Here is a 144,179-nt window from a genome sequence, read left to right as displayed (position 1 = left end):
ATAAGTATAAGTTATTAGCAACTACTTGTAATGAGTAATGGTATTAAACTTTTTTTCTTTTACATTTAATATAAAAGTGAAACTCACCGGATGACGGTATTAAATTGCTTTCTTTCATCAGAAACAACATTGATAAGTATTTTGTTTAGTATACCTTTTCAAAATAAAAATATTCAATTGTTGTAGTGACAAAATTTATTAAAATTAGTACTAGAAAATTACAATTTTTTTTTGTAACGACTACGGTTTTCTTTAAAAAACAAATCAATGTTTAAAAGTCATCAACAAATACACTATTAATATAAGTACAACAAAGCTAGACTTCAAAATCAACAAAAACCTAAGCAAGAAGACTATCTTACTCATTTTATTTATAAGCAACAATCTTTTAATATAAAATTTTAAACTACTTTGTTGTATAAATTTTTAATAATGCATCACTAATAACATAAAAGAGAACTATACAAAACATTGAATTATATATTTTTATCATAACTATTTCCTAAAAATAACAAAAAATGTTTTTTATACTATATGTGATGTAAAACAAATTCATGATGTAAAAAACCTAAAACTTAAAAAAAAAGTTTTAAGAAGCTATTAAAGTTAAATCTAGAGCATTAGAAAACATTTTAAGAACTTTTCCTAGTCTAGTTAGGTGTATATCTTTCTATTTGCAGTTCAGAAATTAGTCATATGGTTTTTACACATAAACGATATCAATAAATAATCAGAAAATTAATATTTCTAGATTGTACTTTTATTCTTAATTAGTTCTATTCAACTGATTTTAAACTACTATTATCGAACCATGTACAAGATAGTGGCAAATAGTTATTTCATTATATAATATTGGCCATATAAACAAACAATTTAAAAGTAAAAACTTAAGTGTTTGATAAAGTATTTTGAGAATTCATAAAAAACTAACGAAAAGTGTAAAAAATAAGTCTTGAATATTAACAGCAATACTTAAGAAAAAATAAAATAAAATTAAGTAAATTAAAATCAGTTTTTGCAATAAAACTTTGTATGATGTATGTTTGTATTAAACTAAAACATTGTGTTTAATTGATAAAAACTTCCGACAAAACGGATAATCTCATCTAGTTGACCATGTATATTCTAGTAATAACTTTAAACGACAAGTTGTTTATTTACGTCGTTAACCAGGTAATGTGAAAATGATTAATAGTTTAGAAAGTTTATAAAAATTTAATAAGTGGCCTTTCTTTGAACAAACAAATCGCTTATTCTAAGAGTAATCTCATTTTTAAGCATTGTTTAAGTTCTGAAAAACTATTTTCAAATAAATGTCAGTCATTTAAGTGAAAACAATGTTCAAAATGTTTACCATGGTAAAAATTTAAGAGTAAAATTTTTACAACTAATTAAAACAACTTGCAGACTTCAATGTTTTAAGTAAAAACTAACAATAACAAAAAGTAGCACAACTTCAAAATCTATTGAAGTATAAAAAATCAAAACTTTTACAATGTATTTAATTGTCCATCTCACAATTGTGCTTATCAGCAATTGAAACAAAGTTTTTAGGTTAATTATTTATATGAAACAGCAAGATAAACTATTTTATAAACAATGTCTTGTAAATATGTTTATGACTATCAAAAAACGTATTGTTAATGATGTAAATACTTTCAAAATCAACACTAGACGGGAAAATAATTAGAACTTTCTCATAATTACTCGCATAACTTGCAAGTTATAAAATTATAATAAATAAATAATTATATAATGTTTTAAATTTTATATTAAAAAAAAAAGTGCTTGAGCATAACTCTGCAGCGTTTTATTAGTCGCGCGCCAGTTTTTCTAAAAAGATTTGGTTGCATATACGTATAGTAAAAAGTTTTCTGTAAGCCGTAGTAAATTTTAAAAATTTCTTGTATAAAGAAGTTATTTTTAATTAAGGTAGAACAAAAGTAGGATTAAAATATGAGCATTTTTATGAAAGTTTTTCTATTAATAAAAGTCAGTTTTAATTAATCCCTTACAAACCTACCACTTTTTTCCACTGATTGGTACATTTCAGTAATAGCAAACAAATAACAATAGTTATTTAATAATTGGTTAAGTGTCAAGCGATTATATATTTGTGTTGTAGGAAAAAACTACTACTTAAGAATTTAAGTCAGTAAAATTAAAGCTTTTCAACATATATTCAACATAAACATATGTATGAATGTATAAAACTCATACAAGTTAATCAAATCATAATTTCTTACGTTTTGGCACAGATTTAATCTATTTGAACGCTTCAGTCTCAATTAATGAGATAACCAGAATGTAAAAATAATTTCACAAAATATTTTTCAAAAGCCAGTATAACTTTTTTATGGTTTGTGGTTATCCGCAGCATTTTGTTGGAAAATGATGTTTTAGATCAGTGGTCTTCAAAGTGTGAACAAGTGCACACGGTATTTATTTTGGGGTGCACGGATCGTAACTAGAAAAATTATCTTATACTAAACTTACACTAAATATTCTAGAGTTGATGACGAAAAGAAAAAAAAAAGTCTTATGGGTTTTTAGTAGGAGTTCTAAAACTTATACTAGATTTAATTGACATTTTTTATGAAACCTACCATTAAGTATTCTAAAATTATTGATGGAGAGCAAAATAAAAGATCTTAGGCGGTTTTTATGGTCCTTTTTTTGTGAAATCTTAAGCATAACCTGGATTAAATATTACGGAAAATTTTAAACTTTTACTAGGTACTCGAACATTAGGGTGCACAGATTATTATTTTGCAATATAGGGTGCACTTATTTTGATTAGCTTGAAACCTCTGTTTAAGGTAGCCATATATTTATTAACTGTCAATTATGGAATTTTTTACACTTGACTGAAACACTTTTTACCACTACTATTTTCAAAATAAGAAAGTTTAATGTTTATAAATAATGATTAAAAAAACTAATTCAAAGATTTCAAATAGAAATTACTTCTAGAACTTTAAAAAACTCAACTAGTTATCTTATAAAGCTTAAGGAAAGTTAGAAGTTTTTTAGTTTTTCAACCATTACTTTTTGGTATTTTCTTATTAACCGTATGAATTAGCAAGCTAAAACAGTTAATATAATTTATTTAAAGGATCTGTTTTGCTCTCTTGTTTGTTTTTGACCTTGACCTGTTTTCCTTTTTAGCTTAAAAGAAATTCTAGTGGAACTTTGATAAATCTCTGACGATTCTTTGGGATAAATTAAGGTTTAATTATTTGAATAAAATCAGTTAGTACTACTGTAGTTATCGTATGCAGTTGGTAAATATTTATATTCTTAAGTTAAGTTATTTTAGCTTTTATTGTCGTTGTATGTTATCACAATTTACAAACATATCACTCGTAAGTTTTCAAATTAGATTTAAAGCACTTTGGAAATTTCTATAAGCAAATGATGTTTAAAACACATTTGTTAGTGTAACACAATTTATCTAGATGTCTTAAATTTTAAAACTATATAATTAGTTGCAGTCAGAGTTTTATAAACAACGGCTAAATTTATCAGATTCTAATCTCAAACGATTAATGAAGACGTCTTTAAAATTAAACAAGTGAAGTTGGGTACAGTCAATTAACTTTATTTTAAGTAAAAATCGCGAATACAAACACCAAAAGAAAAAATTAATAACTATTTTAAATATTCTATGTTCATAAGTAAACTAAAGCTTTAATTTCTAAAAATCTATTATGATGAAGATCTTATAAAATTTAACATATTTATCGAGAAAAATAAATAATTAACAATCTTCAGTCTTTAAACGTTTTTTGATGCTATCATCTTCATTTCCCGCTCTGACTTGCTTTGGTGACTGAATTATTTTCCTTTTATTTCTAGTTTTAGCAAAATTCAATTCAGAATCACAGAAACCGTTTTGTAAGTTGTTGCTAGGGTTTTTCTTATTAATTGGCTGATAAAAATAATACAAATACTCGGCTGTTTCTTTCGCTGATTTTTTCGGTAAACTTTTTTTCAAAAAACCAATTTTATCTTTTTTTTTTGCGTAAACGTTCATAATTTTCATGTGCTAAATAAAAACTATCAATTTCATTTTTAGTCCATTTGTCAATCACTTTTTTGCTGTCTGACATCATACTTTGGTCAATTTGCACACGTTGTTTTAAAACTTTGTCACCATAATGCACTTCAGGACTTTTATTCAAAAGGTTAGAGATTTCTGCAGCATTTTTATCAATAAATTTAGGAACTGCAGGTAAGTTGTAGTCAGAAAAATCACCCACACCTTCAATAATATTACTTGATCTTCGCTTCAACATTTCACGTTTGCAGTTTTTACTATTCAATTTTTCCATCTTCCACTTAAGTTCAGTCGGAACACTTCGTTTTTTCTTTTCGCGATCTAGTGTAAGTTTTTTGATATGACATTCAGTGTTTTGAACTTGTTACTGATTAAAAATTGTAAGATTTTTAAACACAATATTATTCTTTTTAAATCAAAGCTCTTAGAAATTACTAATAAAGGAAGTTACTTAAAAAAAATTACTATTTATAAAACTTTATTTTAAACTAACGAGATAAAGGTCTTAAATTGATATTTTCTTTATCTTCTTGGTGTGCCATTTTAATTATTTTCACAAATTGTTAAAAGTTGTTATCTGGTTAAAAAAAGTTTTAAAATTTTGTAGCGAAAGTTTTAATAAAGTTATTCAAATTTATTCGCACTTGTTTTTTTTTAACTTTTGGATTACGTTAATTAATTTTAATCTTATTTAAAGAGAACATTATTAAGTTAACTTTTTAATTCAAAACAAAAACTAAATTAAGCCGTTTATACATAAACTGTTTATGCCTAGACAAAAAATCAACTTCACCTTAAAAATACTTTAAAATTTTGTCTAATGAAATATTTTTTTGATTTCGTTTTAAGCAAAAATTTCTAAATTTAAAACTGTTACCCAAAATTTACAGAAATATACCACATTTGAAATAAAAGCCTAGTTATAGACTAACATGAGATAAATAATGCCTGGCCAAAAAATCTTGCTTGTTAATTGTTATATATTTTTGCTTATAAATAACTTTTGCAGAACAACTAAATTGAGCTTTTTTGATAGCAAATATTTTTAATGTGCTGTCAAATTAGTATTCAGTACCCAATAGTTCTTATTTAACCAAATTAAAAAAAAAATCAAAACTATATTAATACAGTATAATCTTTTAGCTGTTGATGGTAAAAGTACTCAATGTTTTTCTTAACTTTGTCAAAAATTTTGTTGCAAAAATTATGCAAATTACTTAAAAGTAGTTAATGATAACTATCTGACAACTAAAACTTGACTTATCAACTTGTTATATAGTTAATTTTGTGATTTAAATTTTTAACCACTTTTCTTAAACATGGTACAATGGGGATCATAAAAAAATATTAAAATATATAAATTAGATTAGCTTTTGTTTAAATATTGTTCTTTTATTAAAAATACAAAAGTGTCTTTTAGGAAATATTAGGGCATTTTGAGAGCCTTATATCTAATAGTTCTATCATTTATCCTCACTTGATTTTTTCTACCCTAAAGCACATATTTTAGGGAGGCTTAAAACAATATTTTAGAGAAGTTCTCTATATTTAGAACAAACTTTTTTTAAGGTTAATGCTATCAATACTTTAAGGCATACTTACGGAAATTTATAAAACATATAAGATAAATGTTACAAAAAAAAACCATAAAAGTAAATATTTTAAATACTTCTGTGTAACTTAAAATAGTCTTAAATTGAAGATAAGATTATGCAATATTTAGAAGTACTGTTTAACGTTAAAATAATTAATAGTTGGTCTCAGTTATCTAGCTTCTAAAATACTTTCAGCAAGAAAAAACAAAACCACTTTAAAAATAAAAAGAAATCAAGTGCTTTCATTATTTTAGTTTATTCATTACTTGAATTAATTTTCTATTGACTTAAGATGCAAACATGCGTGTGAGCCATAAGTAGTTAATTTAAATAGCATTTAAAAGTTACTTAACTGAACTTATTACTGAAGTAACTAAACTCTTATACTATGAATGTCTTAACGACTAAAAGTCAAAATTTAATCAAAAAATTAACTAGTCTCTAAACTAGGGGTCAGCAACGTGGGAACGGGTCTAAATTGCGAGAAGCCAAAATTTCACTTAGCCAAATTTGCACGAGGGCACAATATTGCACCAAGACGATTTTGCACAAAAGTTCAATTTTGCAAGAGCTACATTTTTCGTACAAGAGTAAAAAAATAATTATTAGTAAAAAAATAAATAGAAAATAAATAGAAATTATTAATTAGAAAAAAAAGACAAAAAAAGTTACTGTCCGAGGGTAAAAGTTAGGGGTAACAGTGATAGTAGAAAAAAAGTATTGATAAAAAACAAATTAATAAAAAAATTAACCCGTGCAAAATTGTCTAAGTGCAAAATTGTTTGCTCGTGCAAAAGTATTTTCGTGCAATTATATCTTCGTCTAATTTTATCCCCCCATGCAAAAATATCTTCGTGCAAAAGTATATTCGTGCAACTTAAACAGCAACTTGAGCAATATACTGATGGGTCCGGCCCGTGGAACAAAAATTTTTGGATCTTAATAATTCAATATTTAATTTACAAGTTATAAGTGAAGTCGACCTGCAAAAGGTAAAACTGTGGCCCGCGAGCATGCAAATATGTCCTAAATTAAACATTAAAGCTTACACTAAATCAGGGTTTCCAAACTTATTATTCAAGATACCCACTAAACGAAAGTTAAAAAGCTTTTGACCCTCAAACAGTATTACTCAAATCACTAACATTAATACCTTTTTATGCTTTTCATCATCAAGTCTAGAATATCTTTTGTAAATTTCAATACTACCAATATTATAAACCCTAGAATATCCAGTGTAAGTTTCAAATTACGACATCATGGCCCTTCTGTAGCCCTTTTACAGCTCAGGGCCCCAAAATTTCTGTCATTGCCCACAAGAAAGCCACTTATCCCATTTTGAGAAACCCTGCATTAGATGTTTCTGATCATAGAATGAACAATAAAACAAAAAAAAGTTTCAGGTACAGGAGGTTTGAAATCTACACTGGATATATTTAAAAAAAGGCACAAAGAACTAGTACTTTATCTTGTACAAAGATAGTTTGTGTGAAAAACTTAGACAAAACCTAACTGAAAAATCTTTTGAAATTGGTTAAAATTTAATCCTAGCTTAATTGACACCACTATAATAGATAAACTTAGAGAAAACTAAAATATATAAATAAATTTCCTAATTCACATGGTATTTTTAGCATTTTAATCTATAACCATTTATAAAGTTACAAAAAAAATTTCTACTCAAAATGTAGTTTATAGTCCTTCAACGTTTTTGATGGTATTTAAAATAGATCAGAACAAACTTATGCCGTAAGTTTTACTCAAAATTATAATTTATTTAAACAAATTAGTATTCTTTAACCATTAAACATAAAATGCATATGTGGTAGAAAATAGTTTTTCTAATGAATATTAGTATAAAACAACAATAGGTTTATTATGTTTTAAGGAATAAAATTCTGGAGGTTTGATCTCTTTTTCAATTAAAAGTTACTTGTTGGTACATACTAATATTTATTAAAAAACTTACTCATAAAGTACTAGGTTCTACACTTAAAACTAAAGTATGTTGATTAAGACCCTCAACAATAAAACATTACTGTCTCAAAAAAAGAATTAAAAGAAAACAAAAAAAGCACATAGATAGAATAAACAAAAAACTTTTGTTGCTTATCACTATGATAAAGAGAAGAGGTCTAAATTAAAAAAAGAAAAAGTATCACGAGAACAAAATTGCACGAGTGCACAAATTGCACGAAGCCAAACTTCCACAAATCCAAATTTGCAAGAGGGCAAAAAATTGCACGAAGACGATTTTGCACCAAGGGACAATTTTGCACGAAGGAAAAAAAAAAACAATAAAAAACTAAAAAAAAATAGTTACTGACCGAGGGTAAAGGTTAGGGGTAACAGCGTTGTAAAATTAAATATAAAAAGTAACTAATAATAATAAATACTAAAAAAAAGATAATAAATAAACTATTAAAAAAAGCTATCGACCGTGGGTAAGGGGGAACAGTGATATTAAAAAATTAAACAATTTAAATTAAAATAAAAAACCTTAAAAAAAAAAAGAAAAAAAAAAAGTTAATATTAATTTTTAAATTAAGAAAAAAAATTTTAACCCGTGCAAAAATGTCTCCGTGCAAAATTGTCTGCTCGTGCAAAAGTATCTCCATGCCATTTTATCGTTGTGCAATTTTGTTTTCTCGTGAACATTACACAGCCACCCATGATATAAACATATAAAACTGCAATTTTGTACAAAAGTTTTTTTTACCTTCAAACAAAATTTAAAAACAGTAAGAAAATTTTTATTTACCCTGACAGAGAATTAAACAAGTGGTTTAATTATTTGTAGCGAAACATAATTTTAGAATTCAAATTATTTTATTTAAATTTAGTCTTGAATTTAAAAAATGTATAATAACATTATTCTAGAAACTTAATATTATACTTATACAGATAAGATACTTTAAATTAGTTTTCATGACACAAAATTGATAACTATAAGTTATAAAAAACAATAAAAACATCACTCTTTGAATTACCATAGTTGTTTATCATTCAACTTGTAAAATCTTCAAAAAACTAAAATTTTTGATTAATTTAGGTAAAACTTAAGGAGGAAGAAAAAACCTGAGTAATTTATTACAATTTTTCTCACAACAAATTGATAAAGTATAGCTTGTAAAACCTAGACTATGGAAAGCAACTAGTACATCAATTAAATTAGAATAAGCTTTTAATAACCTTTTTATTTGTATGATTTACTTAAAATTTTATCAAGTATATATCTAAAAATACTTATTACAACTTTATATACAAAACAAATAACAAACATTATAGCTAGCTTTCATTTAAAACTATTGAAAATATCAATGATTATTTTGTATTTCTGCTGCGACTACTGAAATATAAAATAAATTTTTTTGAATTTTTTTATGCAGTTCTTTTAGCCAAAAAATCAAAAATGCTTCATATAATTTCCTTTTCAGCAACTAAATAAATATTGTTCGACATTCATAACGTAGAATAAATAATTTTTGAATTTAAAATGCGTTGATATTAGTTTTTAAAACTTTTTCACATTCAGTTATCAATTTTAAATAATAAATAATTATAACACAGGAAATCCAACACTTTCTGAGAGATTTTATTATACTTTATTTGTCAGCGTACTTTTTAAGACCTAAGTTTATAGTTCCAATTTGTAATAATATAATACAAAATTATTTTTATTAAGTTTTCTATAATTTTTTAAGCTAAATAACACTCTGCAATATACAATGTTTAAACGAAAACTTGTTAAATAGTTAGAAAGATATATAAAAAGTTGTAAGTTTTGAATAACATTAAAAAATAAACTGGATAATTAAGTAAATAGTATTAGCCTGAGAAGACCTTAATAACTAAACAAATTACCAAACATGAATTTAGAGTAAATTGATAAGGAAGTATAACCTCATAAACTTTAAATATAGAAAGTTGTCACTTAAGAGTGCAAATCATCAACTATAGAAATTTTTTGGGATTATTTATTTATATTGTATAAAAAGAGTTGAATAGGAGACCACAACTTAGAATTAAATTATATATACATATATTTTAATATTTGAAACTCATTAAATACAATTTTATGAGAAAAACACAATATAAGATAAAATGCTTGAAAATTAGTTAAAAAAATGCTTAAGTAGTACTTTAAACAATGAACATTTTTTTAAACATTTAAGAAGTCAAGAACTCTTTCTGTTGAAAAAATAAAAACAAACTATGCAAAACTTTATTTGTCTGTAGACTAAATTTTTGTGGTTAAGTGCACATAACAAAAAAACTTTAAAAGTCTCATTTTGAATAGTAAAACATAAGTTCAAAAATAGTTTAAACGGCTTGTTTGACTTATTCTGCGAAATATAAACTTGTAAAACTAATCACTTATTTTCTATAATACCTTTTAATTATTTTAAATGTTTCATCTAAAAAACAATTAACTATCACTAAAAAACTTTATGACTTAAGATAGGTATAGTGTTTCTTTTCTATAAAACTCATACGGAAAGAGCTTATAAGAGTAAGATAAAATTAATATTTAATTTAAGATGTACTTATTTCATGTAAATTTTTAAACATTTATAAATACTTTGCTGATATTAGTTAACATTAGTGATCTACCTGATCCGGTTCTTTATTTAATTCAAGATCCGGCCAGAATCGGATCCAGATCTTATATTAAAGTTAGAATCCGTATATATTTATTTAAATTTAAGATCCAGCCGGGTCCGCATTCTAAATGTTTTAAGTTTTATATTCTTGCATAAGACAACGAACTTATAAAATTAAACTATTATAGTATTTTGAATTAGTAAAATTTGTATAATACAAGTATTTTGTTAAATTAAAATCACAAAGTTATTGCCTAAATATTTTTGTAGGTTTTTAATTCGTTTTTTAAATTCCAGATTTCCAGGTCACTTGGCAACCCTGAATAAAAAAAAATAACAATATGTTCAGCATAAATTAAAAATGGTTGCCTGTTAAGTTTTAAAACTGTCCTGTTAGACTAGAAACTAGCTTAAGTAATCCTGATTTTTTAATTATCCTAAAAAATATTCCCTTTTCTACATACTACCTTACAAAAATTTTTTTATTTAAAAAATAACAAAAATAGTGTCAATTCTGCTATATATGATGTTTATTAAACTTATATTGTGATAATTTGTCAAAGTGTGAAAAGAGATAGTAACCGGTATAAAAGAAAATTATCTTTTACAATCAAGTCTTTAAATAAAGTTCGTTATATAAAATAAGTAATAAAAAAGTACTGTTACTGGTTCATTTTCTTCTTATTTAGTATATATAAATCAGTTGTGAAGTTAAAAAAAATCTTAGAACTACCCAGATCTTTTTTTAAACTTGGTTAGCGTTAGTTTTTAAGAAAACTTTAATTAGGCATTAGTGTGTTGAGTTATCTAAAATAGTTTACAAATAAAAAAACTCGTATTATTCTTAGTGTACTCAGTATACTGAGTTTGTGGCTGTCATTCTTGTTTGATATAAAAAATATCCTTAAGAAAATACTATATATACATATTTATATATATATATATATATACATATATATAACAAAGTATTTAAAATATTAGGGTACTATAAATTTAAGAGGCAGCATTGGTTTAGATGTTCAAAAAAGTTTAAACTTCTCAGTAAAATATTTTATACTATTTTGCATCTAAACCAGGCTCAAAAAGAAATTGTTTTCTAAAATGAAAAATAAAAGAATGAAAACTTCGTTGAACAATTGCAGCCTCTTAAAGTTCTATGTAATTAAATGAGCTTTATTTGTAAAGTTTTTACACTATCTAAAATATTTAAATGAAAAAGTTTAATTAAATTACAAAGACTTTTATCAAATTGAAACACATTAAAATTTAAAAATTTGTTATATATTAAAAAAAAGGATAAAATTTAGAAGTAGAACTAAATTATAGAGTCTGTGGTACAATCTAACCTGCAAGAAATTTTAAAATAATAAATCTCTAATTTTACTCAAATAAATGTACGTACCTGTATATTTACAACAAATGGTTGAATGAACTAAACTTAATAAGTCTGTTTCGCTTGACTAGTTCTAAATTTATTAAATGTTCAGAACACAATAATCTAAGTGTATAAAACTGAAAGAAACTCATCGCGGAAAACAAAGTCTTTCCAAACTACCTGGACCCGAATCAGGCCAAATCTCAGCTAGGATACGGATCTTTTTTGAAAATAAGTCTAATAATACTTTGTAGGAACAAGTTCAATCTAATCGATTAATTAGTTAAAGTTACTTTAACTAAAGCGATACTATTTTATAGTATTTAGAAATTGAAAATAAAACTTTTTTTCTGCATGTCGTCTTTATACTTGTTGGTAAAAACATATTTAACCAAATAAGACTCTCTTTAATAAAAAAATACATGTAAAACTTCCTTATGCTTAATAAAATGCAGACTAAATTTATATACCAATAAAAACTCAAATACAACAAAGTTAAAAATTCATACAATAAATGCACCTATTTAGATACAATTTCTGTATAAGAACTAAAATCGCTGATAAAAATCAGTATTGTTGCCCTAGAAAATACAAATATCAATGTAAAAGTCTGTAAAAAGGAGCTTTTGCAAAAAGTATGGTTAAATGAACTTCAGTAGTACAATACCCTCATAGAAAAATTGAAAACAGAAAAAAATACAAAATTCATGTACACTTAACAAGTTAGAGTTTGTCTCGGGTAATTTTTACTAATCAAACTATTGTGTCTCAAAAACTGTTATTAGTTATGTCTATGAGTATAATAAACATAAAAATAATTATATTTGGAAAAATTTAAATGTCATACTTCACAATTTTTTTTTGAATTAAATGGTGTCAAAACAATGATCAACCGGATCCAGAAAATTAATATCCGATAGGATCCGGGTAATAATTTCTAATTAGGATCCGACCTGATCCGAATTCCGTATACTGGATCCGGTAGATTATTAATTTGAAATGCTCCGGCCCACTAAGTAATTTAATTTTTCCGGTTCCGGCCTACCGATTAAAAACGTTGCTAACTCCTAGTCTAAAAGAATGAGATAAGCAGAAAATATGTAAAAACGTTTTTCACAGATTCCATAAACTTTTCAGCAAAAAAAATATTTTAGCAGTTTCCAAACATAGAACAGTTGATAACCGGCCTACAATGACACAATAATTAACCATTAAATTATAAATTAGAAAGTATAAACAATTTGTTCTAAAGCAGAAGTTCGGTTCCGTTTAGTAGAAAAATAAGTAGTTTAATAGTATTTATTGTTCAACTTTGATGGAGTTTTGTTGATCTAATTTGGATTAACGTTTTTTAGTTTAATTATCTAATTAATTAATTAATTATTAAGCTTTTTTAGTTTTCAATAGAACTAACTAAAAATTACATTTAGCTAAATATTTTTTTTTTAATAATCAAGGTCGAGTTATAGTAAGAATAAAATAACATTTTTTTTTTTTGGTTGCGACAATATCAATTAAAACAAAACAGAAAATATCTATAAACTTTAAAATTATTTTATTGATATTTAAATATAAACTTAGTGATAATTTCAAATGACAAGACATTTTAAAAACAAACTATTATTCCACAAGACACTTTACATCGGTTAGCGAAAACATATAATTTCAAACTTTTTATTTTCTTTTTACAGTTGTATAATTCAACTACCGCGAGCTTCTAAACAATCTAAAAAACTTTGTTTTGCTATGATTTAGTTTCATTGTAGTTTTTACAATAGTTTTCAAGAACTTGCTAAAGAGCTAGTGTAAAAAATCCTAAATAAGTTTAATAGATAAAACTAAAATTCTTTATCATGCATACTATACTTTTCAATACTTTTTTTTCTATAGACCACTAAATTTTCTAACAAAAGTTTTTTTTTTTAAGCAAAAATTTCTTCAGTCATACACATAAGAACAAATAATCTAACTCTATTTAATTTTAAATACTTCTATTGATGAGTAAAACATCTCTGTTTCATTTTGCAATGTGAACGCAATCAAAGTAATTTTTTTTGTTTATGACCAATGTATAGGACATAAAATTGACTTGTTAGTTAAATATAGTGACACTAAATTTGTAGTGACAACTTATTTTATTAAACATAGACAGGAAAACATAATCAAATATACAAAAAAAAATTAACACATAACCATAAAATACTATTTATAAACATGTTATGTTCATAACGGTATCTAGGGTTTGACTCTAAAAACTATAAGTATTTATACAAAAAATACTAAACAAAGATTGACAAAACAAAACCATAACTCATAACTAGTTTATCGACAATAAAGAACTTAGATCTTCTAAAGCGTTTGCTTTTTAATCTTCATCATTTCGGTATCCGCCTTGAAATTTACCGTTTTGCTTCTGGTCCTAGTTGGTTTCAACTCAGTTTCAAAAATATTTGTTGGTTTTCTGCTGCTAGGATTCTTCTTTTCATCAGGCTGGCAACACAAATACAAATATTCAACTATTTCTCCAGATGTTTTGTTTTGTAAATACTTTTTCAAAAACGTGATTGAGTCTTTATATTCTTTACGGGGTCGCCTTTCAAACTGTTGGTATGCTGAATAAAAACTTTCAATATCATCTTCAGTCCAATTTCCGATCACGTGTTTGTAGTATGACATCATACTTTGGACAATCTGCAAGCGTTTTTCACGTTCTTTGTCACCATAATGCTCTTCAGGACTTTCATTTAAAAGGTCAGGAATTTCTGCAACATTGTTAGCAACAAGTTTTGGAACTGCAGGTTGGTTGAAGTTATAAAGATCACACACGCTTTCAATAGTGCTATTTGTTCTTCGTTTCAACACTTCATGTTTGGATTTTTTACTCTTTATAATTTCAAACTTTTCTTTAAGGTTAAAAGGAGATTCTTGCCTGCGCTTTCTTTTTATAACTATACCAACTTTTTTTAGATTTTTAGTCATATGAGCTTTTTGCATTTGTGGATTTTGCAAGCTGTATTGAGAAACCTGCATACTGTTAAGAGAAGAACGTATGTATTTTTTAATTGGGAAAGCGATTTTGGTTTGAATGCTATTTTGGGGGATCTTCAGGGTTTTTCGAGCAATTGGCTTGTTATTTTGTGGGAGTTTTACTTTTTTGCGACCAGTTGACTTTTTATTTTGAAAAGTTTGTTGACCTAAAATATTATTATATTTATTTATAAGTACTAAACTAAATAAGTATAAGTTATTAGCAACTACTTGTAATGAGTAATGGTATAAAACTTGTTTTCACATTTAATGTAAAAGTGAAACTCACCGGATGACGGTATGAAATTTCTTTCTGTCTTATCAAAAACATTGACATGCATTTTGTTTAGAACACCTGTTTAAAAAAAATATTTAACTTTTGAGGTGGCAAAACATTATTAAAATTAGTACTAGGAAATTACATATTTTTTAGTGTTATTTTGTAACGATTACAGTTTTCTTTAAAGAACAAATCAATGTATAAAAAATATCAACATATACACAACAAATATAAGTACAACAAAGCTAGACTTCAACATCAACAAAAACCTAAGCAAGAAGACTTTCTTACTCATTTTTATTTATGAGCAACCTTCTTTTAATAATAAAACTTTAAACTACTTTTTTGTATAAAACTTGTAATAATGCATCACTATTAACTTTAAAAATATATATAAAACATTGAATTCTATATTTTTATCATAACTATTTTTTGAAAATAACAACAAATGCTTTTTATATTACTTGCGCTGTAAAAATAATTCATTTTGTAAACAACCTTAAACTTAGAAAAAAGTTTTATGAAGCTTTTTAAACTAAATCTAGAGCATTTAAAAAACAGTTCAAGAATTTTTCTTAATTTAATTAAGTGTATCTCTTTCTGTATGCAGCTTAAAAATAAGTCATATGTTTTTTACACTTGTACGACTTCAATAAATTATCAAAAAATTAAATTTTTCATGTCTACTTTTCTTATTAGTTAGTTTTATCAAATTGATTCTAAATTGTTATTAATAAACCATGTGTTGATTATTGGCAACTATTAGTTTATATTAATTATGTGGCCATACAAACAAACAATTAAAATGAAATCACTTAAATAGCTGATTTTTTGATAAACGTTTTTAAACTCAGAAAAAAGTAACTATAGATATTAAAAAAAAAATTAAACACCACGAGCAATAATTAAGAAAAAATAGAGTAAAATTTAGTAAATTAAAATATGTATTTTATGTGTTTATAATAACATAAAATTCTATACTTAAGATAATGTTCATAATAAAGAATACTAAATATCGAAAGTTACTAAAACAAGAGTTATGTTTAACTGACAAAAACTGCATAATTTCAACCTGTTCAGGTTGTAAATTCTAGTAATTATTCTAAATGACAAGTTGTTTATTTACGTCGAAAGTTATTAACAATTTACTAAATAATATACATAAGTTAATAATTTTTTTTCTTTGAACATACAAAACCTTCTTATTCTAAGAGTTATCTCAATTGTTTAGCCTTATTTAAATTGTGAAAAATAGTTTTTAAATAAATTTCAGAGGTTGACCTGAAAATAGCTTTCAAAATATGTACCATGACAAAAATTTAAAAGTAAAAATTGTACAACTAATTGAATAACCTGCAGACTTTAGTCTTTTAAGTAAAAACATTTACAAAAAGTAGCATAACATCAAAATCTATTGAAGTATAAAAAAAATCAAAACTTTTAAAATGTATTTAGTTGTCCATCACACAATTTTGCTCATCAGCAATTGAAACAAAGTTTTTAGGTTAATTATTTACATGAAACAGCGAGATAAACTATTTTATAAACAATGTCTTGTAAATATGTTTATGTCTATCAAAAAACGATTTGTTAATGGTGTAAATACTTTTTAAATCATTACTAGACAGGAAAACAATTAAAACTTTCTCATTATTACTTGCATAACTTGCAAGTTATAAAACAAATATGAGATGTTTTAAATTTGACATTAAGAAAAAATTCTAGAGCATAACTCTGCAGCGTTTTATTAATCGCGCGCCTTTTTATTTATAAAAAAATCGCTTGCGGATACGTATAGCAAAAAGTATTCCGTGGGCCACAGTAAATTTATAAAAATTTCTTGTAAATGTATAAAAATATTATAACGAAGTTGAAAAAAATAATAGTAAAAGTAGGATTAAAATAAGAGCGCATTTGTGAGAGTTTTATTTTTAGAAGATTCAATTTTAATTAATCCATTACAAATCTACCACTGGTTGGTACATTTCAGTAATAGCAAATAAAACAACAATAGTTTTTTAATAATTGATTAAATTTCAAGCGATTATATATTTGTGTTGTAGGAATAAAACTACTATTTAAGAATTTAAGTCAATAAAGTAAAAGCAAATCTGCACAAATTCAACATGTACATACGAAACGTACAAAAACTATCACAAATTAAGCAAGTCATACTTTCTTACGTTTTGGCACAGACTTAATCCTTTTGAGAATCAATTAATGAGATAACAAGAATGTAATTTAAAAATAATTTCACAAATTACTTTTCAGAGTCAATATAATATTTTAATGGTTATTCAATATCCGCAGCATTTTGTTCGAAAACAATGTTTTATATCAGTGGTCTTCAAAGTGTGCACAAGTGCACACGATATTTTTTTTTTGGGTGCACGGATCGTAACGTAAAAATTATCTTAATTTAAACTTAAACTAAATATTCTAGAGTTAAAGATGAAAACCAAATCAAAAAGGTCTTATAAGTTTTTAGTAGAAGTTCTAGAACTTGTACTAGATATAATGGAAAAAAATTATTGACATTTGCTTAAATTTTCTGAAATTATTGATGGAGAGCCAAAAAAAAAAAGATCTAAGGTGGCTTTTATGGTCGTTTTTTGAGAAACCTTAGGGATACCCTGCACTAGATATTACGTGAAATTTTAATTTTGTACTAGATGTTTAAACATTGGGTACACATATTTGTATTTTGCAATATAGGGTGTACAGATTTTGATTAGCTTGAAACAACTGTTTCAGAAAACCATCTTTTTACTAACTGATTGTTTGCACTATTTTTATTCTTGACTGAAAGACTTTTTAACAATATTATTTCCAAAATAAGAAAATTTTATATCATCAAATAAGGACAATAAGGATAAAAATTACAAAATATAATATGAGGTTATTTCAAAGATTTCAAATATAAATAACTTATAAAACCTTATAAAGCTCAACAAAAGTTACAAGCTTTTTAATTAAGCAGGCATAATTTTTTTGTTTTTTCTAACTAACCGTATGCATTAGCTAAATCAGTTAATATAATTTATATAGGGGTTCAACTCTCAAGCCTCTTTTCTTCTTTAGCTTAAAAGAAAGTAAATTTTCCATAAATCTCTCACGACTCCTTTGGATAAAATATGATTTAACTATCTAGCTAAAAGCTTTTAGTACTATTTTAATTATCGTATGCATTTGGTAAAATAACTTACTCTTAAGTTTAGTGTTTTTTTATTTTTACTATCGTTGTATTTTATCACAACTCACACACATATTACCGGTAAGTTTTCAAATTAGCACTTTAAAAGTTTCTTTAAATAAATGATGTTTAATACACATTTGTTAGAGTAACGCAATTTATCAAGATGTCTTAAATATTTAAATTATTGAATAACTTTCAGTCACAATGTTTTATAAACAACGGCTAAATTTATTAAATTATAAAAAATAACTATTGAGGACTCGCTAACTTAAAAATAAACAGAAGTGTTGCAAATTATTCAAAAAGTTAATAAAAAATCTAAAACACTTAAATACAAGACTTCAGGTTTTTTAAATGATCAAAACAGTCAAAACGAACGTTTTTAATAACAAAAAGAATGTAATTATTTTTTTAGCAAGTTTTTATTACAATACGTAGCAAGTTGAATAATTAACCTTGACTGGCCGTGATTGTATACTTATATTTTATTCTTAAATGTATATATCCTTAAGTGTTATCAAAGACGCGACAAGTATATATATGGACATTTTTATTCTTTACCTATAGTAAATCTGAAAAAAACGCATGCAAATCGGTTTGCACAAACTCAAGTGTAAGTTTTAATAACTTTAACATAAATAAAATATACTAGTAAAGTTAGGTAGTCAAATTACTTTATTTTAAGTAAAAATCGACAAATACAAACACCTAAAAAAATTATGACTATTTGAAGTATTCTGTGTTCATAAGTAAACAAAAGCTTTGATTTCTAAAATTCTGTTATGATGAACATCTTATGGAACTAAACATATTTATCGAGATACATCCAAATAGAAACAATCTCCAGTCTTTAAACGTTTTTTGTTGCTATCATTTTCACTTCCGGCTCTGACTTGCTTTGGTGACTGAGTTATTTTCCTTTTACTTCTAGTTTTAGTCAAGTTAAATTTAGATTGACAGAAACCGTTTTGTAAGTTTTTGCTAGGCAATTTCATATTAATTGGCTGATGAAACAAGTACAAATATTCGGCTGTTTCTTTAGCTGATTTGTTCGGTAAACTTTTTTTCAAAAAACCAATCTTATTTTTATCTTTTTTGCGAAAGCGTTCATACTTTTCATGTGCTAAATAAAAACTTTCATTTTCATTTTCAGTCCACTTTTCAATCACCTTTTTGCTGTCTGACATCATACTTTGGTCAATTTGCACTCGTTCTTTTACAACTTTGTCACCATAATGCTCTTCAGGACTTTTATTCAAAAGGTTCGGGATTTTTGCAGCATTTTTATCAATAAACCTAGGAACTGCAGGTGAGTTGAAGCTAGAAAAATCACCCACACTTTCAATAGTGTTGTTTAACATTTCACGTTTGAATATTTTGCTGCTTATATTTTCCATCTTCAACTTAAGTTCAATCGGAACAGTTCGCTTTCTTTTTTTGCGACCTAGAATGAGTTTTTTGATTTAACATTCAGTGTTTTGAAATTGTTACTGATAAAAAATTTTTAGATTTTTATAACACAACTTTATTTTATAGATTCTCTGGAACTTAAAGCTCAGATACTAATAACGGAAGTTACTAAAAATTACTATTTTGAAAAACTTTATTTTAAACTAACGAGATAATGGTCTTAAATTGATATTTATTTCATCTTCTTGGTCTGCCATTTCAGTTTTTTCACAAATTATTAAAACTTGTTATCTGGTTGAAGAATAGGTTTTAAACTCTTGAGGTAAAAGTGTTAATAAAATTATTCAAACAAACTTGCAATTATTTTTTTTAACTTTTGGATTACTTTAACTTTTAAAAAAAGTGTATTACAAATTTTTATTCAGTAACTTAAATTTAAACAAATTTGGAAAAAAAAATCTGAAATATTATTACTAGAACAACACTAAGTATCTAAACTATATTGTTTTAAAAAACTGGTTAAAATAAAACAAAAATGTTTAATGCTTCCAAACAGTGGCGTCGCGTGGTATTTTTTTTAGGTGGTGCAGAATTTAAAAAAAAAATCCCCTTCTTTAAAACTCTTTTTTTATCTTAAATAAAGAACTTTTTCTACAACAATTACATTAAATTGCTAATATAACTTGGGAAATTTTGTTTAAAAATAAAACATTTATTTAAAAAAAAAAAAAATTATTTAAGAAAATAACTTTTTACAGATTTTAAAAATTCAATATACTTTTTTAGATATAGCTGGTCAAAGTCAAAGGCAATAAAAGGTTCCTTATGGGAGGCACAAACTAAAACAGCGCTTAAAAAAAATGTTTTACCCCCTCCCCCTTTTATGCCCTTAAAATCTACTTTAGAATTATTTGACTCAAATTATTTTATAAAGTTTTAATTTAACTACAACTCATCTTTTATCAATATAAAAAATTCATATTAACTTTTGAGATATGGTAACTCACAGTCAGAGGTACAAAGGAATCCTTATTAATATAATATAAACTCAAACAAGAAATAAATCAAATCACTAAAATCATATCTTTTTTTTATAAGTTGGCCTCAAAATCTTTAGATGTTTCTTTTTAAAAAAAAAATGCTGAAATAGATATTTGAAACACTAAGAATAAAAAAGTTATAACAAAAGTTTTTTTTTTGTATATTTAAAAATATATATTGATACTTAAAAATTTAAAATTTCTCTTCAACAAAAGTAAACAAATTTTATAAAACTTAGGATGAAAAAGTTTGATAAAAATTGCTTTAAGAATGATGGAGAATATAGGTTTTCAGTAAAATTGTATTCTTTTGCTGTTTTGATTTGCTTCTTATATAATAAATCATTGTACTCTCTGGCTTTGACCGGTTGTAACTAAAAGTTTAATTGGAAATTTCAAGTTTATTAAAGAGTAACTGTTAGCTTTTTGAAAAAGTTAAAATAAGAACAACATGTAAAAAAGTGCCTATAAACCTTTCCCCCTTACCCCTCACTATTTTGCACTTATTTTTTACAAACATTAAGATTTTTATTAACTTTTTTTCTAATTTTAATGTTTTTTTTTTGGAGGTTTAAAATTCAATAGTTTAAAAGGGTATCTTTTCTTAATTTAATTTTAATATGTTTTTCATTTTGATGTCAGTATTTTTCTCAGGAGCTCAATTTTTTTAAGTTTAGTTGGTGAGGCTGTTGAACTTTTAAAGAATTTTAAAGATAATTTTTTAAATAAGTAACCCTTATAGCAGTAAAAAATTGGTTAGTTAGTTTTCATGTGGCCATAGGGGTAAAACACTTATTTTTTAATTTTAGACAAGCTTGTTATTTTCAGAGTAAAAAACTAAAACTGCTTTAGTCAGCCTGAATATTTTTATAATTTGGTCTGTTTTAATTTATCTTGGGTCATCTTGAGTTTTTAACATTTCTAAGTTATCCTGATTATGAGGCAAGGCAACCATGTTTCAACAATTTTATCTAGAACTTTTGCTTTGTTTATGAAAAAGTTAAACAAAAGTCATATAAAGTAGACTAAATTTTCCTAAAATGTTAAACTACTCTAAGTAATCAAAGTTTCTAAGTTAAGGCTATTTACTTTATTTAAATATGTGACTGTTTCAATAATACTAGTTTTCATTTAATATAAGTCTAAATTATTTTTCTAGTGAACTAGAAGTTAGTAATAAACTTCTTATTTTTTTTTCAGAACTTAAACTTTACATTTAAATATAATTTAAATAAATATTTTATTAACTTTATGATAACAACAATCAATTATAATTAAGTTTATGTATGCAGATTAAAATAAAAAATCAAATTTCTTAGACTTTAGTGATTTAAGGTTCTTTTTTTTTTTTTTTCAAAATATTTAATTCATGACAAGTTTTGATCTTTTATTGTCCAGTTTTAATAGAAGTGATCTGTTAAATTTAAAAAATCATGTGGGTACATAAACTCAAATTAATCCTTTGCAGTAGCTTTGTTTTTATTTTATGTTTACAATAGCTTGTAGATGACACTTAAGCATGTCCTGTTTTAGGGAATTTTCAACTTAGTTTACTTACCGCAAGATATTGATTTTGCGGTAATTCTTGAAGAAATTTTGCTTTTTTGAGTTCATTTGCGGCAGTCAGCTAAGAGTTTGCGGCAGTGAAGTGGGCAAAATGATCGTTTTCAAAATTGGAGTTTTAAAAGAGATTTCGTTCTAAAAAAAAACAAAAACGCTACAGATACTTTTTTTTTTTTTACAAAATTTCAAGGTGGTGCAGTTGCGGCAGTGCAACACCCCACGCGACGCCCCTGCTTCCAAACACTATAAAATTAAAATAAAAAACTTTTTTAGGCTTCTTTTAGAACAAAACATGTTCAAAAAGATTAGTATTGTATACTAAAAATTATTCACCTTTATTTATATAACTCAATAGACTAGAAATAAAAAGTTGTTGTCATTTAATTTTTAAAATGTTATTTTAAAATCCCCCACATTTAAAAAACTTTAATTGTGATAACTTTAGACGATATAAAATTATTACTTGAAATTTACATATCATCTAAAAAAGTTGAACAATATCAAATGTTAACAAAATGCTCAATATTTTATTTAAGAAAGTTGTTTATTTACCATGTAAAAATTTATCTTAGAAAATATATTGAAAAATGACGTCAATAAATATTTAGTTTCGCTGTTAAAGATTCTAAGTAACTTAGTTAAAACTGTTCTGTACTTAGAGCAATAAGTATTTTGAGTTTTGAGTATTTTTAAATCATTTAAAAAGAACATTATCTAGTAAACTTTGTTTAATTCAGTACAAAAACTAAAATAAGCCCTGTATACATGTATTCATTAACTGTTTATGCATCAACAAAACAATCATTTTCACTTTAAAAATACTTTAAACTTTTGTCTAATAAAATATTTTCTATGGTTTTATTTGATGCAGAAATCTTTAAATTTAAAATTACTAACCAAAATTTACAGAAATATATCATAATTGAAATAAATACTAAGATTTAGGCTAACATGAGAAAAATAATACCTGGCAAAAGAAATCTCGCTTGTTATGTATTTTTGCTTATAAATAACTTTTGCAGAATAACTAAGTTGAGTTTTTTGATAGCAAATATATTTAATGTTCTGTCAAATTAGTTTGCAGTACCCAATAGTGCTTATTTAATGAATATTTAAAAAAAAGTTCAAAATTATCTTAATACAGTAAAATATTTTAGCTGTTCATGGTTTAATTACTCAAAGTTTTTTCAACTTTTGTCAAATAATTGCTTGTAAAAATTATAAAATTAACTTATTGATAACTTAATTTACTTTAATTATCTGACAACTAAGAGTATACTAATCAACTTGTTATATAATTAAATTTGTATTTTATATTTTCAAATAACTTTTCTTATACATGGTACAATGCGAATCAAAAAAAAGGTTATTAAAACATGAAAATGAGATTAGTTTTTGTCTGAATATAATTTTAATTAAATTGCCTTTGGAAATATTAGGGAGTTTTTAGAGCCTTATAGCTAACAGTTCCATCATAAAACCTCACCTGATTTTATCCATCATCCTAAAGCACATATTTTATTGAGGCTAAAACAAGTTTCTAGAGAAACTCTTTATAACAAACTCATTTGGAGGCCAATGCAATCAATGCTTTATGGCATACTTACGGGAATTTATAATTTATATTAATGATATAAATAAAACCAAAAAAGTAAAGATTTTAGATACTTTAATGTAGCTTAAAAAAATTTTCAAATCAAAAATAAGATTATGCAATATTTAGAAGTACAGTTTAACCTTAAAATAACTAATAATTAGTCACAATTATCTAACTTCTAAAATACTTTGTGCAAGAAAAATCAAAGCCTTTTAAAAAAGCGAGAGATCAAGTTCTTTAAAACTTTAATAAATAATTGAATTGATTTTCTATTGACTCAAGATGCCAACATGTGTTTGTAAGTCCACAATGTTAGCCATACGAAATTGATTTAAAAAGCTTTTAAAAGTTAGTTAAATAAACTTATTACTAAACTAACTAAACTTTTATACTATAAAAGTCTTAATGACTAAATAAAGTCAAAACTTGAATAATAAAAAGTCTCTAAACTAGGGGTCAGCAACGTAGGAACAGGTCTAAATTACACGAAGCCAAAATTGCTCTAAGCCAGATTTGCATGAGGGCATCAAATTGCACGAGGGAACAATTTGTACGAAGACGATTTTTGCACCAATGGTCAATTTTGCACGAGAGTACAAAATTAAAAAGTAGAAAATTTTAAAAGACAAAAAAAAAATTATTAATTTAATAAAAAAAAAAAAAGTTACTGATCGAGGGTAAGGGTTATGATAGTAAATGTAAAAACAAAAAATTAACAAATAAAAGTAGTATTAAAAAACAAAAAACAAATAAAATTATATTTAGAAAAAAAAAGCTACTGACCGAGGGTAAGGGTTAGGGTTAACAGTGATAGTAAAAAAAAGTGCAAATATTAAACCCGTGCAAAATTGTGCTATCGTGCAAAAGTTACCCTTCGTACAAAAGTATTTTAGTTCAATTTTGTCTTCGTCTAATTTTATTCCTCGTGCAAAAATATTTTCGTGCAACTTGGTGTACTTGTGCAATTTTGTTCCCTCGTGCAATTTAGACAGCTAACCGAGCAACGTACGGCTGGGTCCGGCCCGTGGAACGAAAATATCTGGATCGCAATAAATCAATGTTGGATTTACAAGTTATTTGTGGAATCGTCCTGCAAAAGGTAAAACTGTGGCCTGCGAGCATGCAAATCTGTCCTAAACCAAACATTAAACCTTACACTAGATCAGGGTTTCCCCAACTTTTATTTTCAAAATGCCCACTAAACAGAAATTAAAAAACTATGGCCCTCTCAAACAAGATTACTCAAACAACTAACATTTAAACAATTATTTCTCATTATCATTCAGTTCAGATCATTTAGTGTATATTTTAAAACTACCAATAAAAACACCTAAGATTTTTTTGCTGTTCATTATCAACTCTAGAATATCTAGTGTAAAATTTATGTAATGAATTTATGGCCCTTCTGTAGGTCGATATACAGCTCAGGGCCCCAACATTTCTCTCATTGCCCATAAGAAGGCCACTTGGCCCACTTTGAGAAACCCTGTATTAGATGTTCCTGACCATAGAATGAACAGCAAAACAAAAAAAAAGTTTCAAGTAAAAAATGTTAGAAATTTACACTGGATATAGTAGAAAAAGGCAAAAAGAACTGATAGTTTGTATTATAATTGATATATTGTGATCTAAATATAGTTAAAATTTTAAGGCCTGCTAACGACTAATTTTTTCAACATCTCTTGGCCCACCGACTTATAACGTTGCCAACCTCTACTCTAAGCGTTAAATGGTTTTACAATAAGTAGCATAAAAAGATACAAAGATATTTTTTGTGCAAATTTAGATAAAACCTAACTGTAAAATTTTTCCAAATGATTGAAAATTAATCCTAACTTAGTTGGAACCGCTTCAGTAGATAAATTTAGAGAAAGTTAAAATAATTAAACACATTTCCTGATTCAATGCATTTGTAATCGATAGCCATTTGCAAAATTACAAATAAATTGTTCTACCGAAAATATAGATAAAGTCCATTCAACTTTTTTATTAGTATCAAAAAAAAAACATATTTACTTTTTAAGCTTTACTCAAGTTTGTAATTTATTTAAACAAATTGGTAATCTTTAACCATTAAACATTCAATGCATATGTGGTAGAAAAAAAAATTTTCAATGAACAATTTTATAAAACAAAAATAGTTTTGTAAAGTTTTAAGGAATAAAGGTCTGGATGGTTTGATCTATTTTTTATTTAAATGTAACTTGTTGGTACTAATATTTGTTAAAAAATTAAACATTACGACTAGGTTCTACACTCAAAAACAAAATGTTTTCATTAAGATCCTCAGGAATAGATTATTACTGTCTAAAATAGTAGTGTCAAGAGATTAAAAAAGTACATAGATAGAATAAACAATTTTGTTTTGCCTACCCTTATTGATAATAACATAAAAAATACTATTTTTTACAATTTTTTTTTCAGTCTTAAACAAAATTTAAAAACAATTAGAAATTTTACTTACCTGGACACAGAATTAAACAAGTGGATTTCTAATTTATTTATTATATGACCTATGCAAGTATTACATATAGTCATAGCACTTGAGCAAGAAGTTTTCTAAACAATGTAAACTATGGTATGAATTTATGTAAAACTTGCATAGGTCATATAGTAACAAATAAAAAAACTGGAAAAAATAATAATTTCTTAATAAAAACTTAATTAAATAAGCAAACTAATTATTTTTTTTAAATTTTTTTATATTTGCAGTAAAGCTTTGAAAAATTTTAACATTTTAAAACAAAAATTTAAAGAGAAATTTCATATCTTTTAAAATAATTTAAAGGTAAAAAAAAACCTTAATAATCAACTTAGTTCAACTAGTAAGTTTAAATAAACATATATTATTTGTTTTTTTTGAGAAGAGCTAAAATAAGTAAAAAAAATTAAAAAAATGTAACATATTTAAAGGGGCCCCACTCAAAAATTCAAACCCCAATCAACTGGATATTTTTAAAAAATTAAGGAAACGTTTGAGAATAATAAAAAAGTTCCAAGTTAGCTTTAAAGATAAGGAAAATAATTGGATCTAAATATTGGACATTTTTAAAAAATTGCAAAAAGAAAGCTATTCTAGCCTAAGTAACTCTCGTATTTCCTTTTGTATTATTAAATAAACATTGTTCGACATTCATAATTTATAATAAATGATTGTCAAAGTAAAAATGCGTTGATATTTACCTTTAAAACTTTTTCACGTAATTATTAGTTTTTAATAACACATAAACTAAAACTTTTTCTGAGGGTTTTTAGTATGCATTTTTTGTCAGCGTACTTTTTTAAGACTTGCATTTATAATCAGAATTTGTACTCACATAACTTAACTTTTTTTATCTAATATTTTGTATAACTTTTTAAACTAAACAATACTTTTTATTATTTAGTATTTAAACGTTAAAACTTTTCAAATACTTAGAAAGATATATATAAAGTTGTCAATTTTGAACATCATTTGAAAAATTAACTGGTTAGTGAAGTAAATATTATAAGCCTGAGAAGACCTTAATAACTCAACAAGTTGCCAAACATAAATTTAGAGTAAATTGATTTTAAAATAAAAGCTAACGAAACTTTAAATGAAGAAGTTACCTTAAATTATTCAGTTATATTGTCTAAAAAACAATTAAAAGGTTGAGACTACATCTTCGAACTAACTTATATATACATATATTGCACGAGCGTACAAAATTGTACGAGGGAACAAAGTTGCACGAGTGCACAAATTTGCACGAACATACTTTTGCACGAGGGGATATAATAGCACGAAATAAAACGGCACGGAGACATTTTTGCACAAGTTATTTTTTATTTATTTACTATTTTTTTTTTTAATTTTATTACTTTTTTTTTTTTTTTTTTCTATCACTGTTACCCTTAACCCTTATTTTCGGTCGGTAGCTTTTTTTATGTAAATATTTTTTTTTTTATTAGTTTTAATAGTTTGATTTCTATATTATTTTTACTACCACTGTTACCTCTAGCCCTTACCCTTGCTTAGTAATTTTCATTTATTAAATTATCTTATAGTTTTTTTATTGTTTTACTTTTATTTTTTATGTTTTCGGTATTTTCTACTGTCGTGCGAAAATGTAATTCGTGCAAATTTGATTCCGTGCAGTTTAGTTCTCGTGCAATTTAGTCCTCTCGAGCATTTTAGTTACCTTGTTCAATTTTGTCTTCGTTCAATTTAGACCCGTTCCCACATTTATTAGCTTTAATATTTTAAACTTATTGAATACAACTTAAAAAGAAAAACACAATTTAAGATTAAAACCACTGTAAATTATAAAGAATAAATATGGGTTTTCTCAAAAATAAAGATTTTTTTTGTTTTAAAAATACTTTATACAATGAATAATTTTTAAAAGATTCAAGATTTCATATATTTTATCTGTTGAAAGCAAAACACAAACTATTCACAATTTTATTGCTCTTTAGACTAATTTTTGTGTATAGGTGCACATAACAAAATTTTTTTTAAAGTCATTATTATTTCGAATAGTACTACAAAAGTTTAAAAAAAGTTTAAACTTTTTGGCTAGAGTTTAAAAATTAAATAAAGTTTAAAGCTCGGTGTGCACAATAAATGTCTAGTTTACAACAAAAATGTCTAAAAGTTAAAACACACAACAAACTCTGGGTACCATTGTCTAGATCAGGGGTCGGCAGGCAGTTAGTGCTCGCGGGCCAAATTTCAAGTTTTCATTATTTTCGCGGGCAACAGTTTTAGTTTTAGTGATATTTTAGAATGTATTGGCTTTAGTTTTGGTCACACAAGAGATAGCTTTACTTATATTCAATTAATTACTTTAAATGTCTTTTAGCTACACATAGAATGCCTGTTTATTATATAAATATCTATTGTATTAGAATTTAAATTGTTTAATATATTTAAGTCTTAATAAACCGTATACTTTCTTAAACACTTAATAGGATAAACTTAATATAATACTTTTATTATTCTACTTACAACCTAACTCTCTATAAAAACCGAGCTTGAAAAACATTTATGGGTCACTTTTATACATTGTTTAGTTTTTGCGTCTTAAATAGTTTGCACTCTTTAGAAAATTAAGTAATTAGTTAATTAAAAAAAATTTATACCTATTTATACTGTACATAAGCTAAATCAATTTTTTTAGCATAATTAATGCTTGAATATTATAATAAAATACCTTATTAGTAATTAATAAGTCTTTTACACGGTTGCCACATTAAAAGCAAAAATGTCTGAATTATATTTTAAGTTTTCTAAAAGTTAAAATAGTTAAAAACTTTCTGTTAATCAAGCTTAAATACATAACTAAAAAATCATTTTTATAAAAAAAGGCACAACATGTAAATAGACAAAAAATTTCAATTCGTGTACTACACTTCAGTCATAAAAACTATTCTGTAAATTCGAAGATTTGTTTGAAATCTTTGAAATAAAAGTTTCAGATACACCTGATTTTATAAAAATCAATTAAACAGCTTTAACCTAGTCTGAATTAAAAAAAAACTAGCCTGTTTGTTTGGCAACCTTGTTTAAAATAAAGTTCACAACATAAAGAAGTATAGAAGTATATAAACAGTAAATTAATTATATAACTAAAAACATTATTGTAATTCAGCTTGAATGGACAATTAAGTTTATAAATATTTTAAACAAATGTATAAAAATTTATTAACCTATTTTTTAATGAGCATTATAGTAATTCTTTAACTGCAATAAAAATATTACATTTAAAAAGAGCAAATGAGAATTATAATACGAGCTGTTAGGACTATAATAAGTTAGTTTGGAGTTATCGCGAAAAACGAAAAAAAAAAACGAATCGTTTAAGTAGGTTTCAACAACGCACATAATTATTTTCAGTAACTCATGATCAGAAAAAGCTGTTTAAGCAAGTTATAAAGTAGCAAAAGTAACTACTAATAAAAGATACCGTTGATAGTTGAAAGCGTATTTAAATAATTTGTGTTTGCGTTAGTAATATTTTTTTGTTTATTTCTTCAATATCAACAAGAAATCGTGTTTAGGAAATGTCTGAAGATTATAAGCCGCATAAACCAAATTAGGACTTAAACTAATCTGTTAAGATGCGACAACTGATACAACAGATGTTGCTAGTTAAGAATTTTTTTTACAGGTGGTTTTACGAATTTTGACAACTTAGAAGAAGTTCTAGGTTTAGTTCTAATACGAAGCACAACAATAGGTAAATACGTTTTAAAAGCAAAAGTGCAATGCACCAATATAAAGTTTTTAAAAGTACAACTTTTTGCTTCTATTTTTAGTAAAGAATTAAGTTAAAGGTAAATAAAAACTGTCTTAAATAATATTACAAAAATAAATGATACTGTTAAAATAGTTTATAAGGGTTTTTTAAAAGAAAATATTTATATGGTAGATTTTTTGTGTCGTATCGAAATTTCATTACTTTACATGTAAAAATTGTTAAAAATTCCGGGTTTTTTCATATTTTTAAGTACAAATTGTCAAATTCCAAGGTTTTTCGGGATTTTTTAGCAACACTTACTGTTCACACTTATATGTAAACAATTAATTTAAAAAATAATTCAATTTATATCAGCTGAAAGACTTAACATTTGAAATATATTCTAATTCAAACAACCCTGTGCATTAAACAAAACATACATCATAAATTTAATTTACCATTCTTTAAAGCAAAAAGGTCAGTCCGAGTGACCAAAACTAGCCTGATATTTAAGCATACAAAAAGCAATATAAGCCAAAAACTGAAAATTACTAAATTGGCCTGAGATTTGAAGTCTTTAAATAGTCATAATCTGATTGTGTGGCAACTTTTGTTTGTTTATTTGATCGAATTTGAACTATTTTGATTAAAAATGTACAAACTTAATAAATTACCATTTCTCAATCTAGTTTGCATTAAATAGGTAGCTCCAAAAAAAAACAACTGTTTATATTAGTATGCGACGCATAAAAATTAACTTATTTTGCCAAAAAACATCGTATGAAAAATCAAAAAGTATACCTAACAAATTTTTTTTTAATTTATGTCATATATATTGTTTTAATTATTTCTGTACTCACTTAGATGTTACATGTAGAAACAATATTGTTAGAAAGTTATTCATAAACTAAATTTTATCTCGTTAAGTATTAATTAAAAAGTGGCTTAAAATATTAACATAATTCTTTATTGTTGTGCACAGGAATTAATGAAAAATGCTAAGTAAACTTCTAAAAAGTCATAGGTCTCAAAACCAAAATAAAATTAACCTTATTTCTTTTTAATATTAATATTATGCTATTTTAATTGTTTCTGTGTAAACTAGAATATAACATTTAGAAATAAAATATTTGTAATAAAAATTTAGGTATAAAAAACATTTAAAAAATACTAAACTAAAGAAATGACATTTTAGTTAATTACTGTGCATTACTTTTGTACAAAACGGAAAACATTTGTCTTTAGATTTTACCAAATAAGTATTATACGACTATTTTACTAATTCAAAGCACTTTTTACTTTTGTTTTTCAGAAAATAGTTTGATGTTGCAAGAATAAAGTTATTATTTAACTGAAAACCTGGTAGAATGGTAATCTGTCTTTTTCACATTTTTAAGCTAAGTCAGTAAAGTCTTTTAATTGTTTCAAAATGTTATACAGGAACTTAAAACAAAAATTATCAGACAAAATTAACTCAAAATACGTTTTTGCTAGGCGGGCCACATTTACATGCTTGCGGGCCGCAAATTTTTTTTTGCAGGCCGCATTCTATTCAAAAAAATAACGTGCTCGCGGGTCGCAGTTTGCCGACCCCTGGTCTAGATGATTTTAAAACTTTATATTAGTAAATTTAAAACTTAATTAAAAAGCAAAAGCTACTTGAAGTTAGAATGAATTTGAAAAAAAAACTACTGCTTTATTTGGAATTTTTAAATGTTGAGTAAAAAACCATCAGCCTTAAGCTTTTATAACTTACTCAAGTAAATTTTTTATGTTATATTTTCTCTGAAAAATGATTAGTGTTTATTATTTAATACTATTGCGTAATTACCTGTAATTAATTTTTGATTTAAAAATAAAGTTAAATTTTAATTATATTCTTAAGTGGGTTACGTATAACATATATTTTCAACAAGTATAATAATAACAAGTTTTTAAGCTACTGTGGTTAAATTAGTTATTGAATTTAGAAGTTGTCATTTTTTTGGATTTTAGATATTAAATTGTTTTATAAAACTTTTATTATTTTTTACATTGGAAAATTTGTTGTATAATTTAACTTCATTAGTAGAGTTTATAAGCATTATTAAAAGCACAAACTTTTGACAAACTTTAATGTACATGTTTTCATTTGTAAAATAAAAATAAAAAATATTAGAAAATAAACTTTTCATTAGGTAAATTATCAGCTAGCAAATAATTGTCTCTATTGGTATACAAAATACTTTAGTTTTTCTAAAATTTCAAATGTTTAACTATTGATAAATTTTCAGTTACTAATTCTTTTAATTTTTTATCTCTATGTTTTATTAGATTTATTATTCTTTTATTCAACTATTTAAAGCATTTGTTTTTTATATAAAATGTCTTATAGATCAGTTTTAGAGTTTTAGATCCAAATAATTTTAGCACCAATCGATACACATTGTTAATCAAAAAATTCTAACTGTAATCTAATTTTTCATAAAATTAAAGTTTTTAAAAAAGCTAAGCGTTAATTTATAATTTACTTGCTACATTCTTATAGTATAATAGTCGCTTGGTTTAAAAAAAGTTAAAAAATTAAAAATATAAATCGTATTATAAAATTCATTTAGCCAGAAGTCGGCAGCCTTTTTTAAGTCTTCAAGTTAATAATTTTGTATAATGTTTAAAGTTAACTTATGATTTTAACTTATTACCATTGTAAATATATATTTTTTAATTAACATTTTTGTAACTATTTTATTTTTCTTTAAACATTTTACAACTTTTGAATAAGGAACATTACCAAATCCAAAAGAAATTGTAAAAAATTAACACATAATATTTATTGTTTTGTACTAGCCACGATTATTTTTTGTTTTAAATAGTATTGTTTAAAATATAAGTAGTTTTGAAAAGTTTTTTAAATATTGCCTAGTGCGAAAGTCGGCAATCTGTATCTTTTGATGTTTTTTCAGTTGATAACAAATCATTAAAAAAAACATGAAAATATAAAGTTTTAGCAGTAAAACATTTACAGTTAGGCAAATAGATTGTTAATCAGTGGTCAGTAGTGCCTTAGTATTGTTTTGCTTATCATTTTTGTGGTTTTAAACGGTATTTTTGTTATTGAGTACTACAAAAAATAAATTACTAAACTTCGCAAAAACTTCTCTAGGAAAATTGGCCTATAGCTTATAAAGACTGCTGACCACTTGCATACTGCATGAAATGTTGTTTATTCAAAAAACTGTAAATCTTAACTTTAACTCAAGTATCAATTATTTTCTACAAGTAGAGCGCAAACATAATTAACTTTATAAAGATTTAGTTTTAGTCTTTGATATGTGAAAAGGTCTAAAGTCTAGACGTCGAATAATTTTTGCCCATTTCTACTAAATGCTTCCACATCTAGCTAAAAAACAAAAAAACTTTTCTAATCCTGTTGTAGATTATTGAAAAAATTTTTTTAACTTGAGCTTATAAACAAAAAGATTATCGAATAAAAAAAATGGTTACTGTTATTTGATATAGATATGTATATTATTACAAGTTAATCAAACAACATGTTTTTTTTAATAAAAAATTTCAAGTAAACTGCAAGAAAATAAAAACAATGTATTTTTTTTTTAATATTTTAAGCTACAAAATATTGTTTATGATTTTTCGTCAACTTACAATAAATACAAATTACAGTTTGTAAAAGGACTAATATTGTAAATTTATTGATGCTTAATGATTTTACTGTGTCATTTTAATGACTAACAACAAAAAATAGAGTTTAGCTTCTGTAAAAACAAAAAAAACTACCAAACATCTATATTTATATTTCTTAGTTCTTCAAACATATAAGATAATGAATTAAAAAAATATTTTTTATTGAAAAAAATAATAGTTTGTGAATTTAGATTTATTTCAGTTATTTTTGATTTAAGTAAGAAAACCTTAGTTAAAGACCAAAATAAAAAAAACCTGTGGCCTATGTTTCAAAAAATATTAGATTTTTATAAAAAGCTTATTAACTGACTACTAAAAAAATTACTGAATAATATTTAAAAAAAGAATAAAGTTTATTTTTCGAGATATGTCGCGAGGACTAAATAAATCTTCAATTTCCTACTTTTTCAATGGGTTCTAGCACTGACGCATTAAACTTCAACACAAAATACTTTTATTGTTCCATTAAGCTATTAAAATCTGTAAAAAAATAATGTTCTTTAAGAAAAAAACTATGATGTTATGAAATTTATAAGTCGAGAAAAATGATTTAAGGTTCCCCTTATTTTAGAATGGTTGTCTTCTGTGCTCAGTTAATAATTAAACAGAAAGTGCATATTTTTTATGTAACAAAGCCTATCTTACCATAATTTAAAAACATTTGTAAGTGCAAAATATGTTATTAATTGTTACTAGTAATCCAAAACGCTTTTAAATACAATATTTTAGTGTAGTGTTAGGTAATTTTTCTAGTTGGTGGGCAAAATTTAGTAAAAAAGAATCATTTAATGGTCGAGCCTGTCGTAATTACTCTTTTAGATCACAACAAAAATAAAATATGTACTCAATTGATCATTTATTGGGTACTACTAAGTGTGATTTAAACAAAATCCAGAGCTTTTTTCTGGTAATCTTTATAAGTTTTTATTAGTTTCAAAATTTGTTGTATTTAAGGTAAAAAACACACTGCTGTTTATAAATTTACTCTGGCGGGTCGTAAGTTCCCCAACCCTTGGAACAAATACCTGGGTCATATACTTTTGTTTATTATAAAAACAGCGAACTTGTATGTGTTCGCACTTATTTGCGCAGACAGACAAATACAACATTGCTTAAAAATGCATAAACGTAGTTGTTGGCAACAGTGTTTACCTAGATAAGCAAGAAAATAAAAATATAAAGCATTCAAGTTAAAAGAGATTATAAGTTACAATTTCAAAGGTCTAATATTGCAGTGTAAGCGTCTTATTTTGTCTACATTTTGTTTTTGTTTTAAAAAAGTTATCTTAAGTAATATTTTAGAAATTTTAAATTAAAAATTTAACTACTTTTCAAACGGATTGTTTAAATACGTTGAAAAATATATTTCTTGAACGGCAGTATTGTCAAACAACCTCATTTATTTATGTTAGATATTTCTGCGGAAAGAAGTTATTCTTAAAAAAGTTAAAAGTATAAATCATTATCGCCAGCTATGATAAATCCAACTTTATAAATTTAAGACTTTTATGAGTGTTAGTTTCGGACTAAAACTAGCAGTTGTTACAAGCCCGTGGTACATCAATGGTATATCTTAATTATATTCAAAGCTTTCTTTTATTTTGTCAACTTTGACGATAATTATAAAATTGATTTTAGAAAAACACATTGCAAGTAAAGCGCCTTAAGAAAAAATGTTTTGACATTGCCTATCCGTTTGGCTCTATCTAAACGGAAATAAAAATCGTCCATTGTATCAGAAAATCAAAGCTCACTGAAGCAGGTTTTAAATGTTAAATAAAGATAACGGCTTTAACTTTAAAAGTATGTACAACATCTCTACAAAGTAGTTCCTTGAGTATTTAAGTTGTCCTAATATGTTTGATTACTAAGTTTATACTTATTAACACGCTGTATATAAAGTAATTTGCAATAGTTTTGTAATTACTATACAACCTTTTTTTTCAAATGCAAACTTCGTTTAACTCAACTTGTTAAAAGCATATTCTGAGAAAAAAAGAATACTGCTTTAACTTAAAAAAATATTGCATAAAAATATAAACTTGTAATTAAGATAAACCTCAACTGAAATGTTTATTTTACGCTTTAATATTTAAAGTAAGGATTAAAAAAAATATTGTAATAGTAATTAAAATATAACGTAAGTAAAGGAATTTGAGAAAGTCTAAAGTAAACATAGTAGTGTTTTTAGAAGAAGCAAAGTCATCATCTTAGTTTGCGAAAATGGTTTAGCTTTTCCTATAAAATAAAACGATTTAAACTTTTGTGATATTAAGTAGGTAAGAACAAGATGTTAAGTTCAAAAAATAGAATTATGTGTATTTAAATGAGGGTTGTAATTGTATTATTAGACGTTGGTAGAAAATATTTTATACATTTGTTCATTTAATTTTTTTTTCTTTATGCTAAGTTTTACAGTTATTAAGCATTTTATCATTCAACTCAAAGAAACCGCTTTGTGTAAATAATTTAAGGTAGAATCATACAACACTATACTTAAAATAAAATATAAAATTGTTTACAACTCGTTCTAATAAACAATGCAAACTAACCAGAGCTACTCTCTTCATTTTCGTTTTCTATGTCGTCAGTAGTAGTAATAGCTGTAATAATTTTTAAAATTCTTATAGAAACTTTGACTTATTTTAATAACTAGGTTTACTTTAAATTTAACTTATTTTAAGTTTATTTTTTCAATAATTTTAGTTATAGATATTACTTACTTATATGTCAGTTATATTAAAATTCATAAACGTAGTAATTAATCCTAAATGACTTTAAACGTTTAGTTATGTACTTATGTGCTATTCAAAACTCAAATTTTACTTATATGAAGTTATTTCAACGAAGCTAGAAACTTTTATGTTAAACGCAAATAGTCTACACTTTTATATTCATTAGTGGTTAATAACTTTAGTGATGCATTTAAATTTGTTTTGTTATCGATTTATTTGTTGTAAAGTTCTTATTTTGATTATATCTCTAAAAAAATTTTCGTTTTAGATGCCCTAATCAATTTTATATACATATAATACTGTCAGGTTTTTTTTTTACTTTAGTTCAATCCTATCTAATACATACCGACACTTTAAGCTGTGTGTGAAGAAATCATTTGTTAGTTAAAACTTAAAAAGCTAATTCTGAAATTGAATTAAAGAAGCTCTACAATTGAAAAAAAAAAACAACTTACGATTTTGAGAGTCATTCTCTATTTGAACATTCTGATTAGTAATACTTCTTGTAGGTTTGTCGACAACTAAATAGGTAAAAAATTAAAGTAATTTTTAATGGTTAAATACTTTATGAAAATTTTAAACATCAACCTTTTGATAAAACTATATTTATTAATGCCGTTTTCAAGAAAAACGCTATATAAATTACAAAGAAATACTAATCTATTGAAAATATTGACAGTTATTTTGTTAATATTTATAAATCTTTAATTTTAAAAACAGTTAAGTAAAACAGCGATTCTTCAAACTTTAAAATCAAAGTTGAAACTAATAAAAAAAATTTTATTAATATCAATACCTTCCCATTGCACTTGCAGATCTGGCGAAGCGATTCCAACTCTGACTCGAAGTTTGTTGCTCATTGACTGGTACTGTTCGATTCTATCATTGCACAAACTTATCACGTGCTCCTGTATAAGTTGAATGTTTTTATTAATAGTATATACAATCACTTTATTGTTCATCAAACGTGAAACAATACTGGTTGTTTTCAACTTTTAATTGTTTTGTTTTATTTTTTCATAATTTTTATGTTTGACACCTAAATAACAATGTAACTTTTGACCTGGGTTAACTATGACCTACTTTTAATTTTACATTTTAGTTTGCAACAATGTTTACATTGCATTGAATGATTATTGTAATCAAACGAAACTTGTACTAGATTACCATTTTTACGATTCACAATTATAACTAGGAAAAAAAATCTCTACCTAGATTAGTAGAATTTAAAACTTAACGATTAGTTTTCCTATCACAAAACCTCTTAGTATGTTACATATTATAGTAATGTTTAAAAGAAACACAAGTTTAGCAAAACAAACAAAACTAACAGATTGTCCTTCTAAAATTGAAATGTTATACGGACAATGAATTCCTTTATATTCAAAAGAACTTTTGTTGTTGTCTTTCTTTTCTTCTACTCTTGTTGTAAGCTTTACTTTCTTTAAAAAATATTTTAGTAGTTTTTGTAGCAAAGAAGCTTGTCATAAACAATAGTATATCAAACACAAAATCAAGTCATCATTGCAACAAAACTACTCTTTACTTTATAAATCCGATTTTTCTTTATTAATTAACTTTCCAATATATTAAAAATATAGTATTACCAATTATTTTAAATATACTTTTATACAAAAACATCTTTAATCAATAACTCGATCACAACTGTCCATCGTCGACATTTATTGACTTGGAGCAGTTGTTCAATTTGTTTCTTGCGGCCAACTTTTTCAAATACACCAGTTCTCCAAAAGAACCGTCCGTACTTGAACCTTCATCACATAAATTGACTGTGAACAAAAATGATATTGTATTAACAAAACACTTAAGTTTTGTTAAACTAGTTTAAAATTGTTTTCAAAACTGTTGGTTTAAAAGTTGTACTTGTAATCATAAAAGGCAAAAGTTTTTAGATAATTTAAACCTCAGCTTTCTCCACATAAGTTGACTGTGAGTGATTTATATAGTTAAATAACAATAGAAGTAAAATAAAAACATTTATAAAAAATGTAGTAAAATTAAAGTTTTGTTTATGTGAGATATTTACTGAAAAAAACTGAAGTTCAAAGCAACTCACCTGACTTAAACGACTCCGACCCAGTAACTGTGAAATAAAAAGTACACCATTACAACACTTTAAAATAATAATTTTCTGTGGCTTAGTAACTAATAATAACTCGATTTCAATACAAAAGAAGCTCATTTTAATATATTTTTAAGTTTTATCTATTATATTTTGCATTCAACTTTGAAACCTACTGAATGCGTCAGAAAATATAGTGTTGATATTAGTGGTGTACGGCCCGCGGAATGAAAACTACCCGTCTGCCAATACTTACAAAATTTAAGTGGAATCTGGCCAGGGAAAAGTAAACGTGTGGCCCGCAAGCATGTTTATATCGCCCGCTAAAATAAACTTTGAAATTTTTACTAACTAATCTGGTACTTGAAGTGAAGAGCAAAAAAAGGTCTAAATTACGAAATTTGGGAGATTTAAAACTCATGAGATTAAAAAAAAGAAAGCCACATAGACTTAATACTTTCCCGAAATTAATTATTTTTCATGAATTAAATAAAACTGAAATGCGTTGGTCCGCCATTGATTAAAACTTTCCACATCTGGCTCGTTGACTAAAAAAATTGCCAACCCCTTGTTCATATGGTATATATTTTTATTTAATATTACACTGCAAAAATCATTATATATAAAGAAAAGCGAAAAATATTAATAAACACAAACTGTTTAATTAGTCGTACAGGTTTAATACGTCATACCACTTGTAAAACTTGTATAAATTCTCACTTGCATGAATTTATCATTGTGTCTAAAAATAGTTTGACGCTTGAATATTTAACTTGAAACCGACATTAAACACTTTTTGTTTTTTAATTCTAAAGTGTTTTACTTGTTTGAGTGTAGCATTAAGTATTATCAATCTATATTAGTCAATTTTACTAAACTAATTATTTAATAGATAAGTATGCAGTTTACATTCATATATAAATTACATGAAAAAAAATATTTTAAATATAAAAACAAACTTTTAGCGACCAAGTCGTATATGCCACTTGTTTTAGTGTAAACGCCGGGATATTTCGCCAGACCGCATCCGACCCTATAAGACACGATTCCCACCTGAAACCAGGTCCTTCCCTTGTACAAACACATCAGCGGTCCCCCACTGTCTCCCTGTACGGTTGGAAACGTGATTAAACTAAGATTTTTGCTATTTTTGTTAACTTCAAAGTTTTAACATATTTTTTAGAAAGTTGAGTAAAGTTTGTTTTAACAATTACTTGCAAAAATAGTTAATGCTATTAGAAATCAAAGTAGTCACATACTTTAACCAATCAAGTTACTTATACTGATTACTTTTCAACCAACAAAAAACCTGGCACGCGTCGGCTCCTCCGTGCTCCAAATTTCCCGCGCAAACGTGCGAGTCCCTTTGTGGTGGGGGGTTTCCCGGGTACGACCGTGAAAATTCCTTATAAGGCTCATAGCACTGCTGGAATGTGGTCAGCGGAACCCGGACCTGCTGGAGCGTGACTGCCCCGCTGAAATCCCTGCTTTCTGTATAAGCGTTTTTGAATCTTTAGTTTTACAAAAAAAAATCTAAATTGGAATTTAATATGCTCGAAGTTCTTATAGCTTAAGTATTATCAGCTTTAGATTTCATGTCATGGGTATAAAACCAACAGTTGATAAATTTCTCATGTAAAAAAAATATACAGAAAACATTAGCCAACATAATACACATAATCTATTTAAAAAATTAAGTTAAGTTTGTATTGATGATACAAGTTTAGAAAATTTTGTTCATATTGCTTCCCAATTTTTATCACTATCGCTCCAAAAATACTTTAACCAATTTTTCTAATCATTTTTTAGCTTATATTAAATTCATTGATATTAGGATAGTTTGATGGTGTACTGACAAAAAAAAACAACTTAAAAAATAAAACTATTCAAAACTTTGTTGTTTACTTAATAGTTTTATAACATAGTTATTTCCATACCTTCCAATCCCCACCCTGTGGTAATGCATTCTACTTTCTCATCGTTGACATCTACCGGTTGAAATGCTTTCATGTTGGGGTGAGTGAGGCAAATTGGAAGCACGAACTTGTTGTATATTATTTCAGACTTCAACAAGATCAGTGTTGCGTCCCACGCTGAGAAACTTGAACTGTTAATGGGACACAAGTATTAATTGTAGTAATCAGAACTTGAAAAATATTAATACAAGTAGTTAGTATAAACATCCTGTACTGAGAAAGATGTACAAACTATCAATCAAATATCATAAAATCTTTAATAAAATTTTATGAGTTAAAACCACTGAGTGTACCCCTAAGCTTTCCCTAATTTACTCGAAATCAACCATTTCAAATAGAAAGATATCATGAAAATAAAAAAAGTTAAATAGCAACTTACAACGACGGACAACTTACAGTAATAGTATGTAGTTTAGACAAAAATATACAATTTTTCTACTTTAGAAAGATTAATGTTAGCAAAAGTTCAGAATTAAATGACAAGAAATTAAATACTAGGTACCACATTCAAAAGTTGATTTGATTACATTGAAAACTAAATAACGAAAAAAGTTAGGCTTAATTTATTAGAAGGAAAGTAAAGTATCTGTGAATTTTATTTTTACAAATAAAATGTTTTCTCTAAAAATATAGAACAACTGTTTTATTCTACTAAATCCTTAAACTTACAAAAAATAGTTTAAAACTAAAAAATAACAATTTAGAAAGAATAGTTTATAAAAAACAAACGTGAAGTATCCTTGGTGATGAATAAGCTGCTGAACTTTGTGAACTTGTGAGTTTTCATCAACTTTTTTTCGGTTGTGAAGTCCCAATATGACCACTACTTCATTTGCTCTTAAATACAATGCCACTATAAAGTAGAACATAAAAAAACTTTCACTCTAAAAACTGTGTTTAAAAGGTTACCATAACTCAACAAAAAACATAAATTTGAGGTTTTAATTAATAAAGACTTATGACTAGTTATTAAAACGTCTCCCTTTTAAACTAAAATTATTAAACTAATATTATATTTTCTGCAAGCTAACAACTCTATTAATATTGAAATAAATATTTTCATATAAAGTAGAAACTAGGTATAGCAGAAACAAGCACATCTGTCATCCATCATAAAAGTTTGTAAATAGTTAGTATCAAAAAACACAAAAACTTTTTGCTTTTTCCCCTCTGATCAACGAAGCAGTGGGCTGCAGACAGAATCCACCTTCTTTTCACCACCGAGCCTCCGCAATAGTTTCCCCACGTAAGCTTGCCACGGGAACGAACCTCGGCGAACCGCAGATCCTCCCACTATGCGGCTAGCCTGTAAGGAATTTTTTTTTTGTTTTTTTACAAACTTTTACAGTGATTAAATAATGTAAAAATTTAATTTACATTTATAGAATTTAAAAAGGAACTACTTAACATTAAAACTAAAAACGGATACAGTTTGAAACTTTTACGCAAAGCAGTTAAATTGTCTGATCGTATTAGTTTTTATTTGCTATATAAAAATAAACGAAATTGAAAAATAATTTTTATTTAATATACAACTAGAAACAAACCAATTTAAAATCAGGAGAAATAGCTGTTCTTCCACATTGACCATCAGAAAACCTTTCTTGTTCTGAAAGATACTTGGTATTAGGGTATTTGACATTTTTTCAGTTAACACAAAAATACATTGCTTAGTATAAATTCGGTATAAATATTTTGATATTTAGCTTAAAATTTTGTTTTAAGTTATCAACAGAATATACTATTAAAAGTTTACTGTTTGAAAACAAAATTATGTTATTAAAGTCTAAATGTAATTTTAACTTTAAAACTTAAAAACTAGACAAAATATAAAAGATGTAAAGTACACACGAGCCAAAAATAACTTATTTCTTTAAAATAAATTTTAATTTTTATTTTCAATATAGTTTTGGAACACATAAGTCCATAAAAAAAAACTTTAATGAAAACCTTGCTTAAACTAAACATTAGGAAAATAACAAAACAAAGTTTAGAAATAGCATTAAGGATTAGATTGGTTCTAATGAATTTAGACGCTATTCACAAACTAGTAAGAACTTCGTATCGAAAATTCTTTTTATACAAAAAAGTAGCTTTGAAATGACCGCTTCAACTTTTTCACTCTTTTTCTATACAAACTTACTAATAAATAAATTAATTGTCAGTTAGAGTTGTTTAAAAACTTGTTATAGTTTCTAAAATAACATTTGTATTTGTAAATAATCTAACACTAACTACACTGAATTTCATCAGAATTGTCCGAACAATCTTTGTAACCATCACATTTTCCTATCAAATTTATGCATTCTCCGTTCCAACATGAAAATGTACCAGAGGGACACCTTTCTGTTTTTATAAAAATATACATAGTTTAAATGCATGTATTAATATTTGGTTACATACCATACTTTTTTAACGTAACAAAAATAAAATAGACGCTTACACAAAGCATTTAAAAAGTTTCGAATCATTAAAAATCATGCTACGGTTAATGTAGAACAGTTTAGTTTACTGAACTCAAATAAAAAACGCAATATTCGGTCAAAAGACATGATGTATAGAGGACCCTTTCAGTCATAAATGTATTTAAAGTTTTAATTAAACATTTTTAGTAACACTAGAAGTAAAATTTCTGTACAAATAAAAAGTATGCACTGTTTTATATTAAAGTTTAGTAACATTTGTTACAAATTTGATATTTATAAAATTTCATTTCATAAAACAATGTTTAGCCGTGTAGTGTTTCAATTAAAATTAATTAATTTTTCAAGCTGATAAATTATTCAGACTACAACTTTTAAAAAACCTGGCGCTTTACAGCATTGATAATCTGCAAAGCATTTCAAACAATAAATTCCAAAACTTTTTGAAGCTTCTTTGATAAGATAGTTACAATTTAACTTTTAATAAAACTTATTGATTTAGTTTCGTCTTCTCAAACATATATAATAACCTCTTGCTTGCCACTGTATGAGGAAGCCTCTTCTGCTGTAAACTTTATCCGAGTTGAACTTGATTGTGACGTTGTTGGTGAATGACGTGAAATTTAGTGACGAGCTTCCGCTTCCGCAGTGACGCGCGTTTCCTACCTGTGAATTGGGATAAATTTTGAAAATTTTCCAACTTTTACTTGGATGGTTTTTATACAATATTTCCAGTGGTTTTCTCAAACCTCACCTTATAGAAATGTACAAGCTATATTAGTTTTTAAACAAACTGCAGTTTTAAAAATGTGCGAGAAAAAATCTTGCAAAATAGTTTAAATTATATAATACTTCTGAAAGCAAATTACTTTAAGTTTGCGGCATAAAATTTTAATACTACTGTTACCTTAAAACAAGAAAGAATATAAACGGACAATCGTTATTATATTAAAGTTTACAAATCACTAATCGTACATAACACCAACCTTAAATTTATAATCGAAAAGTTCGATGTAGTCGAGACATCCGACTTGGGTGGGATACCTTCTTTCAAGATCAAAATCAATAACATTCAGTCTGATTACCTGTTTCCAAATAAACTCTAATTAACTTATCTATTGTTTATCAAAAATTGTAAATTTTCAATAGTTTTTATTTTTAGATTGACTCTCGTTTTTGTAGTAAAAAATTAAGTTTTGCTTAAGTATAGTTACAATAAATTAAAATGCAAAGAAAGTGGTTTTTAAACTATTAAAACTGTAGCTAAATCAGTTTTAACAACAAAAATAAATGAAAATTAACAGTAGTTTTACTGTTCGAATCATTCAGTTAATCGTTTTTAAACTGTAAGATTTTATTTTAATCAAAAACTAACTGCTTTCGTTAATTCATTTCAAATAAATAAGTTTTTTAGTTAAAAACTGTAAATTTACAATTTTAATATATACACATAAGTGTCTAAAGTTAATTGTAGAAAAAATTTGAAAACTCCATGTTAAGTATTAATACTTTTTCTAATCGTAACCTTGTCACTGTTCACGGTGATAGTTGTTTCGCATTGCACGCTTGTGGGGTAATTTAACGGGTAGTTGGGAGAAGATACGCGCCCTTTCTTCTCCTCAAAACCTTTGATTTGTGTCCGGTTACACACACTAACTGTATGTTTGTTGCAAATTTAATAACAAACATCTAAATTATCTTTTGTATAGAATGAGTTTTTTCTACTATAACTTACTAAAAAATTTATGAGCAAGTCTACCTAAAGTTTCAGATGTTTTTTTAACTAGGTAATTTGAATTTATTAAAGGAAAAGCTTTGTTTTGAACCTAAAGTAAGATTTAGCCCTTAATAAAGTTAATTAAAGTTTTCCAGCAAAACAAATGCTTTAAGTAAAAATTTTTAATTTAAAATTAGGAATTTTTTGTAAAGTTTGGAAAATATTGCAAAATTAAAGTCACAACAGTTTTTTTTTATAAACTGAAAATTAAAATTTTTTAAATAAGTTTATTATTTTTTGTCACTTTTAAACTTTAATTTATTTTATAATTTTGTATCTTTAAGTATACAAGAACAATACTTTTTGCTAACAACTAAACTTATAATTGAACCTAATCTTTAAAACTATCTGTTTAGAGAAACGTAGTCAGTGTATTGGAGTTGAGCACAATAAAGAATTTTTTTAACATAAGTAATTAAGTAAGTTATGTGTTAGATATATATAAAAGTTTACACGTTTAGAAATTTATTAAACTTTCCATTAGAAATTAGAAATTAAGCAGACTGAAAATAAACTAACTAGTGTTTACTTTCTCTTCTGTGTCTAACTGTCTCTTTGAGCGACCTGTAAAAGTTCATAGTATTGTGGTAGCTATATACTCCGACTTGAATTCATTAGAGCTCAATAAAAAAATATTGAATAAAACTTACAAAACTAATTTTACCTGCAATAGCATAATTCCTATAATCTTCAGATAAGAAAACAGCCAGTAGAAAACAAGTGCTTAGTTTTAACATTTTTTTAAATGTTTACTAAATTCCGAAAATTATTTTGACGAAAAAGCAAGGGTTTCTATTATATTACGTCATAGTTAAGATTGCTTTATCTACGTAAATCGTAAAATTAAGAAATTTAGTTTATTCAGTACACTGGGTAATTTAATAAATTTTAGTTGTATATCCCTGGAAATAAATATAATTTAAAAATATTTTGATTTGATATGATATTTGTGTATAAAGTTATAATCAATATTGTTGAAAAGAACAATAAAATGTAAAATTTTCTACTCTCTTTCTTTATCTCTAATATCGATTTCAACAAAATCGAACAAATAAACTCACATAACACGTTTTAAAAATAAAGCCAACATGCTGATTTTTATTTAAGAAGTGTTGTTAAGCTAAAATTATTTGAAAGTAAAGAAAATTCTAGTTTTAAACTTACAAAATCAAATATACTTTAAGTTGTAGTTTAAGAGCTTGGTACTAAGGCTTTAAGTCAGCTTCCAAAAAACTCTAAAAAACTTATTTTAATTTATACATGCCTTGCGTAAAAACGAACTTATTGAGCAAATTTTAGATAAAACTATAAAAGGAACAGTCATTTGAATAAAACAAATAGATGATTTGATACTATATTGTACAAGCATTCAAGTATTATTACAAGACATTTTAAAATTGTTTTTCATTATATTTTGTACCCAACTGTAAAAAAACTACATTACTTCTTTTTTAATTTTGATTTACATATTAATAATAAACAAGATTTTGAAGATTTATTTTCGTTTAAGCATAACATTTATTTTGTTTTTATATTGAAGTTACATATTATTACATTACTTTTTAACATTATTTTTCATTACTAATGTTTTTTAAACTAATTAAAATGCTTTAAAAGCTTTTTAGACTTCATAAGTTATTTTATTTTTCTGTAAAACATTTTCGAAATATTAAATACTTAAAAAAATTAAATTAAAAAAATCTAGTAAAATTAATAAAAATGTGTTTACACTTGTTATTACTAATATACCTCAATTATATGTACTTATATTAAGATCACGAAGTACTTTGTTTATTATACTAAGTTTGTTTGCTATAACAACTTATTTACAAGTAGAAAAAAGTACAAAACTAAAATATTCTAAAATCATTTTTTACCAGTATTTTAGTTAGTAATTTAAATACTCGGTATTTTAAATCATTACATCAAAGACTTTGTAAGCTTACCTATACAAAACAAGTACTAATTAAAATATCTTTAATGGTATAAGTTTGACTTAAGATAATAGTCTTTGATATTACCTAGACTGGATCAATGTCATCAGAACCCAACTATTGCCCGCCAAATAACATTTGGTCCTAGGGCCTGGTGCACGAAGAACCTTTCATTTATCGAGTCAAACACCACGGATACCTTTTAAAATCTTGTCCAGGACGTATGTAAAGAGGCTGTAGCATTTATCGGTAATTTCCTAAAACATAAAAAAATAATTCATAATTGTTAAATATATATAGTTTAAGCTTACCATTTTTTTCTGTTGAATGTGTCTCAGATTGACCTGGCAGCTTACAAAATGACCGCAATTTTTAAAGTTGTAAGGCATATTAGTTTAGACTCTAGAGCAGGGTTTCCCAAACTCATTTACTAAATCGCCCCCTTTTCAGTAACTTGAAAAAAAAATCGCCCCAACGATTTTACAAAGTAGTTTTTCTTTTAATACAAACTTTTGAGCTAAAATAAGTTGTGTTCGAAATGTAATTTAGTCTTGTACTTCTTATGCACGCACTTTTGTGTTCAAAATAGTTTACATGGCTTGAGAAAATAATTTACTGTTATTTTCTTAGAAGCCGAGTAAAGTTTATTAAAATACTTAATTATTAAAAAGCCTTGAGTAATCTGTTATCTATTCTTTTTAAATATGATCTGTTTTAAAACTATTGAAACTTTTAGGTCAGTGGTGGACAACTTTTGTAGTCAGCAATTCATATTTACTAAAAAATATTTTCTATTTTCAGCTCGTTAGAAAATGTAATTGCGGGCTGCATGATTTAGAAAAATTACAAATAAGAAAATTAAAAAACTCGAGTAAAATTGTAATAAAATGATTTATTATTATTGTGATCTAGGAAATACTTTTGTGAACTGAAAACGAAATGAAAGCGTATATCAAAATGTTAAATATCAAAAAACTAAATTTTATTTCTTTTGCACAAGTAGTTTTAAATTTACTTAGCGGGTCTAAATTCGACTGGATCTGCGACTGGATCTGAGCCGTACGTTACCCACCTGAAATCTTAACTTAAACCTGACATTTTAATAACATCTCATATAACAAATTTCGGAAATTTAGAAGTTAATTATAATTAACTTATTTTAGCCGCACAAAATACTTAAATTACTTTATAAATAGGCTTATTTAAAATATCTATAACAGAGATTAAAAAACTATAAAAGAATTAATAGTTTTATTTACACAAGATGAAATAAGTATTAAAACATTATTTCTGATCTAGTTAAAGGAAGTTTGACCGACTGGTTGATTATCTCACATGAAAAGTGGTTTCATCAACAGCTTCAGCTAATGCAGTAAATTTACTAACTTCAATGCTAAGATATATTGTAAGCAAGTTAGTTGTAAAGTTAAAAATTCAATTTTTAACTTTTTAAACTATTTGTTTCGTATTAGAATACCATGAAATAGCATTTGACTTGGAATAATCTTTACGGAACTAAACCTTAAATTTAACATTTTTTTTTTCTTTGTTTAAATTAAAAAAAAAACTCCAATGTTTCACAGTTAATTCTGTGAACAGAAAGTAATCAATTAAAAAAAAACTTTTAACTAGGTTTAAATTTTGTTTTGTAACTGTAGCAGTCTTTTTGATGGCTTATTTAATTCTGTTTAAAAATTTTTTTTTCTAGCTATTAGCCTACAATAATTTAACAGAGGGAAATAGTGAAAAACTAAAAGCTAGTGTTGAAGTATTAAAATAAACTAAATATATTCTAATTGCTAATATATACTGAATTAAGATAAAACAAAAAAAAGTTGTATTAATAGTTTAAAACTCCTTATATTATAATAAACTTTTGAACAATAATAAATCAAGTTAGAAAATAAAATTGTGTTTAAGAAACTTTTAAATGAAAAAGAATAAGTCATTTCAAATAGAGACCTCAAATTTGTACTATTTTAAAACCAAAAAAATCTTTTTAGAAATAAAAACTTTAATGGTTGTCAAAATATTACAATCAGATAATAGATTTATAGTGATATAAGTTGTATACAGATTAAACTAGTAATAACAAAAACCTGTCAAGTAAAGGTCTTTCAAACAAATATTTTAATCACTATGCTATAAAAATATTTAGTGTAATGTAAAACAACGAATATCAACTACAAAATTAACCAGGTCAAAATAAAATTCTTAAAATCTTTAAAAAAAAAATTATTTAATAAATATAGTAGACTTCCGCTTGAGTTCGCACTTTGAAAAAAATCTAAAAGTGCAAACTCAACAAATTATTACCATATTTTTTTTACAAAATGACGAATATAAATATGTTATATGCAATGATGTTATGAATAAACATGAAATCCACTAAAACATAAAACAAACTTTCATAAAAAAAAGATCTATGTAAGCTACTAAATATTATATATATTTTGTTTTATTAATATTTAGTTAGTAATAGACTTTACTTTAGTTAAATCTAACAAATGTAAATTTGCACTTTTTTTGGGTAAAAAGTGCGAACTCAAGAGGAAGTCTACCGTAAATAATATTTATTAGGCATTATGCAAACCTGTTGTAGAATAAATAGCTTAATAAAGTTGTTATTAAAAAAGACTACTTAAATACAATACAAACCAGCTTAAATAAGAAATGCTTCAAAAGATCAAATAAAATTAAAAAACTTTCATATGATAATGTCTGCTACTGAAGTGTAATATAATGTGAAGGATGAGGAATATGACTGCTTGCAAGTTTTTCTAATCTGATTCTTAATTAGTAAAATAGAGCCTTAAGTCACCTCCTTTATATTTATCTAGATTAGACCTTTTGCTCAAGATGTTGATACCTGAACTGAAAGCTTTCTCAACAACATAGCTAAAAAGAAAAGCTATAAACAACAATCAAAATTCCTCTAAAATGATTGGATACTTTTGCCTTAGTTTTTGTTGAGTCCAAAAGCTTTCATATCGTTCTTTGGAAGAATTTACTTTAAGTTCAAGGTCAGTTTGTAAGTCAGAGAAGGTTTCCTGTAAGTTGTTTACTTCAAAAGTATTTGCCTCGAAGGGATCCTTACTTTTATCTATATGATAGCTTTTTTGTGTCAAATCTAAATTTTACTACTTAATATGTTAAAATCGTTAAAAATTCCAAATGTTTTCCAGGTTTTTTTTGCTTAAATTGTCAAATTCTAGGTTTTTCCAGGTTTCTAGGTAAATTGGCAACCCTGTATTGTTTTATTTCTTAGTCTAACTTAGTGACTTTTCAAAAAGCAACTGGAAATATCATGAGGTGATAGTTAGTAATAAATAACATAGATTTTTACAAACCATTTATAACCCCAAATAACATATATGTCAGGTTATAAAAAGTGAGAGGGATTCCAATCGATTATGATATATGTTATTGTTTAATATGGAAATATATAAATGAAAATATAGTATTTACTTGAAAGTAGGAGTCATAAGCACTAGATTTTTTTTCTTTTTTTTTTCAAAAATAAAATAAACTTTTTTGTTTAAGTTTACCCTCAGGGTCAAATAATTAATAGCAAGCTAAAATTAGTGATTTAGCAAGAAAAATAGTAAAGATCTTATGACAACCCAAAATTTTAAAATCGCCCCCTTTTCACCCCCTTACTAGTTATCGCCCACCCTTTCACCCTCTTACTAATTATCGCCCCCCAAAATACTAAAATCGTCTCCAGGGGGGCGATATCGCCCACTTTGGGAAACCCTGCTCTAGAGTCTACTCTCTAATATACCAGTGATTTTTCTCATGTGTATAACAACTTGGTAAAACAAAAATTAAATATCTCGAAACTATCTGAATCTATTTGAAGTCTATCTACATTTTGAAATAATACTTAAAGTTAAATTCTAAATCATGTTTAATTTTGTACTTAAAGAAACCTAGCTTTTGTTTAGAAAATTTTAAACAGTCGTTTTATATTTAAATTTTTACCTTTATCATATCTTTTTGTAATGAAAACGTCTAAAAGCTCTATAGGCAGTATAGGCAAATGATGAATGTAACAATTTTTACATTTCACTATACTAATAAAAGTTTTTATACAATTCAAAATATTTAGTTCTTTATTTTAGCTAGGCTTTTTAAAAGTTATTATGATACATTTTTAAAAAACTGTTGAATATTAAAATGTTTAAAAAGTAAAGTCAAAAAATGTCATATGTTTAACTTAATAGATAAATACGCTTAAAATACTACTTAGTTGTTGAAATCTACAACTTGACTTTTTTTTAACTATCTTTTTCAAGTGTTGTGTTGTGATTTACTTAACGATATACTATCGATTAAAGCTTTGAAAAACATCAAATTCTTTCTAACAAATAAAAACACTAAAACTAATCCATCGTCAATTAAAAATAAGCGTTAGATTGTACAGGTATAACATAAATAAGTCAACTTGTTAAATTCATTTAATTTATAAATTTTGTACTAAACGCTATCTTGAACACATAAACTAAAAACATAAATCAATAATCTAACTCTTATCGTTTAACATACAAATTTTGACCTTCAACCTTAAGTTCTTAACTCTCAACGCCACACTTTTGAAACTATAACTATTTATTGTAAGTTAAAGCCACACCGAAAAATTTTTATAAATAAGATTAGTTGTTCAGACTATAAAAACGAGTCTTCACTCAGTTTAGAAATCCTTTGAATCAAATGGTTTAGATTAAATATTTTTCAAAACTTGTTTGTAAGTTAGCAAAGTAGCTGTAAACTTCTCAGCAGTTTTATTAGTTTTTCATTATCTTTTTAATTATAGTTAGTATATTTAAGGTAATCCTTGATATAATATTCTATTTTATTTTTACGAAATGAAATTAGTTTGTAACTGAGTATCTTATTATACTTAATATTTATTTAGGTGACACTGTTTAATGAAAGAAATCTTTTTTTTTTTGTTTCTCTCCACACCAACCCATTGACCATAGTTGTAAATGTTCTTAATTTCTTTCTTTCTGAAACATTCATATAGTTCCGTTGAATAAATTATCCAGTCATATATAAAAGTTATTGTTACCACAACTAAAAGTAAAGTACTTTTTTTAGGTTTGTACGGCAAATTATAATTTAGGTTGTTGTGTAAATAAATTATCAGTGTTTTGTAATTAAAAATATTGTAGTTCTTGGTAATCTACCGCATACGACTAGATCCAGCTAAATCTGGGTCCAGCCGTACCCGGACTTGTAAAAATGCAGATCTCTAATTAAAAACAAATCTAAATTAAATTAATCTTGTAAAAAAGGTATTAACTTTTATTTAAAAAGTCACTATACTTTAAAATCAACATTAAATAAATAACACAAACAGACACATTAAATCACGTCATCACAAATAAACATTTCATAAATATTAGGTATTTAAAAAAACTGCATTTTATGTGCATTGTCGATTTACAAATTATTTAATAATAGTGTTTAACTAGCATTTTTTTGCATACGTATGTATAAGTTCCCTAATTGAATAAGTACAACCATGTTGCCTGATTTATTATAAGTATGTTTGATTTATTCGTTTCATTTACAACATAGGTGGTAAACACGCTAAATATCTTTATTTTATTAAAAAACAGCAATTTAGAGTTATGCAACTTTTAAAATCTGTGAGCAAAATTTACTGTAAACACTATGCCGGCCAATTAGTATTTAAAAAGGAATTATAAAAAAAGTAAAACAAATTTCAGCAGCAAAAGTATTAGGGTATCATTGATTTATATTTATATCAATATACATTTCTGTAAAGTACTATGTGTAGAATTTTCGTGTTTTGTTTATAAAAGATACTAAAAAACTAAATATAAACCAATTTATGGTTAAGTTCAAAAGCTTAAGTTTTTTCATAAAAAAAGTATCGTAAACAACAAAAATAAAACTTTAACAAAAACTTTTGAACATCCGATAAAATAACAAAATCTTTTGAAAACACTGTTTGTTTTATTACATAACTAAGAACTATCACAAATATATTTAAACATATGTATGTAAGATATAACTATTACTTATAAACCGTTCATAAACAAAAAACTAATCTATATCTAAAAAAGTATTAGTCTAAATTTATACCGCCTTTTGGTTACTTTTGTGTACATAAAATTCATTCTTTTATAACTTAAAAACGCTTTGAAGGAATCCTAACTAATCGTTTTAACTTTCTACATAGATCTTTGAATTTTGCGCGTAATAGTATTAAAATCTGGTATAAAAATGAAATAGAAACCAAGACTTTAGCTTTTACATTGATTATTAGATAAATGGATCCCTGTATAATACGTTTCAAAAAATATTTTAAAATTACTAGTAACAGTCAATTACTAAATATTTTTTATGCCGACAGCTACGTCATAGCAGTCGACTAAGTGGGCAACAACTGCGTTGAATTCTTACACTTCATCGCGCGCGAAATTCAAGAGGTGAAAGTGACGTGGAAATTATCAAGAAAAAATTTTATGCGGTCAAAGCAGAGCTGCGTACTTTTTTTGAAAAACACAAAAAATGTTTCTGTTTGCTCAGAGTTTCGGTTTATTTAAGCGACGATTCGGCCAACTGTTTTGTAGGACGCTTTCTTTAATTTGTTAATATGAACTAAAAAGTACGAAAAAGGAGCATTACAAGCAATTATTTTAGGAGTTTATACAATGAACATAGCAGAAAGGTATAAGTAAGTTCTGAAAAAAACCAAGCAAATGATAAAAATGTGAAAAAATAATTCGAATTTTTTTTTTTGTGGACGATGTAGGGCCAAAACGAAATATTTAACATATGGAAAGCTGCGAGACCGAATACAAAGAAGAATTTACAGATACTGCTACTTTCGGTTATTGTTGAAAGAATCGATGAAATGTGTTTTAAATTCGAGAGTTAAAAAGAAAAACCTATAGATCAAATGACTTGCAATGTCTGCTTCAACGGTTTTGAAAGCGGTCAAGAAGTATGTCGTTTGCGACCATTTCTTGTGCAGAGAATGCAGCATAATTGTTTTAAATTCCAGAAAATAGTTCGGGTTTAAATTTTCAGTGTCTCTTCTGCCAGAATGACTATACTTAATAAATATTTTAATAAAAAAATAACAAATGTAAGTAATTAAAAAAATAACGTTTTGAAACTTTTAACGATGTAATAATATAAATAAAAGTGCAAGCATTAACCTATAAATAAATATTATATACCAAACATTCTTTAATTAAAAATCTATTCGTTCAAATAAGTTTAAAGATTTAAAATAACAATTATAATATTAAACAAAGTGTTTTGCTATAAACAAAATTAAAAATAAAGCTTAAACAAAACAATTACGTTTGCTTAAAATCTTTGTAATGAATCGATTTGAAGCTCAACCTAAATTCCCTTTATAGTTTTTATAATTCTTTGAAACTTTAAAGACCGTAACTTTAATGATATTTCTTGAAAACTTATTTTAATCAGAAAAAAGTCTCTTCAGATCTTTAAAAACTGTGCTGAAAATCTTCATAAAATAATTTACAGACTATTTATATATATACATATATGTATATATATATTGTTAGCATAACAAAATTCTCTTTTATAGGTTGGTAAACTCTAATTTTATGTTATAGTTTTTGATAAAACTTTACTATTTTAAATGAAAGTCAAACTTATTAAATATACATACTAAAAAATTTTATTTTTCTATTTCCAAGTTTATTTAGACTAAGTTTACCGATGTCGAATATAATAGGAATTAAAGCTAAATAATTGTATACACTTACTATTTTAAACTGAAATAACAACAAACACAAAGTTAACAAAAATTAACTATGGTAGTGCAAACATTTATCAATTTTTAAGTGCAAATACCATAAACGTTCATAAGTCTCACAAGACTACTTTTACTTTAGTTTCAATTTGAAAAAAACAAAGTTGCAGTAGAGGAATGTGTTCATCAGCCACCGTTCAACGCAACCACGACAAAACACGTGTCTTCTACCGCATCATTTTCCTTCAAAGTCTTCAAGACACACTCTGGATTGATCCCCGACTTTATCTGCTTCAAATTGGTAAAATTGCTCAAATATTGCCTTTGAAAGGCCGTTTTTCGATTGTTTCTTGTCGTTTATTGCTCTTTCAAGGATTCACTCCTTCGCACAAACTCCTCGTATAATTTTTGAAGCTTCTTGAAAGACGTTTCGAGACGAAAAAATTTATGAAAAGTACCTTTGCCACTAACTTATTCTACATCTGTATGAAACATAAATTTATTGTTCATAAGCGAAACTTGTAATTGTCTCAATTTAAACTAGAATTAAGCATTTAAAAAAGATCAAATTAGTTTGTATACCCCGAGTGTTCTTTAGCATTGGTTTTTCTAATAAATCAAAATAAACTGAACCAATTAGTATATTAAAACTAGCAGCGTGAATTAAATAGTTTATATATTAAGTTATATCTAAACTAAGTACAGATACTCAATGTTTACAATCATGATAAAATAAATAAATACCCATGTGTGATGAGTTAAATAGTTTCGTATATTTTGTATAACATTAATTTAAGTTTTGTAAATTTTATAAATGTAGATATTTACTTTATTCAGTTATTTAAATAACTTTAAAAACATTAAACGCAACTAAGAGTAGAGTATAGTTGCTTTACTGAAATTAAAACTAGTATTTTAAAATTCTGGCTCAGAAGTTACCAAGTTTGTAAACACGTTTATTTTTAAAAGTCATTGGAGTAGTTTTCAATCAAAAAATATAGCCTTGGAAAATAATATGTATAACTTGCTACTTTGTTATAATCTTAAAAAAAAGTATTATAGCTAATTATCAATCAAACAATTGTACAGTTGTTTTGTGAGCTATTCATTTATTATTACTGTTTTTTTTTTAAATATTATTTCGGAAAGCAAGAGTTTGTTACTTTGTTAAATACTTAATTTTTTGGAGGAACACTATTAAATAAAAAAAGGCAGAATTAACAGAATTTCAAAATTTAATTACTCCTAATAATGAAAAAACTCTTGAATTTTTAAAATTTACACTGCTTGAGTAGTATTGAGTCAGGTTTCTGATAGAATTCTGTCAACTTTGATAACTTGGTTGCCCCAGAATTAAATTAAGACACTTAGCAGGGTGTAGAAGTAATTTTTTAATATAGTCTTAAAACATATAAAAATAAATTTTCAATGTAACTTTTATTAACATTGTAACATATGTACAAGACAGTGACATAATTAATTTAATTTAACAAGTATCAACTTTAACATTTTACTTACTTTTTACATAATTTTTTTTAAGTGTTACCTTTTAAAATACAACTATAGTACGTTAGCATTCAACAAGGTTTTGTTTATTTATCTTTTCAATCTGTTACATAAATAGTGTCTCACTTGATAATCTAATAAGTAAAAACATATTTTAAAAATCATTCAGTTCATTTAGTTGATAAAATGTTGTTAGTACACATTAACTATTAGTTTAAATTTAATTAAAGACAAAACAGTTTAAAAAGTTGAAACAAGTACTAATACAATCTTGAGTCATTATTTATAAATAAATTATATACATATCAGGTGAGTTCACTTTGGACTATAATGCTTAATAACATATAAAATCAGGACCTTTTGTTAGGAATATCCTGCATAGTACCTATATATAATTAAGCTACTTAACTGTTCTTTTAGTAAATTGTCTCTAAGACCTTAAATCTAAGATATTACTTTACAAAATCATCCTGATTTTATAAGTTATTAGACATATCAGTCTAGAATGTAGAACTTTGATATGGTAGGCTGCTAGATAATTATGCCCATGATAGCAGAACTTAATAAGAAAACGTTTTTATTTGAAAATTTTTTTGAATGTTTATGTACTTTACTGTTTCATGTGTTCAGGCTTTTTCAAGTAAGGTACTGCAGTTTTTTTTATTAATTAATAAAGTTTTATATTTTTGAAACCTTTTAACAAAACCTTAATAATTTAGGTAAGTGACTATTATCATATAACATAGTTTTAACTTATTTCCTGTTTCCTGTGCATCTCTTGATAGAAAAAATAAGTATAAAGAAAAAAGCTTATGTTGTTCAATTAAACAACCGGAGACTTTGGAAATTTTGATAAAATTAAATTGCTGTTTTGTTAAACTTTTGACTTATGTTGAGCTAATATGACGTAGGTTTTGTAAGAATTATGTTGAATAAAAGTAAAAGCTGTATAAAAATGATAAAATTGCAAAAGTTGCATATAGAAAAAACTAAGATTTTGATACAAAATTAGCCAATCAAAATTGTTTAAAAAACTACCTTAAAATGATGTCTCAACTCAAAGAGTTTTATTTTAACTTTGAAATATTTCACTTTTGTTTATACTACGTCTTTTAAACCATATAATGTTTTTAATTTTTGCTAAATGATTTAAACTGGAAATGTTTGGCTTATCAATTTATTTACATATCATTGAACACGTTTTACAAACATTAAGACAAGTTAGTTGCTAACTTTGTTCAGTTCTTTGTTTTTAGTTTCTTATTTATAAAAGTTTTCGTTATTCATTATAGCTTTACAATGTAAGGCAAAATTTTCACATTGTCAATAATAACAGGACTCAGATACTTATTTATTTTTAAATTTAAAGAACTGGATTACTTGTCAACATTTTGCATTCTGTTTAACTGGTATTTAAAATTTTTTGAAAGCTTTTAATGTAATGCGTCTCTTATATGATCCTCCATTGTCGAGTGCTCGAATGCTAAGTTTAACAAAATCAGTCAACTAGAAAGCAAGTCTCTCAGGCTTTTATATCATTATTAAGATATAAAGTCAAAATATAAGACCTAAAGATTAAAATTAAGACCTATATTTTTTAGTAAAAACTATATTCAAGTTTATCAAAGTTTTTTATGGTTCAAGTATAAGAAGTATTATTTAAACACTTTTTAATTGTTTTTTAGTTGTTTAATAATCTAAAGTTTACATTATTTAAAATTTAAATATATTTTTCACTTAAAATGTTATTAAGTTTTGTTAATTACAAGTTATTTATAAAAGTACCTTAAACTTTTTAAAAGTTTTTTATGGTTTGTTTATATAATAGATACATTAATTAAACTGTCTTTTCTGATTCATATGATGTAGACTAAAATAGAATTTATCATTTATAAGATAGTAATTAAATAACGTAGGGTTTAGCTATGATGAGTATTACCAATAAAGTAAGTGTACCAATATCCACAGGTTACAAGTTAAAAAAAATGTAGCTGCGAAAATTTTGGACATTAGAAAACTAATAGAAGACAATTATGTGAACTTCTAATGTGTATTATTATAAGCTACTAAAGAAAATACTCTATTTAGGAACAAAAACAACTTTGCAGCCCCACTGAAAAAATCCTAGACACGCCACCCATGTTATGTAACAGAGGATTTTTAAGTAGCACTTTGAACAAAAGCATATTTCAATAAAATGATACCCATACCTTTGAAGTGGACTTTGCTTTCAGCTTTATCATTTAGTTTTTTCTCTAAAAAATTGTTAAATTTCTCCAACTGATATAGACATTAAGATTTTAATTTCATTTTTAAAGCAATACCCATTAATTTAATGAATTAAAATTAAGACTGTAACAGTTGTTTATAAATAAAGTTTTAGATATTGTTAAATTTTAGATATATATAGATAGTTGCTATAGTATCCTTTAAAGTTTTATTCAAAGTTAGATTTTCAGTTTCTTTATATTAACATAAATATTTTTTAATTGGATCAGTTATTTTAAACATTTTAGTTTAATTTACAAAATTTTAAAGTAGCAATTAAAAAAATGTTGTTTTTGCATAAAACATTAGTTATACAGACAAATGATAATTTTTTTACCAGTTGTAACAGGATATCAAATTGCACATGATAACTGTTTAGACCTGGTGGAAAGCTTTGAGCTAAAATACTTGTTCATCCAAGCGTGTAAGAGAAGTTCCTGTGTGATGTTGAATAAAGTTAAGAACATTGCTATATTAACAAGCCACAGAAAGTGATGAGTCCATTCTAGCCACAATCTGCTCCAGTAAACATGTTATTCAAGAAAAGACATTTATGTTGTTTGACTGTTTTGTATAAAATTTTTGTTTAATAATGTTTTCTTTGCATAAATGTTTTATTTTAATTTAGCTTCTAGCAGTTAATTCTCATTTTAATGTAAATAATCTCAAAGTATAGTTACTTTTAGATTTAGTTCTTTTTTGAAAGTTTTGGTTGCCTTTTAAGTGTTTTCTAAACTTGATGTTCTTTATAAATTTGTTAGTGTTTGCAACTGTTATTTTAAACAACATGTTTATTCATTGTCATATCTAGTTTTATATAAAGCAGTTTTTAGTGAACTGACCATGTTTGTAATAGATTTAAACCATTTTCATCTTTATTTATTTTTAAAGTTATTGTTATGTATTTTTGAATTGGTTTTAATTAAGAATATGAATTTGTGTGAGAAAAATGAAGGAATTATTTTTGACTTCATCTGTGGTAACCCAACTTTTAATTTTTTTAATATCCAAACCATTTAAAAACTTAAAAGCTTAAGTCAGTGGTATGAATTCATATTAAAATATATATCATTATGTTACTTTTATTATTTTTATTTTAAGATTATGAAAGGCTTAAATATTTGATACAATAAAACAATTATTTAGTCTATGTGTGGGAAATAAATAAGTTAAGTTATTGTTTATATTACCTTATTAAAGGACTCCATACTTTATAAAACCTTAGGCTAAGTCAAGCTTGTTTATCACTATTGTATAACTTAGTTTAGTTTCTACAACTTTGAAAAATGTTTAGGCTAGTTTTTATATCTAAAATGTTTGTACTGTGTAATTTTTGATATAATTTTGTTTGATATTGTACTGGAATGCATCTTTCATATGCTTATATGAATATGCTTATCATTAAACATGTGGTATTTTATTAGTGTATTTTTTGGTTTAATATAAGAATTATTGTTTAAATATCCTTTGTTCTTAAAGTATTTCAAAATTCTCAAACTAGTTGAAGTCTTAAAAGTAGTTTTCACTTGAACTTAAATTGTTTAAGTTTTATCTACTACACTTGATTTACTAAAATTTTAGATATTTTTTTGTTGTTTTTTTTTACAATAGGTACATTGCTTAAACTGTCTTGTCTGGTTTATATAAAGTAATATCTAGTATTTATAAGACAGTAATTAAATAAGTAAATATGACTAGTAGTCTCAAAAAATTAAGAAAACCAACATTCATGGGTTACAGTATAATTATGATCTCAATACGTTTGTCATATAAAAAACTCAGGCTTTTGTTTTTGATCACTCAAGCTGGCTTTTATGCTTAAAATAGTAACGGTCCTGTTTGAGATTAAATTTTAACGTGAGTTGAAAAGTTGATGTTTTGGAATTCTTAATAAATTAAAAAAAAATAATAATAATTTATTAATAAATTTATTGTGTATACAGGGTTTCCACTTTACCTGGAAACCTGGAAAAACCTTGAATAAACCTGGAATTCGATAATTTAGGCAAAAATAACCTGGAAAAACCTGGAATTAGAAAAATTTTGAAAAAAACCTGGAATTTGAAAAATTTTCACATGTTCAGTAGTAAAATTTTGATTTGACTCAAAAATCTATCATATAAATGAAAAAAATTTTTCAACCTCAAACATTTTTTTTTTGTTAAAAAACATATTTAAAATACCTTAACATTATCTTTTTAATGTTTTTATACTATTGAACACCGTTTCTTACCTTAGACTTAACTTTAAACTAAAAATAGACCAAAAATGTGTACTTAAAAAAACCTGAAAGAAATTTGGAAAACCTGGAAAATTTTTGAAAAACAAGTGGCAACCTTGTATATACAAAGCAACAGTACATATAAAGTTAATATTTTTTTTTATTTTTCGCTTTTGCCTTTTATTAGGAATCTATTGAACTCCACAACTTTGCTTTTTATATTTTAGGTGTCTTAGCCCCACAGTATACTTTAAAGTGAAAAAAGTTCAATTAATCACAATACTTATGGCACAAAGTTTCGTTTAAACTAAATAAGTATCTTAGTTCTATCTATTTTAACTGAAAATCTTAAGTAATACCATGCAAGAAAAGTTTAATCTTAGGTGAGCAAGAAACAAAAAAGAACATTGTATAGGCATAAAAACTTTTACTTTTCTGTAAACTTTAATGCAAACTATCTTTTATAAAAAAGTAGGAAGTCCCTAAATTGTATTTACTCAAACGCATATTATGAAGAAAGCCAGTACAACAGGCTACACCTCGATTAGTTACGTTTTCTCGTTTAGTTAACATTTTTGATGTAGACACATTGCGTGTAGATTCACGATAGGTGACTGTAAATGGTTTTTGAAATTGTCTGATTACATTAGTTTTAAAAAGTAAACACCCTAAACGATATGTATATGTTAAATTAATAAAACCAAGTTGTTAGTAAACCAATAATTTGCTAAATAAATATATTAAACTTTTATACAACAATTTACAGATTTTATCTAATTATAAACAACATGAGTAATAATAAAGAAACTACTAACGATCTTGATGATAAATGGCCGCAACACTTAGAAGAAAGCAACGGGTTCCCGGGAATCCCCAACCTGGGAGTGACTTGTTTCGCCAACTGCAAGATGCAGGTGTTGAACCACACGCCAGCGTTCATGAACCACTTCAGAAAATTGCAGTGCGACTGCAAGCAGGTGCAAGAACGCACGAAGGCGAGGATGAGGCTGCGGAAGCAGCTCCGCAAGCAGCAGCAGGGACGGAAGAGGAAGCAAAACAACAGAAAGGGCGGCAGAAAGGGGAGAAGGAACAAGCAACAAACAGAGAGTGAAAACGAAGAATTAGATGACGTACATTCTCCGGAAAATGATTGTTACAACTGCGTCATGAAAGAGTACGTGGACCAGTTCAAACGCTGCCACGAGGCGAAAGCTCCGATCGAGTCAAAAAAGTTCTTCAGCTTCGTCATGAGGTACACGAAGAACATAAGGATCAACTCCATGAGCGACTCGGAAGGATTTTTCATGCACCTGGCCGCCAAGCTGGAAGAGTCGAAGAACAAGATCATGTACGACGTCTTCTTCACCAGGATTGCCAGGGTGACGCGCTGCAAAACGTGCGACCACGAGTGGAGCTCCGTGCTGCCCGACCGCGTGCTGCTGTTCAAAGGAAATTTAATGAAGAGACTGGCTGGTTGGAGCAAAGTGGAAGATTTGGACGAAAAGCGCACCTGCGACAAATGCGAAGAACTGAAAGATTGCACCGAGAAAACCGTCATTGAGAGCCCGCCCCACGTTCTGTGGATAAAAATAAACTTCAAGTACAGTCTGAAGACGGGGCGTAAACTGTCAGAAGACAAAACTTACTTTCCCGCCGCCGTCAACATAAGACCCTACATGAAAGTCAACGAAGGGCCCGCGGTGGTGTACGAGCTGTACGCAGTAGTGATTCACGCGGCTATTCACTACTACTCCTACTGCAAAGCACCCAACGGTCAATGGAACATTTGCAACGACAGCACGGTCGCTCCGGTGACTCTCGATCACGTTATGGAAAGCGATCCTTACGCGCTGTTCTACAAGAGGTCGCCCGAACTCGATGAAAGCTGGGTCGAGCCGACTCCGAGTTTCAGTGATGAAGAAGACAGCGACTCATCGTCTTCTGGTGACAGTGAAAATTCAGATGATATGTTCGATATTTTAGACGGTCTAAATCTTGTCGACTCAGAAACTGAAGGAACAAGTGCGCCAAAGATAAAGGGGACAGATAAAGTAAGAAAGCAGTGGTACGCCACAGTAGGAAGTTCCGATGAAGAAGAAATTTCTGACAGCAGCTCATCAACAATTTATAACGATGAAGAAGAAGAACTTTTTCGCCAATTATTTTAGCCTTAATGAGTAGTAAAAGAGAGTTAAACTAAAAAAATGATTTACAATTTTATAGCAGTTTTAAGTTTTATTTTGTTTTAAAGATACTTTAAATAATTTTATTTTTTATTTAATTGATAAATTATGTTAAGACTGAGGTATATTGTAAAACTTAACCGAATAAATTTATAAAGTAATACTTGTTTGTTTTTATTACTGATTAAACTAGTTTTTGTTTTTAGTATTTTGCTTTCAATAAACCTAATAGCTTATCAAATAACATGATTTTAAAAGTAACTTCCGTTATAAACGTTAAGTTTTGTAAATAAAGACGCGTAAATTTCAAAACATGTTAAATAGCATAAAATCTTGTAAAAATCACATTTATTTATCCATCAGAGATTTACTATTTTTTATAAAACAACTAAAGATTTATAAAATGAGCGGTTGTCAAAAAAAAAACTTAAAACTTTTATTTCTTGAACTATCTATTTATGTATTATATTTAATAGGCGTAATACAAATAGGGTAATTTGTTTACATTTATTATATTGTAAATTTTGTATAGACAACTTTTTCTTATTTTAAAACTCTGAGTACAAATCAATTAACGAACTCCAACAAAAAACCTAGAAACTTTTTACTTCAAACTTAATTGCTTAACACGAATTTCAACTTAACGTTAAACCCTGAACTTCTGGAAAGCTTAATTTCTAACTTTTGATGCCAAACCATTTTTTTTTCTCAGTCAAACTGAGTTTTTATTACTTTACATGTAAAAATAGTTTGAAATTCTAGGTTTTTACAAAAATTCTCAAATTAAAGTTTTTTCCAGATCTTTTAAGCATAAGTTGTCAAATTCAAAGTTTTTCAGGGATTCAAGTTTTTTTGCAACACTAATTGTACACACTTATATGTAAATAATATTTCAAACTATATCAGCTGCAAGACTTATGTTTAACATATATTATTATTTTAACCAAAACTGTGAATTGAAAAAACATACATCATAAGTTTAATTTGCAACTCATTAACGCAAAAAAGCCAGCCTGAATGACTAAAAACTAGCCTGATATTTTCGTATACAAAAAGCAATTCAAGCCAAAAAATAAAAAAAAAGACTAAATTGGCCTTAGATTAGAAGTCTTCAAGTAGTCATGGTCGGAAAGTGTGGTAATGTTTAGTTTGCTATTTGCTTGAATTTAAACTATTTTGGTTAACAACGTACAACTTAATTTAATTGCCATCCCTAAATTTAGCTTGTATTAAATAGGTAGTTACAAAAAACAGCAATTGTTTGTATTAGTATGCATAAGCAACGCATAAAATTAACTTAATTTGCCATAAAAACTTTGTTTGAAAAATGAAAACATATACCTGAAAAACTATTTTAATTTGTTTCATATATATTGTTTTATATGTGTCGATTAACAATTAAATATTACATGTAGAAACTATAATGTTAGAAAATTATGCATAAACTAAACTTAAACTAATTAAGTAAAAAAAAAAGTGGTTTAAACATGAGTATCTTTTTAAATTGGTGTTCATAAGAATTAAATCAAAGTGCAAAGGAAACTCTTAAAAAGACAAAATGCGTCAATACCAAAATCAAATAAATCTAGTTTCTCATTATTATGTTATTTTAAATACTTTTGTGTACACTCAAATATACCTTTTAGTAATAAAACATCTATAAAATAAACTTCGGCATATAAAAAAATTTAAAAAATATCTAAACTGTAAAAAAAAATTTAAGTCAATTACTGAGCTTTACTTTTGTACAAAATTGAAAATATTTGCATTTAGTTTATTTACTAATTAGATATTATATAAGTAACTAATTAAGTTTAAGCATTCTTTACATTCTTTTTTCAGATAATTACTTGCTGTTGTAAAAAGAAAGTTATTATGAAACTTAGAAAAAAACCTTTTAGGATGCTAATCTTTCTTTTTCACAGTTTTAATCCAATGCAGTAAAGTCTTCTAATTATTCTAAAATGTTATACAGGTACATAAAACGAAATGAATCAAATTAAATCAAATTACCGAAAAAAAATTAACTTAAAATATATTTTATGCTTAGCGGGCCACATTTACACGCTCGCTGGCCAAAAAAAAATTCTTTCGCGGGCCGCATTCCATTCAAAAATAAAACGTTGAGCAGTTTGCCGACCCCTGCTAGACTAAACTTTATGACAATCATTTCTTCTACATGTAGCTAGATAACTTTTGTTTAAACTGTGATCTAATCTTGAGCTTTCGAACTTAAACATTAAGAGCTATCTATAACTAAAAAACAACAAATCTAAAATCATAAAATAAATAGTATTCACACGTGGATTGTTAACTCGACATAGAAATAAAATTATTTTATTTTAGAAACTAATTTACATAAAAAGCCAAGATATTAACGCCTTTAAGTTTTCAAACAAATTTTAAAAGTTCGTTTACAATAGAAGCTGTGCCAATAGGAGTGGGAACAGTTAAAATTCTTTTGCAGAAATAATTTTTTGATATTTTTAAAAACTTGAAACTAATTGTCAAAGAAAAATAATACAAAAAATTTAGTTTTTTTAGTAAGGAACTTTTTTTTGTTACTTTACTAAAAGTAATTTCAAATTTGGTATACAAAATTTACAAAAAAGAATATATATATTAAAAAAAAAATTTCCTCTATAAGTTTTTGCCATAAATACAGTACAAAATAGATAATTTACGTAATACCCTCAACAACTAAATATGTAAATGAATATATATTTTTCAAACATTGATCTTAGTAGAGGAAAAAACCTCAATATTATTTATTAATTTATTGCTATATATATACTCAAAAATAAAGTTCTACAAAAATTGTGTTTAAGAAAGTTTATTTTAAATAATAAACACACCGTATTATTTATAAAAACTGTATAAACAAAACTATACAATAAACTACATTAAACGAACTTTTGTATAAAACCGTTAATATCATAAAGTTTTTTGGTAAAGTATTAAGGGAATTTTTGAAGTTTTCAAGCAATAAAATATGAAAACTCTATTTATAAAAAAAATTGTATGTTGTTTTGAATATTTTTTTTTTACTTATCATATTTGTGTATGTTGTTTTGTTGTAGAAACTTTGAAAGACTAAATTAAAAGAACAATAATATGGCACTTTACATAGACACAAATTACAAATACAAAAGATAATAAGTCAAATACAGTTTATATAAAAGTTTTGTTACAATTGTATTCCGAAATTTTATTTTTAAATATTTTTAAATACTACGACCTAAACGATAATATTAAGTATACGCACCTTAAAATTACATTCATTATAATTCTATCTTTTATATAAGACCTTCAAAAAACACACGTAAAGTTTATATATTTTAAAAATCAACTACTTTTAAAAGTATAAAATTATATGAAGCTTTCAGGTTGATAAAAAAAGTGTTTGAAATATTTCACCAAGAGTTTTAATTTACAAAAAAAAATATTTTGGTAGATGATAAAACGTTTTAACTTATTGACTAAACATAGACTTGGCAAATTTATGGACGAAAAACTATTTTATTATAAATATTTTGGCAAATAAAGTATTGAATACCAAAAAAAAAATGGGGAGGTGCAAATTTCCTTGGTTGTTGTAAACCATTTATCTTCATCCATATCATAAGTCGGAATGTTCACGATTTTACTATAGTTGTCAAACTGATACATGCGATTAAGAACAAAAATCTTACTTCCTTCTGGAAACAAAAACTTCCCATAACAATTTCGCGTTATGCTTCCAGGCAAACTTGGGGCTATGAAAGAGAACTGCTCCGTCCGGCAGTCATACACTTCGTTGCTCTCAATGTCACTGTCACCTGCAATCACGTAGAGTTTGTTTCCCTTGGCCAGCAACCCCGGCTGGTACCTGCCCTTGTTCATCTTGGGCAACATGGTCCACTCGTCCAGATGGTGGTCGTACGCTTCAACGCACCTCGACAACTTCATGCGGTTGTGACGCGTGCCGGTGTACCAGCCCCCCACGACCGTGCACCGCCCGTTGAAAACAACCGAGGAAGGGTTGCACCTGTTCGGCTTGACCATGTCGGCGATCTCGCGCCAGCTGTCGTTGTCCGGGTCGTACGCCAAGCTGCCAGCCGAGCGCCTCCCGCCAAACACGTATATCCCGCCCATGAAAGAGCTCGCGCAGTAGTCTGTTCTGTGACCGGGAATTTTGGTTAAACGCTTCCAAAGATCAGTTCTTCGGCAGTAAACTTTGAAAGGCCGGCTCGTCACCCCGCGAACGTATTCGTGACCGAAAATGCAGTAGACTTTTGTGCCTACTTCAATAGCCACACACACCTTAGTTTGGTCGTTGACTTGGTTTGTTATTTCTGTTTCATTTATGGTCAGGCTATCTGTTCTAAAGGTAAAAGCTTTTCTTGGTTCCTCACCACAATTTTCACCTCCCAGAAAATATATTTTGTTGCAGTTGAGTTTTGGACAGTAGTACCGATTTTCTAACCAAGTTTCAGAAGAAAACTGTTTATTGCGTCTTTTGACTTTCAAAGCTTTCTTTATTATAGTTTCACACTCAGGGTTCTTTGAGCATAGTGGGTGTGCCTGTACTTCATTAATTAGTATTTCTTCTCTTAATAAAGGTAACTAAACTAAAACCAACAGTTTATCAATGTACCTTACGTTCATTTTTTTTGTAACTTATCCAATCGATTACACAATAGAATACTTCCAACTCTGAATCAACTTGTAAATTAGATGAAGCGATAAGTGTTGCTAGATCTGTATAACTTAAATCGCAGAAATAACTTAAATTTAATTTAGTTAAGTAATACTTGAAGAACAAATTTAATAAAAAGTCGTGCAAGTTTTCTAAATTAAACAGCTTAGAAAGTTCTAAATAAAAGAAACAAGTTTTTGTTTTTAACCTTTTAACAATGTTTTCACAAATGTAATGTTTCAAATTAGAATTTTCAAGTAAAAGCTCCGCTTCAAGTAAATCAATCGAGTTAAATTCATTTATTTCTGTTTGACCTTTAATAGTTTAATTACTTTTAAATATATTTAAAGTTAAAGATTTTGGTACTTTTTTTTTCATATTTTCAAAAGTAGTTTGTAGTTATACAGTTTACAATTTGCAATTTGTACCTAAAAAATGTTTGAAAACTTCTAGTCATAGGATAATTAAAATCTAGTTATAGTTATTAACACATCAAGAAGTTAAGACTATTAGCGAACGAAATTTTAGTTGTAGCCAGGGGCGTAGCGTGGGAAGGGACGCTGGCGCATGCGTGTCACCCAAAAAATAAATATGTAAAAAAAATACAATGTCTTTATCCTTTATTGTTTATTTTTTTTGCTTAATTTGCCTTTTTTCAACTATGTTTTTCTACTAGTCGGAAAGTAAAACGAAATTTCGAATACCAATTAGTGACAAGTTAGGGAAATACCCAGTATACTGACTCGGTGCTTAATTGCAAATGCGCACCGATGTTGATGAAAAACTCCATAAGGAAAAATTTTATAACTTCATTAACTTCATAAGAATTTAGACTCAAACAGTACGCAACTAGTTAGTGCACCGCAGTAGTATAACCTTATGACAGATTTTTTTACAAGGACAAATGCTAACGTTTTGTTAACAAACCATAAAGCTAAACCTGTTTTATAGTGACAATGATTCAAGAATAAACAAATTGTAGTAAAAATAGCAATAAACAACTGCTAATAAAACAAAAATAAATTGATTTTAAAAATAAAAAATACTAACAACATAATTTAAAAGAAAAATGAAAAAAAAAAACAGAAAAAAAAAATTAAAACAAATAATAAACAAACAATTCATACTGTGATTACAGTTTAAATCTCACTATACAAAAAATATTGTTTAAATTAACTAAACTTAAAATATTTTTTTAAGTATTTTTTTTTATTAAGATAACAAACAAATCAACATTTGTTATTTTATCAGCCATAAAGTTTAAAAATTAATCAATTTTTGTAGCAAGTTATTTTAAAATTTCTTTAGTCACATCATGAATAAATTTGTAGCAACTTGTAAACCAGAATTTTTACAATCAATTTTTAGTCTAAAAGACATAATTGATTAATTTTAAATTTAAGTTTATTTTGTTTTAAATCAAATTTTAAATGATATTTAAAAAAAAACTTCTTTCTACCAACTGTTTGTAGTATTTAAAAAATGCTATTCCCTAAAGATCTTTGAAAAACTGACTTTAAGATAAGTGAAAAGTTATATTTCTTGTGAATTTTTAAAAGCATTGAAAAAGTTGACCTTAAAAAATTTATCTTTCAAACATTTTGTTTTGTATCAGAAACAATTAGTAAAATCTTTCCACACACTCAGGATAACTCAGGATTTTATGAAGTTTTGGAAAACTTTAGTATGACTCAGTAAAAATCATGATAACTCTGAATGTTTTAAGTATTTTTAAGCTCAGGCTGACTAAGGATAGACTTGTTTTTTTTTTTAACTCAGGGTAGATTTAGTGGTTTTAGAAAGCTTTGTTATAAAGCTTAGTTTCTATTAGTTTAAAAACAATAACAAAATTCTGTAAAAGAATTTAAAATGCTTATGATGACACATGACATTTTTAAACTAACTCAGGACAGTTATTTTGACTTAAAGAGTGGCAAGGCAATCCTGATATCTTCAAAGTTAATTGTTTTTTGTTTTTTTTTTGTAAAATATGTTTCATAATACTAAAGAAAAAGTAAATATTTGTTTTCATTGATTTTTAGATTATTATTTAAAATAATATGCAAAGTAATATTGTATGGAATGTTGCATGTATAAAAATATGTCAGGTAGGAAAATTATCTGAAGTTCAAAAGCTTGAATTGAAAAATAGCAGACCAACACCAGATATTACTATTACTCAAGATTGCAGTTCAAGTGGTATGAAATTTTTAATTTAAATTTTGTTTATATTTTAGATTTTCTTTATTTATTAAGATTTATTATTACAGTTTTATATTGTAATATAGGTAAAAATGTAGAAGTTAAAAAAAAAACTAGCTCTTTAGATTTCTCCTACAAAAAATTTAAAATTTTCAATTTAAATACTAAAGATTAAACATTTTTATATAAAAGATAAAAATAGTATATTAAAAGCTGCAACAAACTAAAAGTATGAGTTATTTTGATTAATACAATTCTTTTTTGTTGATATATAATAGATATTGAACATTATTTAGAAATTGCACAGTGAAAAATGCTTTGAAGTATTAATTATCATACTTAGTTGACTATCTATTTGTAGTATAAGGCTATAGGGGGTTAAGCAATGTTTTTTAGAAGTTTATCTTATTTGAAATAATTTTTTTAAAGCTTTAAGATGCTTTTTATTGTTCTAAAAAATTCGAATTATATTTTGAGATATGACCAGTCAAAGTCGGGCCGCATAATAGGTTACCTATTGGAAGGAAAAACTAAAACAGCAAAAAAAGGCTAGTTTGTTTAAAATCTATCTCCTCCTACATTTTTCAAGCAATCTTCTTTAAACTTTAACAGTTTAATATCTATACAATAACAGACAAACCTTACTTGTGAATTTAAAAATTTGTAGTAAAAATATTTTTTTTTGAAAGAAAAAGACTATTTTTTTATAATTTTTGTGGTAAAACTTTTATTTATTTTAATTATCTAAATTCATAAGTAACATTTTTTCTTGTAATTTAAGAAACATTTTCTAAAATTTGAAGAAGATTGCTTGAAAAATGAAGTAGGAGCTAGATTTTTAGTAATTTTTTAAATTTCCGAGAAAATTGACCCCGAAAAATTTGCGGCCAAAAAATTTTAATTTAGGGGATTTTTTGAAAAAAATTTGCGCACCCCCTGACCAAAATGGGAGCCGATCATTTCTAACCCGCTATCATTTCTAACCTGATCACTTCTAACCCGATCATTTCTAACCCAATCATTTCTAACCCGATCATTTCTAACCCGATCACTTCTAACCCGATCACTTCTAACCCGATCATTTCTAACCCGATCACTTCTAACCCGATCACTTCTAACACGATCACTTCTAACCCGATCACTTCTAACCCGATCACTTCTAACCCGATCACTTCTAACACGATCATTTCTAACCCGATCATTTCTAACCTGATCACTTGTAACCCGATCACTTCTAACACGATCATTTCTAACCCGATCACTTCTAACCCGATCATTTCTAACACGATCACTTCTAACCCGATCACTTCTAACCCGATCATTTCTAACAAGATCACTTCTAACCCGATTATTTCTAACCCAGTTTAGCCCGATCATTTCTAACCCGATCATTTCTAACCCGATAATTTCTAACCCGATTACTTCTAACCCGATCACTTCTAATCTGATAACTTCTAGCCTGATCGTTTCTGGTCCGATTTTTCTTGTTTGTTTACATTTACTTGTTTTAAGGATTTAATTATAAACCAACAAATCATAATAAAGTAATTAAACTAATTTAAAAACTTTCAATTTCTAATTTTTTTAAAACATGATGATTTAATGTGTTACGTATAAAATATTTTTTGTATAATTTGTTATTTTAGTACAAAATTAGCATAATATTGATTTTCTTTTTTTACCTCATTTTTTAAGTTGTAAAAACGAATGTATTAATTTATATTTATAATTCATACATAATGATCGCTAAATAATCTAAAGTTTTTGTGTTTTTGGAAATCTGTAGGATAATAACTTTTTAAAGATATTAAGAAAAATATTAATAAAGTTTTTACTATTAATCTTGTAAAATTATTTTTGCAATTCTAAAAAAAATAAAATAACAAGTTTTCGACACTTAACTTTTATATTTAAGTTTAACATATAATATTTCTCACTTAATCTTTATATATAATTTACTATTGGCTAAAAGAAAGAAAATCTAATTTAATTTCTAGTAAATGACAGAGTATACTTATAAAACAATTAAACGTTTACCTCTACTTTTTACTTTGTGTTATACAGTATACACTTTCGTTTAAAGAACTTGTAATTTAATGATGATAGTTTTAAATTAAATTACCATACTAATTTCGATTACTAAATTTTAACTGTATTATTTAAGTTTCATATATACTCATACTAATACTCTTAAAAAATGTTTTTTCGTTTAAATTTGCCCTAAATTTGAATGCAACTTGCCAATCTGGTCTCCATACTTAGAATTTATACTAACCATATAAAATATCTTCAAAAAAAGTAAAGAATAGTCTTTAACCGCTGCAATGCTCATTATATTTCTTAAATTGACGACTATCAAAACTTAATATTTAATCTTTAGAATTCAGAAGACTTATACTTTTCCTATTGCTTTTAAAACTAAAAACTACAGTTAATTTATAATCAATTTTTGAACCCTATTAAAATAATTAATTATCACGAAAATAAATCGAAAAATGCATGCAGTCATAAAAATCTTTCAGTTTAAATGTGGACTTAGCTTTTAAACAAAACTAATCTTCACATAAAGTTGAACAAATTTGATTAAGGCTTACTTGATTAAAATAAGATAATTTATATTAGAAACTATCAGTAATTTAACAAATTTTATACTTATGAACCATTGATATAATATGTAGGATTTTGTTCATTCTACAATTTGATTTTATTATAATGGCCTTTCCTATGTAAATAATAAATCATTTTCTAATGTTTCCGATAAATGTTTATTTGACCTGTATTATTAATGTGCTTTGGACTTAAGGTTTTAAACTTAGTGGTTAGTCAATGTATTTAAATTTTTCGATTATGCTTTGGCAAAGCTACAAAAAAAATGGAAATAAAAACAATGAAATACCAAACGGTTGCACAAATGTGCAGAACCTAACTCTAAAAGTTAGGATGTGAAAACCTAGTAGATGTATAAACAAGAAGAAGTTTTATTCATAAGTTTTTGTAGTTTGTTTGAATTCTTACACTGTAGTATAATCTAAATGAATTTTACAAAAGTAACCTATTCAGACTATTTTGCTGATTGCTGAACTAAAATCATAGAAGAAATTTACTAAATTGTCTCAATATGTATAGCTGAATTTTGCAGAGAAGGTTGTTTGTTGAAACAAAATTGAAGTTAATTCTAAAATGAAAGATTGTGAGCTGTGTTTTATTTTATTGGAGCTTACTGATCGTTGAACGAGTTAATATTTAAATTGTTTATTATAGAATTAAAACTAAGTTTGTTAAAAATTTTCTCATTCGAATCATATTTTAAGTTAATTAGTCTTATACTAAGTGTTGATTTTTTTTGCTGTTAATCTAAAAAAAAATAAAACTGTAGTTTTTGATTTTAAGATATATAAATTTTTGTCTCTTCGTTATGTGCTATTTAGTTAAAGCTGCCCAGATTTTTATTTATGTGTAGGTCTAGCGAAGAAAAAAAAAACTTCCAATAACAATTAACACCAAAAATCGTTTTTTTAAGCTATCTAAACATTAAGTTTTACTTTAAACAAAATAAACTAAATTTCGATAAAAAAAAACAACTTTGTTGAGATTATTTTGTTTTTAAAACAAATCTTTACTTTATTACAATAAAACATAAACATATTAATACAGATCGAACTAGTAACAGTCGGGTTAGAAAAGATCAGGTTAGAAATGATCGGGTTAGAAATGATCGGGTTAGAAATGATAGGCTTAAATCGGGTTAGAAGTGATCGGGTTAGAAGTGATCGGGTAAGAAATGATCGGGTTAGAAGTGATCGGGTTAGAAATGATTGGGTTAGAAGTGATCGGGTTAGAAATGATCGTGTTAGAAGTGATCGGGTTAGAAGTGATCGGGTTACAAGTGATCGGGTTAGAAATGATCGTGTTAGAAGTGATCGGGTTAGAAGTGATCGGGTTACAAGTGATCGGGTTAGAAATGATCGGGTTAGAAGTGATCAGGTTAGAAATGATCGGGTTAGAAGTGATCGGGTTAGAAATGATCGGGTTAGAAGTGATTGAGTTAGAAATAATCGGGTTAGAAATGATCGGGTTAGAAATGATCGTGTTAGAAGTGATCGGGTTAGAAATGATCGGGTTAGAAATGATAGCGAGTTAGAAATGATAGTAAACCGACCAAAATACCACGCTACGCCACTGGTTGTAGCCAAATATTTGCTAGATTCTCCGAAATTTCATTTGAAATTATAGTACACATTTTTTGTTATTTTTGAATTAAAGTTAACATCATTTTAAAGCTACCACTAAAGTTTAATAAATTGCTTAACTTTTGCAAACCTAATATAAGTTTTAAACCTTTCAAATATTTTGTAAGAAACAGATTTTAAAGCTAAATATTTGCCGTTGAAAAAATACTACATAAGCACTTGATTTTATAATATTGCTTACCTTGTTTTGAAAACTCTAACATTTTTAGCATAATACATCTTGATATTGTAGGTAGCTGTATAGACACTACTGCATCATGGAAACAATTTTGTAAATACTTTTTCTTTCTGAAGTAGCCAAAACTTTTAATCAAAAAATCTAAAGATACGTATAGTTTGCTCTGCTTACAGCCCAGCACCAATAACATTTGTTTTTTAGAGCTTTTACAACAAGATGTTTTTTTGAAATTTTTCATTTGATTTTTTCACACAGTTAACTCTAATATCTTGACTTCAGTTGTTTTAAATGTTATTTACATCACTCAAAGTTCATTTTTTACTTTTCTTATATAAGTTCGTCGACCAAAAAGTATTATTTTAGTTAGTCCTTTAAATTTTTAAGTAAAAAAAACTAAATTTTAGTTGTCGGTATTAATCAAACTTCAATGATAATTAGTTTCTTCATTACTTTTTCTACTTGTAAAACTACTTTACAGAACGGCTTACTTTTTGCTTATAAGTTTTTGAACTGAAGAAACTGCTAATTATTGGTTTAAGATAATTTTCGTCTAACAACAAAAAATTTAAGTTTTATCATACCTACTTAATAAGTAAACTAAACGAACAGATATAAGAAAACTCAGTAACTATCGTTCTTACATACATAATTTGTCCTTAGAACATGTTTAATGAATAAGTTTTTATTTAAACAACCAGCAAATTGAGACAAAAAAAACTTAAATTTCGTGTTTAATAAAAGTATTTTTCAAAGTATAAGACATTAAATCAAAAGAATTTCGAAGAAAAAGTTATTTACTTTTAAGCCTGTATTTTATAATTTTTTTAATAGATTTAGTATATTTTTAGATAAAACTCAAATGTTTTAATTGCTAAGATAATATGTACAATGTTATATATATAATTATTATTTTTAAGAGATTATAAACATAATCAAAAAACTTATACTTTAGCAGTTAAGTACATAGTTGTCTGTTGTATTAATAAATACTAATCTTTTTCGTTTAAACACTCAATCAATAACAGTAAAGTAAATTCAAAATAGACAAAAAATAATAAATCAGGTAATATTTTTTTAATTCAAGATAAATGTAAATAGTGTTTTTCTTTGTTGTTACTTAGACTTTATAAACTTAAAAAATCTACTATAAATAAAATTTATCTTTTTATCTTTATTCTTTACCTAAGAAACTTAAGCTTAAAACAAACCTTTTTACAACTTAGTTAGGTAGGTGCACTATCTTTTGCTTAACAAGCATTTTTCACAAAAAGCCGTTTTATTCTGTCATAGTATAACTAATTAGTACTTATTTTGTATAGGTAAGCTTATTAAGTCTTTGATGTAAATGATTCAAAATACTGAATATTTAAATAACTAACTAAATTACTGTTAAAAAACTGATTTTAAAACATCTATCTTTGTACTTATTTTGTTCTTGTAAATAAATTGTAATAGCAAACTAACTTGGTGTAACAACGAAGTACTTTGTTATCTCAATATAAATACATATAATTGGGGTATATTAGTAATAACAAGTGTAAACACATTTTTAGTTATTTTACTCAAGTTTTTTAAGTTAATTTTTTAAAGTATTTAATATTTTGAAAACATTTTACTGAAAAATAAAATAACTTATAAAATCTAAAAAGCTTTCAAAGCATTTTAATTATTATCAAAAACAATAGTAATGAAAACTAATGTTGATAAGTAATGTAATGGTATGTAACTTCAGTGAAAAAAAGAATAAATCTTTGCTTAAACAAAAATAGATCTTCAAAATCTTGATTATAATTAGTAGGTAAATCAAAACTAAAAAAAAGTAATGTAGTTTTTTACAGTTGGGTAAACAGTACAATGAAAAACTATTTATATAAAGGTTTTATACTAATACTTGAATGCCTGTACGATATACTATCAAAACCTCCATTTGTTTTATTCAAATGACGTTTTTTTTTTTCTTAGTTTTATTTAAAATTTGCTCGATAAGTTGGTTTTTAAGCAAGGCATGTTTAAATTAAAATAAGTTATTTAGAGTTTTTTGAAAGCTGACTTAAAGCCTTAGAACCAAGCTCTTAAACTACCACTTAAAGTATATTTGGTTTTGTGAGTTGTAAACTAGAATTGTCTCTACTTTCAAATTTTTTAGCTTATCAACAAATCTTAAATAAAAACAGCTAGCTTTATTTTTCGAACGTGTTATGTGAGTTCATTTGTTAGATTTTGTTAAAATCAGATGTTTAAAATCATATAAAGAAAGACAGTAGAATATGTTACATTTTACTGTTCTTTTCAGCAATATTGATCGTAACTTAGTAGAAAAATATAAGATCAACAGATTATAAGTTATTATATATAATTTTTCTAAATGTGTAATCTTTTATAGTCAGTGCATAAGTTTTTATATGAGGATTTATTTCGTTTTGTTTTTTGTGCAAACTAAGTTATAATTGATCATACATTTGATCATATTATAGATAATTTGTTTGTATTTTTTTACTATGTTATGTTTAGATTTTTAATTTTCATTAAATATAATTTGTTTCATTTTTCGTCTGTTCAAGCGGCTCAAGTTTTAATGCCCGAGTCCATCTTCGCACAATAAACTCCAATAATAATATCAAACCAAAACATTTTCTAATTATATTTATTTTCATTGGTATACAACTCAAATTTAGTAAATTAGCCAGTGTACTGAATAAACAAAATTTCTTAATTTTACAATTTACGTAGATTAAGCTCTGTAATTATGACGTAATATTATAGAAACCCTTGCTTTTTCGTCAAAATAATTTTCGGAATTTAGTAAACACAAAAAAAATGTTAAAATTAAGCACTTGTTTTCTACTGGCTGTTTTCTTAACTGAAGATTATAGCAATTATGCTACTGCAGGTAAAATTAATTTGGTAAATATTAATCAATATTTTTTTATTGAACTCTAATGAATTGGAGTCGGAGTACATAGCTACTTCAATACTATGAACTTTTACAGGTCGCTCAAAGAGACAGTTAGACACAGAAGAGAAAGTAAACACTAGTTAGTTTATTTACAGTCTGCTTAATTTATAATTTATAATGGAAAGTGCAATAAACTTAAAACCTGTAAACTTTCATATATATTTAACGCATAAATTACTTATGTTTAAAAATGCTTCATTGTGCTCAACTTCAATACACTGACTACGTATTTCTAAATAGATGGTTTAAAAGTTTAGTTTCATTATAAGCTTAGTTGTTAGCAAAAAGTATTGTTCTTGTAAACTTAAATATACAAAATTAACAAATAAAGTAAAGTTTAAAGGTTTCAAATATTAATAAACCTGTTTTAAAGATTTTAATGTTCAGTTTATAAAAAAAAACTGTTGTGACTTTAGTTTTGCAATATCTTCGAAACCTTACAAAATATTACTAATAATACAAAAAAAATCATACTTAAAGCATTTATTTTGCTTGAAAACTTAAAATAATTTTGTTAAGGGCTAAAACTTACATTTAGGTTCAAAACAAAGCTTTTACTTTAATAAATTCAAATTACTTAGTTCAAAAAGCATCTGAAACTTTAGGTTGATTTGCTCGTAAAATTATTTAAAAAGTTGTGGTAGAAAAAAACTCATTTTATACAAAAGATAATGTAGATGATTGTTATTAAATTTGCAATAAACATACAGTTGATGTGTGTAACCAGACACAAATTGAAGGTTTTGAGGAGAAGAAAGGGCGCGTATCTTCTCCAAACTACCCGTTAAATTACCCCACAAACATGCAATGCGAAACAACTATCACCGTGGACAGTGACAAGGTTACGATTAGATAAAGTTTTAATATTTTACATAAATTTTTAAGTTTAGTTCTACATTTAATTTTAGACACTTATGTGTATATATTAAAATCATTAATTTACAGTTTTTAACTAAAAAACTTATTTATTTCAAATGAATTACCGAAAGCAGTTAGTTTTTGATTAGAATAAAATATTACAATTTAAAAACGGATAACTGAATAAATCAAACAATAAAACTACTATAAATAATTATATATTTTTGTTGTTAAAACTGATTTAGCTACAGTTTTATTGGTTTAAAAACCACTTTCTTTGCATTGTTATTTACTTTAATTGTAGTTAAGCAAAACGTTGATGTTTTCTACAAAAAAGAAACTATTCAATCTAAAAATAAAAACTCTTGAAAGTTTACTATTTTTGATAAATAATAGATAAGTTAATTAGAATTTATTTTGAAACAGGTAATCAGACTGAGTGTTATTGATTTCGATCTTGAAAGAAGGTATCCCACCCAAGTCGGGTGTCTCGACTACATCGAACTTTTCGATTATAAATTTAAGGTTGGTGTTATTTACGTAAATGAAACTTACATATAAAAACGACTGTCCTATATACTTTTCCGTTTTGTGATGATAATAAAATTAAAATTTTTGGCCGTAAACTTAAATTAATTACTATGTCATTTGCTTTCAAAAGTATTATATAATTTAAACTGTTTTGCAAGAATCTCTTTTTGTATATTGTTGCAACTGCAGTTTGATCCAAAACTGATATAGCTTGAAGATTTCTTATAAGGTCATGTTTAACAAAACCACTGGAAATGAAAAACCATCCGAGTAAAAATGAGAAATTTTTAACAAATTATTCCAATGCACAGGTAGGAAACGCGCGTCACTGCGGAAGCGGAAGCTCGTCACTAAATTTCACGTCATTCACCAACAACGTCACAATCAAGTTCAACTCGGATAAAGTTTACAGCAGAAGAGGCTTCCTCATACAGTGGCAAGCAAGAGGTTATTATATATTGTTTGAATAGACGAAATTAAAGTAAATAAGTTTCACCAAAAAATAAATAGTATCCTTCTTATGAAAGATGCTTCAAAAAGTTGTTTAGTTTATTGTTTTAAATGCTTTGGAGATTATCAATTTAGTCAAGTGACAGTTTTTTTAGACTTGTAGTTTTAATAATAAATCAATTTGAAAATTAACCTAATTACAATTGAAACACTGCAAGGCTATTTATTGTTTTATAAGAAGTTTTGAAATACTTAACTCTTAATAAATATTACTAAACTTATATATAAAACAGTACATACATTTCATTTTTATAAAAAAATTACTCTTATTACCTAGTTTAATTAAGATTATAAGTGTATTTATGACAAATAGTTTTTTTCTATACACCAAGATTTTTGACCGAAATATTGTTTTTTTTTTAAGTTTAATAAATTAAAAGTTTCTAAATTAACCTAAGCAAATTTTTTTTAAATGGTTTATTTATGATTTTAAATATTTTAAATGCTTTGCGTAGGTATCTTTATTGTTTTTGTTACGTTAAAAAGTATTAAAGGTTTCAGTCAAATAAAAATACATGCATTGAAACTATGTATACTTTTATTAAAAAGAAAGATGTCCCTCTGGTACATTTTCATGTTGGAACGGAGAATGCATAAATATGATAGGAAAATGTGATGGTTACAAAGATTGTGCGGACAATTCTGACGAAATTCAGTGTGGTTAGTGTTAGTTTATTTACAAATACAAATGTTATTTAGAAACTATAATAAAACTCTCTAATAAATATAACTGGTAATTAAAAGTTTTTTTGTTGAGTTTATATAGAAAAAGTAGAAAATAAAAATGAAGCTGTAATTTCCAAGCTACTATTTTGTATAGAAATTTTTTTTAATGATTTGTCAATATCGTCGAAGATCATTTGAACCAATCTAATGATTTGTACTATTACTTAACTTTGTTTTGCTATTTTCCAAGTGTTTAGTTTAGGCAAGGTTATCATTAAAGTGTTGTTTTTTTATACTTAAGTGTTCCAAAACTATAACAAAAATTAAAGTGTGTTCGATAAAAACAAGTTATTCTTTGCATGTATATACTTAACCTCTTTTATATGTTGTCTATTTTTATAGTTTTTAAGTTGTTTTATTGCATTTAGACTTTAATTACATAAATTTTTTTTCAAACTATAAACTTTTATTGATAGATTCTGCTAATAACTAAAACCAAAATTTAAAGCTAAAAATCAAAATATTTATGCCGAATTATTACTAAGCAATATATTTTTGTGTTACTGAAAAAGTGTCAAACACCCTAATATCAAGTATCTTACAGAACAAGAAAGGTTTTCTGATGGTCAATGTGGAAGAACAGCTATTCCACCTGATTTTAAATTGGTTTGTTTCTATTGGTTTATTAGATAAAAATTATTTCATTCATATTTATATAGCAAAAGAAACTAATACTGTCAGACAATTTTACTACTAATGTAAAAGTTCTAAATTGTAGTCCGTTTTTAGTTTTAATGTTAAGTAGTTACTTTTTAAATTTTTTAAATGTAAATTAATCTTTTTTATTATTTAATCATTGTAAAAGATTGTGAAAAAAACTTCATTACAGGCAAGCCGCATAGTGGGAGGATCTGCCGTTCGCCGAGGTTCGTTCCCGTGGCAGGCTTACGTGGGGATTACCCCCAACTATTGCGGAGGTTCGGTGGTGAAAAGAAGGTGGATTCTGTCTGCCGCCCACTGCTTCGTCGATCAGAGGGGAAAAAGCAAAAAGTTTTTTTTTTTCTTATGAAATATTTAAAAATATTTATGATGGCTGAAAAAAGTTCTATTTTTCTGCTATACCTAGTTTCTACTGTATATAAAAATATTTATTTCAATATTAATAGAGTTGTTAGCTAGCAGAAAATATAATACTGTATAGATATTTCTTGTTTAAAATGAGACGTTTTTAATAATTATTCAAAGTTAATTATTAATTAACAGCCTAAAAATATGTTTTTTGTTTTGTTGAGTTATGATAAGTTTTTAAATTCAGTCTTTAGAATAAACGACTTTTTTTCTGATCTTTTTTAAAATAGCATCGTATTTAAGAGCAAATGAAGTAGTGGTCATATTGGGACTTCACAACCGAAAAAAAGTTGATGAAAACTCACAAGTTCACAAAGTTCAGCAACTTATTCACCACGAAGGATACTTCGGGTTTGTTTTTTATTGACTGTATTTTCTTAATTGTTATTGTTTAGTTTAACATTTTTTTATTGTAAGTTTAAGGATTTAGTAGAATAAAACAGTTCTTCTATATTTTTAGTTTAATCATTTTATTTGTAGAAATAAATTCTTACAGATATTTTACTTTCGTTCTCATTAAATCAACTTTTTTGTATGTGCTCTTTAACCAAGCCGCAATGCTTTTAACTTAAAAAATATTTCTTCACAGACAAGGAAAGTGATAGATAGTATGTACATCTTTCACAGTACAGGATGTTTATACTAACTACTTATATTAATATTTTACAAATTCAAGTTCTGATTACTACGATTAATACTTGGATTCCATTAACAGTTCAAGTTTCTCAGCGTGGGACGCGACACTGATCTTGTTGAAATCTGAAATAATATACAACAAGTTCGTGCTTCCAATTTGCCTCACTCACCCCAACATGAAAGCATTTCAACCGGTAGATGTCAACGATGAGAAAGTAGAATGCATTACCACAGGGTGGGGACTGGAAGGTATGAAAATAACGGTGTTATAAAACTATTACCTAAACAATAAAATTTTGAATAGATTATTTTTTGAATAATTAAAGTTAAAAGGATCGGAAGATTTGGTTTAAAGTATTTTTGAAGTACTGAATTAAAGTTTAAATAAAGACTCTAAACTAGTATCATCGCTACAGAATTAAATTAGTTTCAATTGATATATTGTAGGTATTATATTGCCTAATAATTTCGTATACTTTTTACGAGAGAAATTTATCAACTGTTGGTTTTATTACCATGACATGAAATCTAAAGCTGATAATACATAAGCTATAAGAACTTCGAGCATAAAAAATTTCAAATTAGAAGTTTTTTATTGAACTAAAGCTATTGAAATCTCTCACACAGAAAGCAAGGATTTCAGCGGGGCGGTCACGCTCCAGCAGGTCCGGGTTCCGCTGACCACATTCAAGCAGTGTTACGAGCCTTATAAGGAATTTTCACGGTCGTACCCGGGAAACCCCCCACCACGAAGGGACTCGCACGTTTGCGCGGGAAATTTGGAGCACGGAGGAGCCGACGCGTGCCAGGTTTTTTGTTGGTTGAAAAGTAATCGGTTAAAGTAACTTGATTGGTTAAAGTATGTGACTACTTTGATGTGTAACAGCATTTACTATTTTGCGTGTAACTGTTAAAACTAACTTTAAGAAATATGTTGAAAATAGGAAGTTAACAAAAATGGAAAAAGTTTAAATTTAATCATGTTTCCCATCGTACAGGGAGACAGTGGGGGACCACTGATGTGTTTGTACAAGGGAAGGACCTGGTTTCAGGTGGGAATCGTGTCTTATGGGGTCGGATGCGGTCTGGCGAAATATCCAGGCGTTTACACTAAAACAAGTGGCATTTACGACTGGGTCACTAAAAGTTTGTTTTTATGTTTTATTTCATGTAATTTATTTATGAGTGTAAACTGCAAACTTATTTATTAAATATTTAGTTCAGTTAAATTTACTAATATAGAGTGATAATATTTAATTATTACACTTAAACAATTAAATCACTTATGTTTCTATACATGTTTGAATTAAAAAAAAACTGTTTAATGTCGGTTTCAAGTAAAATATTCAAGCATCACACTATTTTTAAATACGCTGATAAATTCATGCGAGTGAGAATTTATACAAATTTTACAAATGGTATGACGTATTAAACCCATACGACTAATTAAGCTGTTTTTTTTTATTAACGTTTTTCGCTCTTCTTTATATATAATGAATTTTGCAGTGTAATATTAATTAAAATTATATACCATATGAACAAGGGGTGGGCAAATTTTTTAGTCAACGGGCCAGATGTGGAAAGTTTTAATCAATGGCGGACCAACGCATTTCAATTTTATTTAACTCATAAAAAATAATTAATTATCTGATTCATTTCGGGAAAGTACTAAATCTATGTGACTTTATTTTTCTATATCTAATGAGTTTCAAATCTCCCAAACTTCCTACTCTAGACCTTTTTTGCTCTCCATTTCAAATGCCAGATTATGTAGCATGAATTTCAAAATTAGTTTTAGCGGGCGATTGTGCGAGTTTACTTTTCCCTGGCCGAATTCCACTTAAATTTTGTAAGCATTGGCAGGCGGGTTACTTTCACTCTGCGGGCCGTACGTTGCCAACCTCTAATGTCAACGCTATATTTTCTTATGCATTCCTTAGGTTTCAAGTTAAATGCAAAATATAATAGATAATACTTAAAAAAAAATATTCAAATGAGCTTGTTTGTATTGAAATTGAGTTATTATTAGTTACTAAGCTACAGATAATTATTATTCTAAACTGTTGTAATGGTGTTCTTTTTATTTCACAGTTACTGGGTCGGAGTCGTTTAAATCAGGTGAGTTGCTTTAAACTTCAGTTTTTGTCAATAAAACTTTCACATAAACAAAGCTTTAATTTTGCAATATATTTTTATACAAAACTGTATTGTTAGTTACCTATATAAATCACTCAAAGTCAACTTATGTGGAAAAAGCTGAAATTTAAATTATCTAAAAAAGTTGAGCCTTCTATGGTTACAAGTAGAACTTTTAGATCATAAGGCCACCAATTTTGAAAACAGTTTTAAATTAATTTAACAAAACAAAAAAGTTTTATTAGTACAATTTATACTTCTTTCCAGTTAACTTATGTGATGAAAGTTCAAGTACGGACGGTCCTTTTGGAGAACTGGTGTATTTGAACGAGTTGGCCGCAAGAAACAAATTGAACAACTGCTCCAAGTCAATAAATGTCGACGATGGACAGGTTTGATCGAATTTTTGTTTAGAAATATTTTTACATACAAGTATATTTTTAAAATGTCGATAATATTGTATTTAACATATAAGAAAGCTATTTAATAAAGCAAAATCGGGTTTAAAAAATAAAGAGTAGTTTTGTTGCAATAATGACTTAAACTTGTGTTTTATATGCTATTGTTTATGAGAAGCTTTTTTGCAACAAAAAGTATTAAAAATTGCTTTACAGAAAGTTAAGCTTACAACAAGAGTAGAAGAAAATATTGACAGCAACAAAAGTTCTTTTGAATATAAAGGAATTCATTGCCCGTACAACATTTCAATTTTAGAAGGACAATCTGTTAGTTTTGTTTGTTTTGCTAAATTTGTGTCTCCTTTAGACATTCGTATAATATGTAACATTTTTAGGATTTTTGTGTTAGAAAAACTAATTTTTTGATTTTAAGTTCTTCTAATCTAAAAAGAGATATTTTTTTTCATTTCATAGTTATTTTTGTGAAGCGTGAAAATGGTAATCTAGTACAAGTTTTGTATAATTTCAATAACCATTTAATACAATTTGAACGTTATGTAGGTATCAAAAAACAAAACAATCAAAAGCTGCAAACAATCAGTTTTGTTTTAAGTTTGATGAACAACAAAGTGATTTTGTATTCTATTAATAAAAACATTCAATTTATATAGGAGCATGTGATAAGTTTGTGCAATGACAGGATCGAACAATACCAATCAATGAGCAACAAACTTCAAGTCAGAGTCGGAATCGCTTCGCCAGATCTGCAAGTGCAATGGGAAGGTATTGATATTAGTAATTTTTTTTTGTTATTAGTTTCAACTTTGATTTTAAAGTTTGAAGAATCGCTGTTTTACTTCACTGTTTCTAAAAATAAAGATTTACATATATTAACAAAATAACTGTCGATATTTTCAATAGATTAGTATTTCTTTGTAATTTGTATAGCGTTTTTCTTGAAAACGACTTTAATAAATATGGTTATATCAAAAGGTTGATGTTTAAAATTTTCATAAAGTATTTAATCATTAAAAATTACTTCAACTTTTTACCTATTTAGTTGTCGACAAACCTACAAGAAGTATTACTAATCAGAATGTTCAAATAGAGAATGACTCTCAAGATCGTAAGTTGTTTTTTTCAATTGTAGAGCTTCTTTAATTTAATTTCAGAAATAGCTTCTTAAGTTTTAACTAACAAATGATTTCTTCACACACAGCTTAAAGTGTCGGTATGTATACAATAAGATTAAACCAAAGTAAATAAAAAACCTGACAGTATTATATGTATATAGAATTAGGTAGGGTATATAAAACGAAAAATTTTTAGAGATATAATCGAAATAAGAATTTTACAACAAATAAATCGACAACAAAACAAATTTAAATGTATCACTAAAGTTATTAACCATTAATGAATATAAAAGTGTAGACTATTTGTGTTTAACACAAAAGTTTCTAGCTTCGTTGAAATAACTTCATATAAGTAAAATATGAGTTTTTAATAGCACATAAGTACAAAGCTAAACATTTAAAGTCATTAAGGATTAATTACTATGTTTTTGAAATTTATATAACTGTTCTGTAAATAAGTAATAACTACAACTAAAATTTTTGAAAAAATAAACTTAAAATGAGTAAAATTTAAAGTAAATCTAGTTATTAAAATTAGTCAAAGTTTCTATAAGCATTTTTTAAATTATTATAGCTGTCACTTCTACTGACAACATGAAAAACGAAAATGAAGAGATTAGCTCTGGTTAGTTTGAATTGTTTATTAGAACGAGTTGTAAAGAATTTTATTTTTATTTTAAGTAAAGTGTTGTAGGATTCTACCTTAAATTAGTTACACAAAGCCTTTTCTTTGAGTTGAATGATAAAATGCTTAATAACTGTAAAACTTAGCACAAAGAAAAAAAAATAAAAATGTACAAATGTATAAAATATTTTCTACCAATAACTAATGTTTAATTATAACCCGTCTTTAAATACACATAATTATATTTTCTAAACTTAACATCTTGTTCTTAACTACTTAATTTCACAAAAATTTAAATCGTTTTTTTTTTATAGGAAAAGCTAAACCAGTTTCGCAAATTAAGATGATGATTTTGCTTCTTCTAAAAACAGTACTATGTTTACTTTAGACTTTCTCAAATTCCTTTACCTACCTTCTATTTTCATTACTACTATAATTTTTTTTTTTAATCCTTACCTTAAATATTAAAGCGTAAAATAAACATTTCAGTTGAGGTGTATCTTAATTACAAACCTCTTGACTAGTTGGTTTATATTTGTATGCAATATTTTTTTAAGTTAAAGCAGTATTATTTTTTTCTCAGAATATGCTTTTTACAAGTTGAGTTAAACGAAGTTTGCACTAAAAAAAAAAGATTGTATAGTAATTACAAAACTATTGTTAAATACTTTATATACAGCGTGTTAATAAGTATAAACTAAGTAATCAAACATATTAGGACAACTTAAATACTTAAGAAACTACTTTGTAGAGATGTTGTACATACTTTAATAGTTAAAGCCGTTATCTTTATTTAACATTTAAAACCTGCTTCAGTTAGCTTTGATTTTTTGATACAATGGACGATTTTTATTCCCGTAAAGATAGAGCCAAAAGGCAATGTCAAAACATTTTTTTAAGGCGCTTTACTTGCATTGTGTTTTTATAAAACCAATTTTATAACTATCGTCAAAGTTGATTAAATAAAAGAAAGCTTTGAATTTAAATAAGGTATACCATTGATATACCACGGGTTTGTAACAACTGCTAGTTTTAGTCCGAAATTAACACTCATAAAAGTCTTAAATTTGTAGGGTATGATTTATCATAGCTGGCGAAAATAGTTTATATTTTTAACTTTATTAAGAATAACTTCTTTAAAACCATAACTTCTAACTTTAAGAATATCCAACATAAATAAATCAGGTTGTTTGGCAATACTGCCGTTTAGGAAATATATTTATTCAAGTATTTAAACATCCGTTTGAGAAGTAGTTAAATTGTTTAACTTAAAATTACTAAAATTATTACTTAACATAACTTTTGTAAAACAAAAACAAAATTTAGACAAAACAAGACGCTTACACTGCAATCTTAGACCTTTGAATTGTAATTTATAATCTATTTTAACTTGAATGCTTTATATTTTTATTTTCTTGCTCATCTAGGTAAACACTGTTGCTAACAATTACGTTTATGTATCTTTAAGCAATTTTGTATTTGTCTGTCTGCGCAAATAAGTGCGAACACATACAAGTTCGCTGTTTTTATAATAAACAAAAGTATATGACCCAGGTATTTGTTCCAAGGGTTGGGCAACTTGCGACCCGCCAGAGTAAATTTATAAACAGCAGTGTGTTTTTTACCTTAAATACAACAAATTTTGAAACTGATAAAAACTTATAAAGATTACCAGAAAAAAGCTCTGGATTTTATTTTAAGTCACTAATTTTTTTTTTTTTAAACCAAGCGACTATTATACTATAAGAATGTAGCAAGTAAATTATAAATTAACGCTTAGCTTTTTTTTAACTTTAATTTTATGAAAAATTTGATTACAGTTAGAATTTTTTAATTAACAATGTGTATCGATGGGTGCTAAAATAATTTGGATCTAAAAAAATTTCCAATAGGCTAAAACTGAGCTATAAAACATTTTTTTATGAAAAACAAATGCATTAAATAGTTAATAAAAAATCTTAATAAAACAATAATAAAGCAAATAAAACATAGAGATTAAAAATAAAAGAATTAGTAACTGAAAATTTATAAACAGTTCAACATTTGAAATTTTAGAAAAACTAAAGTGTTTTGTATACCAATAAAGACAATTATTTGCTAACTGATAATTTACCTAATGATTTTTTTTTTTACTAAATTTTTTTTAATTTTACTAATGAAAACATGTACATTAAAGTTTGTCAAAAGTTTGTGCTAAACTCTACTATTGAAGTTAAAATTATACAACAAATGTTCCAATGTACAAAATAATGAAAGTTTTATAAAACAATTTAATATCTAAAATCCAAAAAAATGACAACTTCTAATTTCAATAACTAATTTAACCACAGTAGCTATAAAACTTGTTATTATTATACTTGTTAAAAATATATGTTATGCGTAATCCACTTAAGAATATAATTAAAATTTAACTTTATTTTTAAATCAAAAATTAATTACAGGTTATTACGCAATAGTATTAAATAATAAACACTAATTATTTTTCAGAGAAAATATAACATAAAAATTTACTTGAGTAAGTAATAAAAGCTTAAGGCTGATGGTTTTTTACTCAACGTTTGAAAATTCCATCTAAAGCAGTAGATTTTTTTTCAAATTTATTGCAACTTCAAGTAGCTTTTTATTTTTTATTAAGTTTTAAAATTGTTATTATAAATTTTTAAAATCATCTAGACCAGGGGTCAGCAAACTGCGCCCCGCGAGCACGTTATTTTTTTGAATGGAATGCGGCCCGCGAAAAAAAATGTTGCGGCCCGCAAGCATAAAATGTGGTCCGCTGAGCAAAAATATATTTTGAGTTAATTTTGTCTGATAATTTTTGTTTTAAGTTCCTGTATAACATTTTAAAACAATTAAAAGACTTTACTGGTTTAGCTTAAAAATGTGAAAAAAACAGGCTAGCATTCTACCAAGTTTTTTATTCTCAATTTAATAATAACTTTATTCTTGCAACATCAAATTATTTTCTGGTAAAAAAAAAAGTAAAAAATGCTTTAAATTAGTGAAATATTTGTATAATACCTATTTGGTAAAAACTAAATGCAAATGTTTTTCGTTTTGTACAAAAGTAATGCACGGTAATTAACTAAAATATCATTTCTTTAGTTTAGTTTTTTTTAACACGTTTTAAAATACCTAAGTTTCTATTACAGATATTTTATTTCTAAATGTTATATTCTAGTTTACACAAAAACAATTAAAATAACATAATATTAATATTGAAAGGAAATAAGGTTAATTTTATTTTGGTTTTGACACCTATGATTTTTTAAAAGTTTCCTTTGCATTTTTCAATAATTTCTGTGCACAACAATGAACAAGTATGCTAATATTTTAAACCACTTTTTATTTAATACTTAACGAGATAAAATTTAGTTTATGCATATTTTTCTAACAATATTTTTTCTACATGTAATATCTAAAAATGTACAGAAATAATTAAAACAACATATATGACATAAATTAAAAAAGACTTTGTTAGGTATACTTTTTGATTTTTTATACGATGTTTTTTGGCAAAATAAGTTAATTTACAATATAACTGAATAATTTAATGTAATTTCTTCAGTTGATGCTTTGCTGAGTTATGACTTTCTTTATTTAAAGTGTCGTAAGCTTTTATTTTAAAATCTATTTATTCTAAATTTATGTTTGGCAACTTGTTGAGTTATTAAGGTCTTCTCAGGACTATAATATTTACTTAACTAACCAGTTTATTATTCAAATGATGTCCAAAATTGACAACTTTATCTATCTATATAATATATAAATCTTTCTAAGTATATAAAAATTTTTAAACTTTAAATATTAAACAATAAAAAAAGTTGTTTAGTTTTAAAAGTTATACAAAATATTAGATGAAAAAAATTATATTATGTGAGTACAAATTCTGATTATAAATGTAAGTCTTAAAAAAGTACGCTGACAAAAAATGCATACTAAAAACCCTCAGAAAGTGTTTTAGTTTCTGTGTTATTAAAAACTGATAATTACGTGAGAAAGTTTTAAAGGTAAATATCAACGCATTTTTACTTTGACAATTATTTATTATAAATTATGAATGTCGAACAATGTTTATTTAAAAATACAAAAGGAAATACGAGAGTTACTTTGGATAGAATAGCTTTTTTTGCAATTTTTAAAAAATGTCTAATCTTTAGATCCAATTATTTTCCTTAACTTTAAAGCTAACTTTGAACTTTTTTTTTATTCTAAATAACGTTTCCTTAATTTTAAAAAGCATCCAGTTAATTGAGGTTTGAATTTTTGAGTTGGGCCCCTTTAAAAATGCTATATTTTTTAAATATTTTTTACTTATTTTAGCTTTTCTCAAAAAAACAAATAATATATGTTTATTTAAACTTACTAATTAAACTAAGTTAACTATTAAGGTTTTTTTTTCCTTAAAATTTTTTTATAAGATATGACACTTTCCCTTTAAATTTTTGTTTTAAAAATGTTAAAATTTGTCATAGCTTTACTGCAAATATAAATAATTTTTGAAAAAAAAAGTTATTTTCAATTTGCTTATTTAACTAAGTTTTTTTTGAGAAATTATTAATTTTTCCAATTTTTCATTTTTTATTATATGACCTATGCAAGTTTTACATAAATTCATACCATAGTTTACATTATTTGGAAGACTTCTTGCTCAAGTGCTATGACTATATGTAATACTTGCATAGGTAATATAATAAATAAATCAGAAATCCACTTGTTTAATTCTGTGTCCAGGTAGGTAAATTTTTAAACAAAATGTTTGTTTAAACAAAAAAAAAAATTTGTAAAAAGTGTTATTTTTTATGTTATTACAATAAGGGTAGGCAAAAAACAATTTGTATATTCTATCAATGTACTTTATTAAATCTCTTTTTACACTACTATTTTAGATAGTAATAATCTATTCCTGAGAATCTTAATGAAAACATTTTATTTTTGAGTGTAGAACCTAGTACATATTGTGTAAATTTTTTAACAAATATTAGTACCAACAAGTTACATTTAAATAAGAAATAGATCAAACCATCCAGAACTTTATTCCTTAAAACTTTACAAAACTATTTTTATGTTATACAATTGTTTATTGAAAAAACATTTTCTACCACATAAGCATTGAATATTTAATGGTTAAAGAATACCAATTTGTTTAAATAAATTACAAACTTAAGTAAAGCTTAAAAAATAAAAATATGTTTTTATTATTTGATACCATTGAAAAAGTTGAATGGACTTTATCTATATTTTAGGTATAAAATATTATTTGTAATTTTACAAATGGCTATTGATTACAAATGCAGAGATTCAGGAAATGTGTTTAATTATTTTAACTTTCTCTAAATTTATCTACTATAGCGGTGTCAATTAAGTTAGGACTAATTTTCAATCATTTGGAAAGATTTTACAGTTAGGTTTTATCTAAATTTGCACACAAAATATATTTTTATGCTACTTATTGTAAAACCATTTAACGCTTAGAGTAGAGGTTGGCAACGTTATAAGTCGCTGGGCCAAAAGATGTTGAAAAAATTAGTCCTTAGCAGGCCAAAAAACTTTAACTATATTTAGATCACAATATATCAATTATTAGACAAAATATTAGTTCTTCGTGCCTTTTTCTACTATATCTAGTGTAAATTTCTAACCTTTTGTACCTGAAACTTTTTTTTGTTTTGCTGTTCAATCTATGGTCAGGAACATCTAGTGCAGGGTTTCTCAAAGTGGGCCAAGTGGCATTCTCGGGGGCAATGAAAGAAGTTAAGGGGCTATGAGCTGTAAAGGACCTACAGAAGGGCCATGAGTTCATAACTTAAAACTTACACTAGATATTCTAGAGTAGTTGATGAACAGCAAAAAAAAAATCTTAGGTGTTTTTATTGGTAGTTTTAGAATATACACTAAATGTTCTGGACTTTAAGATAATGAGGAAAAATTGTTTTAATGTTAGTTGTTTGAGTAATCTTGTTTGAGAGGGCCATAGTTTTTTAATTTCTGTTTAGTTGGCATTTTGAAAATAAAAGTTGGGGAAACTCTGATCTAGTGTAAGCTTTAATGTTTAGTTTAGGACAGATTTGCATGCTCGCAGGCCACAGTTTTACCTTTTGCAGGACGATTCCACCAATAACTTTTAACCCAATATTGATTTATTGCGGCCAGATATTTTCGTTGCACGGGCCGGACCCCGCCGTACGTTGCTCGGGTAGCTGTCTAAATTGCACGAGGGAATAAAATTGCACGAAAATACTTTTGCACGAGGGGATAAAATTGGACGAAGACAAAATTGCACGAAAATACTTTTGCACGAAGGGTAAATTTTGCACGAGAGCACAATTTTGCACGGGTTTAATATCTACATTTTTTCTACTATCATTGTTAACCCTAACCCTTACTCTCGGTCAGTAGCTTTTTTTTTAACTAAAATTTTATTTATTTTTTTTTATTACTACTTTTATTCGTTAATTTTTTGTTTTTACTTTTATATCATTACCCTTACCCTTGATCAGTAACTTTTTTTTTTTATTAAATTAATAATTCTTTTCTTTTGTCTTTTAATATTTTCTATTTTTTTATTTTTTGTACTCTCGTTCAAAATATTTAACTCGTGCAAAATCGACCATTGGTGCAAAAATCGTCTTCGTGCAAAATTGTTCACTCGTGCAATTTTGTTCCTCGTGCAAATTTGGCTTAGAGCAGTTTTGGCTTCGTGTAATTTAGACCCGTTCCCACGTTGCTGACCCTAGTTTAGAGACTATTTATTATTCAAGTTTTGACTTTATTTAGTCATTAAGACTTTTATAGTATATAAGTTAAGTTACTTTAGTGATAAGTTTATTTAACTAATTTTTGAAAGTTTTTTAAAACAACTTCGTATGGCTTATATTGTGGGCTTACAAACACATGTTGGCATCAAAAGTCAATAGAAAATCAGTTCAAGTAATAATTAAAGCTTGAAAGAACTTGATCTCTTGTTTTTTTTTAAAGTGGTTTTGTTTTTTACTGCTCAAAGTATTTTAAAAGTTAGATAATTGTGACTAGTGATTAATTATTTTAAGGTTCTTCTAAATGTTGCATAATATTATTTCTGATTTTAGAATTTTTTTTTAAGCTACATTAAAGTATCTAAAATCTTTACTTTTATGGTTTTTTTATATCATTTATATCAATTATAAATTCCCGTAAATAAGCCTCAAAGTATTAATGCATTGGCCTCCAAGTGAGTTTGTTATAAAGAGTCTCTCTATAAATTTGTTTTAGCCTCCATAAAATATGTGCTTTAGGAGAGAAAAAAATCAGTTGAGGTTTTATGATGGAACTGTTAGCTATAAGGCTCTCAAAATTCCCTAATATTAACAAAGATCCAAGAATATTAGCTACCTAGCTCTGAAGATCCTTTTTTAGGTGAAACCGGGTTAGCAGGGTAGCAATTTTTGTCAATAAATTATTAATTAACTTAGCTCTCTATTTCTAGATTGAGCACTGTTATTCATTTGGTTTCCAAATTATTTTATAATATTTCCAAAAAGACCCTTTTGTATTTTTGAAGAAAAGTTATATTTAGACAAAAACTAATCTAGTTTTCATATTTTAATAACTTTTTTTTGATCTGCATTGTACCATGTATAAGAAAACTTATTTGAAAATATAAGTTAAAAACTTAATTATATAACAAGCTGGTTAGTATACTTTTAGTTGTCAGATAATTAAAGTAAATTAAGTTATTAATAAGTAAACTTTATAGCTTTTAAAAGCAGTTTTTTGACAAAAGTTGAAAAAACTTTGAGTAATTAAACCATGAAAAGCTAAAAGATTTTACTGTAGTAATATAATTTTGAATTTTTTTTTCATTAACTAAGCACTATTGGGTACTGAAAACTATTTTGACAGCACATTAAAAATATTTGTTATCAAAAAAGCTCAATTTAGTTGTTCTGCAAAAGTTATTTTTAAGCAAAAATACATAACAAGCAAGATTTTTTGCCAGGCATAATTTTTCTCATGTTAGCCTAAATCTTAGTATTTATATCATTTATGATATATTTCTGTAATTTTAGGTAATATTTTTAAATTCAAAGATTTTTGCATGAAATAAAACCATAGAAAATATTTTATTAGACAAAAGTTTAAAGTATTTTTAAAGTGAAGATAATTGTTTTGTTTATGTATAAACAGTTAATGTATAAAGGGCTTAACTTAGTTTTTGTACTGAATTAAACAAAGTTTACTAAAAAATGTTCTATTTTAAGGAGATAAAAATGCTCAAACATCAAAAAAACTGCTCTAAGTACTGAACAGTTTTAACTAAATTACTTAGAATCTATAAAAGCGAAGCTTAATATTTATTGACGGCATTTTTCAATATATTTTCCAAGATAAATTTGGTATGGTAAATAAACAACTTTCTCAAATAAAATTTTGAGCATTTTGTTAACATTTGATATTGTTCAACTTTTTCAGATGATATGTAAATTTCAAGTAATAATTTTATATCGTCCATAGTTATCACAGTTAAAGTTTTTTAAATGTAGGGGATTTTAAAATATAATTTTAAAAATTAAATGACAACATTTTTTTTTCTAGTCTATTGAGTTGTTTAAATTAAGGTGAATAAACTATAGTATATAATATTAATCTTTTTGAATATGTTTTGTTCTAAAAGAAGCCTAAAAAAGTTATTTTTTTAAATTTTATCGTGTTTGGAAGCATTAAACATTTTTGTTTTATTTTAACCAGTTTTTTTAAACATTATAGTTTAGATACTTAGTGTTGTTCTAGTAATAATAAATAATTTTTTTTTCCAAATTTGTTTAAATTTAAGTTACTGAATAAAAATTTGTAACATACTTTTTTAAAAAGTTAACGTAATTTAAAAGTTAAAAAAATAATTGCGAGCTTATTTGAATAATTTTATTAACACTTTCACTACAACATTTTAAAACTTATTCTTCAACCAGATAACAAGTTTTAATAATTTGTGAAAATAACTGAAATGGCAGACCAAGAAGATAAAATAAATATCAATTTAAGACCATTATCTCGTTAGTTTTAAATAAAGTTTTTCAAAATAGTAAATTATTTTTAGTAACTTCCGTTATTAGTAATTGCTAAGAGCTTTAACTTTCAGAGAATCAATAAAATAAAGTTGTGTTAAAAAAATTTTCAATTATTAAAATTTTTTATCAGTAACAATTTCAAAACACTGAATATTAAATCAAAAAACTCATTCTAGGTCGCGAAAAAAGAAAGCGAACTGTTCCGATTGAACTTAAGTTGAAGATGGAAAATATAAACAGCAAAATATTCAAACGTGAAATGTCAAATAATATTATTGAAAGTGTGGATGATCTTTCTAGCTTCAACTCACCTGCAGTTCCTAGGTTTATTGATAAAAATGCTGCAGAAATCCCGAACCTTTTGAATAAAAGTCCTGAAGAGCATTATGGTGACAAAATTGTAAAAGAATGTGTGCAAATTGACCAAAGTATGATGACAGACAGCAAAACGCTGATTGAAAAGTGGACTGAAAATGAAAGTGAAAGTTTTTATTTAGCACATGAAAAGTATGAACGCTTACGCAAAAAAAGTAAAGATAAAATTGGTTTTTTGAAAAAAAGTTTACCGAACAAATCAGCTAAAGAAATAGCCGAATACTTATACTTGTTTCATCAGCCAATTAATAAGAAAATGCCTAGCAAAAACTTACAAAATGATTTCTGTGAATCTAAATTTAACTTGACTAAAACTAAAAGTAAAAGGAAAATAGTTCAGTCACCAAAGCAAGTCGAAGCCGGAAGTGAATATGATAGCAACAACAAACGTTTAAAGACTGGAGATGGTTTCTTTGTGGATGTATCTCGATAAATATGTTTAATTCCATAAGAGGCTCATCATAACAGAATTTTGAAATTAAAGCTTTAGTTTACTTATGAACATAGAGTATTTTCAATAGTTATTAATTTTTTCTTTTGGTGCTTGTGTTTGTCGGTTTTTACTTAAAATAAATTTAATTGACTGTACCAAAATTGACTAGTTTACTTTGTTATGACAAGTTTATAAAAATTTTTGTGTTATTTAAATTAAAGACGTCTTCATTAATAATTTAAGATTAGAATCTTAAAAATTCACCCGTTGTTTTTAAAATACTGACTGCAGTAAATTACATAAGTTTAAGATTTAAGACATCTAGATAAATTGTTTTACACTAACAATTCTGTTTTAAACATCACATTTTATAGAAAATTTTAAAATGTTTTAAATCCAATTTGAAAACTTACCCGTGATCTGTGTGTAAAAATTGTGATAACATACAACGATAGTAAAAATAAAAAGCACTAAACTAAGAACAAATTATTTTACTAACTGCATACGATAATTAAAGTAGTACTAACAGCTGTTAGTCAGATAATTATATCATTACTTAACCAAAAGAATCGTTAGAGGTTTATCATAATTACATTGGAATTTTCTTTAAGCTAAAGAATAAAACAGGCTTAAGAGTAAATCCCTTATCTGAATTATATTATCTGTTTTGCTTGCTAATGTATACGGTTAATTAGAAAATACAAAAAAATAATGCCTGAAAAATTAAAATGCTTGTAATTTTCGTTAAGCTCGTAAAGTTTTAAAAGTTATTTATATTTGAAATCTATAAAATAACTTTTTATTAACTTTTGTAACTTCTGTTTACTTATACTATTTCTTCCTATTTACTTATATTAAACTATTATAAGTTAAAATGTTATATGTAAAAAGTGTATCAGTCAAGAATAAAAGATAGCACAATTAATCAGTTAATAAAAAGATGGTTATTTAAAACAGTGGTTTCAAGGTAATCAAAATCTGTGCACCCTATATTGCAAAATTAAAATTTTGTGCACATTAGTGTTAAGAAATCTAGTATAAGTTTAAAATTTCTCTTAGTATCTAGAGCAGAGCATCCCTAAAATTTCTCAAAAACCGACCATAAAAACCGCCTGAAGTCTTTATTTGTCCTCTCCATCAATAATTTCAGAATATTAGTGGTAAATTTCAATATTTTTTCTGTTATATCTAGTATAAGTTTTAGAACTCCCACTAAAAACCCATAAGACCTTTTTTTGTTTTCCATCATCTATTCTAAAATATTTAGTGTAAGTTTATTCTAAGATAGTTTTTCTAGATACGATCCGTGCACCCCAAAATAAATATGGTGTGCACCGGTGCACACTTTAAAGACAACTAATATAAAACATCGTTTTCGTACAAAATGCTTCGGATAACCACGAACCATTAAAAATTTATATCGACTTTTGAAAAGTAGTTTGTGAAATTATCTTAAATTCTCGTTATCTCATTAATTGAGAGTGAAGCCTTCAAAAAGGTTAAGTATGTGCCAAAACGTAAGAAAGTATGATTAGCTTAATTTGTTAGAGTTTCATACATTCATAAGTTTGTGATGAGTTTATGCTGAAAAGCTTATACTTTATTGACTCAAATTCTTAAACAGTGGTTCTTTTCCTACAACACAAAAATATAATCGCTTAACATTTAATTAATTATTAAAAAATTTATGATGTTTGATTTGCTATTACTGAAATGTACCAACCAGTGGCAACAAGAGGTATATTTGTGAGGGATTAATTAAAACTGACCTTTTTTAATAAGAAAACTCTTACTAATACGCTCTTATTTTAATCCTGCTTTTACTAATAATTTGTTCTACTTTAGTTAAAAATAGCTTTCTTATTCATTGACAAGAAGTTTAAAAAATCTACTGCGGCTAACAGAAGACTTTTTACTATACATATCTGCAACCAATTTTTTTATAGAAAATTTGGCCTGCAGAATTGTGCTCTAGGACTTTTTTTTGTGAACTTAAAAACATTTCATAGTTATTTACAATTTGCAAGTTATGCGAGTAATTATGAGAAAGTTCTAATTGTTTTCCCGTCTAAGGTTGATTTTAAAAGTATTTACATCATTAACAATACGTTTTTAGATAGTTGTAAGCATTTTTATAAAACATTATTAATCAAAAATTTTTTTAATTACTAACAAGCACAACTGTGGGATGGACAACTAAATACATTATAAAAGATTTCATTTTTTCACATCAATAGATTTAGTAGTTATACTACTTTTATCAATAAAATGTTAGTTTTTACTTATAAGATTACTCAAGTTACTTTGCTGAGCTGCAAGTTATTTTAATCAGTTTTATAAGTTATACTTCTTAAATTTTAACCATGGTAAACATTTTAAAACTTATTTTCAGGTAAATGCCTGACATTTATTTAAAATTTATTCTTCAGAACTTTAACAATGCTAATAAAAATTGATATAACTCTTGGAATAAGCATCAGGTTTCGTTTTATCAAAGAAAGGCCACTTATTAAATTATGTATGGTACATAGTAAACTATTAATCAATTTCACATTACTTGGTTAACGACGTACATAAACAACTTGTCGTTAAAAATCATTACTAGAATTTACAGGCTCAACAAGTTGAAATTATTCTTTATGTATGCAGTTTTTGTCAGTTAAAAAAACTCTTCTTTTAGTAAATTTTGATATTTATTATTCTGTATTATGTACATTATCCAAGTATAGAACTTTATGTTATTTTAAACATACGAAATACAAACTTTTATTGTAAAAATAAATATTAATTCACTAAATTTTGTTCTATTTTTTCTAAAATATTGCTTTTGGTGTTTAACACATTTTTTTGATACTTATAGTTACTTTTTTCTTAGTTAAAAAAACATTTCTCAGCGAATCAGCTACTTAAGTGATTTCTTTTTATTTATTTGTTTTTATGGCCACACATTTGTTAGAAATAATTATTTGCCACTGATTTACTTATGGTTTAATAATAACAATTCAAAATCAATTTGATAAAACTAGTTAAGAAAATAAAAGAACAACCTAGGAAGTTTAATTTTCTGATAAATTATTGATATCGTACAAGTGTGAAAACATACGACTAATTTCTAAACTACAAATAGAAAGAGATACACTTAATTAGGTTAAGAAAAATTCTTGATTTATTTTTTTTAATGTTCTTGATTTAGTTTAAAAAGCTTAATAAAAATATTATTTTAAAGTTTTAGTCTGTTTACATAATTAATTTGTTATAGAGCGCAAGTTATATAAAAAGCACTTGTTGTTATTTTCAGGAAATAGTTATGATAAAACATAGAAATCAATGTTTTATATAACTTTTTTTAAGTTGTTAGTGATGCATTATTACAAATTTTATACAACAAATTAGTTTTAAACTTTATTGTTAAAAGATAGTTAATATAAATAAAATGAGTAAAATAGTCATCTTGCTTAGGTTTTTGTTGATGTTGAAGTCTAGCTTCGTTGTACTTATATTGGTAGTGTATTTGTTGATATATTTTAAACATTGATTTTTTCTTTAAATAAAACCGTAATCGTTACAAAAAAAAAACAAAAAATATTTAATTTCCCAGTACTAGTTTTAATAAAGTTTTGTCAACACAAGAATTATACTTTTTTTAATTTAAACAGGTATTCTTAACAAAATGCATATCAATGTTTTTGATAAGACATAAAGAAATTTCATACCATCATCCGGTGAGTTTCACTTTTGCTTTAATTCTAAAAATTCGTTTAATACCATTATACATTACAAATAGTTGTTAATAACTTACACTTATTTATAATTAATGAATAAAGTTTAGTACTGATAAATCAAATATAATAATTTTTTAGGTCAAGAAACTTTTCAAATTAACAAGCCAACTGATCGAAAAAAAGTAAAAATCCCACAAAATAATAAGCCAACTGCTCGAAAATCTTAAAAATCCCCCAAAGTAGCATTCAAACCCAAATTTCTTTATCAATTTTAAAAGACATACGTTTATCTCTTAACAGCATGCAGGTTTCTCAATACAGCTTGCAAAATTCAAAACTTCGAAAAGCTGCTATGAACAAACACTTAAAAAAGAGTGATAAAGTTATGAAAAGAAAGCGCAGGCAAGATTCTCTTTGTAAACTTAATGAGAAGTTTGAAATTACAAAGAGTAAAAAATCCAAATATGAAGTGTTGAAACGAAGAACAAATAGCTCTATTGAAAGCGTGTGTGATCTATATAACTTCAACCCACCTGCAGTTCAAAAATTTGTTGCTAACAATTCTGCAGAAATTCCTGACCTTTTAGATAAAAGTCCTGAAGAGCATTATGGTGACAAAGAACGTGAAAAACGCTTGCAGATTGTCCGAAGTATGATGTCAGACTACAAACACGTGTTTGGGAATTGGAGTAAAGATGATGTTGAAAGCTTTTATTCAGCACACCAACAGTTTGAAAAGCGACCCCGTAAAAAAGATAAAGACACAATCTCGTTTTTGAAAAAGTATTTACAGAACAAAGCAGCTGGAGAAATAGTTGAGTACTTGTGTTACCAGCCTGATGAAAAGGAGAATCCTAGCAGCAAGAAGCCAACAAATATTTTTGAAACTGATATGAAACCAACTAGGACCAGAAGCAAAACGGTAAATTTCAAGGCAGATACCGAAATGATGGAGATTAAAAAGAAAACGCTGTAGACAATCAAAGTTTTTTGTTGTTGTAAAAATAGTTATTAATTTTGGTTATGTTTTGTCAACCTTTGTTTATTAATTTTGTATAAAAGCTTATAATTTTAAGATTATAAACCCCGGGTACTTTTATGAACATAACATGTTTATAAATTGTAGTTAATGATTATGTTTTTTTTTATTGTATATGTGGTTATGTTTGCCTGTCTATGTATAATAAAATAAGTTGTCACTACAAATTTATTTTTACTATATAATATAATATATTAACTATACAATTAAATTTTCTGTCCTTTACAATGGTCATTACTAAAAAGTTTACTCAGGAGATTGCGTTCACATTGCAAAATAAAACAGATGTTTTACATATCAATAGATGTATTTATGGTTAAATAGCGTTAGGTTATTTGTCCCCATGTGTATGACTGAAGAAATTTTTGCTTCAAAAATAAAACTATTGCTAGAAAGTTTAGTGGTCTATGGAAAAACAAGTTTAGACTTAAAAAGTATAGTATGCATGATAATGAATTTTAGTTTTATCTATCAAACTTGTGTACGAGTTTTTACATAAGTTTCTAATAGCCAAATTCTTGTAAATAATTTGTGAACAAGTACAATGAAACTAAATCATAGCAAAACATTTATTTTTAGATTGTATAGAAGCTCGCGGTAGTTGTATTATATAACTGTGATCAAAAGTAATTAAAAAGTTTTATACTAAATGAGTTGTTTTAGCTAACCGATGTAAATTGTTTTGTGGAATAATGGTTTGTTATAAAATGTCTTTTCATTCGAACTTATCACAGAATCTAAATTATCAACAATGTACTCGTCATGCTTATAATTTTTTTTTGTTTTGTATTATTAAGTTTTATTGTCGCAACAAAGTAAAAAATAAACTAGTTCTTATTGTATTTTTTGTTTGACATAAACTATAACTCATAGACCCTAATTTTCGAAAAAAAAATAATCATTTAGCTCGGTGTAATCTTTAGTTACTTCTATAGAAAACTAAAAAATATATAAAAACGCTTATCCAAATTAGATCTACAAAACTTTATGCATTTTATTATTTTACTAAACAGAACAAAACTTCTGTTTTTGAAAAGTTTAACTAAACCTTCTAAATTTTAATCTAATGGGGAATTATTTTGTCATTGAAGGCCGGTTATCAGCTGTTGTAAGTTTATAAACTGCTGAAATAAATTCTGGCTGAGAAGCTTTTAGAATCCGTGAAAAAATTTATTACACATTTACTGCTTATCTCGTTTTTTTAGACTAGGAGTGGGCAACGTTTTTAATCGGTGGGCCGGATCAGAAAAAATAAACTCCTTGTTGGGCCGGAGCATTTCAGATTAATAATCTACCGGATCCAATATACGGAATTCGGATCTGGTCGGATCTTAGTTAGAAATTATTATCCCGATCCGGCCGGATACTAACTTTATGGATCAAAAGTCATACCATAAATATGTAGTTTTTTCAGTTTTCAGTTTTTCTATGAGGGTATTGCTTTGCTAAAGTTCCTCGTCACACCAAACTCATTTTCAGCTAAAACTATGACACTAATTTACTTTTCTGTTGGTATCACTGATTATTTTGTATTTACAAGTGTTGCGAAATTCGTTAAGTTATTCTTACTGAGATAGGGAGAAATAGGTTTTACTTTAACCATTATGCCTTAAAGAAGAGTACTTTTTACGAGGAAAATTACCGTTCCCCATTAGTTTAGTATTCAGTTCGTTTATGTGCTTAAATAATTTTAACATTTCTTAAAATTGATGTAAACAACTTAAAATTTTTTTGGGAAAAATAGTCATTTTTGAATTGTCCATTGTTTACAAATATCATTGACATTGTAGATTTACAAACGTAAAAAGCTAAATATGAGATATAAAATAAACACTTTACTTAAGGCAATTTGAATAAAGAATAATCCAACAGAGTTTAAATAAAAAAAAATGTTAGGAAAAATTGTGTTATTATTACTACACATATATTATATAATAAATTTGACATGTTTTTATGTTTTAACTCTTACTTTTGTTTTCTAAAAACTTGATACAAAGTTTTATACAAGTTTTGTTATATTGACCTTGGCGGGCTGATCGCTTTACTCATGGGCCGTACGTTGCCCACCCCTATTTTAGACCTATTTTAGTTAATTTTAGAGACTACATTGATTTATACTATTTTAAAAAGTAACAGATCAATTCAAGTTCAAACATTTCAAATTCCGACAATTCAATTAAAAAAAAAATGTTAAAGAGGCTATATTTCGAAGCGAAACATATTTATGAAAAAAAAACTTATGTAATTTTTATTAACATCTACAAGCCAATTTTTTTTTTGCAAAAACTGATATACATTTTAAGATATTTAAAACCTACAAAAAATCAATATATGTTAAAACTTATTTTAGTCATATTTATAAAACTAATTTAAGTTTAGCAAAAAGAAAAAAAAAACTATTTATATACAAGACTTACATAGGTTTTTTTAACATACATTACTTTTTGACTTGTAGCCCTATAAATTTTTATTAAGAACTTTAACCTTCGGATTTAGAACTGTCCGAATTGGAACATTTGTGCATCCATTAAAAAAAAAACAAGCATCTCTTTAGTAGAATATATGTTTTGATATACAAGATGTTTTTGTACCTAAATCTTAAGTTGTAATGTTAAAATAACCCAAATGAAAACATCAAGTGGATTTCTATGAAACAAAAGTTAAACAGTATACTAGTTTGCTGATCTTTCTTTGTAAAAACAATATTTTACAAATGTCTAACTTATCTATAAGTAGTTTTATAACTTATTCTTTAATTATAATTTTTTTATTTATTAATTTGATAACATTATAAAAAATACTTGAAGATATTAAGTAATTTCACAACTCAAAATCATGTTAGTTAAATTTATCAAAACAAACATTATTACCGTAAAAAAAAACAAACCAAAAGGTTTATATAACCGAGTAAACTTAAATTAAAGAAAACATATTAGACACTGGATTAAGAAAAAAATCTATGAAATTTAAGCAGCAGTAGTAACTAGAACGATGCCGACATTTAATAAGGGGATTGTTGAAAAATATTTTATCATGCGTTGTCAAGGCGTTTATATAAAAACTAAACTCGATGGCGAATCTTAAAGTAGCTTAGTGTAAAAAATTATGTTTCAAAAAAGAAAAAAAATGATTACAGTACTTAAAACTTGTTTCACACATTTTAGTTAAATGTTTAGGTAATCTTAATATTAAATTTTTATATATATTGTTAAAGACGGTTAAATTTAAACTTAATACTTGTTCTCTTCTCTCGGAGAAAATGAATCAGGTTTTAGTTAAAAACCTAACGCTGTAAATAGTACTATAACCTTGTGTTTATGTACTTTTTGTACCCCTTTGGTCATAACTTACAATAATTAACCTTTCTTAACTATTTTCATTTACTAATAGAAACTTTTTTCTCTAGCAGTCACTTTTTTTTTATAGGGTATAACTCAATTTATAATTCGATATCATTTGTAAGACAAATTTCCTCAGTAAGTAATACTTATAGTTTCAGTGTTTTTAAATTTCCTTTTTACCCTGTCCAATGATAATGAGGTTGGTGCTTTAGTATATAAATGTTGTAATTGTTGATTGAAAATTTAAGGTTCTTGATGTACTTTACTGTTTGTCTCTATTTTACTGTATTTGTGATAATTTAAACAAATTATATTTCTAACTAAATAGTGCATATTCCCGTTAGTACAGAAAAAAATTGTGTAAAAGTGTACTTTATTTTTCTAATGATTTTAACTTATGTTTCCTAGTTTTATATAAATTTAACCTTTTGTGTTTTTCTTTTCGTCTCTTTTCGTGTGTCTTTTAGTTTTAGTGACAAAGGTTTTGATGCCTGGTTCCAGCGTTGGGAAACAAGCTTGCAATAATAAAGTTTTTCATTCTCAATGTAACTGCTAATTTTTACTTAAGCTTTTACAACAATAAATAATAGTCTAAAGAAATAGTTCTATTCTAATAAGTGTTTAATAAAACGGAGCTTGAAATTTGGTTAAAATTTTAAGTTGCTACAGACTTTAGAAAAATACTGCCTAAGCGAATAAAGAAAAATAAATCATAACATAGACAGAGCTATTTTTATTCTTTACTTTTGAAACCAATTCAGAATTCGCACCCTGGAGAACCATCAGTGCACACTCCAACAAGCTTACTACGACTAAATTAAGTTTTTGTCAAAAAATCATTCAGAACTTTAAAAAATCAACTGCTTTTGATGTTGCTTTCAGATGTTTGCAGAAAATAAACTCCTCATTGGTTCTACTATCACCAAAACATATTTTGTTTTTTATTTTTAGCTAAGAAAACTATAAACCAGAACTGTAAACGTGGTCTTATTTGGTTAAATAACCGTTGAGCTAGAACTTAGCAACACAAACTTTATATGATAGTTTAAAAACTTTTATATAAATATTGCACAATTTTGTTAACTATCGTTTGTAAATAGATGTTTTATTTAGAAAAAAAATTACTCTTAAACAAGAAAATTTATCCTCTGGAGTAAATTTGTCAAAGGTTTGTAGTTGCTGCAACAGTGTAGGTATATAACTTTTATAATTTAAAAGCATAAGTTTGAAGTTTTAGTTATAAAATTTAATTGTAAGAAATTAAATTTTATAAATACTACAAACCGACATAGAAATGTCAATTCTACCGCACTATTGGTCAGTTTGTTTAAAAATTACTTTCTTCGACACTTCCACCTTTTTAGAAGTCGTAAGTCATGATCGCCAGATTTTCATTAGGGAATGAAAATATTTTTTATTTATAAGGTAAACATTTGTTTAGATTAAAACAAGCTTTAAGAAGTTTGTAAAAAAATGTAATTGTCTTAACCTCATACGCAAACGTAGAAAAAACTTTTAGATTATAACTCTTAAACATACTTTAAGAAAAAGCTCGTTTTTACAAACTTTTATATTGACATTTGATTTTTTAGGGAAACAATACAGGCTTTTATCAGCGATTTTGATGTTTATAGAAGAAACTGTGTCTAAATAGGTGTATTTACTATATGAACTTATAATTTTTTGTAATTAAACTTTTATTTGTAAATAAATTTAGACTGTATTTTAGTGAGTTCTAGTTGTAGTTTTCTTTTAAAGAGAGTTTTATTTGGTTAAATATGTTTTCACCAACAAGTATAAAGACGACATGCAGACAAAACGTTTTATTTGCAATTTCTAAATAACTAAAAAGTAGTATAGCTTTATGTTAAAATAACTTTAACTAATTAGTCAATTTTTAAATTTAACAAAGCAGTTTCGCTTTTATATTAAAATAACTTTAAGAAGTTAGTTGATTAGATTGAATTTTTTCCTACAAAGTACTTTTTAATTTTCAAAAAAGATCCAGATCTTAGCTGAAATTTGGCCTGAACCATATCCAGTTAGTTTGGAAAGACTTTAATTTCCGCGATCAGCTTATTTCAGTTTAATATATTTAGACTATTGTGTTTTTAATATTTAATATATATAAAGTTAGTCAAGCGAAACAGGCTAATTAAAGTTTAGTTAATTCAATCATTTGCTATAAACATCGAGGTACATACATATATTTAAATAAAAATAGTGAATTGTTATTTTAAAGTTTATATAAATTAGTCCAATTTAAAATTTTGAATTTGTTTTGTAATCTTAATGTATTTCAACTTGGTGAAAGTCTGTACAACTTAAATTTAACTATTTTAATATAATTTAAATATATCAAATAATGTAAAAACTCTACCACAATAGTTCATTTGATGTTTAGTTATTATATTTTTAAGAGGCAGCAATTGCTCAATTAAATGTTCATTCTTTAGTTTTTCATTTTAGAAAATAAATTTCTTTTTAACCATGGTTTAGATGAAAATATTTCAGTGAGAAGTTTAAAATTTGTTGAATATCTGCTGACTCTTGAAGTTATAGTAATAGTACCCTAATACTTTAAATACTTTGTTCTGTATATATACATATAAAATATTTCTTAAGGATAATTTCTATATCAAACAAAAATGGGAGCCACAAAACTCAGTATACTAGGTACACTCAGGATAATTCTAGTTATTATTTTATTTGTTAAGTTTTTTAGATAACTCAAAACACTAATACCTAGGTACACATTTAAAAAATAATATTAATAGCTAAGTTAAAAAAAAGTCTGGGTAGTTTTAAGATTTTTAAAAAACTCACAACTGATTTTTCATATAAGAATAAAATAAACCAGTAACAATATTTTGTTATTACTTATTTTGTTTTGTATAACCAACTTTATCTAAAGGCTTGATTATAAAAGTTAATTTAACTTTCTTTTCTACCAGTTGTTATATCTTTTTACACTTTGAAAAATTAACACAAATTTTGACAATTTATCAAAATTTAAGTTTAATAAACATCAATATAGCATAATTTACTTATTTTTTGTTATTTTGAAAAGGAAAACTTTTATAAGGTAATATGTAGAAAGAGGAATATTTTTTAGGATATTTAAAAATCAGGATAACGCAGACTAGTTCTAGGTTACAAAATACAATTTTTAGTCTATCAGGACAGTTTTTAAACTTAACAGGCAAACATATTTAAATTTATGCTAAACATACTTTTTTTTTATACAGGGTGACAAAATAACCTAGAAACTTGCAATTTAAAAACTTAAGTAAACAAACCTGCAAAAATATTTTAACAATAATATTGTGTTTTTATTACTTGTATTAAACAGTTTATACTAATTAATAGTACTAAAATAATTATATTCTATAAGTTTGTTCTCTATTGCAACAACACAAAGCTTAGATTATGTAGAATACAGATCCGGTTGGACCCTAATTTGTAAAAACAGATACAGATTTTAATTTAAAATTAGATCCAGCCGGATCTAAATTAAAAAAAAAGTTGATCGGGTAGATCACTATTATTGGCTACTGTCAGCTAAGTGTATTTGAACTTAACTAATTACATAAAAAAAATTGAAGAAAAATTCTACCTACTAGTTTATGAACAATACATAAAAATTATTTGTTTGCGTTGAACATCATTTTATTGTATGAGATCTTATGTTGAAAAAAATTAGAAATACAAAAGTTACACAACTTAAAAAAAAAACTTTTCATTTAGAAGTATTTTATAAAAAGTTTTTTAAAAACTTTTTTTAAATGGTATTCTATCTAACAGACAGTAATTTTTAACATTGAAAACCTTTGATCAAATCACACATTTAACTTGTTTTTAAAAAAATTAAAAAGAGCAATTTTACTAGTAAGTGTAACAATTTATTCAACAATTTGTGTAACAACTGTTCAAGCCTGCTATTAGTTTGTTTTCACAAATAGATTAGATTTTAAGCATTACCATCTTAACTATAACTCAAGTTAATCACTAATTTTTATCAATACTTCGTTTTTAGTTTCTTATGTATCAATATTTCATTAAACATGTTACCTTCACGATTTTGAATTCCGTTTTAATAGAATTTTCAAATTGTTAAAAGTTTAGAAATGTTTGTACCTGAGAAATTTTAAAGTGTATTATTAAAGCTACTTTAGAAAATTTTTTATTAGTGAACATAAATATTGTGCATCCCGGCTGAAAAAAGTCTAGACACGTCCCTGGTGTACAGGAAACAATTAAAAACGCGCCCTGACTAGTTCTTCTACTTTATCGGGGAGTTTTTTAATTAAAAACTACAGAAAAAACATCAGAGTATGCTAAAAAATTAGCATTTTTGTTTCAAATTAAGTACTTTTAAGATAAATTAGAATATAAAAACAATAGTAAGTAACTAATTCATTTTATAAATAAATGGTCATATATACTTTGTCTTAAAATGTAATAATATAAATTTTATTATAAAAAAAAACAGTTTTACTTTACTAAGTTTTTTAAGTTATTCTACATTTAATGTTCTGCATGATTATTTTTTAATATGTGAAAATAGTACTTCTTATCTTATTTATGCTCCTAAATTGTTTTTTATTTTATCTAACTTTTAATAAACTATAGCTCGATACTGCATAGTTTTAAAAACTTAATTAAAATGGGCTAAGGATTTGGTTGCTGTATTTTTTTTATATAGTTTATAATATTGGTTTTTTTAATTACAATAAATCTATAAAATTAAGTAGTTTAAACTTATACTAGTATTAAATCAAAACAGTATGACAATATTAATAATGAATATACTTACAAACATTATAAAAAACGTTAACAAATACAAGAGTGAAAAGCTTGGTTGTGATTCAGACGAACGAAAATTCGTAAAAAGTTACCTTGACAAAACGACTGTTAATTTTAACCATTCGCGAAAAAGTTTAGCTGATTTTAACGTCTACAAGATAACGGAAAACAATCCAATAAAAATATTTGATGCAAAACGCAATAATTTAATGTTATTTCACGGTACAGCAGATGAAGGCGTAAAAAGAATAATAAAAGAAGGTTTTAAAAACTCTGAAAAGGGTTGGTTTGAAAAAGGTGTGTATATGACCGACTGTTCAAGAACTGCCTCATATTATTGTGATCTTAAAAACAAATATATGTTCGTCAACGAAGTTTTTGAATCAGATAGTCTACAAACCTTCAAACACGGGGATTATTATTCAATGGTTGATCGTGAATTCAAACCCGAGAACCAATTTGAAAATCACGTTTTCGAGGGAGGCCAGCAACTGACTGAAACAGAGTACAAGGAAGATGCTCTGGGAAGAAGATACAGAGACATTGCAGTGAGTTTTAAAAGTGAAGATGATGAGTATGTGGCAGATGAACGCGTTGTAGTTCCAAGATACTTGATTGTGATTGGTTCTCCACCGGAGTGTTTGTATGAAGACAAAATTTCGAATGTTGAACGTGAACTGAACAAAGGTGGAACTTCGGTTATATTTTTATTATTAAAGAACCTTGGTACGTTAAATATCTACAGGTTAAATTTTTTGACGTTGTCGATGAACAAATTAAAAAACTGATGTGTTTGTAAAATTATTTGGTGACTAGTTGATAAAATTAGTGAAAATATATTTTATTTAACTTTGTTTATTGCAGTATAAGAAACATAGTTTTATATTTGTAAAGTTTTCAAAAGCTTTTCTTTTCGTATGTTTTTAATAAACTTTATTAACATCAGTCTAATATATATAAAAATTTTAACAATTGTATAACTCTTTATGCATTCATTTAAAATAATTAGTTATAAAATGTACAACAATTCACTGTTTAATTATGTTAAGTACTTTATTTTAAATTTAAATATGTTTTTCTTACATGATAATTTTATTTTAGATAGTATAAAAGTACTTATATTAAACTTTTACTATGTCATGATTTATCTAAGTATCCAAGGTTTTCGTACATTATTTGTATAACGTGTTAATACATAGTCATGAGATGTTTAATGAAATAAATACTAACAGACACAATCAAATAGTTATAAGCGTTTATTTAAGCCCATAAGTTTTAAGTTTGCGATCGTTAAATAACTTGTAAAAAACTTAAATTAAATGGCCAAAATTGTTATAAAAGTATAAAATACTTTTGTTTCTATTATTTTCTTTGTAAATAATTAAAAGATGGGTTTAAAATAGCCTCAAATACTTTTATAAGACATCGTATGCTATTGTAAATTATTGATTTTAGGTTACTTTTTGAACTATATATAAGTTAAGTTATGTTGTTATCAAGTCGATTGAAAATAAAATTACAAAAATACTTAAGATTCCTGAGAATTATAATATGTAAAAATACGATTAATATCTTAGTTGTCTTAAATAAGTAAAATGACATTGACAATTACTTAGAATCTACTAAGTTATTTAGTTTTTAAAGTTTCAACTTATTCGTTTTTTTTTTTTGTCTTTAAAACTACTAAATATAATGTACTTGAGAATAATTTTAAACTATAACGTTTAAAGCGAAGTACTTTTGTTGGTCAAACATAAAATATTCAGCGGGGTGTTTCCAAAAAAAAAAGCAATTTTAGTAAAGGTTTTAAATAAAACTGAAGCTAATAATTAAACACTTTCAACTCTTAAACTGTATTTTTAAACACCGAAGAAAACATCGGCAAAAATCTACGGAGCTATAACCTGGATATTTGTATGACGTGAGATACTTGTACTCTATTTGTATGCTCAAGTTAACATATAAGTCTGATCGAATTCTTATATCTAGAGTTTATGTAAAACAAATAGAGTTATTTTTTTTTAGTCGGATAATAAAAACTGTTTTCAATTCAACTATTCTAATAAAAATTTTAAAAATTTGATATTTAAAACCAGTTTTGTCAACTTAAGGACGTTTATGTTAGATAAAACGTTTAAAATAAGTTATTTTAAAATAGGCCAGTAGCAATTGTTTAGCTAGTATATATTTGGTTTAAATTTTAATCTAAACAGCGTTTTTAGAAAACTTATTTGTTGCTAGTTATAAAAACCACAAACTAGTGAAAAATTTAGGTTTTAGTTTATGCATATCAGAATTTTCAAACCGTTTTTTTTTTTAAACTAGTATCAATTTTACCTAAATATACTCTGATATGCTTGAATTTTCGAATATGCAACATTTTTGTTTTTGCTTATATTCTTCACGCATGAATAAGTTTTTAAACAACAGTATAATCAACTAACATTGTTATATACAGTTTCATATTCTATTTGTGCTTGAAAAGGTCGCAATCTCTTGCCACCGAAACCGGTCGCGAAAAAAATATAGAATTTTTATAAATCTATTCAAACCAAACTATCGAATTTATTTTACTGTTGCTTTCAACTTTACTTTTCTGTTTTTTTATTTCATAAATATTTAAGGTAACCCCAGATAATGTTTCAAATAAAACGTTGCATCACAGTTACTTTGTCAAATTAGTTTGTTTACTTGTGATCATCACTTTAGCGTGAAACAATTGTTAAGTAATATACTCGATTTAACTTTTGTCTTAATTGTACTACGTCAAATTACCATACTAAATTTAAGTAGTTATAAAACTTTTTTTCTTTTTTTTACACACCCGTCTTTTTACAATTTCAAGTAGTTTTCAAAAGGTTATTCTGTTTGTATATTCAAATTTTTTAGTAAAATACATTTAAGAAGATGGTTTTTTTAGAGTTATCTTAGTTTAGGAATTTACATAAGGTATTTAATTAAAAGCAGTTTATTTTTTGTTTAATGGAAATATTTAGTACAAGGTGTTTTTTTATAATTGCCACATGTAAAACAATTTCCAGGTAAAAAAAGTTTTCCTGAGTAAAATATTAGTATGAAAGTTTTCTTAAATCAGCTTGAGTTTTGCATATAGTACTTTAGTTTTGGGAAACGTTCAGTTCCAACCTGCGATCAACTCCCATCCGCACAATTCACACCCGATCAAATAAGAGATCCACTTATCGAGTACGGGTAAGGGGGTTACATTGATAGTAAAAAAATATATAACTAATGAAAATGAAACAAAAAGATAAAAAATACTAGTAAATAAAGAAAATATGTGAAAAATTTGGGTGGGAATTGTGTGCAGGTGGGAATTGATCGCGGTCGGAAATTGTCAGTTACCATAAACCAAAAAATTCAACCTTGGAGTTTTCACCTGAAAGCTGTTTTACAGATTACAATCGTTATAACAACTTCTCGTGCAAAGCTTTACTTGGTCATCAAAACCTTCATAAATTGGCTGTTTTCCAATTTGTTCTTAAGAAGACAACTATTTAAACTGTATTAACACAAAATTTGACCAATAATAACAACCAAATAAGACCAAAAAAATGATAGAAATATTTCAAATAATTTTAGTTTTTAATTAATTCATACTAATATTTATCAACATTGTATAGTAATTCAATCTTATAACAATTATACTATTGCTTGTAATTTTTTTTAGTTATCAAATTAGTAAAAATTACGGAGTGTTATCTTACTTTGTTATTTTGTGACATTATGTAGTCAAATGCTGCCAGCACTTAAAGTGTGGCCGAATTCGCCTGTACACGGGCCCTGAACATACGTTTATACTTTTATTAAGTTAAATTTCTGCTAATAAACAATGTTTAATTTTTCAAGGAAGCTAGTTAGACGCTAAATGCTTGTAAAGTTTATAATATAAAAATGCCTCATTGTACTATAACTATTTATTGGACGACAAAAAAAGCTCTCAAAGGTCTGGTACAAGAACTTAAAATTATAATTAAAACTAAATTTAGTTATAAATATTAAAAACTAGCTTTGAAATTAAAACGCATCATTAATTTCATGAGAAAATGTTTTAACAAGAAGTATATAAATATAAAAATACAACTTATTTTCAAAAAAAAAAAACGATTAAAACTATTTAAAGTAGACATAAATTTATACTAATAAGTTTATTTCAATAATTGCCTAATAGTGAAACAAACACAAGCGATCACTAATTTTTCTTCTTCTTCGTCGGTATGCCGCTGTAGAACTTGCTGGTGGGTTCGTGCACCCGCTTGTTCGCGTTCCTGTGCTTCAAGCTGGCCGCGTGCTGTTCCGCCTCAGTGGACATCTTGCTCATCTTCTTCATCACTTCGGCTTCCAGTTTGTTGGCGGGTTTCGACAGGTTACGCTTCAGCAGTTTCACTTGAGCGTCGCCGAGGCACTTCTTCAGTGAGAGCAGTTCAAAATTTCAAAATTAAGCAGTTCTGATTACTGAATATACTTTTGTTTGTTTTAAAATTATAATGCAATGCTTGAGTAATTATGTGATTGTTTGCCGATTGAGTCTAAGAATTTTGCTTTACTACAGTTTAAAAAATTAAAAAGTAGTTAATAGGCTTTAGATTATTGATTTCCTATAATAAGTTGATTTAACAATTACATTAAAGAGCAGGTCAACTATTCACGAAGACACCTTTGCACAAAGGCTCAAATATGTATGAAGGGTCACTTTTAAACAAAAGGTCATTTTTACAAGAGAATAAAAACAGATAAATAAATAAAAAATATCTAAAATTAAAAAAAAAAAACAATAAGTTACCGACCGAGGGTAAGGGTTAGGGTGACAGTGATAAAAAAAAAATCAATATAGTAAAAAATTAGTAAATATATATGTTAGAATTATTAGAAAGTTTATTAACTTTGAAATAAAATTTGACCTGTGCAATTTTTTTTCGTGTAAAAAAGTATTCGTGCAAAAGTGACTATTCGCGCAAAAGTATTCCTTCGTGCATATTTGACTCCTACCAACAACATTAAGATGTTAAACCTAGTAAACAATTTACTTTTGCTTGTTATTCAACAATAAGTATTTTAGTAATTAGAAACATTATTTTTCTATTAAAATAACTATAACTAAATTTTATTATTGAAAGTTATGAATTTAACGAGTGTGAAGTTGGTTTAGTAACGTTTTTCAAAAGCTTTTTAAAAATGTCCAAACTTTGGACCCAATTGTTTTTCTTATCTTAATAGGTAATTTTTTTTGTATTCTAGAGAACATTCCTTTGCTTTTAATTAAACAAAAAGTCATTAGGTTTGAGTTTGACTTTAAGTGTGGGGTCCCTTAGAAAATTTTGAGTTTTGTTATCAATTTCTACTTAGCTTGAACAAAAAAAAAATAAATTTTTTTTTTATACTTAATTTTATATGTTAATTAAAGTTATATATTTTTTTTTCAACTGTTAATATTTTGTACTATTTAGCCTTATTCCAGAATTCCTTTTTCCGGAATAAGGCCAAATAAAACAAAATATTAACATTTGAAAAAAAAAAGTCTGTTTTGCATCTAGTCACATATAAATATGAATATTAAAAAAAAAATATATAATAATATAATATAATAATATAATTCGAGAAAAGTAAAAATCGATAACAAAACTCATTTTTTTCTAAGAGGCCCCACACTAAAAGCTAAATCCCAACCCAATGAATCTTTTAAGAAATTAGAAGCAAAGGACCGTTTTCCAATAGACAAAAAAGAAGTGAATTAGCTATTATGATAAGGAAAAAAAAAGGTCCGAAGTTGCTCATTTAAAAAAAAAATCTTGAAAAACATTACCGAGCCAGCTTCACACTCGTAAGAATTTATACAATAGAGTAATTTCCATTTAAAAGTTATTTAAACTATATTTATGATGAGGATAAAAAATCATAGGATGTACATAAATATTTAAACTCATGAAAGCAACACTTTTGTTTTTTTTTAATTAAAATTTAAAAACTATCTATCTACTATTTGTAATCCATAAAAGTAGTAGGTTAACTTTTAAATTAAACTCAAAATAATTTACTTTTATATAACTAAAGTTTTTACGATAGTTTTAAAAATAAATTGTATCTAGTAATAGTATGTATAAATAGGATAACAGATGCTCTTATGTTGTATATATTTTGATAGCATTGTTTGTTGGTTGTTGCGCTCAAAATATTTTTTTCAAGTACTGGTTGTACGAACCTTTCGGTTATCGAGTCGTACATCACTTTAATACAGTAAAATAATATTTTTCATGTTCATAAAATTAAACATAATATAAATTAATAATGTTATGAAACTATTTAAAATTTAGACTTTTTTGGTAACGTCATTTAATGTTAGAAAATTCTAAAACTTACTTTGTAAATATACAACAATTAAATTTCTTGACTTCAAAGACAAGTAAGCCTTTAATTATTATTTAAAAAAATGATTACGAATGTTTAAAAGATTGTTTCTAACTTATAAAAGTTTCCTATAAAAAAAAATTATTTATAAAATGAATTAACCGAATGATAATGTTTGTTTTTACAAACAAGTTTTCTTTTTAAAATTTAGTTTAAACTATCATTTAAAGTAATTGCTATCGCTTAACAAAAGTTGAAAACTAAGACATTTCTGTGTTGTTAACATCAAAAAAATATTTTTTTATTTAATAGTCAAATTGAGTTAGTTGAAATTTAACTCTAATTGCTTTCTTTAGTTTACTTATTTTTAAATATTTGCTTAGTTATTAGTAATTAAATAAGTAATATTATTTAAAGTTTTATAGAAGTTTAAGCAAACATTTTCACCATATAAAGTTAGCAGCTGTAAGTTTTTGATCAACAAAAACTAAAACTGAATAACAAAGCTTAAACAAGTTTGATGAACAAAACTTAAGCTTCAAAGTAGTAAACGTTAATAATTTATCATTAAAACTAAAATTTAGTGATAAAGCAGAAAATATAACAACTTTTCTAGCAGTTTTTATAAAAAGTAAAGAATATTAAATTGTATACCTGCGGCTAGATATATCAAAATGACATAAACAATAATTATTGCTAAAAGCATTCAATTGTAAAAAGTTAATTTGATTTGAAATATATTTTATAACCTTCGAGTCGCGTCTAAACACGTTTACTTTACTGTATAAAATTTCAAAATTTTATAAGTTATGTTTCCAAAGATGACTTAACTTTTGACTTTTAGTCTTCCGTACCGAGGATAAAGTAAGCCATTTTTCAATCCTAGAAAGTTTACTCGGGCTTGTCATTTTAAGTTAAAATAAACTAATGCTTTTAAAGCGTTTATGTTAAGTTAGCAGAGCAACACATTAGTATATTATCAACACTCTCAAGTACTGTCAGTACTTATTTTACAAGAACATTATTTTAATTTAAGTTACTTAACAAGTAATAAACTGTAAAAATTATATTTTGAAATATAGCTTTAATAATTGTTTAAACAAACCTAAATCGTACTTTCAAAAAACATGTTATTACTTCTTTTTTAAAATGAATGTCAAACGTTTTATACATTTAATAAAACAGCTCGTTGAAAAGTTTTTATATCAAAAAAAAACTTTAAAGTCTGCAGATACTTGAAAAAACTCAATTAAAAGTAGTTTATATAAATTAAATTTTAGTAAAAAAAGTATTTGATATGATTCATTTTCTAAATCAGGTAAATAGTACACGTTCAAAAAGTTTAGCAGCTTGATTATAGTTTAACTCCAAATGTACTTTTACAATGGTCAGATGCTGGTAATTTTATAATTAACTACAATCTCAGTGAAAAAAGTGCTTCATTTAATCTCCTCTTTATAATCTTATTTGTTTTAAGTTGTGGTTCATTTATTTTTCATTTATTCAAAGCTCAAATAGTTTTTTCCGTTCATTGAGTTTCTTCAAAGTTGTATGAACTATGTTTTTATACTATTATGTTGTACATTTTTCTAAAATCTAAATCTGGAACAATATAAATTATTAAATAATAGTATGTTTGCTGTACAGCAGGCTTTTGCAGTATATATAATCTATGGTCTGAATAAGGTGCTAATATGAGATTTTTGTATAAGACTAGAGTTTAGTAAAACTGAGTTAACTAGATGAAGCTAAGTAGTTTTAGAGGTTCTTCCACTATTATCTTATTCTATAATCTAGATCCTTTTAATTTCTATTTGAGCGACTTTGCGTTCTTACTTAGATCATTACTTTTTGTTGACTCTTTTATGTTACTTTTATTGTTTACATTTTACAAATTTTAGTTTATTAATCTTAGTATTGTTATGTTATGATGTAAGCATCTAGACATCTAGCTAGAGAATATATCAACAACGTACTTATAAAATATTGGTTATCTTTTACAATCATTTTATTTCAAGCTGTTTTTGAACAAAATAATCTAATCTGGTTTAAATATTTAAAAAATAAAAATTTTTTTTAAGCATGAATAAAGTAATTAGAAAAGCTAAAAGTAGTTATAATATTAGGAACAAGTTATTATCCTTATATTTTATTCTAGGCTTCCACTACCATGCATTAAACCTTCATTAATAAAACTTGTTTGTGCATAACTCAAACATTGTTTTAGTTTTCACTTTTGATTATTAACACTTGTGGTTTAAAATTTAACTTAAAAGCTAAATTTTTCATTAAAATGAAAAAAAAGAAAATTTGATAAATATTGTTTAATTAAGGCTTTTATTCAGAACATTCCTGTCTTCTTGTGAAATCTTTAAGAACATTATAACAGTTGTTATAAGTGGAAAACTTGATAGTATTGTTTAAAAAGGAAAAAAATCATAATCATTTTTTGCGTATCAAAACTTTTCAAATGTTATACTTAAGAAAGTTTGTGTGTAGCTCTATTTTACGATTGTCTTTTGTTTTTAAGCAGACATAGACAAACGTTTATAATTAATCTTTATAGTTTTAATCATATTAAGAAAATTATAAAAATTCTTAAAAGTATATACCATTTGGTGTCGTCCTAAAACTCTAAATTAGTGGTTTGGGAGAATATAACTAGAAAAACTCTAACTTGCTATAAGAAGCTTTTCTTGGAACTCGTATACTGTTTTAATGGCTTATGTTCTTATGTTGGCTTAAACTAGTCATTTTAGTAAAACAGAATGTAAAGATAAAATAATCATACAAATATTTTTAACTTTAGTTTAACAATTTTCATTATTGTTTGATAAGGAAAAAAATAATAATCAAATTTTGCGTATTAAAACTTTTTAAATACTTTAGAACGTTTGTATGTAGCTCTATTTTACGAGTGTCTTTTGTTTTTAAGCAGACATAGACAAGCGTTCATAATTAATCTACATAGTTTTAATCATATTGAGAAAATTCTAAAAAGGCTTTAAAGTATACACCATTAGACGTCGTCCTAAAACTCTAAGATAGTGATTTGGGAGAATTTAACTCGAAAAGTTTAACTCTAACTTGCTATAAGAAGCTTTTCTTAAAACTCGTATGCTGTTGTAATGGATAATGTTCTTATGTTGTCTAAAACTGGTCATTTTAGTAAAACAGAATGTAAAGATAAAAAAAATCATACAAACATTTTTAACTTTAATTTAACAACTTTTACTCTATAAGTTTATTTGAACACTTAATGATATATTTTTGAACATTAGGTTAATAATGATAGATATTTTTTTTTAATTTGAAATGCTTATAAGTTTATACTAAATATAAACTTATATGACAGATGTTTTGAATCTAATATAATTTTATACTATATAAACTTTGTTTCAAAGTTCTAAAAACTTAAAATTAATTATGTTTTGTTTCTGTTATTTGTAAATTTATTGCTTACGTATATTTGATCTTTTCAATTTTAACTTAATTTATTTTCTTTCGCAGATTGTTAATTAGAATTTAAAATAGAAGAATTCAAAAAGAAAAGGAAGGTAAATCAGCAAAAAAAAATCGTTTATTACCAGGTTTGTTTACTCTGACATCTTACACCAGACTTCTTTGCTAGTGAAAAGACTTGAAATACAGTATATAATTGTTTTTATGATTACTTTTGAAATCTTAATGTTTCAAAAAAAATTTCAATTTTTTTTGCTCAAAGATAAAAATATAAATTGTTTAAAACTATTAACTATTACATTATGTTTGTGAAACACCTCAGACCGTTATCAGTTTTTATACATAATGATCTGCTTTTAGCGGTGAAACAGTGTCTTATCAAACAAATATGCCAAAAAATAGTTATTGCTTTTGTTGCCCACCATTTTAAAGCCTAAGCTTTTTAAGTTTGTCTAGTTAGAAACTCAGTATAAGTGTTAGTTCTTTATTTTTATTGTGTAAACTCTGTTAGTGTCATAAATTCAACCACTGATGTTTATAGATACCAAATTAAATTTTTTAACATGTTAGTTTTTACCTAAATTTTTTGTTCATTTGTTATTGGACTTCCAAGAGTTGGCATTTTTAAAAACTATGGAAGCCATAAGCTAGAAAAAGGCATAGACCATCATTTAAAATTTAGAACAAAAATTCATGTTGTTATGAAGAGCAAAAAAAAAACAGTTTTCTAAAATATTAGGGGGTCTTTATTTTTTAATTTTGCTTCAAAGGCTGGCTTTATAAAAAACAAATTTTTGAGCTCTAATCTTTGTTACATTACAAAAATTAGTTATTACTTTTGTATCTTTTAGTTAGCTTATTGGGAAAACATAAACTTGCTTTTTTTAACCGTAGTAGAGTTTTGTTCAGATTTATAAATGTTTGTTTACCCTTGCTTATATTTTATATATTTTATTAGTCTGTACTACTTGTTAAATTTTTATCATTTATCTAAAAATTAGTCTAAATGATTTCATCAAGTTTGTTTTCGTGTTTAAATTTTCAGTATGTCACTATTTGAAGTTTATGTACTTTTAGGACAACATATATTGTCCTTATTGTATTGAACGGCAAAAAAAAACGCTAAAAATATTTGATCCTAGGACCTGATGTACGAAGGAACCTTTTGGTTATCAAGTTGCAAACCTTTTAAATACCTTTTTACGTCTTTTCCAGGACTCGTCTAAACTTAACTATGTAGTTTTTAAGTTTTTTTTTTGTGGGCGTTAATAGCTTATTTTAATTGCACAATCTGCAAATTTAAACTAAAGCATCTCATTTACATGAGAGTAGAAAGCCACTCATGCGATTTGTAATTAGTTCAACTTTTATTAAAAAGATGCAATGTTTTTTTATAACCTTTAAGCTAATTCATAAGCTGTTTAAATAAGCTAATTATAGTTAGAGTTAAGAAGTTTAAAAAAATTTGTACTTCAAATAACTGATACTTAAAATCAAACATTTTTAAACTGTTTACTAATAGCTTCATTTAAAAAAAAGTTAAGTCTTTTTTTATAGCTTTTAAATAGCATACGAATTTTTCTTTAGAATAAACATTTTTGTAAGCTTTTAAGTTTTTAATTAAAAACACAACTAATTTTTGTTCTATTTGTAATGGAATGTTTTTAACAAACTAAATAAGCTCATTACTTCAAAATTGTACAAACCTCATGTAAAGAATGTTGTATCAGTAGCATACCATAAAAAGAAAATCCTTATTAATAAAGAATTTTAAAAATTATAGTTTTTTTTATACACATTGGTTTGGTAGTTTTAATTTATTAATAATTTTTTTTTAGGTTTTTTTTAATAATATTTTTTTACTATCACTGTTATCCCTAACCCTTACTTTCAGTCGGTAAATTAAAAAAATCTTTTTTAACTTAAAAACCATTTTTTCTTTTTGTATATTTTTTTATATTTTTTTTTACTCTCACTGTTACTTTTAACCCTTACCTTCAGTCGGTAAGTAAAAAAATCTTTTTTAATTTTTTTTTAAATAATTTTTTTTTCTGAATTAAAAAAAATTTTTTTAATTAATTTTTTTTTACTCTTACTGTTACCCCTAACCATTTTGATCAGTAGCTTAATAGTAATATTTTTTTTTGGTTTAAATTATTTTTTTATTAATATTTTATTTATTTATAGTATCACTGTTTCCCCTAACCCTCACCCTTGGTTAGTATTTTTGTTTATTATATTATTTTATTGTATTTTGTTTCTGTTTTTTTAAATTTTAATTTTTCTTCATTTTTTTACTCACGTGCAAAAATGTAATTCGTACAATTTTAGCATTGTGCAAATTTGACTTCGTGCAATTTTATGCACTCGTTCAATTTTATTCTCTTGCAGTTTAGTCTCCTCGTGCAATTTAGTAACCTCATGCATTTTTGTCTTCGTGCAATTTAGACCCGTTCCCCTACAGTACAGGGTGTCCACATACTTTGACCTAAAAATAAAAGAAAATATTATCTAAACCAAAAGCTTTCTGGTAACTCCGAGTCATTCAACTTTTTTAAACTAAAGTATTAAATATTTTTTATAAATTTTATCTTAACTTTTAGTTTTAATAACATATCATTTTTTTTTTAGGTTTTAATACTAATTTAAAGTTAATTAATTTTTACAAAACGAAATAAAGTAAATAAAGTTCATCATGAGCCAAAACACTAACATTATCGAGTGGGACGATCCTGTTGAGAACGCTGAAGATAATCCCAACTGGAATGAAGAATTCCTGAACCATGATTTCGAGCAAATGCGCCTTGAGAGAAGAAATGAATGGATGAGAGAAAGAAATGAAGCAGACGTATGGATAAGGTTAAGACAGATCAATGAAAGAGTGCAGGAATTTCGTAGATCATTAATGTTCATGGAGCTTCTCGACAGGATGAGGCCGTACGATCCGAGCAGGAATCAGCCAGTCTTTGGAGGTAATTTAGGAAGTTTCAACTAAAAACTAAAGTACATTATATAGTAGGAATAATGAAAATTTCAAAATGCTTTATATAACCTTTAAAAGGAGATTTAAAAACACATAGTTCAACATAAGTTGTTTAGAGATAACTAGGAATCAGCCAGCTATCAGAAGTAATTTTTGCAATTTGATTCAAATTCTTTTTAAATTAACATTGACTTTATGAATAAAAATTATAATTTTTAAGTAAAGTCAAAAAAACTTCGAAATAAAGTAATTTAATAAAATCTTTATAATGAAAATTTTAGTTTATAATTAGTTTTTTGAAAAGTAAAAACTAAATATGTTATCAGGCTATCTACGAAGACAGCTTAGACCACGCACGAGGTTGAACTCGGTGGGTGAGCATTTAGATGAAGAAGAAGATCTTCCAACTGAACAACTTATGAGCAGAATAACTATTGATCCTCAGCAGAACAATAATGTTGCAGGTAGCGGTAAATTCAAAATTATATATTTTTTTAGTTGCTGAAAACATAAAAAAAACCACTAACTTATAATTTCAGGCTCTTTGCAGATACCTCGTATATATCCTGTCGCTATCAGGGTTCACGGTAGTTCTCCTCGAAACAGCAATACTGTAGATGATACCCCTTGGGTTACTCATGATCCAGACCAAGATGAAATGGTTCGAGAAAGTTTCAATAATCTCTTTCTTCGTCGTTAATAAATCGGCTGCGCAATAAACTGGATGCTAGATATTTAAATTGTGTTTTTTTTTACAAGCTTAAAATTTTTTTAGTTTAAATTTTTATACGGAATAAAGTTTGAATCTCGCACGTCTTAAGAAAAAGACTAGTTAAAAAATTTGAAAATAATTGGTATATTGATCGATTTTATTATTGACGTCACCAATAAGTTTACAATTTTTGTCAAACATCATTTAACAGAACTTATGTTTTGAATAAGAAAAATAACTATCATAATAGCAAACTAAAAAAAATATAAAAGTAGCTTATGTAAACAATGAGCAATCATACGAGAATAAATAAAAAGTTTAATGATAGTTCTTTGCATTTGCCCTTACTATCCAAAAAATTTTTTTTTATAAAAATTTTATTTGCATTTGCTTAAATATAACACCTAGCTACTTAAAATTTAAAAAAAATACAGATAATATTGTTTGAGTTCTCGAAAAATTTTAATAACAAATAAAACACATATTTTTATAATAAAGAAGTCTAATTTCAAATTAAATATTGTCTTTTAAAATATTTTGTTAAAATACGCTCAAATAAAAAAAATAAAGACATATATTTGACACATAGTTGCTATAGTTTTTAATTTCATTTTAGTATTACACCTTTTTTAAAAAATTAACTAGAAATAAAAATTTGTTTTTTAATGACCAACCACTGACTTAAAAATAAATTAAGTTACTTAACTACAAAACTGTAAACAATTTCTTTAAAAATACTTCTATGCTTACAAAAAAGTAAACTAGTACAAAAAATATTTACTAGTAAACACAAGATAAAGGTTTCAAAAACACAATCTTATAATGACTTCATTGCGAGAAGTTAAATAGTTAACCGCCCTTTTTAATAAATATCGCCCCTGTACTGTATTAATACCGAGTTACTTTTTTTTCCTTCCTAGCGTTTCTTGCCCACTTTAAGAAATTTTACTTAAAAAGAAAGCTTCTATTTTTTTTTATCTGTTACTAAATAAATTTTAAGAAGTTTTAACTGAGTTAGTATTGTTTTTTAAGTATATCCTGGCAGAACTTTTAAAAACTAATCTTTGTAAAGTATCAAAACTCCTAAAGAGTATCTAACGCTCGCTTAGTAGCTAATTCCTAATTTGTAACAAACTCAAATTTGGTACTTAACTCTTACTTAGTAGCTCACTTTTACTTGGTAGTTAACTCTTACTTGGTAGCTAATGAAAATTTGTAAATAACTCCTACTTAACAGCTAAATCTTACTTGGTAGCTAGTTATAGTTGGTAGATAACTCTTACTTAGTATATAATTTGTTCTTGGTAGCTTACTCTTACTTTCTAGCTTAATATTTCCCGGTAACTAAGTATACTTAGTTATTAATATCTACTTGGTAGCTACCTCTTAATTTGTAGCTAACTCCTACTTATCTGATAGTAAAAGTTCATTTATCCTGCCTAGTACATTGCTTATTATTTAGAGTACTACTAGACTCACAAGTGTTGGCTAAATAATAGTTTACTAGTACAAATTGAACCAAGGCTTCTCGAACTCATTTATTAAATCGCCTCCTTTTCAGAAATTAAAAAAAATCGCCCCCCATGATTTAATAGTTTTTTTTTTCTTCTTGAGTACGCACTTTTGAGCAATAAAAGTTGTAATCGAAGCGTAATTTAGTCTGGAACTTCTTAAGCGCGCACTTTTGGGCTGTGTTCAAAATAATTTACAGGTCTTAAAAAAATTATTTACAGTTATTTTGTTATAAGCCTAGTAAATTGTGTTAAAATAATTAAATATCAAAAAGCCTTTTGTAGTCTGTAATCAATTCTGTTTGAATATAAAATTGTTTATAAACTATTGAAACCTTTAGGGTAGTTGTGGACAAATTTTGTATTGAAATGAAAACCAAACTGAAATCGTATTTAAAAGTATTAAGTATCAAAAGCTAAACTTTTTTTCTTTTGCATAAGTAGTTTTCAAATAACTAAGCGGCCGAAATTTTATCGGATCTATACCGTACGTTACCCATCTAAAATCTTAACTGAAACCAGACATTATAATAATCTCTTATATAATGAGTTTGGGACATTTTGAAGTGACGGCGAAGTAACTTATTTAAGTCGCACAACTTACTTAAATTATTTTTAAATAAGCATATTCTAAAACTATTTAACCATATATTAAAAAACTACAAAAAATGAACAGCTTCATTTACACATAATGAAATAATAATAAAACCATTATTGCTGATCTAATTTTAGGAAGTTTGACCGAATCGTTGATTATCTCACATGAAAAGCGGTTTAGCTTCTGTTAATGCAGAAAAATCATTAGTTTTAATTTTAATGCTAAAAGATATTATAAGTTAGTTGTAAAGTAAAACAGTTTATTTTAAACTTTTTAAACTATATGTTTTGTAGTAGAATACCATGTAACAGTATTTGACTTAGAATAACCCTTAAAAAACTAAACCTTAATCGTAACAATGTTTTTTTTTTTAGTTTAAATTTAAAGAAAAATTAAAGGTTTTGCAGTAAAGGTTTTGTTTTGTGAACAGAAAATAATCAATAATTTATTTTTTATTAGATTTAAATTTTGTTTTTTAACTGTAGCAGTCTTTTTGATGGCTTATTTAATCTGTTTAAAAATTAATTTGTTTTTTAGCTATCAACCTATAATATTTATTAAGCAGAAAAAAATGAAAAATTAAAAGCTAGGGTTAAAATAATGAAATAAACAACACATTTTAATTTTCAAAATGTTTTGAATTTAGATAAAACAAAAACAGTTGTACTAATATTTTAAAGTTTCTTAATTTACAGGTTTTTAAGAATAATAAATCAAGTTAAAAAATAAAACTGATTTTAAGAATCTTTTTAGTGAAATAGTTTAATTCATTTCAAATAAAGACTTCAAGTCTATACTCTTTTAAAGTCGAATCTATTTTGAAATGAAAACTTTTATGGTTTACAAGATTTTTATACTTATACAGATTAAACAAGTAATAACGAAAAACTGTCAAATAAATATCTTTTAACCAAATATTTTATTCACTATGCTATAAAAACTTTTAGTGGAATGTTGAACGACAAATATAAACTAAAAAATTATCCAAGTCAAAACGTAACTGTTAATAACTTTAAAACATAAACCACTCAATAAATACATTAGACTTCTGCTTGAATTTTCAATTGTAACAAAATCAAAAAATTTGAACTCAAAAATGCATTATCATTTTTTTACAGATTGGCAAGTTTTAATATGTTATAATGCAATAATGTTATAAACAAACGTAAATTCCACTAAAACATAAAATAAACATTTATTAAAAATATTGATCTATATAAGCTACTAAGTAAAGTAAAACTTTTTTTTATAAATATTTAGTTAGTTATATACTTTAAATAGTTGAATTTAAAAAGTTATAACTTTGCACTTTTTTCGGGTAAAAAGTGCGAACTCAAGAGGAAGTCTACAGTAGTTAAAATTTATTAGGCATTAAGAAAACCTGTTGTAAAATAAATAACTTAATAAAATTGTTATTATAAAACGACTACTTAAAAACAATACAAACGAGCTTCAATAAGAAATCTTTTAAACTAAATTTGAAGACCTTACAGAAAATAGTGTCTGCAACTGAAGTCTAATCTTATGTGAAGGATGAGCTCCATGACTGCTTGCAATTTTCTCTACATCTGGTTCAATATCAGTCAAGTAAAGCTTATAGTCACCTCCTTAACAAAAATCTAAATTATATATTTTGCTCAAGATGTTGATAACTGAACTGAAAGCTTTCTTAACAACATATTTTTAAGGAAAAGCTATAAACAATAATCTAACTGCCCCCAAATGAATGGACACTTTTGCCATATGTTTTGTTGAGCCCTAAGCTTTCATAAGGTTATTTGAAAAAATTTACTTTAAGTTTGTAAGTTTACTTTCTTGAAAAAATTTACTTTCAGTTTGTAAGTCTGAGAAAGTCTGCTGCAAGTCAACGTTTACTTCAAAAAGATCTAAAGATCTGCTCCGAAGGGATCCACAATCTACTTCGGGATGTTTAATTGAAAAACGTCAGTAAGCTATTTATCAATATCACATTTAAACTGTTCCAGATGAGATGAAAATAATTCTACTTCAGCTTCATTTATTTGAATTTTTAAGTTTTCAAAACTTGCAAACTGTAAAAACTGATTATTTTTGAAATTTTATCCATACAGTTCAAGTTGGTTTCTGAAAGTACTTATTTAACTTTTGACTTTTGCAAGACTAAAGTTTTACCTTGTAAAGTTTTTTTCGGATTGTTTATCTTACAATATAAGTCTGACATCTAAGCAATATCTTTTTTTCTGTTAACAAGACAGTCTGCCAATACATTACCCTTTTCAGAAATAAAATCAATGGTTGAGTTAAAAACAGCCAAAAACTTTCTAAACAGTTTCCTTCTGATAACCATTTCACTTCTGTATACATTATCAACTTATCAAAAACCTTATCATTGTCAGTGCACAGCTTTTTTAACAGACGAATTTGTTAAGCATGCCTTTTTTTTGTTGACAGCTTTTATTAAAAAGTTTAATGAGTCATTTAAACGGACGTTAAATTTTTTTGCAGCTTAATGTTGGCGATGTATATCGTAATGAGTAGTAACTATATCAGGGTTTGAATCTTTTTAATATCTGATTAGTTCACGATACTTTCCTTTCAAGGACGAAGCACCATCTGTTCCAATTCCTATAAGATGTCTCGAAGGTATTTTATTTACTTCAAAATATCTTTTATTTTATTTAACACAAACCTTCCTGTGCTATGCGTTTCTATTAGTTGGGAGAACGTTAGATCTTCGTATGTTGTATCATCAACTATTAAAGATACGCAAACAAGAAAAAGACATTTATCTTCCGGAAAAGTGGACTCGTCAACCTGCATCGAAAAAAAGTTATTACACATCATTCGAACTAACTTTTGTTCAACACATTCTGACATTTCATCAATACGTGTTTTCACAGTGTTGTTACTCAAAAAATAGAACGTAAAACATTACTGGTGTTTTTATAATAGATAACTTTTTACAGAACTGTTTTTAAAACAAAAATAAACGTTTTTTACTTAATGGTGTGAGGCAGTCCTTGTTTAGCAACTACGAGAGACAGAATATTAAAAGCTAGTTGTCCATTTCCAATACTTTGTATAGATTTCTTGAAAATGTTTGTGATTTTACACTGTTTTGTTTTCTCGTGTCAACGTTTTTAGAAAACTCTACATTCTTATCGACATGCTTGGAATGAAATATACTTTACGCAAACAAAATGGACTTTTTCTGTTAAAGTTTTACCTCGGGGTCAAACATTTAATGACAAACTAAAGTTAGTAAAATAACAAGATAGAAAGTAAAAATTTTATGGCTGCCCAAAATTATAAAATAGCTCCCCATTAGCCCATTACTTGTTATTGTCCCAACCCCCTTTCCCCCTTCACTAAAATTCCCTTCCCGACTTGCTAAAATCACCCCCAGGGGAACGATATCGCCCACTTTGGGAATCCCTGGTTTGAAGATAACGTGCAAAACGAAAACAAGAAACAAAAAAGTTTAAATTAAATAAATAATAATATCACAATTAAAATGATGTTAGCGGGACCTAACCTTAAAAAATATCACAGCAAACTTTCGAATGTTATTCGTAAGTATCTGGGTGTGGGCAGAGATGACTTAATTTTTGTTTTTTAAATTTCGGATTTAGTGTTATTGTTTTGTTTCCATTGACTAAGTGGCTAAATATAGATTTGTTTAGTCGTTATTTTAACTAATTAAATTTTAATATCAATTTATGAATTAGAATTTTAGATGAATAGAGTTCTTTTTTACAGAGGTACAAAATTTTATTTAACTATATTTAATAATTTGAAGTTTGTTTTCTTATTAGATTATTAATATTATCATTAAAAGTTCACTATACAACAGCTTATGAGTCCACTATACAAGTAATAAAAAATTCAAGTATGTACTGTATTATTTGATAGCGTATTTATTATTAATATTTTTTTAAGTATAAAAAAGATTCTAATGATCCATCATCAAGTTTACTATAAAAGTTTTGTTTTACTTGTAAACTTGTTTTTACGTAAATTTTATTAGACATTTTTTGATTTTTTTTTATGTTTAGTTCGTTAGATGTCTGTTTTTTTTTAAGTATATTTGTACATTAAAAGTATGATTTCTTTTAAGGTAGGTATTTACAATTCCTTAAGTTTTTACAACTAATATATTTTTGAAAGTTAGCAATCATAATTGAGCAATAACATATATTAGAAGTTTTTTATATAAGTTTTTTTTATAAATATTTTAAACTAAAGCACATACTAAGAAAATTCACAGATATTATTAAAGTATAGTATAATTTACAGTTTTTGTTTTATACTCATCTTAAACCTATTTTTATATTCAAAGATGAGATATATGTATTTGTCTCTGCATTTCTACGACTTCTCCCTTTTTATGTTAATATGAAACTTTATTTTGCATTTTTCGTGGTTGTTGCTGTAAAAAGAGCAACGAAAAAAATGTGAACGTATATAATCGTAGAAATCGAAATCTAAGGGGAGGAGATGGTGTGGTGACCATGGTAGACTATGCTTTTCATAGTCAATATTGGCAGAAATGGGTATGAAAAAAAGTGCACACCAATTTTTTTCTTTCAAAAATAATTCCGTTTTGAGTTAATTGAGTTAATAATACTTTGAAATAAAACTAATTAGTACTCATGTTGATCTTTTATTGATTTTAAGTTTCTTTTTTATTGTTTTAATTAAAACTGCTCAAATAAAGTTATAAAATGTATGGTGTCAGGCTCGATGACCAAAAGGTCTTTCTCCACTCCAGTTTTTTGACCATAGTTGTGAGTGTTCAAATTTTCCTTTCTTCTATAACCTAAAATTCAACAATGTAAGTATTACATACAGTAAAGTAAAGACATCGATAAATTACACAATTTACTATTTTACAATTACGTGAAGTTTCTTAATATGGTTGAAATGTTTTTTCCATTCTTTAAGAATTAGTTCTATTTTTAATTAATTTGTTTAAAATTAATAACTTTATTTGCAATACGTTCAATGAAAATTTGTATTTAGGCCCTGGTAGTTGTAATTAAAAGATCAAAATGAAAACTCTCAAAAACGTTTCTGTAAAAAGAAATAGTACCTAAACTCATATATTATTAGTATTTTATGCGCCAAGAATTTTTGTACCAATAAAATAACTTTAATAAATTGTTTATTTTATAACTGTTTTATAAAATAAATTGAATTACGTCTCTTATTATGATTTTAACTTTTTGTTTACTGTGTACTGTAATAATAAAGTTTATAGTGTTATAGCATAGGACTATAGGTAGTATAATGTGATAGACTAACCAAATTAAATAAAGCTTTTTTTTTGTAAAACCTTTTTTAATTATTTTTATCTTGTAGTATTTTTGTTTAATTACATAAATATTTCTTGAAAGTACTTGTCTGGTTTTAATAGTTTTAATACAAGTTTTTACTGAATGTATATAAACTTTGTAGAGAAGTTAGTTGAGGTATTATGTTTGTTACCTCCAAATGTTTTTTATCTTATTATTATATTGAGTTTTCCTATAATGAGGTTTTCCGTCAATTTCAAAACAATAAAAAGTTCACAGTGAAAAGATAAATTAATTTGACAAGGAACAATGCTTAAAAAACAGTTAAAAAATGACTTTGATAAAATTCTTAATATTCTAAAACAAAATATAAAGGTATTATGAAAAAAAAAACCAATAGAGCATTAAAAAATGACTAAATAACATAGTTTCCACATGGTCAGGAATTTTGAAAAAGTCAGGAAATCTAAAATAGATTACCAAAGTCAGCAAAAGTCAGAAAAAATGGGGGTTTTTGAAAAAAGCCAGGGAAGGTCAGAAAACTTAAGAAAATTAAAAAAAAAGTTTTATATTGACAGTTCAAGTTTACAAAATTCCTTATTTGCTAAATCCTTTAAATGGTAAAAATGAATTAAAAATTCTTATTTCAGACTAAATTGTAAAATTTTCCTAAAATTTACATAATTACTTAAACTCCAATATATTCCTGGTATAGATTAATAAAATATCCTTTATAAAACTTCAACATTTTTGTACTAATGTATTAAACAACTACCCTACTCAAATAAGCAGATTTTGTATGCTTTTTTTTATTGATAATCTGTGCAGGGTTGCCAAAAACTTTAAAACCTAGAAAAACCTGGAGTTTTTAACAATTTTAACATATGTTATGAAGTAAAATTTTTATTTGACTCCAAAAATCTATCATACTAATAAATTTATTATGTCATCATATAGCATTTTTTTTATATTTAAAAACACACTTAAAGAATGTTTTAGAATTCTTTTCCATATTGCTTTACTACATAACACAGTTTTTTTTTCCTTAAACTTATCTTTAAACTAAAAATAAACCCTAAAATGCCAATTTAAAAGCCTTAAGGAAATTTTTGAAAGCTGGAGAATTGAGAGCTGACAAAAATGTTTGGCAACCCTGTCTGTGGCAAAAACAATTCCACAGTCAAACTGTGATATATACACAAAAGTTTATCTTGCTGAAGTTTAACATCAAAGTGTTATTTGCTTTAGTAAACAATAAAGTTCTTTATAAAGCACGTATTTTAGTATTTTATGTAGCAAGTTTATGTGTATACTATACCTCTTTATAGGTTTTTTAAGTTGTTTAAATTTGAAAAATAAGTTATAAGAGAAGTATATTTCATTGTAGTTTACTTATTCGTAATTTTTTGTAGAATAATTAATTTTTTAAAATAAATAAGGGTATATTTATTTGTTTCAAATTTTATACTAGATAATAGAAAGAAATGTTTTATAAAACAGATATATAGTTTACTTTTTTATGTAACTTTTATAGTTACTTAAGTGTATTATTATTTTATAATTTTTAATTTAAGGATTTTATATAACATGATTTAGGCAGTACGACTTTATTTTGCTGATAGAGCTGTTTATTAAAAATACATCAATCATACACAGATGGTCCAAAAGATAAAATCATTGAATTCAGCAAAAAAATGTTGAGTTAACCTGTATAAAAGTAAGACTAAAAGCTTTAGATAGTTTTATGTGTTTGATTATGTATTTTAGAATCAGTTTTAATTAAGAGTTTGTATTATAAGTAAGAAAAATTTTAGTAAAAAGTCAGGAAAAAGTCAGGAAAAGTCAGGAAATTTTTCTCGGCTTGACTGTGACAACCCTGTAATGATTAAAAGGGATAATTTTTGTTTTTACAAACAAGTGTTACTTTTCTTTAATCATAAAATATCTCGTAAACAGGGTTGCCACAGATCAACCTGAGAAATTTTTCTGAGTTTTTACTAAACTTTTCTTGACTTATATTAATCAATCTCTTAGTTTAAACTTATTTTAAAATACATAATAAAACACTTGTTATAACATTAGTTTTTTTTTGCAAAATTCAATCATCTAACTTCCATTTCATCACTTCAACCATCTGTGTATAATTGATGTATTTTCAATAAACAGCTTTATCAGCAAAATATAGTCAGACTTAGCATAAAAGTCATAGAATAATCTAGAAGGTAATATATATGAAAATTTTTAATAAAATATTTTTATCTTAAACATGTAATACAGTAACCTATCGCTTATTTACGCACAACGTGTCCACAGAAAAAGTGCGTAAAGATAAGATAGATCGTAAAGATACGTAAGGTACCAAAAATACTTACTGTAATGGCGGTTTTTTGATACTACTTCTAGTTAAAAGCAGACTTTGGACTTTTCCACTTTTAAAAATTTGTTTACTTTATTTATAATTATGAAAACAAATGATAAAACTATACACAATAAAAAAGATTTAGATTTATATATAATAATACTTTTAGAAAAATTTAACTAGCTTTAATATTAGGCATATTTTATCTTTTACTTATTTATATGTGACTTATTTGATACTAACATTTAAATTCTATTTTACTTAGCAAATTCAATTTATAATTAAGCATTTATTTACAATTAAGACTTAATGTGGTATCTATATTAAAATTACTTTCTATAGCCTTTTCCAAAAATATGCATTTAGTGCTGCATGGATTTTTTCTTTTGAACAAAAATATATAAAATATATGAAAAATGTTTAATTAAAATTATTTATGTTACTATAACTTTTTTTTAATTTAATCTTCTATTGTTAAAAAAATTTCTAATAAACTGAGGTAAAACTAAATGTTAATCAATTAGTCAAGGAACATAAATTTACATAGTCTAAAGATGTAGAGAGGTGATTTAACATTTAAAAGCATATTTTGAATTAAAAAAATACAATAAACCTAATTTATGCAACATTAAAAAAAAATAAAAGTTTTATATTTTGAAATTTTTAAAATTCTAAAATGCATAACAAGATTGCGTAACGTCATGAGTACGTAAGATGCGAGAGGTTACTGTACTTACATAAAATGTTTACTTAAGTTAAAATAGTACCTAATCTATTTAATAAATAATCCTTAAATTAGTTGTCTACCGAATCAAAGATTCGGATTCGGTCGAATTATAATTTCAAAATAAGATTCGGATTCGGACTCGGTAGACCACTTTAAACTTTTTAATGTAACTTAACTGTTTGTCAAAAGTTAAATGAAATATAAAACTAGTTTATGATTTCACGCTTGAGTGATTAAACACGGGGCTTTCTCACTTATAAAAGCATTATTTAATTAGATTTGGAGTACTGCACACAGTATAAAATTTATGATATATTATTTTTTTTAAACTCGCAAAAAAAGTTTAAAAAAAGTTAAGGTGTTTTATCTAAGCTTTTTGATAACTACTCTTACTTATTCATCATATGTTTAGTTTTTTTTTATGTTGCTCGTTGTTATAAACTGCTGCTTTATTTAAACAAATTAAATAAATGTAATTTAAATATGTAACATTTAAGTAGATGCTTAAATACTTGTACCTATATATTTTATTACTTATAATTTTAATTTATGGTATATATGTTATAACTCTAAAAATTTCAATATTTATCTTAAAAACAATGTTTTAATAGTAAAAAAATGTGTTAACAATAAAATTTTAATTAAATTGCAATGAACTGCTGCAACTACTTCCATTATTCATTGTTGACTCTGAATATTAAGAGAATATTTATAGCTTACTGCAGTAATGCAGTAAATAAGGCTTAAAATAAACGGTGCAATATTTCATTAGAAAAATATTAGCCTAGTGATTTATAAAAGTTTTGAAAGCAGCTTATATTTTTTGAGAAGGAAGTTTTATAAAACTGTTGCGTGGTTTTTTTTTTTGCATTATAAATATTTCTCCCATACTATATTGCCTAATTTAAATAAAGTAGTCTAGAATAGTCTTTAGTATTAATAGATAAAATTCACTGATACATTATGATAAGTTAGTATAAAAGCATTTTATTATTATCATGTCTAATTTAAATGATACAAAAACTGCCCGCAGAGGAACCTAAGCATAAACGTGCTAGAAAGAAATATGGGAAAAAAAGTCAGGTAGACAATCTTCCCACAGACATTTAAACAGACCCAACTGAGACTTTTTATTTTTGAGCTATGGATGTTGTTGGACCAACATCCATAGTTCACAAATAAAAAGTATCTTATTTTTAATTTGATGTTCTATTTTTTAGAGTAGAAAATTGTTATGAAAACTAAATCTTAAAATTATTAAAGTTATATAACTGTCTAAAAGGGTTGCCAAAAAACTTGAAACCCAGGAATTTAACAAGTTAGACCGAAAAACCTAAAAAAATTTGAATTTTTGAAATTAAAAAAAAAAACCTGGAATTTTGAACAAAATCACTTAAAAACTTGGAATTTTAACAGTATTTAGATGTTAAAAAGTAAAATTTTGATTTGGCATGAAAACTATCATAAAGATAATTTTTTTAGCATTATCAAAAGTCTTTTTAGAAAATAACAGATTTAAAGAAGCTTTACAGTAACTTTTAATTGTTTGCATACAATTTAAAACAGTTTTTAATCTTAAAGTAAATATAAAACTAAAAATAGACCCAAAAATAAGTACTTTTGAAAGTCATGAGGAACTTTTGAAAACCTGAAGAAAATTTGCCAAAAACATTTAGCAATCCTGTATTTAGCAATAAGTGGAGACCTTTATTTATTATATATCTTAAAAGACAACAGCTTTAAATAATTGATTTTGCTAATTTTGTACTGTATTTAGTGCAGAAGTATAGTTTACAAAAACCATATATTTTTAGACAAATTGTTTATTATCTTCTATTAATTATAGCAATTAAGGTTTGCCAAACACTCAGGGTACACAAGAAAACATAGGGTATTCTAAAAGTTTAAAAATCTTCTGGAGGTTCTGGGAAACTCAAGGTAAACTTAATTTTTAATAAGTACATTAGGGTAGTTTTAAGACTTTTAAAATTTTAGGCTAGTATTCATATATATTAAATGAGATTTAGTTTAGTTATGTTCAATACTTTGTTTAATAACCAATTTTGTTAAAAACTTGATTTTTATTAATGTCGAAAGATGTTAATTTTTTATAAGGATTTGAAAAAATCTACAGGTGACTCAGGACTGTTTAAACTTTAAACAGTCCTGAGTCACCTGTAGATTTTTGCCCAGGTGTTCTTTAAAGTCACTCAGGGCAGATTTTTTGACTTATAGAGTGTCAACCCTGATTAATATAAATGTTGTTGGTAGTTTGGTTATGATAAATCATTTTTTTGTATTTTCTCACAATTCTATGAAGCTTATTTTGTTAATTTGTCCATTTTGAAGATTCTGTTAGTAGATTTTAAAAATGTTTTATATTTAAAGTTTTTTACTTAATGTCAGACATTTATGCCAAGAAAAATAAATAAATTTAATTTTTAAAATAATAAAAATTAAATTATATTGAAGCAGGTTTTCGCAAGTTTTTAGCTCTATATTACTATGCTTACATTAAATTATTTCTATTTTTCTTCTGTTAGAAATTTAAATACATATAAGTGCTAAAATACAATGAAATCAAACTTAACGTTAAATTCAGTTGTTAATTTTATAAAATAAGTTTTACTCACTGGTCAGTATAAATAAAGCTTGATCTTTTTGTTAGCATAAGTTTAATAATTAGTTGAAGATTTATTGGTTTGTATTTTGTAGTATCATGTTTTGCATAGTAGTTTGTAGTACAGGTTTTTGTATCCATAAATTTTTTTATTTAAATAAAAACATAATTTAAGAACAAGACTTCTACGACTTATATTAACAGCTTTATCAATGTGTAGTTTACACAACATAGAAATTACTACTTAGAATTTAGGTTTGTTAATTTTAATTTTATAAAACTATCATATTATTATTCTTTAATTATTTTTGTTGTACAATATTAATAATGTCTTAAATATTCTTGCAATATTTTATATAAGTTAGGAAGATATCTCCATCGCAGTATGCAGTATCTGCGGATCTAAGATAAAAAGAGGAAGTAGCAAGTCTAATTTCTGTATTATCTCTTCTATGCACGAGCATTTGAAAACTCAACACAGCGAGAGTTACAAAAAGTCTCAAAGTTAATCTTTAGACAAAGATAGAAGTTATACTGCACCTGAACCTCCGAAGAAAAGGAAGCTTGAAGCTATCAGGCAAACTAGCCTTGATGGTTAAAAGTCTATGAAACCATCTCACATTAAGTATTCAAAAGCAATTAAAGTTTATAAAAAATTATAAAACTATTTGGACTCGAATTCGGACTCGGATTCGGACTCAGATTCGGCCAAATCCAAATTTAAAAAATAAGATTCGGATTCGGACTTGGCCGAATTCTAATTTGAAAATTAAACTCGTATTCGGCCGAATCCGAAATTTTTGGCCTCTGTAGATCACTACTGTAAATTCAAAATCGGTTACAAAATAATATATATAAGTAACTGTAAAAAAAAAATGTATAAAACCGTTAACTATATATCTGTTAAATAAAATATATCCTCTTATCATTTAGTATAAAGTATGTAAAAAATAAATTTACACTTATTTATTAAAAAAAAAATATTCTATTACAAAATACCAATAATTTAAATTATCATGGAATATACTTCTCTTATAACTAATATTCAAGTTTAAACAACCTTAATAGACATAAAGAGGTATAGCAAACACATAAACTTACACACAAAACACTAAACTTAGTGCTTAATAATTAAGAACTCATTGTTTACTTAAACAAACATCGCTTTGATGTTAAATTTCAGCAAGATAAACTTTTGTGTGTATATCACAGTTTCAATGTGAAACTGTCATTGCCACAGATCAGCAATACTAAAAAAAATACAGAGATTTCCTATTTATGTTCAATATATTGTTAGAAAAATTTTGCAGCTTTTTAAAGGATATTTTATCAATTTATAGTAATGAAGGCATTAGAAATGAAGTAATTTTGTAATTTTAAAGAAAAAATTTGCAAGTATAGTCTGACAAAAGAATTTGTAATTAATTTTACAATTTCAAGTCTTTAAAAAATAAGGAGTTTGTAAATTTTAGCTGACAATATCTAACTTTTTTTTTTTTGTTAACTTTTAACTTTTCCTGACTTTTTCTTATTTCCTGATTTTTCCTGACCTTGTGGCAGCCCTGTGTAAAAAGACTATCGAATAATAAAATTCTGTAACTAATGCAGGGCTTTTAAACTTAAAAAAAAAATTTTAAGAAAATAAAACTATTTCTACAAACAAGATTACTCTTTTAATTTTGTTGCTCTTCATCATCAACTCTAGAATATGAAGAGTAATTTTCAACTTGTTACCAAATGGCTTCCCTGTAATTTCTTTACTGCCCATACCCCCTCCTCCTTGGCTCCTTTGCTGCTCATGGCCCTAAAAAAGTCTTAAGGTCTTGGTCTTTGTCTCATGGCTTACTTTGGGAAACACTGAACTAGTAAGTCATTTATGTTTATATAAGCTTTTGTCATAAAAGATATTAACATATAACACAATAATTTAAAAAAATATAGCTAAGTTGTTTGAGACTGACAAACAACTAAAGCTAGTTTAAAACAGCATTTTACTATTAAAAAATCACAAAAAACTAGCACAGTTTAAGATATTTTCTAAATAGTGAACTACCAGCATATTACTATGCGAATACTGCAACCTAACAGTGCTTAATAACACTCCTTATTAATTTGTTTCAGTTTGTTACCTGTTACTGTTGTGCTCTTGCTAAAATGTAAATATAAATATTTGCAGGTTTATCAACTTTATTTATTATTTTTTTTCGACATATTTATATTTTTTTTCAGACATTTGATATCGGTAGCTTTTTAAGAGGAACGGGCCGAAAAAATTTACTTGCAAACCACTTTAAAAAGTTAGGTTTTTACGGGTAAACGTATTTTAAAAAAGGAAAAAATAATAAAAAAACAAAGAAAGAATATAAAAAAGTAGGAAATTAGCACCAAATTACTTAATAAAAAAAGCATACTTTTATTTTTATAATGTTGATATAAATTTTATTGCGTTGCTTCTTTTTACTGCTGAAAATGTTTAACCTGATTGCTGGACCATGGCTCATTTAGCTGTATTCTCTGGCCTACAAATCACTTATTAGCTTGAAAACAGCTTATGTAAAACATAATTTTTTAAATGTGGTTTTGATTGATTTTCGGTACACAAGTAAATTCATTACACAGTTCATTGTTTGATCAATTATTTTTTATTATAAATACTCTTAAGACTTAGCTTTCTAATTTTTTTGTAACTATTCCAAATATGGTAGCCGCCAAAAACTTTTTCAGATGTGGTTTATTCAAGTATTAAACGTAAATAAAATAATAGTTTCATATCAATATATTTTAAAATTTTGTTTGTTTATTTATAAGTTATCTATAAATATTTTAAAATGTATAGTTTGGCAATATGAGTAAAATTTTGTCTCTTTTGCACGTTTTTACATTACTAGTTTTACATTTTATATTTGTACTACAGTAGTTTATAGTTTTTATACTAAATTAAAATTTAAGTTATAGACAGTTTTAAAGAGTTATATGTGATCATTTTATACTATATGACTATCTGCTTAAGTAATTTTTGTTAGCATGGTGTTGATTTTTTTAAAGAGATTTCCTAATTTTGTGTTGTAGAAATGCCAGGTATGTTATAAGTTCACTTTTTTAACCATAAAATTTGGTAAATTTTATATCTTATGTAGTGATGTACTGGACTTTTGCCACTTTTGTCTGATGTCCGGATCCAGCTGGATCTTGATATGAAAAAAAGATCCGGATCCGGCCGAATCTCGATTAAAAAAAAGATCCGGATCCAGTTCTTGCCGGACTTTGAATTAAAAACATGTTCGGACCCGGTTCCGACCAGATCCTGACAGAGATCCGGCCGATTCGGATGTAGTTAGTAAAAAAGAGCATACAGAAAAGTACTTTTTCAAAAACAAACCCTATGTAAATCAAAAAGAGTCATTTTCTTAAATAAAAATTATAAACCTACCGTGATTGGCTCATTTTGTACACTTAAATAATTTACATTTGTTTACATTTAAACTATGAAGTAAACATTTCAGAAATGCAACTCTTTACCTATGTTGTAAAATTAAAAACTTTACTACCAAATTGTCAAACTTGTGGCTAGCTGTTCTACTGATTATTAGATTAAAGTAATTTTAGATTTAGGCTCAATTATACTCTCTCTAGCTAGTTTTTTTATTTTTTTGACTTAAACAGTGGCAACCCTGCTAGTTCGAAAATCTTTTGAAACTTTTTAAGTCTTAGGCTGCCTCAGGCTAGTTTAGTTTTTCATAAAAACTGAGACTAGTTTTAAGATTTTTTTAAAATCTGAGGCTAGTTTTTTTAGATTTTGAATGAGTTTGAGCTAATCCAGTTTTCAATATTTTGTGATTTTGTAGTTAACTTTGTTCAAAAGCTTGATTTCAGATTGTTAATTGTAAATGTTTCCTAAAATTGTCAACCTTGTTGCTAGCTGTTTTACTTATTATTAGATTTTTTTTTCAATTTTTAAAAACCTCATTCTGATTTAGGCTAGTTTGTACTCACTTTACAGTGTTCCCATATCCCTAAATTTATATAGGTATCCCTAGATTATTGCAATTTTTCAAAAAAAAACCTATATATCCTTAAATAAAATTGAAAAAAACAGGAATTTCCCTAGATTTCTCAGATTTTACTTTTTCATTTAGTGCTGGACCAATTTTTAAGATAAATATATATATATATATATAATATAACATAACTTTTTTATAAAGTATATTTATAATCTAGTTCTGGTCCAGATGAGGCCAAATATTGATATAAAAAAACATCCGGATGCGGTTCCGGCCGAATTCAAATTTGAAAAAACTATCCGGATCCGGGTCAGACCAGATTCAAATTTGAAAAAAAAAACTATCCGGATCCGGGTCCAGTACATCACTAATCTTATGTAATAATTTCGTTTTTAGAAGTACTTAGTTTTCATTTTTATCATTAATGCTTATTAGTAGGCATATAGCTTGGTACATTTCTGTAAATTTGCAGAAACGTATACTTATGTGCGAAAAAATTGCTTTTGTTTCAGCTTGAAAAGACTCTCCTTCCTAGCAATAGTATTCGTTTATAATTAGTTATGCACTCCTGAAAGATATTTTAAAAATATTTGTAATCTTTTAGTGTCGTAAAAACCAAACGAGTTAAAAACATTTAATTGTGTACATTGAGCGCATTAAAGATTGAGTTTGTCTCAAAGCTGCATTGCAAAATTGATTCTAATAAACGCTGTAGCTTTTTCTTCAAAATTTAAAATCATACAATTTTGTGTTACAAAAATTTGCATAATTTAATATTGTATCTATTGACTACATTAATATTTGATTTTGAAAACGATATAAAATTTTTTGATTCAAAACGTGATTTTCTTATACTTATTTTCAAAGTTTTTTAGGTTTACACAAGAGGCAACACATTAAGAGTCATAGGGGATGTTGACTAAAATAAATTGCCTAGTATACAGTTATCACTCATACTTCAACATTCTATTTTTGAAGTATTTACATAAATGCATATTTTCATATTAAACTCAATAACATTAGAGGTAGTTTAAAGTGCTGTGAACCCGCCAGGACGTTACCACGCGTCATTTCAGATGTTAAAGTTTTTCAGATTTGTAATTTTTTTGAGCTAGCTACGTCCCTGCTTAGTAGTAACAAAAAAATATTTTTGTTTTTCTTCAGGTTTTGTTTTGATTTTTCACCAGTGTTTTTTTAAATAACGTACTTATAAAAATGTTTAAATGTTGAGGAAGACAAAATGTTTTTCTTTTAATCAGGTAGTGAAGCTTGATAAAAACAGATGTTAATTTACTTTTACTGCTTTAAAAGGATTAAAGACTTTTTATCTTTATTCATACCTTCAGTGTTTCGGGAATATGTCAGGTAAAGCAATACAGTTGCCTTTCATATTTTGTTTTCAGAAGTGAATTTTATTGGAACGGGTCAAAATTGCACGAAGACAAATTTGCACGAGGGAACATAACTCCACGAGGTCACAACATTACATGAAGGGACGAAATTGCACAAAGACAAATTTGCACTGGGGACAAAACTGGACGATGGTACAAAACTGCATGAAGATAATTTTGCATTAAGGCTCAATTTTGCACGAGTTACAATTTTGCTGGAGGTTCATTTTCGCACGAGAGTAAATTAAAACAGAAAAAAAATATAAGAAAAAAAGCAGAATAAACTAACTAAAGGAATTAAAAAAAAAATACTGACAGAGGTAAAGGATTAAGGATAACAGTGATAAAGAAATAAAATAAAATAATAACCAATTAAAGAAATTATAAAAACAAAAACTTTATAAAAATAAATTGATTAAAAAAGAGAAAAAAAATCTACAGACAGAGGGTAAGGGTTAGGGGTAACAGTGAAAGTAAAAAAAAATATTTAAGGAAGAACACAAAAAAGGTTAATAAAACAAAAGTTACCGACTGAGGGTAAGGGTTAAGGGTAACAATGAAAGTAAAAAATAACAAGAAAAAAATCAATAAAAAAGAAAAATTAACCCCTGCAAAAATATATCTGCACAAAATTGTCTTCTGCTCGTGCAAAAGTGACTTTGTGCAAAAGTTATCCTCAGATTAAAAGTGTCTCCATGCAAAAGTAGCTTGATGCAATTTTGTGGACTCGTGCAATATTGTCCCCTCGTGCAATTTTGTCAGCTACCCGAATTTTATAGTTGTAAGCATTTGAACTTGACCACAATTTTTTTCTTTATATCAACTTATCATTGGTTTTAACTATTGTAAAATGGTTAAAAGTTATGTTTTAAACGAGCGTAAAACATTGTTTGTTTGTTTTTTTTACTTACTTTTTTATAGTAAAAACACTCTTTTGTAATATAATTTTGGTTAACCTTGTTGTTTCAAAGTAAACTGTGTAAATTAAAAAAAAGTTTGTACTACTTTGAAATAGAAATGTAAAAATTAAACAAGTTTTTAGAGCTAAAATGTATATACACATTACAATGAACTATCTAATGCTTAAATAACCAGTTTATAGTGTTAAAAAAAATTATTCTAAATTTGATTAACCAATACAAAGATAAGTTGTAACATGAAGAAAAGCTCAGAGAAAAAGTTTTTAAACTTTGCTGATGAAAACAACCAGAAACAAAATGATTTTCTGAAGAAAGAACATTTTATAGAGGTTTATATTGAAGACAATTTAATTGGGTGTAACAAACAAGAAAGTTACATAGAAGTGAGCAAGCAGTGGGCAGTTAAAAAATTCCAAAGTTTGCAACAGTTTAAGGGTAAAAGAGGTAAATGTATTTTCGGTTTCTTTCATTTTGTTTATTTAACCTAAGTCAATACAAACTTGTATTAAAACGTTTTTTAGTAAACGTTTAAGATTTAACGTAAAGGAAGAAGGAAAAAAATTTCTTAATGAAAGCAATTTAATGTTGTTTTATTTAATTGTTTTTCAAACTAACAACAAAGTTAAATAGTAAAGTTTATCTAACAGTTTTATTTTATTTTAGTAGCTGTATTGAAGGTGCTTGCAATCAAAGAAGTTTTAACTAAAATTGTCTTACTATTACTTTATATTTTCTTATAAACTTGATAAAAAATTTACTTGCATATCATATTTACTGGAAAGCCTAACCCTTTTTATTTTCTATCTGTATAAATAAAACTATTTTAAAAACATTTTATAAATGAAAAGTCTATAAACTTTTGAAAGTTGCTCTTAGTATGAATTGTTTCAATGTTAATTACTTATGTCTTACGCAAAGTTAATACGATAACCGTTAGTAAAAAAGTCTTTAATTGCTTTATTTTTTTAGTTTCGATGGACAATTAAAATTAAAGAAAATTAAAATTATTACAACTGGTAAAACTAGTATTCACAAAAACGTAATCGAAACTATACTTACGTACAACAGGGTGGTAGGTTAAAGTAAAGAAACTAGATATTTAGATCAAGGGTTTAGCTAAGGCAGTGGTTCCCAACCTTTTTGATGCCCCGCACCCCTAAAATATTTTAATTTGCTTTCGCACCCCTTTCAGTACATGTAATGAAAGAACAATTTTATAGAAAATGGTAAAGATTTGTTTATCAATTGTTTTATAATGGTCCATATTAACAAGAATTAAGTATATGGAAATTAAAAATACAACAAACTGCTTTTTTTTTCTAAGGTAAAAAACAGCAGAACTCACACTCCTTCTGCAACGATAAACGTTTTCTGAAGGTCGAGCAAGTGAGTTTAAAGCTCATCACTCGTTTTTCTACCTGCCCGATCTTTAAATAAGTTGAAAAAAATAATTAATTTTTACTCAAAGAAATAAAAATGAATCTATATTTCAATTCGAAAACAAAACTTTTTTTTTTAACTAACGAAAAAAAACGAAAACTAATCCTATTTTTTCAATATAACTCCTATTGACACGTCGTTTGGCAAAAACTCATAACGAATTTAGTGGAAAATTAAGTTTTTATTTATGCTAGGTTTTCTTGAAAAGGTTTAGAAATCAACAAAAGATCCACATTAAATTTAATGACCAGTTTTTCTTATTTATTATTAAATTACAAATAAATGTTATTCTTTATTACTAAATTAATATTAAACTTATAAGCCTAGATAAAAATTATTAAATTATACTATGGCGTAACCAATTTTTTTTTCTAATGATTTAAATTGCTTATTAGCTTTAAAAATCGATAGTTATGTTTAGTGAACGAAGTTTTAGCTTACAGTCTCCCAACTTAAAGAAAAACTTTCTTATCTATCAAACAAAATTTAAAAGCCATCTTGCACCCTCGAATGCTGCCTCGTACTACCAAGGGATGTGAGCACCCCTAATTGGGAAACCCTAAGCGTTAGGGGACAGTTTCTAACTTAAATGCAGTTTAGCATCTATTCAACTGTTATTTTTTTATTATAGAACAGTTTATTTTTTATTTATAAGGTTAAATAAATTGTCACCACGTGTAAGCAAGGCAAAAAAAATGTATCTTTATCAAACTCATACAAAAATTTTTGTAAAAATTTAGTTAATGTAAAAAATATAAAAACTTTAAATTTAAGTGAATACTATTAAATTGCTTTAAAAACGTAACGTATTCTATTTAATACTAAGCCAGACATATAACATTTGTAACGACTTAAAAAATTATAAAAATATAATTGTTATTATACATCGAATAATCAAAGCGTATATGTCTGACGTAACCTTTGTCTGTTAATTTTTTGTACAAATGCATGAACTTGTTTAAATGTTAAGAATGATAAAGTTTTAATGAAGGTAATTATTAAATTTTTTTCAACTTTTTTAGTCTTTTTTAACTTTTGACCCGAATAACTTAAGAAATTTTTTTAGAAAAAAAGTAAATATATTTTAGGTTTATAGCTTTCATTATAATTTAATCTTTAACTTAGTACTAGTACATGACTTTTTTTTTTGAGCTGTTAAAACCTACGTAGGATAAAGCCACATACAAGTTTAATTGATTAAAAACTTATTTTAATTTAATTTAGTAAAAGATGACAAAGAAACGATTCCAGCTATAAAATTGAGTAAAATTTCTCTAAACGAAAGTTTGGCAAGTAAAGTTGGCAGAAATTTTTCAAAGAATCTTAAGATTGATAACGCCTTGACCTTTCATCAGTTTGCAAGCGTTTTTAATTTATCAAAAGCAACGCGAAGCTACGTGGAGCGTTGCTTTTTGATTTTAGTTAAAACTAAAACCTTTTTGGAGCTAGATTTCGCTCTGCTTTTGAAAATACTGGCGAGCTCTGAACTTTTCATAACTTCAGAACGCGAAGTGTTGGATGCGACCATCAAATGGCTGTGTTACAATTTCAAAAAACGCAGCAAATTTGGGAGCAAACTCTTACAGAAGGTTCGCCTTCACTTGCTGTTTGAAAAAATTCCAGAGCGCTTCGAAAGCAGCTCCCTGTCTGCGGACGAAAACAAAAA

The 144,179-nt window shown here is 26.0% G+C and overlaps 1 protein-coding gene across 1 annotated transcript; it reads right to left on the bottom strand.

The window, feature by feature from the left end:
- Window positions 1-65,801: 65,801 nt before the first annotated feature.
- On the bottom strand, window positions 65,802-67,152 carry LOC145835890 (kelch-like protein 23). The gene is made up of 3 exons (XM_082943646.1): window positions 67,147-67,152; window positions 66,198-66,987; window positions 65,802-65,812 (listed from the first exon to the last, which is right to left on the bottom strand). The coding sequence occupies exons 1-3, from the start codon at window positions 67,150-67,152 to the stop codon at window positions 65,802-65,804; spliced, it is 807 nt and encodes a 268-aa protein (XP_082799772.1).
- Window positions 67,153-144,179: the final 77,027 nt, after the last annotated feature.

The sequence above is a fragment of the Thalia democratica genome, chromosome 1, assembly GCF_965202585.1.
Source record: "Thalia democratica chromosome 1, ktThaDemo2.hap1.1, whole genome shotgun sequence".
Taxonomy (NCBI): domain Eukaryota; kingdom Metazoa; phylum Chordata; class Thaliacea; order Salpida; family Salpidae; genus Thalia; species Thalia democratica.
The sequence above is the reverse complement of the archived record's forward strand: the minus strand, read 5'-3'. Positions and strand labels throughout refer to the sequence as shown.